Source organism: Camellia sinensis, chromosome 4 (genome assembly GCF_055761805.1).
Source record: "Camellia sinensis isolate YWXY chromosome 4, ASM5576180v1, whole genome shotgun sequence".
Lineage (NCBI taxonomy): Eukaryota > Viridiplantae > Streptophyta > Magnoliopsida > Ericales > Theaceae > Camellia > Camellia sinensis.
This window is the reverse complement of record NC_138964.1, coordinates 87,191,378-87,335,556: the sequence shown is the minus strand read 5'-3', so window position 1 is coordinate 87,335,556 and position 144,179 is coordinate 87,191,378. Positions and strand designations below refer to the sequence as shown.

At 38.0% G+C, this 144,179-nt stretch overlaps 1 protein-coding gene across 4 annotated transcripts; it reads left to right on the top strand.

Annotated features, from left to right (window-relative positions):
* The first annotated feature begins 26,995 nt into the window (after window positions 1–26,995).
* On the top strand, window positions 26,996–105,712 carry LOC114294519 (Tetratricopeptide repeat (TPR)-like superfamily protein). 4 transcript variants are annotated; one of them, XR_014366733.1, is made up of 15 exons: window positions 26,996–27,376; window positions 35,462–35,514; window positions 44,921–44,955; window positions 47,300–47,390; window positions 50,949–51,054; window positions 51,156–51,226; window positions 51,652–51,721; window positions 73,524–73,586; window positions 84,969–85,040; window positions 85,146–85,247; window positions 85,762–85,836; window positions 90,327–90,446; window positions 92,888–93,004; window positions 98,167–98,285; window positions 98,378–98,936. XR_014366733.1 is itself a non-coding variant. In XM_082925292.1 (15 exons), the coding sequence occupies exons 1-15, from the start codon at window positions 27,188–27,190 to the stop codon at window positions 105,509–105,511; spliced, it is 1,281 nt and encodes a 426-aa protein (XP_082781418.1). In that variant the 5' UTR covers window positions 26,996–27,187; the 3' UTR covers window positions 105,512–105,712. The 4 variants fall into 4 exon arrangements, 3 of the variants coding, with proteins under 3 accessions (XP_082781418.1, XP_082781419.1, XP_082781417.1); XM_082925292.1 differs by lacking the exons at window positions 98,167–98,285; window positions 98,378–98,936 and adding exons at window positions 102,923–102,979; window positions 105,452–105,712; XM_082925291.1 differs by lacking the exons at window positions 98,167–98,285; window positions 98,378–98,936 and adding exons at window positions 102,923–102,979; window positions 105,452–105,712 and having other exon boundaries at window positions 27,063–27,376; window positions 35,456–35,514.
* The last annotated feature ends 38,467 nt before the right edge of the window (window positions 105,713–144,179 follow it).

Genomic DNA, 144,179 nt, shown 5'->3' with positions numbered 1-144,179 from the left:
GTTACACACATTGCATGCGTTTTCATGTATGCTTTACTTATATGTGTTTATGCACCCCTTCTCCCCTCTCGTATTGTTATACACATTGCATACGTTTCCGCGTGTGCTTTACTTACATGTGTTCTTTCCTGCTATACACATTGCTTGCGTTAGCGCGCATGCTTTACTTACATATGTACATTTTATTCCTTACCTTACACATTGTACATGTTGTCGCATATGCTTTACTTACATGTGTACATTTTATTCTTTGTTATACACATTGCATACGTTTCCGCGTGTGCTTTACTTACATGTGTTCTTTCCTGCTATACACATTGCTTGCGTTAGCGCGCATGCTTTACTTGCATGTGTACATTTTATTCCTTACCTTACACATTGTACATGTTGTCGCATGTGTTTTACTTACATGTGTACATTTTATTCTTTGTTATACACATTGCATACGTTTCCGTGTGCTTTACTTACATGTGTTCTTTCCTGCTATACACATTGCTTGCGTTAGTGCGCATGCTTTACTTACATGTGTACATTTTATTCCTTACCGTACACATTGTACATGTTGTCGCACGTGCTTTACTTACTTGTGTTCATTTTATTCTTTTCTTTACACATTGCATACGTTTTCGCACGTGCTCTACTTACATGTGTATGCTTTTCCTTGCCTTACACATTGTACATGTTGTCACGTGTACTTTACTTATATGTGTTTGTACCTTTCTAGCGTTTGCTATGCTTATTTTCAAATCGCATTGTTATGCGTCCTACTTGGCTTGCGTTGTCATGCATGCCCTCCTCGTATTGTCATACTCCCTTCCGCATTGTCATGCGTCACACTTAGGTTGCATTGTTTTGCATCCTTTCCGCATTGTTATGTGTCATCCTTAGGTTGCATTGTCTTGCATCCTCCCGCCTACGTTGTCTCGCACGTTACTTGTATTGTTATGCACACTTCACTTGCGTTGTTACGCACTTCTCACTTGCATTGCTATGTATGTTTCTAACAATATTGTACCTGTTAAGTTTTCTTTCTTTTTCAGGCACGATATTGTATGTATGGTTCATTTGAAGCTGGCGTGACCAGACGAACCGCACAGGCACAATATTGTATGTACAGTTCATTTGAAGCTGGCACGACCAGACGAACCGGACAGGTGTTGTATTCTCCGCGTGAGACGTAGCGAGAATTGTATAATTCTCTTACATCATTTCTGCTTGTAATGTAGTTAGATTTGTATCCGCCTACTTAAACTGTTACATTTATTGTATGTATTTGCTTCGTTACAGCTCTCTTTGCATGATCATAAGTTATGTTCGACATCATGCATGTTCTTTGCATCTTGCCCCTGCCTACAGGCACATATCTTGCTAGCTTGTATGCTTTGTCTAAGTTTTCGGCCTTTTCAAAAATGGGTCGTCTCTGGGCTTTAACATTCACTCCCGTCATTGTTATGACTTTCGAGTTCTGTCAAAGAGGGGCAACTGTAGACACCCCATTTTTGCTTAAGGTTTTAGACCTATTTTCATATTGTTTCGATCTTAGTGTATAACAGATAAAAGTTCTGTATTTTCATGCTTGTTATAGTTGCTTAAGGTTATTTTGGTGTTGGGGGTTGTCTACCCCCTCTTAAGCCTTGTTTGACCCCTTTTGTGCCTTCCTCTTTGGGCTTTGGAACCCTTCATGTGTTGACCTTCTCACCACTGAAATCCAGAGGATTTTTAGTGGTGGAGAAGTGGTTTTTGAGGTCTTGTATAGGGGAGGGACACCCCTCTCCCCTTGTGACTCATTTGCTTGCATTTAGGGCTCATAAAGGTAGCATGTTTGTATAGCTTTATTTGGCTCCATTTCAAAGGGTATTTGGTGTTAGTCTATCATGTTAGACCTCTGTTTCATGTTGGTTTGATGGCCTATTGTTTGCATCATGCACTTGCTTTGTAATCCCCTCTATTGTCATAACATGTATCATGCATTTAGACCACCATGCTTGCATGTTTTAGCTTAACTTCATGAAGCTCTTATCCATGTTTTGACATGTTTAAGCTCTATTTGGTGTTGATTTGGTCATGTTTTCCATGTTTCGTATAGCCACCATATATCCTAGCTTGTTAGCTTTGAGTGTGTGAGTCATGAGCATGCTTTATTTGGGTTATTTTAGTGATTTGGAATCATTTATCATGCTATTTCAGTCCATGATCCATGCTTGTATGCTTGCATTTGCCATCCTTTCAAAGCTTTGAAGAGTTGTTCTTTTGTGCCTTAAAATAGGTCATCGTGCATGCCTCTTTGTTTAAGTCCTTGGGCTGCCATATCAGTGGGTTTTGGGGCTCCTTTTGGCACATTATAACTTTGATTTTCCTTGATTAAGTCATGCCATGCTTGGTTGTAATGGGTGTAGTGCAATTCCCTCTTTTGGTACGCTTTGTTTTGTACTCGCCTTTCTTAGCATGTTTTGGCCTTAATCCATGCATGCTCTAGCCTTATTTTGGTCTACCCTAAGACTATTTTGGGTCACCTTGGTCCCTTGGGACTTGGTTGATATGGCCATGGTTCAAGTCCTTTGGCTAGCTTTGAGCTTTAAGTCCATTAGCATGCCATGCTTGTCTTGTTTAGTTGATTTGGCATCACTCTTAACATGATTTCAGAGCTTATTGCATTGTCATATTCTCATTTTTATCACATCTCACTCATATTTGAGGATTGTGCATTGTTGCATAGTTTATGGATCAATGTGTGAACATGCGTGTTTTTTTTTGGGTAAGTAGTGAACATGCGTGTTTTGCCCTTACGGCGCCTTAATTCATCACTTTGGCTACTGTTTTGGACGTGGCTGAGGTCTTCCCACTATTATCTAAGTCCATCTTTGTATATAGCCTCATACTTAACATGGTACATCTTGTCGCATACTTGCTAGTTTACCTTTTGTCACATGCTTGTGTAGGTTGCTTTGCATTTAGCATGCTCGCTACTTTAGCCTTTGTGCGCATGCTTGAGCCATGTTGCACTTGGCATATTCATGTTACATTGCATTACTTTGAGTTGGTATGCTCATGTTGCATTGTTTGCAGGCATTGCACTACATTTGGCATACTTGCATGCATTGCATTGGGTTTGGTTTGGGGTGTCAAACCAAACATGAGGAATAAGGGATGTTCGTACTTGAAGTGACGAAACGTACCTCAATCCTTGGTCGCCGACACTCTTGATTCAACATGATAGAGTGTGTAGCATTCATTTGTTTTGTTGCATTCATTCATATTGATTTGCACACTTGACATCTTTGGCCATCATGCATCGAAATGCATGATTGGTGGCCCAAGGGTTAGGAGCCATACTCCCTTGAGTTCATAGCATGATAGGGAGGGTGGTCGTGCATACATTTGGCTTGCAAATTCCATGCCATGCACTGTCTGTCCTCTGTTGCAGCAAAACCAGTGTTCTGCAGGAAGAAATGGCCGGTCGGCAACTTTCAATGCCAGCCGACTACCAAAATCATGCCGGTGATCCCATTTTTGGTCGATGACCATATTTCCATGGCCGATGGTGTTTTCTCTTGACCGGTGGCATCCCAAAGTGCTCAGGGAGTGGCTCAGAAGCAACCTTATGATTTTCACAATTCTTAGAGGTGCATAACAGTGCAACGAGAGGCAACAGAGGCATGGCAATGGGTTTCCGAGCAAGGCGAATCGAGCATGCATCATCCAATCATTTCGAGGCGGAGCTACGGCAGCCTCTTTAATTTTATACTTAGATTGTTTTGTAATTAATTTGTTAATTACTTAAGGGCTTTGAAATATTTAATTAGCTAGGGTAGTTGATTAATTATTCGGTCTGTATTATTTATTCGGACCCTCCGAGAGAGGGCAATGTTGTAATAAGTGTGCGTGCGTGTGTGAATGTCTTCCGACCCACGTCTTTCTCCCTTTTATTTACTAGCTTTTGATGGTTAGTTTAGACATGTTTCAATTAGCATACTTATGCTCGTATGTTTGCATCCATTTATCTGTCTTGCATGCACCGGGCTCGGCGCATCATACTAACTGCATTGTATTTCAATTTCGAGTTGAATACGTGTATCAGTTGTTGCATTTAATATGCCATTTTAGAATAGCCAAGCCTATCTTAGTTACATTCTTGCGTGTGTTGCATTAGGCATCTCAGCATAGTTAGGATTCATGCATGCTTTCTAATTAGCTTTTTTCTTTGGCTTGGAGTACTAGGTAAGTATTTATGCTTTAGCATCCTTGCATGCGTGTGAGTGACTGCCATGATAGCATGCTTACCATGAGACTATTTGCTTATGTGATATAACCGCCTAAATGCCTGTGGGTGAAGGTTGGGTTGCTTGAATTGGAATAATTCATCGAAACCCGTGTTTTAGCCTACGTGCGAGTAGCAAACTTCAATCCATTTTCTAAACAAACGGATATGCGATGCTTTGTTCCAACTTAGGCAATCTAGTCTATACTTGTATGCTGTGTGCATCACATAGTAATTCTAGGTTAATAACCGGAATAAGAGCACATATGTTTTCAAAACTCGATATCATGCTTAGTAGTGGCCGATCTTTGATCGGGCGAGCGGGGGTGCTCATGAAATGACTTTCCCCAATCGTACCCAAGTTCCCGAGCCGAGGCAACTTTGGTGATGACGGACACATGGCCTTAGGCACGAGTCAGGGTTTCCTAAATTCCCCCAAAATAAAATATTTAGGTGGCGACTCTGTATCTGGCAAAGCAATCCATGTTTGGCACTTCTTTCTAAAAATCAGTTTTTTAAAACGATTTGCCGGATTTGGACTCTTTGATGATTCATCGGTCTTGCATTGCACTCCGCGAGATTAGATACAGGACCATAACATTGAGTCCGAACTGTAGTAAGCCCAAATGAACAAAACGGGATTCCCTCTTGGGACGTTCGGGGACGTCTACAGCCCCAAAGTTTTTTCCAACCTCATTTTGTCTCGTTAGCCCTTTGGTAGTTTGACACTATTGGCCAGTTGTCATGACCTAAACCGGCCCCTATGGATTAAGGCCATAATCAGCCAATAATCAAGGGATTACCTGCAGCCTCAAACTCAATAAAACATATCTTATCAGAGTTGAAGGGGCCAAAACGGAAGCAAACTTACAAATTGTCCATAGAGCTGTACTTACATGGTATAGCAAAATCATTCCAAAAGTATTTCATTATAACTCACACATACTCATAGAGTTAATCTATATCCAGGAACTTTTAACTATACAGTCAACCAAACAAAACTTATATACAAAGGTAATCCCACGTTTTCGTCAACATAGCAAAAATATAACAAAAGAACGAAAGGGCGAAAACAAGTCTCGTGCGTGAGACGTATGGGCTGATTCCTCAAAACTTTGACTGTTTCTCACATACTTCACTGGGCTGGGTTTGGACATCTCTTGGCTCACCTACAGACACATGAATAAGAGTGAACGAAAGCCTAGTGAATAATATCAATAAAGGAGATACATGAACGGAATTTGAAACAAATACATCAGACAGCCTTGGGCCCAATTCATGTTTCTATCTAGTGTATCAAGCGACCACAGATCCAGACGTATCAAACGGCCTCGGGCTCGATTCATTCCTATCTGACAGCCTTTGGCCCAATCATTCATATCAAACGGCCTTTGGCCCAATCATTCATATCAAACGGATATTTGTCCATAATTCAATTTAACAAACTTATGAAACTCAAATAGGAGTAAGCGATTGGACAAATAGCATACTTCAAAATATCTTTACTAAGATATTACTCACAGTATTCGGCTGGTGGATTCGTCCTTGCGCTCGACCCTACATAATACATAAAACATATCGGGTCACAAACGATTCAATCCATTCTCAACTCATACATTCCACTTAGGCTTCTTTCTTATCTTCTTAGTCCATTTACGATGCTCAATGTATGCCTAAGAGTGCTTAGAAGTGAAAGAGAATGGAAACAAAACATAAATTTATCTTTACAAAATTTCTGAAACTAGGCTCCCCGCTCGAGCGCGGTTTCTGACGTTCGAGCAGACCCATCTGGTTTGCAAAAGTACTGGTTGCCTCATTTTTGTGCTCGAGCCTGACTTTGAACGCTCGAGCTGAGAGTCGAAACATGTGACTGACGCTTGAGCGTGACTTAACCCGCTCGAGCGAACATCAATGCCTGCAAAAGATCTAGGAACTAACATTTCACGCTTGAGCGGCGTTCTTCCCCACTCGAGCGGACATGCCAAATTCTGGAATTTCCAGCAACCAGTTTGAGCTTCAAACTTGCATTCAAATTGACATAGCTTGCATTTTATGACCCATAACTCTCATAAACATCTACTAACATGACACAAACACCAATTCACTACATTATGAAGCTCAAATCCTATGAATCAATTACATGCATACCCAAATTATACCAAACTTACTTCCAACACATTAAATTCATGCATTCAAAACTCATACCTCTATGAATTGTACTTGTATGTGGGATATAATCTCCATTCTCAACTTAAATGATGAAGGGATGATCAAAAGCATGAACTTCAATCAAATTTCAACATGGATCATATACTTCATGCTCAAATATACAAATTCATAGCAATTTCTTGCATGCATGCTTATAATGATTTCATAATCATCAAATTCAACTCATTTGATGTTCTTGATCACCATCTAACTTTGAATCCACAAAATCACAAACTCAAACTCATGAATTTACTCACTTAGGGGCTCCAATCTTCACAAATGTAGTTAAATCTTGAGTGTAGCTTCCAAACTCATAAACTTTGGGCCAAAATACCCAATTCTTCCTCTTCCTCTCTCTAGAACTAGCCCTCTCTCTCTCTAGAGTGTGATTTTCATATTTGAGCTCAAAAAAATGAGGTTAAGTGTAATAGGGCCCCTTATATAAGCTTTCTTAATCAAACTTGATTAGGATTAAGTAATTGTACTTAATTCAATCAGTTTAAACTAATTAATTCATTCCGAATTAGTTTTCAATTAAATTTCATCATAGGTACTAAAAATTACGCTAATCACAATGGCGTAATCAATTTCAATTTCTGACGTCTCTAAGGCCTTCAATTTAAATCTTAAAGCAGAAAATCAAACAGATTTTCCTACGGTGAACAGATAGAAATACAAAAACACATAAAATCACATAATTATCACACAAGACCATACCAACCATATAATCATAATCATAATTAAGATCAATTAGCATAATACGGAACAGGGTTATCACAATCTTCCCTTCTTTAGGAAGTTTGGTCCTCCAAACTTATTTTACCTTCGGCGGGAAACAAATGCAGATAGCGTAGTCGCATCTCATCCTCTTTTTCCCATGTAGCGTCTGTCCCATAGTGTTCTTTCCATTCCACTTTCACCATCGGAATGGACTTGCTCCTCAACTGTTTCACTTGACGGTCTATGATTCGTTCCGGCCATTCTACGTATCCCATATTTTCATCAAGAGCTATCCGATGATAATCAATCACATGAAACGGATCTCGAAGATAACCCCTCAACATTGATACATGAAATACATTATGGATTTGCTCGAATCCCAGTGGTAAAGCAACTCTATAAGCAACGGGACCAAGTTTTTCCAGAATTTGAAATGGCCCAATTTAACAAGGCGACAATTTTCCTTTCCTACCGAATCTTACTTGGCCCTTCCTCGGAGTCACACGAATAAACACATGGTCACCAATCTCATACTCAAGAGGTCTCCTTTGAACATCTGCATAATTCTTTTGTCGACTCTGAGCTGTCGTGAGCCTTTGCTGAATAATTTTGATCTTCTCAGAAGTGTCCTGCACAATTTCAGGCCTAAGTAAAGCCCTATCCCCAACTTCTGTCCAACAAATTGGTGATCTACACTTTCTACCATATGAAGCCTCATATGGTGCCATACCGATGCTGGAGTGGAAGCTGTTATTGTATACAAATTCTGCTAGTGGCAAATAATCTTCCCAACTCCCTTGAAAATCCAAGGCACGTTTTCTTAGCATATCTTCCAAGGTCTGTATTGTCCATTCTGATTGCCCGTCTGTCTGTGGGTGGAATGCGGTACTAAACCTCAATTCTATCCCTATAGCTTTTTGCAAACTTTTCCACAATCTAGACACAAATTTCGGATCCCTATCCGAGACTATAGATACCGGAACTCCGTGTAAACAAACAACCTCATCAACATATATAGTAGCCAGTCTATAAGCATCAAATGTAGTTCTAGCAGGTAGAAAATGTGCAGATTTAGTCAGTCTATCAACTACAACCCAGATAGAATCCATACCTCGAGGAGTTCGGGGTAGACCAACAACAAAGTCCATAGTCACATGCTCCCACTTCCATTTAGGAATAGGGAGAGGTTGAAGTAGACCGTCCGGTTTCTGATGTTCAGCTTTAACTTGCTGACACTGAAGGCACTTGGACACATACTCTGCAATTTCTTTCTTCATTTTGGGCCACCAATAGCTTTGTTTCAAATCCCAATACATTTTGTTATTACCCGGATGCATAGCAAACACTGATTTATGGGCTTCATCTCGAATTCTCTTCTTTAGTTTCGGAACATCTGGGACACAAATTCGGTTTCGAAATCTCAACACTTCATTTTCAATACTGAACTCTACTTTCGGACTTGCCTCAAATTCATCAATCACTTTCTTGAGGAATTCATCCTCTTTTTGCCTTTGTTTAATTTCAGTAATCATCGCCAGTTCAGCTGAAATGGTGGCAACCAACCCAGTTTGCTCGTGTAATAAGACTTCAATCCCGGTTCTCTCAAAATCTAGTAAAATTTCCTTCTGTTCAATAAGCAAGCAAGCTAAATTCCCTGTCGATTTCCTGCTCAAGGCATCGGCAACTGTATTGGCTTTCCCAAGGTGGTACTGAATCTAAAGATCATTATCCTTTATCAATTCAAGCCATCTTCTATGTCGCATATTTAGCTCTTTCTGTGTAAAGAAGTACTTTAGGGTTTTGTGATCCGTGCAAACTTCACACTTTGCCCTATACAAGTAGTGCCGCCAGATTTTCAAAGCAAACACCACTGCCACCAATTCTAAATCATGCGTTGGGTAGTTCTTCTCATGTGGCCTCAACTGTCGAGAGGCGTAGGCAATAAACCTTCCATTCAGCATTAATACACAACCCAAACCCTTATAAAACACATCACTGAAAATTACAAAGTTTTTCATACCTGTGGGTAATGTCAACACTGGTGCAGTGGTCAATCTCATTTTTAGTTCATAAAAGGCAAATTCTCTTTTGTCGTTCCATTCAAACGGTTGTCCTTTGCGTGTCAGTTGGGTAAGAGGCACGGCTATTTTTGAAAAATCCTTCACAAACCTTCTGTAGTACCCAGCTAAGCCCATGAAGCTGCGGACCTCTGTTAAATTTGTCGATGTAGGCCAATTCGCAATTGCCTTTATTTTCTGTGGGTCCACTGAAATCCCCTCTTTATTGATAACATGCCCTAAGAAAATAACTTCAACCAACCAAAATTCACACTTCTTTAGTTTGGCAAATAATTTCTTTTCTCTAAGTGTTTGCAAGATGGTTCTCAAGTGGTGTTCATGTTCAAGTCTATTCTTTGAATATATCAAAATATCATCAATAAAAACTACAACAAATTCATCAAGGTAGGTCTTAAAAATTCGGTTCATTAGGTCCATAAGTGTGGCAAGACCATTAGTTACCCCAAATGGCATAACAAGAAATTCATAATGGTCATATCTTGTTCGAAACGCAATTTTCTCAACATCTTCTGCTTTTACTTTCAATTGGTGATACCCGGATCGTAAATCAATTTTGAAAAACACTTGTGATCCCTGCAACTGGTCAAACAAACCATCAATACAAGGTAAGGGATATTTATTCTTTATTGTCACCTTGTTCAATTCTCGGTAGTCAATACACAAGCGTAAGGTTCTGTCTTTCTTTTTCACAAATAAAACCAGTGCACCCCATGGTGAAGTACTAGGTCGTATAAATCCTTTATCAAGTAAGTCTTGCAACTGTTCTTTCAATTCTTTCATTTCAGCAGTAGCCATTCTGTAAGGAGTTTTAGAAAGAGGCTGAGTGCCTGGCACAATTTCGATAGTAAACTCTATCTCCCTGTCCACTAATTCCCCTGGTAATTCATTTGGAAACACATTTAGAAATTCTCTAACAATAGGGATACTGTTCAATTTAACATTCTCAGATTGTTTAGATAGCACACAACAGAAATAACCCTGGCACCATTTCCTGATCAATTTACATGCTTTCATTGCAAATATCAAATAAGGTGGAGGCACTACCCCATTACCCACAAACACAATTTCTGTCGGTTCCAGAGGTCTAAATACAACTCGTTTTGTTACACAATCAATGATGGCACAATATTTAGTTAACCAATCCATGCCCAGAATTATATCAAAATGTCTAAAGTCCAAGGGTAGTAAGTCTACACACAAAGTAGCATTCCTAATATGTATATCACAAAATCGACAAATAGATGTACACAACACAGATTTCCCAGATGGAGCAGATACACACAACAAATATGGTAGTGATTCTAAGGGTCTACCCAATCTAGATATGAATGAATATGTCACGAAAGTGTGTGTTGATCCAGAGTCAATTAACGCAAAAGCATCCTGATTGCATATAGAGATAATACCTGAGACAACGGTATTGGCATTCCGTGTATCGCCCGGAACAAGTGCAAAAATTCTCCCTTGCCTCACGGTATCTCCGGTGATAGCAAGCCTCACAGTAGTTCCCGGTTTTGGGATCGATACAGTTGAGCTAGCAGCTAACTTTCCACTGTTCTGATTACAATCTCTGGCCATATGCCCCGTTTTACTATATTTAAAGCAAGCTCCTGACACACAGTAACAAACTTCGCGATGCCTTTTACTACGAATATTGTACATTGGAGATGTATCTCAGGAAGAATTCGAAGTACTTGAGGAGCCCGTATTCTGCTTTTTCAAAAATTTCTTCTTCGAAAAAAAGCCCTGTCTTTTACTACCTTTCTAGTCAGTTGTTGTTTTGGCCTGTCTGGCTATGTTAGCTTCTGATATTATGGCCTGATCCAGCACCCCAATATAGGTTTCCAGCCTGAGGACGTTCACTCTCTCTAACATATCATTGCGAAGCCCACCTTCAAAATGCCTCGCTTTCTTGTAGTCGGTGTTGACCACATATGGTGCAAATCTGGCCAACTTGGTGAACTTGGCCTCATACTCAGCTACTGTCATGCTATTTTGCTTAAGTTCCATGAACTCTGACACTTTCCTATCATGGACACACTGTGGAAAGTACTTGTCATAGAAAATTTCCAGGAATTGCGTCCATTCAATGTCTTTATGATTCTCACACATTAACATCCACCATCTTCTTGCTTCAACTTCTAGCGTAAAGGTGGCTAGAAATACTTTATGTGTCTCTAAACAAGGAAACACTTCAAATAGTTTTTCGATACCGAGAACCCATGCTTCGTTCCTCAACAGATCTAATCCTCCATGAAACTCTGGCGTTTTCATTTTGTTAAACTCTTTGGTGAGAGCTATTATTCAGTCATCGTTCTGTAAGTCTGGCACAGATGGAGCCGGAGGTAGAGGTGGAGGATGTGGTTGTTGCCACTGTTGTTGTTGCCTCAATGTTTTTACCATTTCCTAAATCAATCTTTCCATCCTATCCATTCTGGTAGTAGAGGACTCCTCTATCTCATCACCTCTCATTCTCACCATCTGATTAGACTTGCATTATTCTTTATATAAAAGTTTCACAAGTATGCATATACCAAAGAGCATGCATATTCACATAATTCGCAATGCAAGTAAATCACAACATATAACACATAATCATTTATCTCGAAGCATTTAAGCACATTCTTAATGTTTACAGATTCCTACTTATCACATGAATGCATCCTAGATCTTTTCTAGATGATTATCGCTTTTTTGGACAAGTGTGTGAGTTATTGACTCGTGCTTTGATACCACTCTGCCATGAGCCGAACCGGCCCCTATGGATTAAGGTCATAACCGACCAATAATCAAGGGATTACCTACGGCCTCAAACTCAATAAAACATATCTTATCAGAGTTGAGGGGGCCAAAACAGAAGTAAACTTACAAATTGTCCATAGAGCTGTGCTTACATGGTATAGCAAAATCATTCCAAAAGTATTTCATTATAACTCACACATACTCATAGAGTTAATCTATATCCAGGAACTTTCAATTATGCAGTCAGCCAAACAAAACTTATATACAAAGGTAATCCCACGTTTTCGTCAACATAGCAAAAATATAACAAAAGAATGAAAGGGCAAAAACAAGTTTCGTGCGTGAGACGTATTGGCTGACTCCTCAAAACTTTGACTGTTTCTCACATACTTCACTGAGGCTGGGTTTGGACATCTTTTGGCTCACCTACAGACACATGAATGAGAGTGAGCAAAAGCCTAGTGAATATTATCAATAAAGGAGATACATGAACGGAATTTGAAACAAATACATCAGACGGCCTTGGGCCCAATTCATGTTTCTATCTAGTGTATCAAACGACCACAGATCTAGACGTATCAAATGGCCTCGGGCCCGATTCGTTCCTATTCGATGGCCTTTGGCCCAATCATTCATATCAAATGGCCTTTGGCCCAATCATTCGTATCAAACGGCCTTTGGCCCAATCATTCATATCAAACAACCTTTGGCCCAATCATTCATATCAAACGGATATTTGTCCATATTCAATTTAACAAACTTATGAAACTCGAATAGGAGTAAGCGATTGGACAAATAGCATACTTCAAAATATTTTTACTAAGATATTACTCACAGTGTTCTGCTGGTGGATTCGTCCTTGCGCTTGACCCTACATAATACATAACACATATCGGGTCACAAATGATTCAATCCATTCCTCTTAGGCTTTTTTCTTATCTTCTTAGTCCATTTACAATGCTCAATGTATGTCTAAGAGTGCTTAGAAGTGAAAGAAAATGGAAACAAAACATAAATTTATCTTTACAAAATTTCTAAAACAGGGCTCCCTGCTCGAGTGCGGTTTCTAACGCTCAAGCAGACCCATCTGGTCTGCAAAAGTACTGGTTGCCTCATTTTTGTGCTCGAGCGTGACTTTGGACGCTCGAGCTGAGAGTCGAAACATGTAACTGACACTTGAGCGTGACTCTCCCAGCTCGAGTGAACATCAATGCCTGCAAAAGTTCTGGGAACTAATATTTCCTGCTCGAGTGGCGTTCTCCCCCACTTGAGCGGACATGCCAAATTCTGGAATTTCCAGCAACCAGTTTGAGCTTCAAACTTGCATTCAAATTGACATAGCTTGCATTTTATGACCCATAACTCTCATAAACATCTACTAACATGATACAAACACCAATTCACTACATTATGAAGCTCAAATCCTATGAATCAATTACATGCATACCCAAATTATACCAAACTTACTTCCAACACATTAAATTCATGCATTCAAAACTCATACCTCTATGAATTGTACTTGTATGTGGGATATAATCTCCATTCTCAACTTAAATGATGAAGGGATGATCACAAGCATGAACTTCAATCAAATTTCAACATGGATCATATACTTCATGCTCAAATATACAAATTCATGGCAATTTCTTGCATGCATACTTATAATGATTTCATAATCATCAAATTCAACTCATTTTATGTTCTTGATCACCATCTAACTTTGAATCCACAAAATCACAAACTCAAACTCATGAATTTACTCACCTAGGGGCTCCAATCTTCACAAATGTAGTTAAATCTTGAGTGTAGCTTCCAAACTCATAAACTTTGGGCCAAAATACCCAATTATTCCTCTTCCTCTATCTAGAACCGGCCCTCTCTCTCTCTAGAGTGTGATTTTCATATTTGAGCTCAAAAGAATGAGGTTAAGTGTAATAGGGCCCCTTATATAAGCTTTCTTAATCAAACTTGATTAGGATTAAGTAATTGTGCTTAATTCAATCAGTTTAAACTAATAAATTCATTCCGAATTAGTTTTCAATTAAATTTCACCATAGGTACTAAAAATTACGCTAATCACAATGGCATAATCAATTTCAGTTTCTGACGCCTTTAAGGCCTTCAATTTAAATCTTAAAGGAGAAAATCAAAAAGATTTTCCTACAGTGAACAGATAAAAATACAAAAACACATATAATCACATAATTATCACACAAGACCATACCAAACATATAATCATAATCATAATCAAGATCAATTAACATAATACGGAACAGGGTTATCACACCAGTCATGTCCACTATCCTATTTTGGGGCGGGATGGGGTCATGACAGGGTGGTATCAGAGCACGAGTTTATACACACACACACTGTCCCCTAGAGCATTGGTTTTCCCTACAAGAACTTTAAGAATTCATTCATGATGAGTGTGTATGACAAGGTGCGCATCTTATGTGTTAATTATTAAATCATTATATAGATACATCATATTACTTAACATATGTTTTGCATGCATAGCATCATGGTGAGAGAAAGAGTTGAGTCTTCTACTAGCCTCTTGGATCGATTAGGGAGAATGTTAGAAGGGGTGGCAAAAGTAGTAGTGGCCTTGAGATAGCAGAGGAATCAAGAATAACAACAACGAGAACAACAACCACCACTACAACCAAAACCGCAACCAAAACAACAACAACAACAACAATGGCATTGATCAGAGAATACAAGAAAATGAAACGAACTCAGTTTGAGGGAGAAATTGACCCATTGAAGGTTGAAGCATGGGTGTTAGAGGCGGAGAAGTTCTTTGAGGTATTTCCTTGTACAAAAACTCAGAAAGTTGCCCTTGCTACTTTTACCCTAGCACAGAAAGCACGTAGATGGTGGATGTTAGTGAAAGGCCAATATGAGGGCATTACTTGGAACCGCTTTTTGGAAATTTTCTACGACAAGTGCTTTTCACGATCAATCAGGCATAGAAAAGCAACAGAGTTTCAAGCACTTAAATAGGGTGAGGGCATAGTAGCGGAATATGATGCCAAGTTTACGAAACTAGCCAGGTTTGCTCCACACATGGTTAATACCAAGTACATCAAAGTAAGGAAATTTGAGGAAGGACTTTGAGGACCACTTTGAGATAAAGTGAACCTTTTTAAATTTTCAACTTATACGAAAGTTTTGGATAAGGCGCTCATGGCCGAGGCGAATGCAAATGATGAACAAAAATCCAAGAAATGGTTTAACAAAAGACTAGGGTATGATATAAGGAAAAGGCCAACAACTTTATCCATCAAGAAGCCAAGTATAAGAACTACCAGTGGAACTAGTCAAGGGAGCAAAGTCATGCTAGTATGTCCAGATTGTGGAAAAAATCATTATGGGATCTGCCGCTGAAGCACTGGAGCTTGTTTCGGATGTGGGCAAATGGGACACTTGATAAGAGATTGTCCAAGAATTCGACAAAGCTCTTCAAAAGGTGCAAGTAGCTCATCGGGATCGATTTAGAGACCAATTCCAAAGCCTAGTACTATAGGAAAAGAACTGGTGAGACAAGCAAGAATGTTTGCCCTAGTTCCAGGAGATGCTTAAAGCGCGGAGCCAGTTATGTTAGGTATACTTTCCATCTATACTCATGATGCATATATTTTAATAGATTTGAGTTCCATATATTCATTTGTGTCTAGCCAATTCGTGAATAAGTTGAACAAATTGCCAGAACCCTTGCATTATTTAATGTTAGTATCTATACCTTCTGACGAGGCTATGTTATGTACATTTATTTATTGGGACTGTGAAATATTAGTTAGGAATGTTAGTTTAACTGTTGATTTGCTACCTATAGAAATAAGTCATTTTGATGCTATTTTGGGAATGGATTGATTGTCATTTAATTGTGCCACAATAAATTGTGTATCAAAGTCCATCTCATTTCAACCACTGAATCAAGAAGGGTTCTCTTTTCAAGGTTGAGGTGTAGTGCCACCTCCGTATCTTCTTTCGTCTATGAAAGCCTATAAATTACTTAAGAAGAGGTGTCAGGGGGATATTTGTGTAGTATTTTGACTGCACAGGAATCTGATAGTAGTTTGGATAACATATCAGTAGTGAGAGAATTTTTAGATGTGTTTCCTGATGAATTACCAGGCAAATTGATTGATAGAGAAATCGAGTTTACAGGTGATGTTGTGCTGGGAACCCAACCAATTTCAAAGACTTCTTACAGAATATCGCTAGTAGAGCTCAAGGAATTGAAAATTTATTTGCAAGACTTATTAGATAAAGGTTTCATCCGACCTAGCACTTCGCCCTGGGGTTCACCAGTTTTATTTGTGAAAAAGAAGAATGGAACTCTTCGTTTTTGTATTGATTACAAAGAGCTGAACAAGGTGACTATTAAAAACAAGTATCCACTGCTGAGAATTGATGACTTGTTTGACAAACTTCAAGGGGCACAAATTTTCTCCAAGATTGATCTTAGATCGGGGTATCATCAACTTAATGTTAAAGTAGAAGATATTGGGAGGACAGCATTCAGAACCAACCATTACGAGTTTTTTGTTATGCCATTTGGGGTCACTAATGCTCCAGCAGTATTTTATGGACCTAATGAATAGGATTTTCAATCCTTATCTGGATGAGTTTGTAGTAGTCTTCATCGATGATATTCTGGTTTACTCTAAAAGTGAGGGGGACAATGAACAACATTTAAGATTGATCCTTTAGACTCTTAGAGATAAACAATTGTATGCAAAGTTGAAAAAGTGTGAATTCTGGCTATCTAGTAGGGGTGGGCGCGGGTCGGTTGCGGCCACGGAACCTCCAATCCGCCATCCGTCCGCCAGATTGGCGGATTGAAGGAAATCAATCCGCATCCGTCCGCCAATCCGGCGGATGTGGATTGAGCGGATTGACGGTTTGGCGGATGGATGCGAATCGGTTTGGCGGTTTAAAATTATATAAATTTTCAACATAATTCAACTTGTGCACTTCCTCAAACAAAAAAAAAAGAAAAAAAAGAAAAAGAAAGTAGTACAGTCAATGACTTAAAAAAGTCTTACAATCACTGTATGCCTTATCCAAAGAAAAAAAGTTTGAAACTTTAGAATATCACGATCACATGCCTCATCCATATATTACAATCACAGCATGATTCATCCCCATAAAGTATTACAATCTGTGATTCTTAAAATATAATAACAATTCAAACCATCAAAACGATGAACAGAGCAGTAGTAGAGATTGAATGTCTCTGTATTGTTACATCTACATATGTTTTTGAAAACAAAAACCAACCAGCATATATCATATTTTTTATTTATTATTTTTAGAGTTACATTTAAAAACTAAAAAATATATATGAATAATACGTTTATTTTTTTCAATTCAAAAAATATATTCTAGTTGAAAATTTTTTTTCAACAGAATATTTAAACTCTTTTTCAATTGAAAATACAAACATAATATTTAAACAAATTGAAAATACAAAGTCTTATAAATTACTAGGGGTGCTCGCGATTTGGCGGTTTGGCGGTTCGGTTGCGGCCAAAAAATCTCAAATCCGCCATCCGTCCGCCAAATTGGTGGATTTGAGAAAATCAATCCGCAACCGTCCGCTCGTCATCACGCATCCGTCCAAAATGCGGCGGATCGGTTCGGTTCGGTCGGTTTTGGCGGATCGGTATATCCGCTGCTCACCCCTACTATCTAGTGTGACATTTTTGGGGGCATGTTATTGATAAAGAAGGTATTTCCATCGATCCCTAGAAAATTAAAGCAATAGTAAATTGGCCAAGACCCACTAATGTTACAGAAGTTCAGAGTTTCCTCGGTTTGGCAGGTTATTACAGAAGGTTTGTCAAGGATTTCTCCAAAATAGTAGTGTCACTTACCCAGCTGACACAGAAAGTAACACCATTTGAGTGGACGGAAGATAGAGATTCTGCCTTTCAAGAACTAAAGACTAGGTTGATTACAACACCAATTCTTGTTCTACCATCGGGTACAGAGGGGTTTGTTATCTATAGCGACGCATCACACAAAGGATTGGTGTGTGTTTTGATACAAAATAAAAACGTGATTGCTTATGCTTCTCACCAACTAAAGCCGCATGAAAAGAAGTATCCAACTCACTACTTGGAATTGGCAGCTGTGGTTTTTGGATTAAAGATTTTGTGTCACTACTTAAATGGGGCTACATGCGAGGTGTTCAGAGACCATAAGAGCCTGAAGTACCTGTTTACCCAGAAGGAGCTCAATATGAGGTAGAGGAGATAGCTAGAACTGATGAAGGACTATGACCTACATATACAATATCATCTTGGTAAGGCAAATATTGTGGCAGATGCCCTTAGTTGAAAGTCAATGAAGAATTTGGCATGCCTACTCACCCAACAAGGGGATATACTTCAAGACCTTCAGAAGATGGAGATAGAGTTGGTCCTAAATGAAAGTCAATGAAGAATTTGGCATCCCTACTCAACCTCTCTCTATTCCAGAATGAAAATGGGAACACATTACAATGGATTTTGTAGTTGGTTCGCCTCGCACGCCAAGAGGTATGGATTCAATTTGAGTCATTGTTGATAGACTGACCAAGTTTGCACATTTCTTACCCGTAAAGTCTTTGTACAATGCGGACAAGTTAGCTACCTCGTATATAGATGAGATTATTCGACTTCATGGTGTGCCTATTTCTATTGTATAGGATAAAGACTCCAAGTTTGTGTCAAGGTTTCAGCAAAGTTTGCAGAAAGTGAAACAGAATTGAAATTTAGTATCGTCTTCCATCCACAAACCGACGGTCAATCAGAAAGGACAATATAGACATTGGAAGACATGCTTCATTTGTGTGCATTGGATTTCAATAGAAGTTAGGAAACTCATTTATAAGCCTTTGTATGCATATTTTATGGTCAATTAAAGATTAAATATAATTAGAAACCAATTAAAGTCACGTTTAGTTAGAAAACAAAAACTAAGAAAAGATGGTTACCCATTTTGTTTATGTTTCATCAATGTTTGCATTTGAATTATGTAGGTTAAAGCCACAAGGAAGCTAAGTCAAGCACGAGCCATTTGTGAGTAATATTATTGTAACATTATGTTCAAATTGTTTTAGAAAGCTTGGTACTATGCAATGGATTATGAATTCCTTTTTGTACTTGAATGAATGAATGTCCTCTATTTTACATAAAGTTGTCAATGGCATCCTTAGATTAGTCCTAAGTCATAGGGGACGGAAACATGGTCCATGACCTATTTGAGATCTCTTAGCCACTGGAGGATGTGGCGTTGTTTAACCGATACCTGGGCCGGTTATTCTATTAAGTAGTTCTAATGGATATACCATATATCATGCTTACTTATGAAATGTATAGATGTAATGTGAATTGAATCTTCATTATGAGTTTGGAATTCATTTATTACCACCTTACCATAATATTATTCACTGGGCCTGGCTCATTCTTTAATATATATATATATATATATATGTAGGTGTTCAAGAGAAGGAGCACCAATAATGAGCATGGACTTGTTATGGAGTTTTCTTTGTTTATCTTTTCTTCTTTTGTTTCCTTTTATCCTTCTGGGAGAAGTTTTGAAGGGCGAGTTGTACGTATAAGCGAGTTTTGTACTTATGGATGTTATGTTACACTTTCTTTTTGGATATGTAAATGATGTAAATTATACAAGATATAGCCAATAAAGTCGTGTGTTTCTCATGTACTTATGCACCGCTCTATGGACTTAAGAAGTAATTGATGAATTCTGCTATATAGCCCTATATATATATATATATATTAGTCTTCATGGTTTTGTTAAGGCAAGCCTTTGGTAATCTGGGAATACTGGCCAATCATTGCTTCAACCTATAGAGGCGGGTTGGGGTCGTGACAATACATAAATAAGATATCTTTTTATTTGTAAAATATATTTACATAAATAGATAAGTTTTTTTATAAAATCCCACTTGCCATTTCGTAGAAACCTCCTTTGTTTACTCTTTATCATTTCAAAATTCAGTCACATGGTTCCCTTAAAACTCGTTTCCTTAGATAAGGTTCAAACCAACTAAACATTATTACTTTTAATTCACCTTTAACACTCTTCAACCCACAAAACCCTAAACACTTACGCGCTTTAACACATTCTACATATTACACACTTTAACTTTTACATCTAATAATTTTTACAATCACATAACGGAATTACCACAAGATTCTCAATGAGTAACATACCAATAATCGGCTTCACCAAGCCATACTAACACAGTTTACCAGATGCTACTCCGAAAGAAAAGCTAGAACCTATCCCAAGCGCCATGCTTTGCTTGTCACAAGCTGAAAGGAACGTGGAACCTATATATCTCTCATCAAACCACATGTTTTTCCAGGTGCTACTTTGGAAGAAAATCGAAACCTCTATCAAGCGCCACGCTTTACCAGTCACGAGCCAGAAAGAAATAGACCCTTATTCCAATATCACAATCCATCAATTCATCATATCATTCATTTCTTTACAACTCATAAATCAAACCAACAACATTCATTCATTATTTCCATTATACATTAACCCAACAACACATTCCATGATAAGAATAAAAGTTCATCATTAGAAACAATTACAATTTGTATCCCACAATATTTTTTACTTCTCAACACTAACACCTCCTATTCAATTTCACACTACATTCAAGATCATACCCATCTTCCTAGTTCATTAGTCCAATTTCTCATTACCAATTTATTACGACGTAAACTCATTTCACAATAATTGTTCTCACAACATATTATAATCATCCATTCTATATTTAATTAACCAAACATAAACTTAATTTCCAAGAATTTAGAGCCAATTGAAATAATTTATCATTTTAAAGAAAATAAAATCCACAACTAGGGTTAGACAAAATTTAGGTTTTTTTTTTTTTTTTTTACTTTAAAGCACAAGACCATGTTCTAGCTACCCAAAAATTCCTTAATCCACTTTAATCTTAATTTAACTCCCTTATTTTGAGCACCATCACTTCCTTTGCATGCCTTTAAGAAAATCTCCTCAACATGAAGTTTTTATGCAATACAAATATACCACCTATATATCTATAAGAAGATATTGAAGAGAAGTAAAGAAATCCCTACCTCTAGCAAAGAGAAAAGGAGGCCCGGAAATCCAACGTCAATGAAAGCACGATCCGCTCCGATTAAAAGAAAGCCCTTTTTGTGCTCTACATTTTTGTATAAGGAATCAAATTGAGATTCTTACTCTAAGGAGATGAAATCTAAGGTTTAATGAACTTGGAGCTCAACAAATGGCACAGAGAGAGAGAAGAGAGAAAAATCCGGAAAGAATGAAGAAAAAATGAATTTTTAAAGTGCTGATCCGAAACAGACCGCTCGAGTGTCACACCACACCACTCGAGCAATAAAACCTTCACTCAAGCGTAGAACTCACACTTCCAGAACTTCAAACCAAGCAACGGCAGACCGCTCGAGTGACCAATCCTACGCTTGAGCGAACATCAACATCTCCTAGAATCTCAGACCTGCAAAAATACTGGATGACTCATGAAACTACTCGAGTGATCAATTTGTCGCTCAAGCATGAGAAATAAATTTTTCTCGGAGAAATTTTTTTTCTCGAAGACAATGGTAGAATCTCAGACCTTTGTGCATGTTCATTATTTTAGTAGCCTCAAACCGGGCCTAGGTTGCATTTTATGTGTGTTGGTTGCATTTTAGGTCATATTTACTTTATGTATGTAAGACGCGTAAGTGGGCATCTGAGTAAGTCCTCATAATTTTCTTTGCATGTGCTTGCTATTTGCATTGTTTTTCAATTATGCAAGTTAGATGCTCTTTATGTGCCAAATTGTATGTTTTGGATGTTTTATGAATATTGTTAATTTTAGATTGGGTTTATGACCATGGATTGATAAAATCCACTTTTTAATGAAAAATCATTTTTTACAAAAATATGGCTGTATTCTCTTAATCTTAAATAAATGATGTTCATTTTTCTTCAAATCATGTAGTTTTAGGTTAGTTAAAGGTTTTAGGTCTAATAATGAATTTATGTGAATGATTAACCACTAAAATCTTAAAATAGAAAGTGAGTAGAGGCCAATTTTTGAATTGGGCAAAAGGGGGTGCTTCCATGTAAATGGCCTTCCCCTTTTGTACCTATGCTCCCAAACCCGAAATTTTCTTGGTTATGATGGACTAGGCCTTAACTTAGTTTTCATTGTTAAAGGTTTCTTAATTCCCTTTTAGAAATTAAGTGGCGACTCTTTGTGTCAAAACAAGTCGGTGTGGGAATTAATGTCTTAGACTCGAAAAACGCACGATGCCTACAATTTGGTTCTCAAACACCAACGTAACACAAACACTCCAAGTTCTGAAAAAAGAGAAATAGTATGTTCGAAAGGCACGCTCAAGTCGGGTCCAAGACCCGAGACATCACACCCAAAAAAAGAAAGGCTGCTATACACAACAGATCTATTAGATGTCGACACCTCAAGGATGAGTGTTGACATCCTAAAGCAGTGATGTTTAAGCATGTTTAAAACAAGTGAAATGTTGACACCAGAAGGCCCAGGTGTTGACACCTCCAAGCGTGTTGCACCTGGAACACTCAGATCAAGTAGTGTTGACACTAGGAAGAGGTGGTGTCGACATCGAAAAGTAGAAACTACAAAAGAAAATAAAAGAAATGCAAGTGTCAACACCTTGATCAGAAATTCAAAGTTCTAAACTACTTTTCTAACAAATCTGAGTACAAATGAACATCTCCATCAAAGTCTAGATCGGATTTCACTTAACTGACATAATGATATGCCAACCAAAGGATTTCAAATAACAAAATAATGAAATTAAACACATCCCATTGACCAATAGAGTGATGTGTTACATGTTTCAACTCGAGCTGTTACAATAGTGTGGAAATGCACCTAATACCCAAAAAGGCATGGCATCCACATCTGCGAATTGTGATTGTTGAACTAAAGCAGGATTGCTGCTACAAAAAACTGAAGTTGTGAAACTCAAACTGCAGCGAACAACGCTGCGATGATACTAGCTATGATGCTACGAACCGATTACATCCCAAAATATCCAACAAGTCAATCAACAGAACACAAAGGTCAGTCTCTTAACCAAACAGAACAAACGATAGAAAGGCAACCAAAATAGCTAGTTAAGTCAAACTCTAAGTGGGTCGAAAGAGTTAATTCGGAGAGAGAGAGAGAGAGAGGGAGAGAGAGAGAGAACTCAAAAGAGAGATACCAACATTGATGAAGAGAGAAGTTAAGAGAGCTACGAGGGTTCTACGAGCAATCGCGAAGTGTTGAGATGTCCTAGGAAGAATTGCGAAGTGTCACAATATGTGTCTAGAAGGGGTTGACAAAGGCTCTGATGCACCAGACGAGCCGTTGCAACAAAAAAAAAAAAAAGCAACTGCAAGAAGCTGCAATGTGGCTAGGGGAAGTCACGGATTGTGGCTGAGAGAAGGCACATGCTACAAAGTGGCCTGAGAGATAAGCTTTTGGATTACTAATAAATTAAATAAGCCTCAAATTACAATTTCAGATAACTCATAATCTTAAATGTACAAATATGTCTCCAAAAATAATTACACAAAAGTGTCCAAAACATAATTTATACACTTGTCTCCAAAAATAATATATAGTAAGAGCCCCAAAATCTCTAATTCAAATAATCACTTTAAATGATCCAACTCCAATTGTCGCCAAATTACTCTATACTTGAAAAATAAATTAACTCGGGAAGTATATAATACGACAAGAATAATAAGACTCCGATATAGAATAAATCAACATGGATCCAATAATTATGACATGGCACAAACAATTCGATATTACTAAGCAATTTAATAAAGTGCACAAATAGATTAACTCAGCACATAATAAAGGACCAAATACCTGGTCATACTCAGTACATGACCAGTGACCAGCCTCACCCACCTCACACAAACACAACTGCTTATCTGGGCATATTGGTGCAAGCTATTGACAGGGTTCAATTAATTTATGTACGGAGCAATTCCATGTCATTTAGTAAGACAAATCAACATTGTTAACACAAAATAATTTCACATAATTAATCAAATGATCAAAGTAATGAAACGAATCAACACAAAATAACTCCACATAATTTTATCAAATGACCAGAATAATCAAGACGAGTACATATGAGAAGTAATTAAGATAAAAATTCTTTGCAAAGAAATTTAGAGAAAACATATTATATACCACCTAGTTATCTCAAAACATTCTCTTCTGTCACCAACACTTTAATCATCTACTCTTCTCCATAGATCTCCAAATAGCGTATTAAAATTCAAAGACATAAGATATATAAGGGTTGACAAAACCTATCACTTTCCTCTTTAGAAAATTACTAATTCTCGCTCTAAACACTCTTAAACTAAATTCAAAATATATCATAAATATAAGAGCATGATGAAGGAGAGAGCACGGAAATAAGGAGAAACTGAAGAAGTGACGTGTTCTTCAATTTTGGTGGTATAAATAGAAGTAAGAGCAATGATTCCCACAAGACCCCCACAAATTTAGACCACTTATGATGTGAACTCTACACATATATGAGTGGGTCCCACACATATATGGAGGGTCAGAATTACTTTGAGAGTGTAGGAGTCATCCCCAAAGGGGGTCTCAAACATTTTCCTAGAAGTATGTTAAAAAAAAAAAAAATAGAAGTAAAAAGTGAACTTTTGTTTGGGGAGCAAGTAAGTAACAAATAAATATAAAGAAAAGAGAATGAAAAGATTGAAAGGAGCAAATGGCATAGGAGAGGCATGGCAACCCATATGGGTTGTCGGCCATTCATGAAATAATATATATATTTTTATTTTTTATTTTATTTTTTTGGTAAAAAAGAAAAATGATAAATGAGTAACAATTTGTTTTTTTTTTTTTTTAAAAAAAGAATAATATTGAGGTGGAAATTAAAAAAGATAAAATAAATATAAAGAAATAAGATAGGTTTTCATTTAAAAATCTAACCACCAAACTATTATAATAAACCATTAACACTACTCACTAATATATTAGTAGCTCAAAAATATGAGATTTCATAACTTATGATATGCAATTTCCGATGTCGGAGGGATTCAAGTCTTTTGGCTCTGGTACCATGATACAAAGTTGAAAGTTCGTATGTATTGAAGATGATAAAAATGCAAAAGTTGCAATAGTACAATATAAATAAGTTAAAACCAAAATCTTAAGGTCATGTTTGATTCGCAAGATTAATAGTGAAGTATTAATAATCCTATTAAATTAGTGTGGTATTCACTATCTAATTGGATTAATATCCATTGGATTAATAATCCCACCCCTACCCCATTACTAACAATCCTACAAATTTGTTGGATTAATTATCCATTGGATTAATAATCCTAAACCAAAATGTTAAAACAAACATAGGATAATTGGGCCCACGGATTAATAATCCTAATCCCATGCTCTAATCCACCCAATCAAACATGACCTAAAAGCCTAATTGCAGAAGAAAGACTAAACTACTCTTAATGAAACCCTAAAAATCTAATTCCAGAAGAAAGACTAAACTACTCTCAATGGCTAAACTAAATAACAAAGACATGAACATAGCATATTTCACAAGGGTATGGCTCATGAGTTTTTGTTAGGTCATGAGAAAATAGCAGAAGGCATGGCATTTGGTGATGGATGGGGCGTATTATCTGATGGTGCCCCTGAACTATCTAATAATTTTTCCTAACCCACACAACCTTCTACTAGTCTCCTAATTACTAGTGTATTACTTGAGTGATTATTTGGTAGTTTGGTGCATTACTCTGTGACAATAAGAAATGCTTTGTGTGCCAACATAACTACCAAATAAATTGCACACTGGCATATAATTTTTTTGAGACAATTACCAAAGAAAGAAAAAAAAAAAAAAAACCTAAGATTTAATTTTCCAAACAAAATAAACCTTGAGTTTTTAAATTTATCAATTAAATTCTAATCTTTTAATTAGTTTTCAATGTAAATCATTCAGCTAATTTTGTTAATTTAGCCGGCGGAAAATGAGTATTTTAGTTATTAAAGTGAATGCAGACATACATAAAATGTTTAAGATACCATTTTCCATTGAGTTTAATGACTAAAATACCTATTCTTACATTGATTTTAATTAATAAAAATAGGCAAATAATTTAAATTGAAAACATATCAAAAAATTATGATTTAAATTGGAAAAAAAACTAAAAACTCAAATTTATTTTGTAATAACTTAGATTTTTTTTAGGGTTTGGACTGTCTCTAGTTGGGTATTTCAACTAGACGGTCCAATACAGTCCATTTTTGATTAATCACAATAATCCAAACTGTTCAATGTGTAGGGCTCGTCGAATACTTCATCCCTGTAAAAAATCACGTTGATTGGATTTAATAGCCACTTGATTAGATCATATATGTTTCAACAATTTATTTTTAAATCATACTGATCGTAAACACAATTTGATTTGATCAAGTGGCTATTAATATCTAATCAACGTGATTTTTTACAAAGATGAAGTACTCAAAGAGCTCTACAGCACGCTCCAATTCAGACTAAAGAGATGCCACTATTTTTATTTATGTATAATTATCGCTAATTTTTTCTAGACCAATGCTAGAGACTCTAGATCCACAAATTCACCCACAATGATATCGCAAGAGAGTTGGGCTTTATATCATTGAGTGTAACAAATAAAAAATTGACACATGATAGTTGTGGGAGCTTTATGGGGTTTCAAACATTTTAGTTTGTGTTTTATAAAAAATTGCAGAATTAAAAAAAAAAAAAAATAGAAACTAATTTTGATAAAAATAAATATCAAAAATATTATTTTAAAATTAAAAAAAATTATTTTTGACCTTTTAAAAGTAATAAATATTGTAAATATTTTTATTGTTTCTTTCATCAAATTAATTTTTAATTTTTTTATGAAACAAGTTTACAACCAAATCAAGTGTGGACGGGCAAAGCAAGGAAGGACCCTTATCTAAATTCCTGTGGCGGCAAGAGAGTTAAGAGAGCCAGAGCCCGAGAGAGAGAGAGAGAGCGAAGAAGTTACTCATTTTCGTCTTCTCCAATTTTCTCCGTTTCAAGTGAGTATTATTCCTCCTAATGCCAACATGTCCATTACAACAACAATAACAGTAACGGGAAGCAATAGTAGATTGTACTATTACAACCACATAAAATGGGAAAATCGCCAACAACAACAACAACAACAACACTGCTTTCGTGTGATACACTCTTCTTCTGATTCAAAACCAGGGCGCGGCTTTGGGCGTCAATCCACTAATAATAAGGACTACAAGGTAACCCACTCCTCTCCTTTAATCTCTCTCTCTATATTTTCCCCCTTTGTTAGGTTTTTATTTATTTACTTGTTTCAGGTTCTAAGTGTGTGATTGTCTGCTTAAAAGAATATATATATATATATATATATAGGTTAAATTCGTATAAAAATATATTAATTGTTTTTTTTGATAACTCAGCCATCCTATGTCTCTAACATACAATTCTTTTGGTGGTGGAAGATTTAGATAGATGTTTTGGGGGGTTTGTGTCGAAATTTTATATTGTTAGGAAAATGCTCTTGAGACTCATAGTGTGTATATATAAATACTAGTGGCCCACACATGCATCCTGCGTGTGCAAATCGCAAAACAAAGAAAAAAAGAAAAAATTATAAGACTAATACTGAGAAAAGGGCACATATAGGATATTTTTACAAAAATTAAACTTGGTCATGGATTCGAGGCCGATCCTCCTCATTGCATAATTTTTACAAAAACTCCAAATATAAGGATATTTTGGAAAAACCCAAAATATGAGACACATTTGTGTTGGGAAATTCCACTTAAACAACAATTTCAATTCTTTTCACCTCCCATTTTCATTCTATTTTTATTGCAATTTTCTCATTTGATAAAATTATTTTTTTAGACCTCGAACCCTAGAAATTTGAAACCCCAATTTCTTTACACACCCAACCCTCTCTATCTCATGCCACCATTGTTGTCGGCACTACCCAACTTGTCGCTGGCACCACACCATCCAACTTGCCGCTGTACCCACCTCTTTTTCTTCCACCATCGCCGCCCTCCCTCTCCGTCGCCTCTTCTTGTTGCCCCTCTACAGCTGTCCATCTCCCAACTCCTGCCCCACACTTTGAAACCATCTGTGAAGAAAAAGAAGAGGTCGGCCCACCACCGCTACGACCCAACCCCTCCCTTTCTTCCGATCACCATTCCCCCACCCTTGTAACATCTAGATCTACCACATCTGAAACCCTAGTCTCTCTCTCTCTCTCGGCGCACACGCGTGTGCACATGTGCGTGATGGCTGGGTTGCGGTGCAAAGTTCATGCGGTGGTTGGGTCAGGGAGGAGAGTTCGCGCGGTGGCTGGGTCAGGATGGAGTGTTTTGGCGCTGGTGGCTAGGTCGCGATGGAGTGTTCGCGTGGTGGAGATCATGGGGCTATGGTCCAGACAGTGGTGGTCGTGGTGGTTGAAGGGCTGTGAAGATGGTGACAGTGGCAACCTACGGTAGCGGCAGTGGCGGTCGATAGCGGCGGTAATGGAAAAAAGAAGAGTGTGAAGGGGGGAGAGAGAGAGAGAGGAGATGAAAGTGGGTGTAAGGAGAGGTAGGGTTGAAGATGGCATAAAATTGGTATATTGGAAGGTGTAGAGAGAGTAAAAACTTAATTGATTGTAATGAGAAAATAGGTCTAAGGAGAATTACTCATTTGTGTCAACACCACCGGCAGCCTTCCCTTTATATATTATAATAGATAGATACTAGAAGTTTAATCACACTATGTGGGTGTTTGAGAAGTTACTATTTTAGTAGGCTATTTTAGTTTTTGATTATTTTAGTAGGTTAAAATTTTTATGTTTATAAAGATGATTGGATTTTTTTGTAGTTAAATGTAATGCTTGTAAGAGAAAAAGTGAAATGATTATGGGTTTGATGTGATATTTTGTCTTATTAACTATTTTAGCCTATTTTGTCTTTTTGTAAATTTTAGCCTTAAAAAAGCTAAAATTTCACTTCCCAAACACCACCTATAATCAAGGTGTGTTATGAGGTAGTTGAGTGTGTTTTTTATTTTTTATTTTTAGTTTTTCTTTTTCATTAAAAAAAAAAAAAAAAAAAAAAAAAAAAAAAAAAAAAAAAAACTGAATAATGGCAAGACTGTTCTTGCAGGTATTTTCAGAAATAAAAAAAAAGGGCATAATGCCAACAAAGTGTGGGCTATATATAATATTATAGAATAGATAAACTTATAAATTTGTTTATTTTTAATTAACTTTTAACTTTTTTTTACACTAATAAGTAAAATAAGTGGAAAAAATAGTAGTTAGGATTTGCTTAAAAAATCACATTGGTTGAGTGGTGTTACAACGGGTTTTTGTTGCTTTCCTTCCTTGGGTCGCCTATTCAAAACTGCTTGAAGGCAAAAATTAATTTTTCCATCATCAATGAAGCTCGTGCTGTTTAGAGAAATCTTCCTGGGTGCTCATGACAATCAATGATTGGGTTAGATTTGAATGTGATTGCAATTTGGGAATTTGACCTGCTTTCACACAAAATCTGCTGATTTGTGCACGAGTTCACAGTCCGCCATCCATGATACCAATTAAATGACCCTTACAAGGCATTTTTTAGGGTAAAAATGTAAAATCCTTTTTCTTTTCTATTTTTTTACTGTATTTTTGGGTTTAGAAAATATAATAGAGAGAAAATACTGTGAAAAAATAGAGAATAAGTAGAAAATGGAAGAAAATTTCATTTTGCCCTAAAAAATGCTTCATGTGAGGGTCACATGATTTTTTCTTTGAAGATTTGGAGACACTATCTATATGGTGAGAGATTGGAGGTGTTTTTTGATCATAAGAGTTTGAAGTATCTGTTTACACAGAAGGACTTGAACTTGAGGCAGAGAAGATGGATGGAGTTCATAGAAGATTATGATTTCGAGTTGCATTACCATCTAGGGAAGGCCAATGTGGTGGCCGACGCTTTAAGTAGGAAATCTATCAGTAGTGTAGCTTGTATTGCCATCTGGGAATGGGAGATGTTGGGTGCCTTTGGTGAATTTGACTTGTATTTGGGCGAGTCTATTTAGTCTGTAGCCCTATTTTCTGTAGTTGTACAACCTACACTTATGAACCGAGTGTTACAAGCACAGAAGGGTGACTTTGAGGTAGAATCCCTCCGGGAGAAGATCTCCAGTGGGAAGGTAGAGAAGAGTTTGACTGTGTAGCCCGACCTGAGATACTGTGACCGTTTGTTTGTGCCAGAGTCTTGCCGAGAGGAAGTGTTCCGAGAGTTTCACCATTCACGCCTTGCAGTGCATCCGGGAGGTACAAAGATGTATCATGATCTGAAGAGTCAGTTTTGGTGAAGGGGTATGAAGAAGGATGTGGCGGTGTTTATATCGAGGTGCCTTACTTGTCAGCAAGTGAAGGCCAAACATCAGAGGCCAGCGGGTTTGTTGCAACCCTTGCCTATAGGTGAGTGGAAATGGGAGCATGTTACGATGGATTTTGTTGTGGGCCTTCCGAGGACTCAATGGGGTAACGATGCCATTTGGGTGGTAGTTGACCGGTTGACTAAGTCGGGGTATTTTATTCCTATGCGCGTAAGAGATTCGGTAAACTATCTTGCCGACCTGTATGTTAGGGACATAGTGAGGTTGCACAGGCTCCCTGTGACGATTGTTTCAGATAGAGATTCGCATTTCACAGCTCGGCTGTGGCAGAGCTTGCAGAGTGCCTTGGGCACTAGACTAACTTTTAGCATAGCTTACCATCCTCAGACTGACGGGCAGTTCGAGCGTACTAGTCAGATCCTTGAGGATATGCTTTGAGGTTGTGTCCTTGACTTTAAGGGGTCGTGGGAGAGACACTTACCATTAGTGGAGTTCGCCTACAATAACAGTTTTCAATCCAGTGTTGGCATGGCACCGTTTGAAGCCTTGTATGGCCAACCGTGTCGATCTCCAGTGTATTGGGCGGAGGTGGGTGATGCACCTTTGTTAGGTTCAGAGTTGGTTTGAGAAACGATGGAGAAAATGACATTTATCCATAAGAGGTTGGTTACAGCCCAGAGTCGCCAAAAGAGTTATGCTGACCGTAGGAGGAGACCTTTGTCATTCGAGGTCGGTGACCATGTCTTTTTGAAAATATCACCTAGACGGGGTTTGATAAGATTGGGAAGAGTGGGAAGTTATCCCCTCGGTTTATTGGCTCTTTTGAGATCCTTGAGCAGATTGGGGAGGTTGCCTATCGTTTGGCGTTACCGCCACGACTTTCCAGGGTGCATGACGTGTTTCATATTAGTATGCTTCAGAAGTACGAGCCGGATCCATCGCATGTGTTGGATTGGACTGACTTAGAAGTAGACGAGGATGCCTCGTATGAGGAGAGAGCGGTAAGAGTCTTGGATAGACGGGACCAAGTCTTGCGAGGAAAGACAATTCCCTTGGTCAAAGTATTGTGGAAACATCACGGGGTTGAGGAAGCAACTTGGGAGCATGAATTGAAAGTCCGTGAGAGATATCCGGACTTATTTGTTGATGTTTGAGTATATGTTAAGATTTTAAATTTCGTTTATGAACTATAAAAATATTGTATATGTTGTTTGAGTTTTGGAAATGTAAACTTGTCATAAACATTGAATATGTTTTGGAAACATGAGATATATGTATTGAAATTAGTTAAATTTTGGAAGATACATATTGATAATCTATGTTGAGCGATATGTTGTGGATTTGTTCTCTTGTGAAGAGATTGAATGACCGGTGGGTGGGTCATGATGATGGGAATTAAATTGTGAACATTTTGAAAATTGGGTAATCACGGTTTTTGAAACTTGTACTAAAATTTCGAGAACAAAATTCTTTAAGGGGGGGAGGTTATAGCGATCCCGGTTTTGACCCGACCTTTGTTATATTTCGGATTTGGGTTTCGTGGCTTAGTATTATATCCATGTCTTGTTTTCCTCCTTTAACTCTTTGAATTTGAGTTTTAGAATATGTTGGGCGAGTTTGGAACAGGTTGGTTGTTAGTTGGTCTAGATTGTTGCTGCCCAGATTTTGGCTTCTTCACTCGAGCGAGACTTCTTGCGCTCGAGCAAGCCTTGTAAAATTTGTTTCTTCGCTCGAGCAAGGTTTTTTATGCTTGATCGAGTTTTGAGAGTTCTCAGGTTTCCTTCCAGGCACAGCATTTCTAGGAAGATGAAGTTCTTCGTTCGAGCGAGGCTTCTTGCACTCGAGCAAGGGTGTGCGTCTGTGAAATACCTGAAGGTATGTATTCTACACTCAAGCGACACTTCTTGCACTCGAGCGAGGTCACTTGTGTCTGTTCGCTCGAGCGACAACTCCTTCGTTCGAGCGAAGGTCGCGTATATTAGTTCGCAGCTGAGTCATTTTACATCACTTTTTGATTTCATTTCTTCTAAAAACCCTAATTTGGCACTCTCTCTCTCTCTAAAATACTCTCTCTCTCTCTCTACAAATACACCTAGATTTAGGGATCTCTCAACCGTAGTTCCTTTGATAAAAAGATAGAGCATCTTGTGGGCTTTCTTTTGATCCGAACAAAGTAGAGTTTGGGCATTCTTGAAGTTCTTCCTTTTCTCCTTTGGGCTTCTACTCTTGAGGTAGGGATATTCTACACATTGTTATGATTTTTAACCTAGGTATTTGTCATTTTGTATAAATGAAGGAATTTGGTAGGATTTGGGTGAAGTTAGGGTTTAATCTCAAAAATCAAAGAGGGGTTTTCTATTTTGGATTCTAAAATGACTAAGGGACCTTGTGTATGAAGTCCTCTAGTGATAAAATGGTGAAATTTTACCTTGGGGTTAATATTTGGAAAAGGGAGAAATTTACCCTAATTTGAGTTAAATAAATTATTTTGTATAAATAATGAGATTGATATAGGAAATATGAAATTGGGAGGATGCATGAATGAATGGTGTAGTTGGATTTGTTAAATCACTCACCTATGGGAATTTGATAAATTATCTATTTAAAAGATTGTATATCTGTTTAGAAATATCTGTTTTGGGCTATTGGTGGAAGATATCTATGATTGTTGTAGAAACTGCATGTGGATTAGGTGAATTGAAACCTATCTTTTAATTTACCACATTGAATCTGATGGTATGATCGAGATATTGAAAATGTGTCGTGGATAGTCATTGTATATGACGATACTTTTAATACATTGTATATGTATCTTTGTTTGAGAGGAGATAGGAGATGTATTCCATTGTTTGAGAGGAGATAAGGGATGGACTCCATTTTAAAATTAAGTTGGCCGGAGTGTCCAGGGTGAAAGTCCCGAAATTTTATAATTATAGGTGCCGATTCCCTCGGATGTGAATTCCGTAAAATGGCATGTTGGAAGTTTTTTGAATAATAGATATTGTTAAAGTGTGAACCAATGAATTGTAATTTCATTTGGCATGTTTAGATGACAATGAACTTGACTTATAAATTGAATTAAAATGGATGGATGGAAATGGATTGAGATGTGAAAATCTACGTTGAATGGTCTTGGAGAGAATATAAGTTGGTCATGAACATTGAACATAATTATACCTGGCATTTATATCTTAGTTGAATCCCATATATTGTGTTAGTTTATCTTTATTGGGTTTTAGCTCACCCTACTTGAGAAACCATTTTTAGGTACAAGTGACATGCCTCCTCCAAGGGCGTAAATTGGGAGGACTAGGAGCTGAAGGCTTTATTTTTATTATGATATGTTTAAATATTTATTCAAGCCGAGGGCTTTACATGTATAGAGCTTAGGGGGTGTTTGTTTCAGTTTTTCAGAGCCAACTTATGGCTTTTAGCTTTGAAAAAGCTATTTTGGACTGTTTGGTTAAACTTATTTCAAACAGTTTCTGATTCTAACAGCTTATTTTGACTCAAAAAAGCTGATTCTGCGAAGCTGCTCACTCCTTGCTTCTGATTATCAGCTTCTGCTGTGGACATGCTAATTTATGGTTATACTCTTAAATTTTTTTATTTTTTATTTTTTTAGAAATAGAAAAAGACTCAAATGGATTATAGATTATTATTATTATTTTTTATGAGAAATGTAGACAAACAAAAAATAAAAATTAATTGAAAAAACTATTTCACAGCTTATTTAACAAACACTACTCAGCAACTTAAATCTATAATCCAACAGTTACACCAAACAGATTAACAACTTCTAATTAAAGTCATAATCTATAATCTGTTGAGCTATAATCTATAAGTTGTTTTAACAGCTACACCAAATGGGGCCTTAGGACTCTTTCTTTTGTTATAACTAAATAATAACTTGAAAAGATGTAAGCCCGTAGGGCATTTATTTTGTTGTTGTTAATCTACTATTACATGCTATAGATTCAGGATGAACATTTATAAATGTATGATGCATGTAATACACCTTTTGTAATATAGACTTTGATGAATGAAGTATACCATTTTATTATGTTCATAGATCTTATGGAATGAATTAATTGTATTATATTTTGGGGACGTTACACTTCCTGTGTGCTCATGACAATCAATGATTGGGTTAGATTTGAATTTGATTGCAATTCGGGAATTTGACCCGCTTTCACACAAAATCTGCTGATTTGTGCGCGAGTTCACAGTCCGCCATCCATGATACCCAATTAAATGACCCTTACAAGGCATTTTTTAGGGTAAAAATGTAATATCCTTTTTCTTTTCTATTTTTTTACTGTATTTTTGGGTTTAGAAAATATAATAGAGAGAAAATACTGTGAAAAAATAGAGAATAAGTAGAAAATGGAAGAAAATTTTATTTTGCCCTAAAAAATGCTTCATGTGAGGGTCACATGATAATTTTCGTTACGCAATTCAACAATAAACTAATGGAATGGTCAAATTGCAACTTGATTGAGAGTGCAAGAAAATTAAAAAATGAGGGACTAAAATGGAGTCTGATGTAAAGTGTAAGGGTAGAATGTGTAATTTACCTATAAAAAATTGTTGTTTTGTTTAGTAATCAACCAACTAAAACCCAATCCCTTGCCACATTAGTGTGTATAAATTTAGAGAATTTAGGGGTTATGTTTTAGTGGTCTCTAACATTGCTCTTGTTGGTAGTACCACCTTACGGTCTCTACCGATTGTTGTTGTGGTATTCACTTTGAACTATGTCTTGGTATTTGTTCTTAACAGAGTGAATTTGATGCCTTGCGCAGTACAACTCCGTGCTCACAAAATCTTACATCATCTCTTTACTCTTTCTTATTAACTATAATGGTTTTTGTTGATTAAAATTAATTGTATTATAGCCCCTGCCATTTATAAACAGTGAAATTGTTGGGGCATTCATAGCCTTGGTGTTTAAAATGTTTCAGGCAAACAAAGAGACCACCTCTCGTGGGGAGCAGGATCTAGTATTAGAAAAAAGGTAAATGTATTCCTTCCATTAGAAACATAAAAATACATTTCCGCTACAAAGTTTCTGGTTTTTATGTCGCATTTCATGCTGTGCTTTTCAGGTTTCTTCTATAACATTGTATGTTTTATCTTTGCCAACAGTTTCCAGTTCATTCCTTCATCTCTTGTGTTTCATTGAGTGATCTTCCATTTCTTGCTTTTGCAAATAACTTGTGAATCATAAATACCCCTTTTGCACTGCAATTCCTGTCAACATTTACTAAATGGTGTGTTTGCTTCTCTTATTCTTTTATTTATGCTATTTTATTTATTTATTTATTTTTGTTCTTAGGCAAGAACAAAAGGGGTTAGGTTTAGAAACAAAAAAATGATCGAAGTATGTGAAAACTCCGAATAAATGTTTCATTGAATTTTGGATTGCAATAGAAAACCGAAATATTGATCTTAAATGAACAATCATCAAATGAATATGAGGCTACAAACACGTCAATCAGTTATAGAAAATTAATATAGATCCCACTGTTTTAGAACAAATTATTCTATTAATCTTTTTTAAAGTTCTCTGTAACTAGTTGTGGTTGTGGTCGTGGTCGTGGTCGTGTTCGTGTCGTGTTGGGTCGTGGTTGTGGTCGTGTTCGTGTCGAGTCGTTCGTGTCAGAATTACCTCAAAACTAACCCGACCTGTTTATTATTTCGTGTTATCGTATTGTATCGTGTTGTGTCATTTTCGGTCTGTGTCCAGCTATTGTCGTGTTAACTTGTCATGTCAAAAAATTTCACTATTAACTAAAAATATCAAATGTATGAAAAAAATTTGAAAATTTCTTTACGAGTTAAATTTAATGAAAATAATCTTTATTAAATGAAATTATTTATAAAAATATTTGATTTCAACTTAATTTCATTTTCTTAATTTATAAAAATTATATTTTATTATTATATTTTTTTACTATGACTCAGATAATAGACAAAAAATACATTAAGTTCAATTAAAAGTAAAAACAAAACCTATATTAAGCTTAACATTGTATTTTACATACTTCTTAATAAATTGTATGTAATTATATAAGAGATTAAAAAATGTCATGATATTTTTTAGTGGAAATAATATTAAAATGTGTAACTAATTTTTCATTATATGGGTTATTCATGTCAATTTCATATTATAAAGATTTGACACTAACCCGACTTGTTTAGTATTCGTGTTATCAGGTTGTGTCATATATGTGTTCCTATCAAGAAATGGTCAACCCTAACCCACTAATTTGGTGTACGGTTTGAGTTGTGTTGTTGTGTCGTGTCGCAAATTCCCACTCTTATCTATAACCATGAGAAATGCAAACATTACGTATACAAATAAAGAAAAGTGAAATGAAAGCGTATTTGTGTTTAGAATGGTCATCTTTGGCATTGTCCTTTCATTTTTTGTTATTCTAGTTTCAAACGGGCTTAGAGCTACACGTAGCTACAAGCATATTTATGTTTAGAATGGTCACCTTCTGCTGCTTTAATTGTACCCACTTTAATATTTTAATAAATACTGAGCTTGTTGATTTTTTGTTCACAACTTTTACAACTTTAAACATGCTTAGAGCTACAAGGAGTTTTTTGAAAAAAAAAATCTTCATAGAATCAATGATGCAAAGATTAAAAACTTCACATATCTACCTAGTTTAGAATTTAGTTAAGTTCCATTTTGGTCGCTTGTAATTTCGGAATGTTTGAAAGCTTCATGTCATGCAAGTGGTTGAATTGATTTAGGTGTCTATGTGCTTTACATGTCAGCTTAAAAAGCATGGACATGATATAGGCATGTGACTTGACACAGACACACTAACATGCCGATTTTCAAAAAATGTAAGGCACGAAACACTAGGGACACGTAAAATATATTTGATATGTTTATTTTATGTCATATTAATATTTTATTAAAAAATAATGAAAAATGTAATATAATACTAATTAAAGACGACACAATAAAACATACATCATTTAAGAAATTAGCAAAAGCATATTAAACAAAGAAATTAAGGCCATGCAATTAAGCAATTATTAAGTATAAGCAAATTAGGCAAACTGCATAGAGTTTTTAAGCAAACTAGGAATATGCTAGTAAGCAATTATGCGTAAATCATAAGCAATTTAGGTATATGCAATCAAGCAAATTAGCATAAGCGGTTACCCACAATAAACTGAGAAAAGAAAACCCTAATTTTTTTTCTCTCTTTTGTAACTCCTAATTGCATATCTCCTTATCAAACCTTCTCCCTTCAATAGTACTGGCCTTCGAGAGAGAACTTCTCATCTCTCTCTCTCTCTGCTTCTAGGGCTTATTGTTCAAATAGAATCTCACCTTCAATTTTTGGATATTTGCAATAATTTGTTTGTTACATCCCCTATAAAAAGCGACACTATAGTGCGTGTTGGATAGGTGTTACTCGTGTGTTGGTGCAGTGAGATATTATATTTTGTGTTGGTTTGTAATATTTCGTTACATACATTTGTCTTTGCGAAATGTTTGATGATAAGTTGCATGCTATTAGTATTCGATTGGATGGTACCAATTATTCATACTGGTCCAGTGTGATGAAGAATTTTTTTAGTTGGCAAGCGTATATGGGGGTATGTTGTGCGTGTAACCATTTGACGTATTGAATCAAAGGAAACTGAAGTTGAGGTAGCAAAATGGGATAAGGAAAATGCTCAAATTCTCACATGGTTTCATAACTCTGTTCAACCAAGCATAAGCATGAATTTTTCTAAGTATACTACAACAAAGAAAGTATGGGATTATTTAAAAAATATGTATCTTGAATCCAACTTTGCCAAATAGTATGAGCTTTAGATGTCCATCCATAGTTCTACACAATGCGATAAGTCAATTCAGTTGTTCTATAACGAAATTACCACCTGCTGGGTTCAACTAGCTCTCATTGAACCCATAGTTATTAGAATCTCGATCCGGATCTTACGATCCTACGATCTTACGATCCATTTGAGTACAATCGATCCGGATCATGTAAAAAACTCCTTATAGGTAGGACCTTTCGATCCTGGTAGTGGGATCTTATAGGGTCGTGGAATCCCGATCCGAGTCCGATCCTATCCGATCCAATTTACAAGCCTTGTTTTGTATTGTATGACATATTTTATTGTAAATTTTATGTTTGTTGTCTAAATACCAATTTATGTGGTCAAAATAAATAATAAAAATTAAATAGTATTGAATCAAATACACTAAGAAAAATAAACTAGAAAACAAACGTTCAAATATTGCGGCAATTTAAGAAAATTAAATAATCGGAAAAACAAACTTAGTTTTAGCGGAATCTAAAGAGGGTAAGATGATTGCAACTTTATCCCAATTTTTGGAGAGATTATTTTTGTGACTCAAATCCGCTCCACTAGAGATGCTAACGACAAACAGTATCATTCGACTAAGGTACTCTTTTGAGTTCTTAATCTATTTTCATATCCAACTTTGTTAAATATTTTTTTTTTCACTTTTTATGCATTATTGTAGATTGTAAAGTATTTTGTTATAGAATTCTTCTTCTTCCTCACCTTCTTTTTTGATTAAATACAAAACTTTTACCATTGAGTTTTCTATTGTATAATATTGTATGTGCATTTTACATTGAGTATTATATTTTTCACAATATCTTCACTTCTTTTTAATAGAATATAAGCTCATTTTGTGTATACTTTACAAGAAATATTTATTTAAATTAAATAACTATGTAATTTGTCTTTTTCGGTAGGATCTTACGATTCTCGATCCGATTCTACGATCCGATCCTATAAACACCTCTAACGATCTAACGTAGGATCCCGATTTTAACAACCTTGATTGAACCCTCTGATTTGCAATCGCTTGATAGCTATCTGAAGTATAGAGAGAAACAACTTGCCTAGTTTTTGATGGCTCTTCGTGATCTGTTTGTGCCATTTCGTGGGGTTATTCTTCATCATAGCCCTTCGCTGTCTGTGGATGGTGCTATTCAGGAACTTATTGCTGAAGAAACTACATTCAAAGTTGCCTATGTTGCTTCTCCATATCAGACTATGTTTGTTACTCCGCCACTATTACATACTCCTACATCTCAGTTGGATAAGATCACTGGCAAGCCTAAACCTTGCATTGCTATGGATAAGTGCAATTTTTGTTATCAAAAGGGGCATTGGAAGCATGCATGTCCTAAGCTTTTGTAACCCAAAGGTTGCAGTTTGTATTACTCATCCTCTCGCCAACCACTGCAGCTTTCTTGCTCTTCAATAGATCTGGCCGCACCAGTCTTCGGTTCCACTCCCTGTCCGACCATGCAGTCCATGATTGAGCAGTTTCTATCATTCATGTTGGCCAACCAATGTCAATCTTTTCAAGCTTCTTGTATAACCACCACTCAGTCAGGTTTGCCAAATTCTTTTGCCTCAGGTACTCTACCTCCCACATGGATCTTTGGCTCTAGGTGTTCTCACTGTATGACTCATAATGTCTCTATTCTCTGTCATTGTGTTTGGCCACCTACACCTATTACTATTGCCACTGCTAATGGTTCCCCTATGCCTGTTATTTCTATTGGTTCTACCTCTTCTCCTCACATCTCTCTCTCTCTCTCTCTCTCTCTAGTATCCCTTATGTTCAATTATCTCTTAGTCTCTTTCTATTAGTCAACTATCTAATTCGGGTTTGATGTTTACTTTTCTTCTGGTTGTGCTGTGCAGGATCGGGTGTCCTGGAGACAGATTGGGATTGGGATTGGGCGTAGGGTTGGTGAACTATATGTCTTGGAGAGCCTGCATATCCCTTTGGATTCTACCTCCATTGCTATGTCTTGTTTTTGTTTAAATTCTGCTTCTTCCCTTTTTTATCTTTGGTATTCTAGATTAGGACATTTATCTAGGATCGTTTAAAACTTTTAGTACAATCTGGTTGTTTAAGTAATATTTCAATTAGTGATATTTCTGAATGCAGTGGTTGTAAGTTTGCGAAAATGCAAACTTTTCCTTTTAACAACAGTACTTCTGTATCATCTACTCCCTTTCAATTGGTTCATACTGATTTGTTGGGGCCTTTCCCTATTGTTACCAAGGGTGGTTCTTAGTATTATGTCTTATTTATTGATGATTATAGTAGGTTTACCTAGGTCTACTTAATGGCACGAAAATCAAATTTTTATAAAATCTATTGTAATTTTCACTCTATGGTTCAGACATAGTTCTCTACTACCATCAAAATTCTTTGTTCTAGCTTTGGTGGAGGGGATGGGTGGAGGAGTATTTTCATATTTTCTATCCGACTTTACTGAGTTCTCAGCTAAACATGGGACCATCCATTAGTCTTCTTGTTCTGATACTACTGCCCAAAATGACAGAGCTAAACGGAAATATCGTCATCTTCTTGACACAACTCGTTCACTTATTCTTTCCTCGCCTATACCTTCTATGTTTTGGGGGGAATTTGTGCTTACTACTGCGTATTATACTTAATCAGATGCCTACTCTTCTCTGGTGCTTCCCCTTAGGAGCGTCTCTTTTGTGAGATTCCTAATTACTCTCCTCTGTGTGTTTGGATCCGCTTATTTTGTTCTCCTTCCCTATTGCGATCGGTTGAAGCTTAGTGCTTGGTGTTTCTTATGTGTCTTTTTAGGGTATGGTATTCATCAAAAGGGTTACTGCTTTTATGACCATGTGACTTGCAAACTCTGTGTCAATGTGTCACTTTCTTAGAAAAATTGCCCTACTTCACTCTTCTGTCTAGGTCTGCTTCCCTTACTAAAGATGAATTGGTTCATATTGATTCTTTTCCCCTTGATGTCCCCCATGATGAGTTTGTCTCAACTCTCAAGTCTCTACCTCTCGCTCCTCTTGCTCCTTCCTTGTCTCCTTTTCTTGTTTACAACGTCATCAAGCACCTTCCACTTCTATTCCTTCTAATTTTGCCGCTTCTTCCACTGCACCTTTGGACTTTGACCTACTTGCACATCAGTACCCTTCTCAGGATCGCCATATGCCGGTAAGACTTGGTTTTTCTAATACATATTTCTTTTGTTCTTATTGTTCCTTTCTTTCTTGTCTCCATACTTACTTTGAGCCCAAGTCTAATAAAGAAGTTTGTCATGATCCTAATTGGGTCGTTGCTATGAATGGTGAGTTAACTACTCTTGACAAGACTCAGAATTAGGAGTTGGTTTCTCTGCTTGCCGGCAAAAATCTTATTGGTTGCAAATGGGTGTACAAAAGTTAAGACACATTCTAATGGGTCTTGGGAACAGTACAAAGCTCACTTAGTGGCTAAGGGTTTTTCTTAGGAGTATGGGATTGACTAGGAAGAAACTTTTGCTCTTGTTGGTAAGATGACCACTTCCCATACACTTATCTTTGTGTCTACTATGTCTCAATGGCCTTTCTTTCAGTTAGATGTCAAGAATGCATTCCTCAATGGCTATTTTGTTGGGGAAGTTTATATGAGGGCACCTTCTGGCCTTTTTCATTCCCCTGGCCTTGTGTGTTGTTTTCGTCAGGCTCTCTATGGTCTTAAGTAGGCTTCTCGAGCTTGGTATGAGCATTTTTGCTCTGTTGCCTTTAAGTTTGGTTTCTATCCTAGCACATATGATTTTTCTCTCTTTGCTTGTCGCACTTCTACTAGTGTTGTTCTTCTCTTACTATATATGTTTGATATGATCATTACCGAGTCTGCCTTACATGCTATTTAGGATGTCAAACGACAGTTCTTCTCTGAATTTGAGATGAAAGACTTGGGTCCTTTTCGGTATTTTCTTGGCATTGAGGTGGCCTCCTCTCCTATGGGTTACCTTTAGTCCCAAACTAAGTATGCTAGTGACATCCTCTCTTGGGCTCATCTCACTGATGACAACGTTGTTGATACTCCTATTGAATTGCATGTTAAGTTTTTTGCTTCTAATGGTGTGCCCCTTGATGATCCCACCCCCTATCACGAGCTTGTTAATTGTTTAGTTTACCTCACTGTGACCCACCCCTATATTTCCTATGCTGTTCACATTCTTAGGTAGTATGTTTTCAGCTCTCCGTTCTACGCACTAGGATGATCTCTTATGTGTAGTGTGCTACATTCATGGTACAATGTTCCAATGTTTACTGCACCCTTGCTCCTCCAATTTCACGTAATGATAGCGGCGGTAGGCACTACCCCTGATACTTGCTTTTGCGGTGTGACGGAAATTCACACATGTAACGGCCGTTTTGATATTACGTAATGGCCGTAGCGGTATTGTAACGGCCGTAATGGTCTGTTAGACACCGTTACACACATTTACAATATTCTAAACAACTTCCTTTCAAAAAAAAAAAAAAAAAAGCTTACAAATTGTACACTATACATATTTTGCAATATTCAATAGCTCAAAAATAATTTTTGTTTGTCTTAATTTTTATTTTTATAATCATTTTATTTAATAATTGTAAATGTTTTTTATTTAGTTAGTTCAGGTGTTGGTCAAAATTTTTTTGTAGACATTTAAAATCAATTATTCTTAAAAAATAAATAAAAACAAGAGGTACGATATCGATTTGACATATAAAGTCATTAACTATTGAAATAAAATGTAAAAAGTTCCTTTTATAGTTATTTAAAAATATGAAATATATTGGATCATACTTAAACACTAACAAAAATTGATCAAAATTTATTTTAAATCCCAATAAATATGATTCAGAAAAAAAAAAAAGTGTATTGGGAAAGTTTTTTTCAAATTGTGTGAAAAATTAAAAAATTTACGGTTCCGGTTACTGCAACCGTTACGCTACGGCCTCCTGCAATCGCAACTACACCGCCACAACTGTTACGGCAATCACAACCGCTTTTTGAAACCTTATTTATGAGGGATAAAAAAAAAAAAAAATTGTACTAGAGTATTTTAGTTAAAATTAATGAGATGTTTGGTTATATTTCATGTGTGGTGGTATTTAAATTTAATTATATATGACTTATGTTTTTTTGGTTATGAACTTATGACTAAAAAAGTATGAAATTATGTAATTTTTTTTTCTTTTGAAATGAGTAACTAATAAATTTAATTAAACTAATTAATGTTACTGACTGGCGAATGCGATACAAAAATTAGTTTCTTCTGATAAACGCTTCCTTTTGAACAATTGCAATTGCCACTTACGGATGAGATTCAAAATTAATTGAGAGAGATTGAGAGTTTGAGAAAGACTTGTTTGTGAGAAATAAAATGGGAGAGGGGAAATATTTATAGGAGTTTGGAAGGATGGGGTAAAATTTTAATTCTTTCTTTTTTTTTCGGGGCCGTTGTGTTAAACAGTCATGTGACTGTTTGAATTAAATTTTTTTTTTTTACCGTTAGTCTGCAGCAATAGACATTTGAATTATTATTATTATTATTTTTTTCCGTTCCTAGTAGCGCAACAGTCTGCATGAGTAGACAATGAATATTAATTATTATATATATATATATATTTTAATTTTGAAAGTTGCTCAGTCAGAGAGAGGGAGGGCGGGTAGGCTGCTGGGCTGGGCCGGGCTTCAAAATGACAGTCCAGGGTTTCGGGCTAAGCTCGGGCCTAACTGGGCTGGGGACATCTCTGATCGCAAGTTCACCTATGATTTATTTTTATTTATTTATTTATTTTCCGGCGGGGGGGGGGGTGGGGGGGAATTCTCATCTCTTGGAAAAACAGGAAACAGACTATTATTGCTAGTTTTACCGTCGAATTTGAGTATCATGCAATGGCTCATGCTACTTCTAAGATAAGATAGTGTGGCTTCGCTAGCTTCTTTTGGATATGGGTGTTTCTCCTTTGATTAAAAAAATATATAGATTTGCTTGCTTGCAACAAGGTTTGAACTAGGAATCTCAATAATGGAATCACCAGACTACCATCTAGACTAGACACCCCAATGTGTTATAAATGATTCCATTCAACTATTTAATCTCTTTCCATGCAAATTCCAATTTCCTTCATTTAGGAGCGTTTCTCCATTAAACTTCCAGAATACCTAAAAACATAAAAATAAACATAATAAGATAAAATAAAATAATATATAAAATAGGTCTAACAAAGAATAAATTAAGGCTATAAAATATGCATTGTAATGGATGCATCAGAATATATTATGTCTTAAGTCAGTACTAGAGAGAAAGGGAGAGAGGATTCCTCCAATCGTTCTAGATGCTTCTAGAAATATGATGTCACTTGGACTACATTGCATATTTTCCACCAATGGATTTGATCTCCTAACAGTCTCCCATTATTTTGTATATCGTTCTCAATCAAGTAGTTATTTAGGAGACCACCTTCTTTCCTTTATTTTTTTCCCTTTTCATTTAATATTACTTTGTAATGAATCATATCCATTGTAGTGCTATTTAATCATTATAGCTTTTTTGTCATGTTGCGACTTGTTGCAGGAAATCATCTACCAAACTACCTGGCACTACGAATAGTAAGTTGTTCAAATTATTATTGTTATTATTTTTTTAAAATGTGGAACATTGTTTTTTTTAGTTTTTGTTTTTGTTTTTGTTTTTATATCAAGGACATGTAGTTACTTGAGTTATTTGATGGGACTTAAGGCTTGGTTTGGTTTGGTTTATATAAGTTAGGTCCCTGTTGGAATATGCTCGCAAATATAGCCCAAAACAAGGAGTATTTTCATTAACATTTTCATCCCAAAATTTGCTGCATATTAACACATCTAGATGGTGATACAATTCTACGTTGGTGGAAGAAGCCTTTTTACAGTGTAAACTGAGCAAGAGGAGTAAAGCTTTATAATTTATATTTCAACAATTGGTGAAGGTGTTAAAATTTAATTTTTGTTTTATTATCTTATCAAAGAAAAATCAAAATGACTTACGAATGGCATTAGAGAATGGCATTATAAATGTCTGTTTAATGGTGTATGCATTGGCCGATGAAGCACGGGTACGGATAGGAGTATTGGTATTGGTACGATACGGGTACGTTGATACGTTAAAATCTAAAAAAAGTAAGGTACGGGTACGGCTTGATATGCTCGTAAAAAAATATTTATTTTTAATTTAGAGTAATGCAAAAATTAATTAAATGGTTTACTTTGTTAAGATCCAACCTGCAATTAACATTTAATGTCAAAAGTAAAGGTATAAATCAAAATCAAATGTCAATATATTGAATAACATACAAACCAGAGTTTAATTTTAAAAACATGCTAAGCCTAACTAAAAATAAAAAAGAAGTCTAGTGAAAGAAGTTTTATCTTTGTAATAGAAGAAAATATTGTTTCAACCGAGGTACGGTTCGATGGGTATATAGTAGGTATGCCTGGGTACGCCAAAAATTAAAAAAATAAAATTTAGATACGTGTTTCGTGTACATGGTACGTATGCAAAAGTACCATACGAGGTACCATATGCAGGTAAGTACCTGATACGAGTACGACATGTTTTTTGAAGTACCCATGCTAGGCATTGGCTTTGGGAGTTTTAGCATTTCTTTGTGCACTTTGTTTCTTTCCAGTTGGAGTGTCTTTGTACTGTTTGGTAGATTCAGGGGAGGAATGGGTAGTGAGGTTCTAATCTTTACTACTACAATTTATTTTTGCCTGGTTTTACCCTATGAATCACGGGTACTCCAAAAGTAGTGCCGTACGAGTACCGGGTCGCGTACCGGTACAGCTTTTTTTTTTTTTGGGGGGGGGGGGGTTTTGCCCTTGCAGATCAGCAATTATTATTATTATTATTATTATTTTTTTTTTGTGCCCTTGTAGATCAACAATTTTGATGTTTCTCTGTTATCCTATCTGTTTGTATGAATTGTATAAGCATATCAGCAAATGATTTTGATGTTTTTAAAAAGTAATTTGAACAAAAAAAATTACAAGGCCTATAAAGGGCAGTTCTGTGTATGACTATGCATTATGCTTTTGTTTCAGATCCTCCTAAAATTTCTTTATAAAATCTTTAATCATAACAAACTTTTAAAGTTTATGCACAAAATATTAAAAATTGATACTGTATTAGTTGATTAGTAGTGGTTGGGAATGATGCAATTTTATATATTATGCAAATTGCAATTGACAATCTGCCTCAATTGAGAATTTTTTTTCCTTTATTGTTGGCAATTAACTTTAAATCTTTCTTTGGTCTCCTATTATTTCTTTGGTCTCATCCTATAAAAATAGCAAATTGATGAGCAAAAAGAGAGATTTTAAAAATAAATTATGATCACAAATTCACATTGCATAACATGTCAAAGTGAGATATTTCACAAATATTATTTTTAACGCTTAATGGTTTTAAGTTATAGGAAAATGAGTAGTTCTCTTTTCAGTTTTGATATTTAATTTTAATTTGTAGGTTGGATCCTTTAACCATAATTATATTAAAAAAAATATATATATCGGCGTACAGCAGCCGTACCCGTATCATACTTTTTTTGAGTTTTGCTGAATCGGCGTACCCGCACTTGTACCCGTACCGTACTCGTACACACACCCTTGCTTCCTTGGTTTTACCAATGTCTGGCATTTTGGGTTGTGTTTTCTTAAGTTTGTGTCTGACAGTTTCACTTCACCTGATTTAAGTTTTGTAGCCTCAGTTACTAGCTGTGGTTACCAGGTTAAACCAAGGTTATGCCTGTAGTTTCCAAGACCGTAACAATTTAGCATGTCTGTTTAACTAATATATCGTTATTTATTTTTGTAATTTTATAGGATTGAACTTTCATAATTTTATAGGATTTGCTACTTATTTTTGTCTTCTGGTTTCCGTTGCATTATCACTAGAATGGATTTTTTTTTCTAATAGGGGCACCTGGGTTGAGTTTTCGAACTGATGGAAAATCAAGCAATATTGCCATGGATCTGCAGTTTGAGGAACGTGTGGAAGCAGTTAAAAGGTGTTACATTTTGACCACTTCTCCATATACCACATGCTTATGGGAAGCATTTTCATATGGTTGATAAAATGGTTTTAGAGTAGCATTGTCTCTTTGTATTTTGTTTTATACACATTCCTGTGATTTTACAATTTATACTTCATATTGCTGTGCGTATACATATAAGAGGGTTAACTAATGATTTAAATGACCCTACTCTCCTTTCTTATTCCCTATATTCGTATAGGATTATGATGATGGCTAATTCTGTTAGTTGTCATATGAAGTCACAATTTCCATTTGAAGAATAATTGGGAGCAGGATATTTCATTTGAAGAGAAAATGGGAAACAAAAAAATTTTATGCTCTGTAAATTGATTTCATTGTGTCGATACAATTGTTGGGAATAATTGTGTCATTTCTGGACTTTCTTTTTTTTTTTGTTCTTTGGTCTTGTTTCTCACTAATCACTATACATCTTTTTCAACTCCAGAATCTTGTGCGTGGGTCTCAGAAAGTTTTGTACTCTGATCAATGGTCTCAGCCATCTAGGTAATATGGATGAACTACGGCTGGCCTAGATTGGCATAATTAGTTAAAAAAACAAATGCATATGCTTTTGGCAAACTGATTTTGGCTAAATAATCAGATGCTACCTTTTGGCAATCTAATTCATTTGTTAGAACAAGTTATATTAACTAGTGTGAGACCTTATTATTATTATTATTATTATTATTATTATTATTATTATTATTATTATTTTGTTCTCTAGGTGTAAAAATATGTTTCTTAGGCAAAAGTCATTTTGAAGATGCATTTTGGCATAGGCATGTAGTCAATTTATTGATAGATTTTCTTGGTATGTGTAGACACAAATTTCGAAACGTGAAATGTTTCGACACATTTCGAAATTCATTTTACGAACATCCATTGTTTAGTTTTTGTACTAAATAGTGTTGATTATTTGATAGCTGGCTCCTATGTCTGAGTTGGATTCCAGATTGTTAATTACACACTTTAAACAAGTGATACCTCCAATTAATGAAGAACAAAAAATTTAATGAAGGAAAATTTAAATAGAAGAATTATTTTTTTGAAATTTTGGGAGTTTTATAACCCACGGATACACTAAGTACAATTGTTGGGTTTGAAACCTTTTATCTATAGTTTGCCATTGGATAGTGTGCTTGCTCCTCTAGAATGGCTGGTAATACCACTGAAGGGCAGATAGACCGTCCACCCCCAATTAACGAAGAACAAAAAATTTAATGATGGAAAATTTAAACAGAAGAATTATTTTATTGAAATTTTGGGAGTTTTATAACCCACTGATACACTAAGTACAATTGTTGGGTTTGGAACCTTTTACCTATAGTTTGCCATTGTATTGTGTGCTTGCTCCTCCAAAATGGCTGGTAATACCACTTAAGGGCGGAAAGACCATCCACCCAGTGCCGCTACCCACTTCTACTAAGGTTGGGCTTAATGAGTGTTGGGTACGATAGCTTGTTACGCTTCACATTTAGCTTTTGAATTCTCAGTCTCTCTTCTTTCTTTTGATTGCTTCTTCAATCTCTGATCCTTTCTTTTTCTCTTGTAGTTTTCGATCTTTGTTCTCTAATCCCCCTCTTGCGTGATGGTTCTAATATTTTAGAGGGCCGTCTATGTGATAAGAGAATCTTATCTTCATTTTGAATCTCAAATTGTATGATAACACTGTTATCATAACAAATTTAATTGCTCGTGTTGATCTCCCAGACTTTATCCCCTGTAGTTTCCTTACTTTAGGCTCTATAGGTGTCATTTTTTGGTTGAGTGTACTGTCCTTCGAGTCTTGTAGGCTCCACGTGTCACTTGAAGATCTTAAGTAACGTGGTTTTTAATATGATGCTATTATACCCTATTATTTACTTCAACAGATCATATTGATCCTTTGTAGAGGTGCTATCCTACAGCGTTTCCACTATAGGCTCTATATGTGCTACCGTTTGATTGAACATGTCGTCTTCTTGGTAGACTCTACGTGTAATTTTCCTGAAAAGACTTTAAATTTTAGAGTCTCATCATCCCATTTAATCCAGATCCTTATCATATAGGGGGACTTAGGTGTAAGTCCTAATAGGTGGACTTATTGTCTAATAGGTCCTGTGAGAATTAATCACATTTTTCATCAAACACTATTAAAAAATGTCACTAATTATAAGTTTTAATGACAATTTAAAAAAATCATTGCAAAAAACGTCTAATTTTCGACTTTCAACTATAATTTGAAAAATTCGTCATAGAAAAACGTCACTAATTGTCAATTTTAGCAACATTTTATAAAAACCGTGTCAAAAATCACTAATTGTCAATTTTTAGCGACTTATGCAAAAAATCGTCATAAAAAATTATTTTTAGCGATAATTTTACTAGGACTTATTTTTAATAGAACTTGATGGGAATTAAGTCCAACTATTATGACCTATTGGTAGTTTACTCCATAAATTTGGTTGAAATTTATGTGCCAACAGTATGTAATGAAGTAGTTGAAAAATCTGAATGATTAGGAAGAAGCAGCTGATTGTTTTGAAAACTTTTGAGATTCACCGTGCACTTGGGGGACTCTGTAGTCATCACTCCATTAGGTTAGATATATTGCTCATTTTTTTTTTCTAATTTTTAATTTTGAAAATTATTATTATTATTTTATTTTTATTTATTTCTATAGGCTTTTAGCTACGGGCAGAGTTCTAGTTTCCTTCAAAAGAGTTTGTGTGCATATGTCATTTATTGAGTATAATTTGTTTTTCTTAATACCAATATTATATAGTCTATGGAAGTTTTTAGATAGTACTTGCCCCATCAACTATACTGTCATATACCATCTATGGAGTCACAAAAAGTTTTCTTAATAGCATGAACGCACCCCCCTTTGTGAACCACTACTGCTGTGCAGCCTAAAGTATCCACCCATGTTACATGTACTCGGGTACGGGTGTTAGGTACGAGTATGTATCTAGAGATTGGACTCATCAAACCATAAATTTAAGGGTATGCAGACTTGGCAAAAAATATCATATTTTTACATTTTTAAGCAAGTATGTGAGAGAAAATGGTGCCATGTAACTTGTCAAAAAGGCATTTATAACAATTATAGAACAATAGGTACATATAATAATAGTCTTATGTACAATTATATAAGAAGTATCATTGAAAAGTATCCGACAGATATCCCATATCTTTGTCCGAGTGTCGAGTGTCTAACACAAGTATTTGATTTATTTTGAAGAGTCCGTGTAACATAGGTATCCACTACATTACTTAGCTTCACTGGAATTCCAAAGACAAAGGAGTAATCAAAACAACTCCCTGGCGAAGGAATTCTCAATTATGTCTTGGAGTCTTGCTTTGTTTTTTCAAAAACTTTTGGAAGTGTTAGCACTTCTACCATACCATTATCATTTGTAGTATCGCAGAACAAAAGTTGAATTGTACTCATCAGTTATAATTAGCTAGTTAATGTTTCAATTAATTGAGGGTTTTTAATTTTTTTATGCATTTGCTTCATGACTTTTAGCTCTTCTGTACACTCCTCAGGTCTGCACTTGAGCAGAAAAAGATTGATGAAAGTAAAGAATACAGAGCAATTGACTATGATGCACCAGTTGAATCAGACCCTAGGACAACTGGACTTAGTACTAAGGTAATGTTTCTGGATTGAGCTGATGCGCTTCAATACCATTACTGCAAGGTGAGAACGCTCTTCATATAGGTTTCACTAATTGAGACTTTGACATGCAATAGATTGGAATAGGAGGTGCTATTGTGGTCTTCGGGTTGGTTTTTGCTCTTGGAGATTTTCTGCCGACAGGAAGGTATGGTATGTAAAATGCAGTTGACACTTATTTTTGTTTGTTTTGTTTTGTTTTGTTTTTTCTGTTTCGGTAGGACTGCTTTACACACTGGATTTCATTTGTTATTTTCATGGACAGAACTACAAGAACAAAATGGTTCCCTCCATTTCTACTTTCTTTCTTTCTTCTTCTTCTTCTTCTTCTTCTTCTTCATTTTTTTTTCCCCCTGTAATCTGTGCCTAACTTGAGCGAGGACTGTTTTTATTATTGTAGGAGTTTGCAAGTCCATTAGTGTTAGATTGAATATAGGCACTGAAAAGTGGCATGCTTTTAGATCTCTTTGCAAAAAAATTCCTTGGATGAAGCAATTTAATTTATTTATGAGTCCAACTAGGGACCATGGATTTCATTTGTTTTGATCATGAATATTGATTTCCATGTTATAGTGATAGTCCCATTGAGGAGGCCACGATTGTCAATAGTAAACGCTCAGAAGAAGAGAGAACAAATCTTCAGGTAAAAAATTGTTCAAAATAGCTTACAAATTATTTACTTTTGTAAAGCTTTGAAGTTTAGAAGTATCTATTTTTTATCAAAAGATTGTTTGTTGCTGCAGAAACATTAGAAACTACTGACTTGCATTGTTCAATATTTTTTTGGTTACATCATTATCATGGAGTTCCCAGGCTGCTTGCAGCTATCATCCGTAGTAAACAATTTTTTGTCTTAACGTATTCTTCTTCTGATCTACATTTTTATTTTTTGGGGAAGAAAACATTGCAGCGTTTTGTGCAATTCCACTTTGTAAGGCTTTCCTTTGTATGCGTCTAAAAAATTTGACATTTCTAAGTTACCTTGTATGTGTCAGACACCAACTCGTCAGAAATTCCATGACACACGTTGGACACGCACGTCCAAACATGTCGTATTTTTTATTTTTATTTTTTTAAAAAACTAGACACACTTCGGACACCGTGTCCAACATGTACGGACACATTACAAGTTTGAAGAAGTTAATGTGGGAGCTAATGATTAAAATAAAAACAATGCGGATGTAATAACTAGTAACACCCCCTCCTCTAGGGTTTTTAATCGAGAATTTAAAGCCTAAAGCATCCAATTTGTTTTCGAATAGATCTATTTAAAGTAGATATTAGGATTCCCTGTTCACACTGTTGGCACAAAAATTTCAACCAAATTTGTGTTAAGATTTCAAATACGGTCAATTAGTCAATGACATATAGAACCTATGATATGAATGTTGTAGGTAATCACCTCCTAAAATGATCAATATGATCCGTTGAAGTGCATAAATAAAACAATGTCGTACCTCAGCAACGTTATTCAAGATATTCAAACATGTGGGGCTTACGAAAGATGACACCTGTAGAGTCTACAGCAAGGACACAACACAAGATGAAATCCAAATGATTAATCAGATATGATTACGCCTAAATTCAAATAGACAAATACCCTACGTGTTCATAAAATCAGATAGATAGTTAATCAGATAGACGATTAATCAGATATGATTACGCCTAAATGCAAGCGGCGTTGTCATTCAATTTGAAATTCAAACTGAAGATGAGGCCTCTTATCACATAGATGGCCCTTTATAAATATGAGGACCAGCACATATGAGAGGGGACCGGAAAATTATAAGTTAGAAGATCAGAGAGAGAGAGAGAGAGAGAGAGAGAGAGAGAGAGAGAGAAATCAGGAGTTAAAGAAGTCTTCACAAGAAAGAAGAGGAGAAGCCCAGAGAACTTCATAGCTTAAGCTACAAATGCATAATGGCGATCATAGGTAAACGGTTCCAAGCCCAAGAATTGTACTTTGTATTCAAGGGTTTAAAATCCACAACAATTTTATTAAAAATATTTCTTTTCCTTAAATTATTTTCTATTAATTTTTTGTTCCTCATTAATTGGAGGTTTCATTTAAATAAAATGTGTAATTAACGATCAGAAATAGGAACCTACTATTCACATAATCAACATTGTTTGGTTTAAAAAAGTAAACAGTGGACATTTGTAACATGAACTTCGAAACGCGTTGAAACATTTCATGTTCGAAATTTGTGTCTACACACTTATTTTTCCAAATTCCGATATAGATAATGTATTTGTAATGTCAAAATTTGAGAAATTGTTTTTTTTTCTTGTACATATATAAATATATATATTTATTTATTGTTCTGTGAGAAGTGTGTAGTTTAGTCTTGTGTTATTTATTCTATTAGTTGAGGGTCGTTGAGTCTTGTTTAATGTAATTAGGCACTTTGGGTTTTCTGATTTGCTATTTAAGTTGTATCTTCTTTTCTTATTTAGATTATCAATAATATAATATTCGTACATACTTTTTTATCATGGTGTCAGAGCAGGTCCGACAATCCTAGCCGCCGTTCATGTTTTGACGAACTGCCGGAGGCTTGCTTTCGCACTTCGCAACTCAATAATCTCATCTTATTTGCAGTTCGCACTTCTCTCTTCCCAGCTCTCCATGTTCACTGTTTGCAACGATTCACAGTCTCCTTGACTTACAATCTTCATTCAACGCTTCTGGTTCTTTGCTCTTTTTTTTTTTTTGATCAGCAACAAACAAACAAATTTATTAAGGCACAAGGCCAAGAAAAAAGAGGATAAGGCATCCTCTACAAGGAAGACAAAAAACAAAAAGCAAAACTTAACAAAAGAAAATACAAAAAGATGAAACAAACTAAAACTACACAGTACAAACTGACACCCAGTCTGCCGCAATCAAAAAAAGCGGAATCCCACGGAATATCGAGCTCGCTGAGGCCCAAAAAGACACCAAATATCTCATCCTATTCCATAAATAGTCTATATCCCAGACAACTTCAAAAACACGCGCATTTCTTTCCATCCAAACGACCCAAAAGATTGAAGAGATGACTCCACTCCAAAGCACCTTAGCCCTCTTCGACCTTCCAAAAGTTTGAAAATCAAATAATAGCATTTGAGCACATCCTTTTGGGGCCACCCACACCACATTACCCAAGCCAAACACCATATGCCACAACTGCCTAGTCACCGGGCAGTGCAAAAAGAGATGATCCAGAGACTCTCCACTCTTACAACACATAATGCACCATTGAGGATTAAGATATTGCAAGGATCTCCTCCTTTGCAATGAATCATTTGTCAAAGTGCCCCCATGAACCAAGATCCACATGAACACTTTCACCTGAGGTACATGAGATGAATCAATAATTTTATCAAGAAAAGATTTACAAGTAAAAGAACCCGAAGAATGGATATTCCAAACCAACCTATCGTCCAATAATGGAACCAAAGAAACATTTTCAAGTCTTGACAAAAGAGATACCAATTCCGGAACTTCCCTATGATGAAGATTCTGGCGGAAATTAAAATTCCAAGAAAAAGGAGCCACCAAAGAACCCGCCACAGACACAACAGAAACATAACGAGCCTGAGAAACGCTATACAATAGTGGATAGATCTCCGCCAAATACGAGGAACCCACCCAAACATCCTCCCAGAAATTGACCTTTTCCCCATTACCCACCCTCACAGAAATGAATTGGGACCAAACGCGATAAATCTGGGAAATGGACTTCCAAGGAGCACGCCCGCTACCTCTCGAAACCACCTGAGAATCCCTACCATTAACCTGAATCCCATATTTACTTTTAATAACCGCATGCCATAATGAATCACACTCAGCGGGAAATTTCCATAACCACTTGCCCAGTAGAGCCGTGTTTCTAGCCACTATATTACCAATGGCCAAACCCCCATTTTCCTTGCATAAGGACACCGTTTCCCACTTCACCAAATGATCCTTCCGTCCTTCATCTTTCCCTTCCCAAAGGAAATCCCTAAATAATTTCTCTATAAATTTTGCTACCTTGACTGGAATCTTAAACACAGATATGAAATAAATTGGAATTTCGCTTAGCACTGTTTTAACCAACGTGTACCTGTCTCAACCACCAGCCTTCCTAACACATCTGCTACCAAAATGAAGAGAAAGGGGGATAAAGGATCACCCTGTCTCAACCCTCGAGACGCCTTAAAACTTTGCCCAGGTTTACCATTGACTATTATCGACATATTGCAAGACGCCAAACATTCCCTAATCCAAGACCTCCATCTCTTCCCATACCCCTTTCTGTCCATCACAAAATCCAAAAAATTCCAATCCACATGTCGTATGCTTTTTCAAAATCTGCCTTAAACACAACACCTCTCTTTCCTGCCTTCTTACACTCCTCGACCACCTCATTAGCCACCAGAACCACATCTAGAATCTGTCTGCCTTTCACGAAAGCCCCCTGAGTCGTAAAAATTGTATCCCCTAAAGGGGCCCTCAACCTTTTTGACAAAACCTTCTCCAGAATCTTGTAAAGTGATGTCACCAAACTAATTGGTCTAAAATCCCCAATTCTAATGGCTCCTTCCCTTTTAGGAATCAAACAGATAAATGTGGCATTTGCACATAAATTGACCACCCCTGTCTCATAAAATTCCATAAAAACTCTCACCAAATCCCCCTTCACCACTTCCCAACAATCTTGGAATATAGCCATGGATAACCCATCCGGTCCAGGAGCCTTGTCCCTTTCACACTCAAAAACTGCCTCCCTAATTTCCAACTCCTCAAAGGTCTTTCCAACCAAGTCGCACATTCCTGATCAATAGGCTTCCACTCTAGCCCCTCTATCCCAGGCCTGACTAACTCATCCTCCGAAAATAAATTTGAATAAAACTCAAAAATCCCTTGGACTATTTGCTCCTCTGAGTCCACCACTACCCCTGACCTTACTTCCAACCTCTTAATAAACTTTTTCTTTCTTTTCCATCCGCAATCCTATAAAAGAACTTAGAACTAACATTCCCCTCCTTCAGCCACCTCACCTTTGCTTTTTGTGCCCAAAAATCTGCTCTCTAAGAGACAACTCTTCTAACCTCGCACCTAACTCCCTCCTCTCACTTCTCAATTCCTGAACCTCATCTCCCTGCATTTCCAAAGAATCTATCTCCTCAATTCTACTCATAACTTGACGTTTCGATGATTCCAAATTCCCAAACACCTCCCTATTCCAAATCTTCACATGCTCTTTAACGATCTTCAACTTTCTCATAAATCTGAAGCCCTCCCACCCATGACATCTAGCACTATTCCACCATCCTGCAAAGCTCTCCTTGAACAAATGATGTTCCAACCACACATTTTCAAACCTAAATGGGGTCGGGCCCCACTTAAAAGGGCAACTCTCCATCATAATAGGACAATGATCAGACACCAATCTTGGCAGCGCCTCCTGTCTCACGTTGGGGAAAACCCCCTCCCAGCCCAAAGAAAATAAAAATCTATCCAACCTACAATATACTCGATTTTCCCTAAGATTAGACCATGCGAATCTTGCATTAAATAAAGGAGGGTCCACCAACTCACAACCTCTAATAAACTCATCAAAATCTTTCATACTCCTATTGATTCTATTCCCATGAAGCTTCTCTGAAACCTTCCTAACCACATTAAAGTCCCCCCCTAAGCACCAATTGGGGTTACATAAACCATATAACCCTCCTAACTCCTCCCACAAAGCCAGTCTCTGAGAAGGACTATTTGGGCCATAAACCCCCAACAACCACCACTCACTATTATCTAGATTCCTGAACCTAATTGATAATGAAAACATTCCAACTAAAGATTCACACTCAAAAACTACCCTTTCATCCCAAATACATAAAATACCTCCAGACCTTCCAACTGATGGTTACAAAAGCCCACTTTTTATGCCTTACTCCCCAAACACTTTTAATAAAACTCCTATCACAAGCTTCTACTTTAGTTTCCTGGAAAATGACAATATCAGATTGATGTTTTCTCACCAAATCTCTAATGACCCCCCTCTTCCTCCGAGAGCCCAAGCCCCTTACATTCCAACTAATAATCTTCATTGAGAACCATTGCCACCCCTAACCTCCTCCGACCTCGTATCATAATTAATGGAGGACACCAAATTCCTTAACTCCCTATTCCCCCTTCTAACCGAAGCCCCCCCTTTGCTAACACACTCCCCCCTGCTGACACTGTTGCCCTGTCCGCTACCACCAACCCTTCCTTTTACCCTTACTAGCGAAAGACCCATAACTTGAAGCAAATGCTTGAAATGAGGAACTTCATCTTCCTCAATCGGACAAGACGCATACTTACTTAACTCCAACAACCACCGATCAGTTTCTGCCTCACTATCCCTCACCCCACTAAAAACACCACTCCTCCTAGGCTTATGATTAACCGAATCTCCCTCTTGAGCATTATTTACTTGGCCAACAGTAATATTAGCATTATAAGACACAGGATTGATAGTAGAGACATCCCTCATGGCTTTGGAGATTTCTGGCCTTACTCCTTGTTCATCCATTCCCCTAACATAAGAATCAAGACCCAGACAGTGAAATCCCCCTACCCCATCCCTAGGAGAAGAAAAGACCTGTCTAACAATGATACCCTTCTCAGATTCTGGGACTGTGGAATCTTGAATTATAGTGTCACAGACATGACCCATTGTTTCAGAGACACCCTCGGAATCCTCCTCCTCAACCGTACCTTGCTCCTTAGAGAGATTAAACAGTTGAAAATCGTACTCTTCTTGATCACATCCATCACCTCCTGAACCAGAATCGGGATCAGAGCTGACCTCAGACCCATAAATTTCCAGAGCTTGCAACACTTCTATAGGTTCAAAATTCCTTCTACTTGGCGACTCAACAAATCTGCTTCATTCACCGCCTCTATCCCATCATCAACCCACTCCTCCAAATTCCTTTCTGTTCGCGGTAAGTCTTCGACAGATCCTTTCACTAAGTCGGCTAATCCTAGCTGAATCTCATCTGACGTTAGTCGAAACTGATTATTCCTTTGAAAATTCGACTCGCAGACCACATCCACATCCTCTCGCGCCGTTGCCAACATCCGACGCTGAACCTCCTGCTCTCCTCTGGATCACCTTTCTTCTTCAAGCAATACGGGTCCATCTGCCTCTCGAATTGAGACCCATTCACAAGACCCACTAGGCCTAAATCATCAGAATGGGCCTGATCCACTCTTAGAGGCCCAACTCTAAAATCCCTTTGTTGCTTATGGCCTAGCCCATCTCTTGGAGAAGACGACCTGGGCTCCTGATTAAAGAGCCCCTGGTCATTATCATATAAATCATTTGGGCCCGAATGAAAATTTGGCCCACAATGCTCCTGTGGCCCAATTGGAATTTCCTTAAGCCCCCCATCCTTTGAACTTCCCTCTATCGCACTGGAATTAACCCCTACCCCTTCGTCTACTACACCCCTTCGACTTTCTCCTGTCATGCCGCCACGTGTCCACCCTGGCCGTCTTGCCTCTTCGTCTTCTCTTTTGCCGGCAAAATGCACACCTGAAAACTCTTGCTGGAACATCTTTGGCCAAACTTCCACTTGTCGTCGCCCATTTCTGGACAATGGCCTGATGCGCACCATGGAAGATCTACCTCCGGCCTTGACCTCCAAAAAAGCTGTCAGAAAACCACAATCATAACCTCTGACCTTCAATCTGACCTCGAAGAGGTTGACCAAGGAGACAATTCTTTTATCAACTTCCAACAGACCACCACATCTCTGTCCGATGTACTGGAAAACCTGATCATTCCAAAGAGTAAATGGCAAGTCACACACAGCAATCCATCCACCATAAGAGACAATAACCTCTTGTTTAGCGTGCCTCTCCTCAGACCACTTCTCCAAGCTAATCGCCACACCTTTGTCGAAGAACCTCAATCCCTTATTTCCAATAAAATTCGCATCCTCTCTGCTTCGAACCCAGAACAAAGCTCGATTGAGCTGAAATGGCTGAAGCACAATATTCATCTTCAAATATATGCTCAACTCCCTTTCAATTTGAGCCCAGTTACTGGAAAAATCACATCTAACACAGACGACAGCCCTCTCCATATCGACCCGTAAAGTGCTCATTCGATTCTCATTGAACAAGTCGACAAACATCCTTCCTCTGATTCTGGTTCGACAGTTCTACACCTCCTGATTGTTGTTTCTGTTTCAGTCAGAGCCCTAGCCCTTCACATGAAGCAGTTGTGTCTCACACAGACTTGCGACATAGACCTGTGACTACCCAGAAGCAGTCATATCTCTTCTTTACTTTGTTTATCTCTGTGATTCTGATACGATACTTCTCTGATTCTAGATTTCGACTGTTTGGACTGCGTTTTACCGCTGGTATTTCTTGTTACTCTGAGTTTATTTGTTGCTTTGATTATTGCAATATGGCAGAAGATAAGATGCAAGCTATTAGTTTTCGATTAGATGGTACCAATTACTCTTTTATTGGTCTAACGTGATGAAGAATTTTGTGATGGGTAAAGGCATGTGGGGTTATATTGTTGGTATGACTGTTAGACCTAGAGAATCCATAGAAACTGAAACTGAAATTGCCAAATGGGATAAGGAGAATGCACAAATTCTTACCTGGTTTCGTAATTTGGTTCAACCTAGCATTGGGATGAATTTTTCTAAATATAACACAGCCAAGGAGATTTGGGACCATCTGAAAACTATGTATCTTGAGTCTGATTTTGCAAAACAGTATGAACTTGAGATGTCTATCTGCAGTGCCATTCAATGAAATGACAACCTACTGGGATCAACTTGCTTTTATGGAGCCTACATATTTGCAACTACTTGACAGTTACACGAAGTATAGGGAGAAACAGCGGCTTGTCCAGTTTTTGATGGCTCTTTGTGATCAGTTTGAGTCCCTTCGTGGGGCTATTCTACATCGGAGTCCTTTGCCTTCTGTGGATGCTGCTGTTTGGGAACTTATTGCTGGAGAAACTAGATTCAAAGTCGCCTATGTTGCCTCTCTGTCTCAGTCTGTGTTTGCAGCTCCTCCACTCTTAACCACTCCTCCCTCTCAGTTGGTTCAGGTTACTGGCAAACCTAAACCTCATGTTGCTATGGATGAGTGCAGCTTTTGTTATCACAAGGGCCATTGGAAGCATACGTGCTCTAAGCTTTTGCAACCTAAGGACCGTGGGTTTCCTCACTCATCCTCTCACCCCTTGCCACAGCCATCTTGCTCTAACACAGCACTGGTCACCCCTGTTTCTAGCACTAGTTCCTCTCCTACCATGCAGTCCATGTTCAAGTAGTTTCAGTCATTCATGCTGGTCATTCAGAGGGACAATCCTCCCAGGCTTCTGCTATGACCACTACTTGGTTAGGTTTGCCTAGGTTTTCTCCCTCCGGTATAGTTAAAATTATATGAAGAAATTTAAGAATGGAGAGAGACAGAGAGAGAGAGAGATAAAACCCAAAATTAGGTTTTTCCTCTATCACCATATGTATTTATACTAAAAGCAAATAAGTGAATGAGTACAAAACTACCATTCGTCTAACTTAACACTCCCTCTCAAATTGGTGTATAGATATCTCTCATGCCCAACTTGCACACAATGGGATGAAACACCTTACTACCTAACCTTTCAGCGAAAACATCGGCTAACTGATCTTCTGATGGAACAAAAGGCATACAATCACGCCACTACTTAATTTTTTCTTATAAAATGTCTGTCAATCTCGATGTGCTTAGTCCTATCATACTAGACTGAATTATGGGCAATGATGATAGAGGCCTTATTATCACAATACAATGTCATTGGTCCACTATTTAACAATTCTATGTCAGTCAATAAAACTTGAAGCTACATAAGCTCACAAATGACATTTGCTATAGCTTGATATTTTGCTTCCGCACTCAACCTCACAACAACCGCTTGCTTCTTACTTCACCAAGTCACCAAATTCCCTCCTACAAAAGTACAATTAGCAGAAGTAGACCTCCTATCATCAACTGCACCAGCCCAATTTGCATCAAAGAAGGCCTCCAACCTCGAATGACCATGATTGGAGAACAAGATCTCTTTTCTAGGCACTGATTTGAGGTATCTGAGGTTCCAATTAACTGCATCCAAATGACCTGTTTGTAGGTCATGAATAAATTGGCTTACAACACCAACTGCATATGCAATATCTGGCCTAGTATAAGAAATATATATTAATCTCCCTACAAGCCTCTGATATCTTTCCTTATCCACATGATCTCCATCACTACTGCTAAGCTTGTGATTGGCCCCTCAATAGGGGAATCTGTCAGTCTACATCCCAACATGTCTACTTCCTCAAGTAGATCTAAGATGTAGTTTCTTTGGGAGATAAAGATGCCCTTATTTGATCTAGCAATCTCAATCCCAAGGAAGTACCGTAAAGGCCCAAGGTCTTTGATTTCAAATTCCTTGGAAAGTCGAGCTTTAATTTGGGACATTTCCTCTATGTTACCAGGCACCACTATGTCATCGACATAAACAACAAGTATAGTAATTTTATCTCCACACCATTAAACGAACATAGTATGATCAACACGACTTTGCTTGTATTCAAATCTTAGCAGCGCCTTAAGAACTTGTTAAACCAAGCTCTAGGAGACTGTTTCAACCAATAGAATGCCTTCTTTAACCGATAGACCTTCCTATTGGTGGTTGGAGACGAAAAACCTAGAGGAACATCGATGTACACTTCTTCTAGATCACCATGGAAGAAGACATTTTTTACATTCAATTGTTGCAATGGTTATCCCAGATTTGCTGCATAGGACAAGAGGAACAAATAGAACTCATCTTTGCCACCGGCGCAAAGGTCTCCTGATAGTCAATGCCATAAGTCTGAGCGAACCTTTTAGCAACCAACCTCGCCTTATGCCTCTCAATAGTCCTATTGGTTTTTTTCTTAATTTTAAACACCCATTTGCATCCCACAGGTCTTTTGTCCAATGGTAGAGAAACTAACTCCCAAGTGCCATACTCAAAGTCCTCATCTTCTCTGAAGTAGCTTGTTTCCACCTAGGATCATTGAGTGCTTCCTTCCAATCCTACGGAATAGGTATAGAGGACAAAGACAAAACAAAACAAAGGCATGGTATGGCAGAGTTGGAATCATATGACACAAATTTCGAAATAGGATGTTGAGTACAAGTTCTAACTCCTTTCCTAATAGCAGTATGTAGATTTGAATCATCAACTTGATGGACATCATTAATAGTAGTAGTAACCAAAGACTCATTACCTGAAGACTCCATGGAAGAATCAGTAACTAGAGTTGGAGATGGTGATTGGCATGGCGGCACATAGGTTGACTGTTCTCTTTGTCGCCGAGACTAGGTCTTGAGATCTAGTCTATCCAACCTACTAGACTTCCCCTAAACACACTCATTCTTGTCGTTTTCACCACATGTCTCCTCTCCCTCACAACAAATAGTAGGAAAAAACAATGGATCAAAACAATCTCTTTCGTAGTACAAACCTTCCACTGAAGAGATTGCCCTCAAAAGAAAGGCTTAGACTCACAAAAAGTGACATCCATAGTAACATAGGCTTTGCGAGAGTGAGGATAATAACACTTGTAGCCTTTCTGAGTGAAGGAATAACCAATGAAGACACACCACAAAGCCTTAGGATCTAGTTTGCTTCGAGTGGAACGAGAGGAGTGAACAAAGCAAACACAACCAAACACTTTAGGAGAGAGAGATAGGAGGAATTGAAGTGTGGGGAAGAATGTCAAGTGGGCGCTAAAACTAGAGACACTAGATGGCATGAGGTTAATAAGGTACGTAACGGTTAGGACAACATCACCCTAGAACGGTTTAGGAACTCTCATCGTGAACATAAGATCACGAGCAACCTCAAGAAGATGACAGTTTTTTTGTTCGGCAACACCATTTTGTTTAGGGGTACAAACACAACTGGTTTGATAAAGAACACCATGGACCTCAAGATAGGCCCGAAAGTCTCCATCAATATATTCAGTGTCATTGTCACTTTGAAGGACTTTAATGGGGGTGACAAATTGATTAAGAACCATCTTATGAAATGTCTGAAAGCAAGAAAAGACTAAAAGCGAAGCAAGTAAACCTAAGTCACCCATGAATAACAGTCAATAAAAGTAACAAACCAATGATAACCAGACACTGACATAACATGAGAGGGACCCCACACATCAAAATGAATAACCATAAACGGAAGCATACTTTTATTAATTGAAGGATAACAAGAACGTTTAAGTTTCACAAACTCACAAGCATCACAATGAAAATTGTTCCTATGACAATCTTTCACTAAACTGGGAAAATGTTATCTACAATAGAAATAGAGGAATGGCCTAAACGCCTATGCCACTAATGTAAAAGAGGAAGTAATGAAAGGCCACTCGTCTGAAGAGCATGGCTGGAAGATCTTGTGGAGGAGAAGGGAGATCCAACATCCAAATAATATAAGCCCCCATGTGCTCTACTAGTGCCAATCGTTCTCCTCGTAGTTAGTTCCTAAAATACATAATGAGAAGGATAAAAGATTACAAAACAATTTAAGGAATTGGTAATGTGACTATAGATAGTAAATTAGTAGAGAACTTGGTGACATGAAGAACATATGAGAGAGAAATAGAGGGTGAACAATGAATAGAGCCTATCCCTCGGTTAGGACGACAATGTAACTTCCAATAATGTTCCTAATCATGTCGTTCTTTCTGACAATAATCACAAGTAATCTGATTACGATCACTAGAGGGAACTTTACCCCTAGACTTGGACTGACCAAATTTCCCATCTGTGGGATTAGACGAAACAGCTAAAATAGATCAATCTTCGAGGGGCTAATGAACCATAGCACTCCGCGTACTCTCTTCTTGCAGAACACAAGCATAAGCCTCACGCATGGTAGGGAACAGATGGTGGCCGAGAACCTGAACACGGATCTGATCATACTCTATGTTAAGACCAACCATGAAATCCTAGACATGCTCCTTTAACACCATTTGCTGAACTATAGGGGCATCTTGGGAATAGACAACCTGGAAGTTTTGATAATAATCAAGTTATTGCCATAAACTGCTCAACTCTATATAGTACTCAACAAGAGACTTATCTTTCTGATCGAATCCCTGAATCTTTTTTGCAGTTCGTAGGCAAAGGTATCATTACTCTATTGAGAATACGTTTGAGTGGCAACCATCTAGATCTCATGAGCATTATCCATCAAAACAAAAGAACAACTAATGCTGGGATTTATAGAATGCAGGTCATGACAAGAGCATTCTTCTTATTTCATTCGTCACAAGCTGGTTCATCCTCCTTGGGAGCCTTAGTAACTCCTATTGTGTAACGCAACATGCCACGAGCAGTAATGGCCAACTGAAAAGAATGGGACCAAACCGGATATTTGGTGCCATCCAACTTGAAGTAAGATAAAGAGAGGAGTCATCACCAAGAGCTACACTAGAACCCAAACCTTTTGCCTCAGTACCCCCAAGATGTAACCTTCGTTAGCCATGAATTAAGAACACAACTATATCAAAAAATGGAGATAAAATAGTGACAACCTCAAGTTTGTGGGGGTGGTGTGGATTGAGAGATGGTTGATTTGTATAAAGGTTAAAAATGTAATTGAGTAATACGATAAAGTTGTAATAAAAAAATGATGTGTACTGAGAGGATTGAAGTGTGTAAATAGAATTTCCCTTACACTAATAAGCAAATAAGTGAATAACTACAAAACTACCATTCATCTAACTTAACAGGTATCTCTCCTCTCACGTTGATTCTTTATTCCGGTTGTTCTCATCATATGACCCCTGTTGTCTCTCTCCTTAGTCATTGTATTTTTCCATTGCTAATGGTTCCCTTATGTCTGTTAGTTCCATTGGTTCGGTCCCTTCCCCATACCTCTCCCACTCTAATGTATTTTATGTTCCTAAATTATTTCGTAGTTTCTTTTCTATTAGTCAATTATTTGACTCTAGGTTTGATATTATTTTCTCTTCTTCTACTTGTGTTGTGCAGATCGGTTGTCCCTAGGGCTGCAAATGAACCGAGCCGAGTTGAGCTTTGCTGAGCTCGAGCTCGGCTAGTTTACTTATCGAGTTTGTTGATTGAGCTCGAGCTCGGCTCGATAAGAAACTGGGCTGGAGCTCGGCTTGACTCGACTCGTTAACATTAATGAAACTCGAGCTGAGCTTGGCTTGGCTCGGCTCGGCTCGGCTCGGTTTGATAATTTTTTTAAAAAAATATTATTTATATTATTTAATATATAAATAATGTATTTATACTATTATTTATATATTATTTAATATATAAATTATATATTTGTTATATAATTTAAATAAAGGTAAACGAGCTGAGCTTGATGAGCCGAGCTTATGCGAGCTCGAGCTCGGCTCGTTTACTAAACGAGCCTAATATTCGAACTTGAGCTTGGATCGTTCTCGGATCGTTTGCTAAACGAACCGAGCCGAGCTTGTTCATGAACAGCTCGGTTCATTTGCTGCCCTAGTTGTCCCAAGGGTAAATTGGGATTGGGCATAGAGTTGGGGACCTATTTGTCTTGGAGAGCTTGCATGTCCCTTTAGAGTCTACTTCCACTGTAATGTCTTCCTTTAGTTGAAATTTTGTTTCTTCTCGTTTTTATCTTTGGCGTTCTAAATTAGGGCATTTGTCTAATGATCACTTCGAAATTTTATTACAATTTGGCTGTTTAAGTAATATTTAGTTAGGGATATTTTAGAATGTAGTGGTTGTAAGTTTGCAAAAATGTGAACTCTTCCCTTTAATAAAAGTAATTATATTTCACTGAGTCCTTTTCACCAAGTTCATACTAATGTGTATTTCCCTGTTGTCACGACAGGTGGTTCTTAGTATTATGTCTCTTTTGTTGATGACTATAGTCGGTTTACATGGGTTTACCTAATGTCACGCAAATTGGATTTTTATAAAATTTACTCCGCCTTTCACTCCATGATTCACATAGTTTTCTAGCACCATCAAAATTCTTCGGTCTGACTTAGGGGATGAGTATTTTCTGTCTGAGTTTACTGAGTTCTTAGCTCAACATGGAACCATTCATGAGTCTTCTTGTTTTGATACTCCTGCCAAAAATGGTGGAGCTAAATGGAAACATCGTCATCTTCTTGATGAAACCCATTCTTTTTTTCTGTCTTCATCTGTACGTTGTCTTCTGGGGTGTCCTATGTGTTTTCTAGAGGTATGTTATTCATTAAAAGGGGTTACCGCTGTTATGATCTTGTGACTTGCAAACTCTATGTATCTCGTAATGTTTTTTTTTTGGAAAAACTGCCCTACTTCACTTTGTGTTTTCTTGGGGTATGGTATTCATTAAAAGGGGTTACCGTTGTTATGATCTTGTGACTTGCAAACCCTATGTGCCTCGTAATGTTATTTTTTTTTGGAAAAATTGCCCTACTTCACTCTTTCGTCTTCCTCTGTTTCACTTACTAAGGACGAATTGGTTCATCTCGATCCATTTCCTTCTGATGTCCCTCATGATGAGTTTGTCTCTACCCTTGAGGTTTTTGATCTTCGTGCTCCCTCCCCACCTCCTCTTTCTCTCCTATACAAGCAATGCCAGACACCTCCTGCCTTCGAGCTCTGCTAATCCTCCTATTGCCTCTTTGGCTCTTGATTTGCCTGTTCGTATGAATACTCCTTGTGATGGTCTCCCTCTAGTATGATTAGGTTTTTCTAATACATGTTTCTTTTTGTCCCATCTTTTTTTCTTTATTGTTTCCATACTTTGAGCCCAGGTCTTGTAAAGAAGCGTGTCATGATCCAATTGGGTGGCACTATGAATGGTGAGTTGACTACTCTTGCTAAGACTTCGAATTGGGAGTTGGTTTCTTTGCTTGTTGGCAAGAATCTTGCTGGGTGTAAATGGGTGTACAAGGTTAACAAGCATTCTGATGGTTCTTTGGAAAGGTATAAAGCTTGCTTGGTCGCCAAAGGTTTCTCTCAAGAGTATGAGATTGACTATGAAGAGACTTTTGCTTCCGTTGCTAAGATGACCATAGTCTGCACTCTTTATCTCTTTGGCTGCTATGTCTCATTGGCCACTCTTTCAGTTAGATGTCAAGAATGCCTTCCTCAACAGCTATCTTGTAGAAGAAGTCTATATGCGACCTCCCTCTGGCCTCACTTATTCCACTAGTCTTGTGTGTCGTCTTCGTTGAGCTCTTTATGGGCTTAAATAGTCTCCTCGGGCTTTGTATAATATGATCATTTTCACTTTGTCGCTCTGCAACTTGGCTTCTACCCTAGCATGCACGATTATGCTCTCTTCATCTGTCGCACTTCTATTGTCTTTGTTCTTCTCCTATTATATGTGGATGATATGATCATTACTAGTTCTAATCTCCTTGCTATTCAGGGTGTCAAGTGCCAGCTCTTCTATGAATTTCAATTAAAGATTTGGATCCTTTTCGGTATTTGCTTGATATTGAGGTGGCCTCCTCTTCTACGGGGTATTATTCGTCCCAAACTAAATATGCTAGTGACATCCTTTCTTGGGTTCCTCTCACTGACAAGGTTGTTGATACTCTGATTGAATTGCTTGCTTAGTTCCCTATTTCTGATGGCGTGCCTCTTAATGATCCCACTCCCCGTCGTGAGCTTGTTGGTTGTTTGGTCTATCTCACTGTGACTTGCCCTGACATTTCCTATGTTGTTCACATCTCAACTAGTTTGGTTCTCCTCCTTGCTCTACTTATTGGGCTGGTCTCTTACGCACTCTCCGTTACATTCGTGATACTTTGCTCCAGTGTTTGCTGCTGCTCCTCGGATTTCACCTTTCGTGCTTATGCTGATACTGATTGGGCTAGGGATATCTTTGATTTCAAGTCTACTTTTGATTTTTCTTGGCGATTCTCTCATCTCCTGGACAAGCAAGAAACCATCTGCTATTGTTCATTCTACTACCGAGGCTGAATATTGTGTGTGGGATCTGAAGGCGGTGTCTAGCGAGCCCAACAGTTTAAATCCTCGGTCTGGTTCCACAGGTGCAATGTGGAACGAAATGATCGTGCAGATTTGGCAAATCCATAGAACAATCCACTAATTCACAAGAAGTGCCAAAAATGGACTACACTAGATTCAGAGTCGCCACTTAATCTTTTAAAAAAATTAGGAAACCCATGACTCGTTTCAAAGGCCATAGTTCATCGTAACCAAAGTGTCTCAACTCAGGAGTTTAGTTATGAGGGGAGAAGGTCATGAATTGAATACCCCACTCGCCCGATCACAGATCAGCCTCTATTAGTCCTTGATATGAGAACTATTAACATGATATGATCATATAAACCCAATTATCTATGAAGCACCAACACTTCAAAACAAATGCCGTATCCGTGTTGGACACGGACATTTCGGGGATACGCGGACACGGTGGGGACATGTATGGGATGCACTGTCACGACCCAAACCCGGTACCCAAAGGTTCGGCGTTGCAACAAGATAATAAAATAAAATAGTTCTAAAATGTTTGTAGTAGTAGCACAAGCGGATAAATTAAATAAACTAAAGTAAAATAAATGGGTACCAAAAGTTCATTAACAAGGAAAATAGTCATTTGGGCTTTTTATTTTATTACAAGAGTGCGATCAGAAATACAAATAATAAGAGGAAAAAAAACACTGCGATTCATCCCCCATCTTGATTCTGGTAAATGTCGTCACCTGAAAGGGGTAACAGTTATAAGCATATAGCAGAGTGAGAAATATTATACTGTGAGTATAGGGGCACAAAATAACCATGGATAATTATTTAAGCTAAAACATTAACATAACTTAATTTAGATAAACAAATTATTTAAGTGGAAGAAATTGAAATACAGAAATTATGTAAATAACTACAACCACGGTACAGAACAAAACATAACATAAGCCACTGGAGTGACAAACAGAAAAGAGGTCAATGGATCTATGACAAACAGATGACCATAAAGTGGCCAAACAGAAGCCAATGGTTTATTTAAGTCCCCCAAGGTATGGGACTCCTGTGGTGGCACTTATAGTAAATAAATATTTATAAAATCATTGTCAAATAATTTATAAAATGTAAACAAACATATCAATGGGTTTCAATTTAAGCAAATAGAGTTTAGAAAATAATCAACGTAATTGAATAGTAATATAATTTATAAAACACAATTTACGTAAAATAAATTATGGTAACTCAAAATATGCATAAAATATATTATGGTAACTCAAGGTATAATACAACTCACCTTGCAGTTACTTCGAAATTAACCTTGACTCACTCCTGTTTCTAAGGCTCCTCTACAACTTGAATCCCTTATACGTGTGATTCTTGCTTGAATGCCCCTTACTACAGCATCAACCCTCCATATTTATACATGACTAAGTGTGAGGCCCAAGCAAAAGAAGCATACACGTAGGTAATCTCCCTTCTTGCCACCTGTTTCACCCCTCAGGTTTTAACCCCTAAATTTCCCAAGAGTCACTTAACTCTTTCACGCAAGAAAAAAATTGATTTGGCTTCTCACAATTGGTACGGTTATTACCCTCTTGGTAATTTACAATGATCCCTAAAATTATGTATGATTATATGTTAGGTTCACGTCTAAAAATCTCACCACCAAACTATAAAACCTCACTTACCGCTTACTAAAATATTTAATATTAAAAATGTTGTGTCCCACAATCTATCCCTTTGAACAAAAATGTCTAATATTTTTAAATTAAGAACAACTAACGTTTTAAACCACAAGCTTTCACTAAGCACTTTTGGATATACTAAGGAATTCTATTTATTTATTTATGTATTTATTTATTATTATTATTATTTTATATATATGTGTGTCCTATGGAATATAATTACGGTATTTAATTAAATTAAAAAAAATAGGGTGTCACATGCACCACATGGCGTGCCCCCTTATTTAATTAATTTATTTTTAGGGGACATGCCGGAGACACTTCGGGGGCACATTAGGGACATGCCAAGTTGTCTTTTCTCCCATTTTATTTAGTGCTTTGATGAATGTTTAATGTTTATTATTCTTTTGTTAGATTTAAATACTTAATAGATCATCCATAAAAAAGATATAAACTGCAAGTGTTAATTTACAAGTGTTTTTAAATAAATATAGAATCAGAGTTGGTTTTTGTTAATATTGATTGTTTGTGGATGTAATATTAATAAAGATAGCAAATAAAAATATATGAAAACATATTTTATTGCCGTGTTCCCGTTGCGTCCATGTCCTCATTTCTGAAATCATTATGTCCGCATCCAAGTTCCTGTCCGTGTTTCTTAGTCAATTATTAATACTATGCGAAGTTAGACAAGTATAGACCAAATCACCTACTTTGGGATGCTCTAATCTCTTGCCATTTGAAAGGGTTTGAAAGTAGAAATCTCATGAAAAATCGAGATAACCGTCATGCGAAGAGATTGGAGTCATTCGAACGTAGGTAGTAAGGCCTCAATACAATAGACAAATATGGAGATATATCACATAAGCACTTAGCCTCATGGTAGTATTCAAAACATAGTGAGAAGCAATCACAAGCAGGATGCAAAGATGAAAGAGGCTCACCCTATACTCATCTACACCATGCCAAGAGTGTAAAAGGTTAGAAATCAATGCATGATCCTACATGCCAGACAAAATGATATGCAAAGGAGGGTGAAAGAAAACTCATCGGGTACTCCAGCCAAGCGCAACAGAAAACAACTAATTAGAAACATGCATGATCCTAGATACGATAACTAATGCATGATTTGCAATGGTTCCTAGGAGCTCAGATACTAATAAGATAGCATGTGAATCATCGAAGCTACACACCACGTAACTATCAAAATATAATGATAGCATTTCGAATGCATGATTCTATACTAAACATGTAAATGTTATGAAAATGAAATAAAGCCAAAATAAGATAAAGTGGAGGAGAGGTAGAGAGTATAGGTAGGGAGAAAAGAAACTCATTTCAATGCACACCACGGATATAATGAATAATAACAAAGAAAATGTAATAAAATGAAATAAAGGGAACTTCGACGAGGAAAGAGAGATTCTCACCCTCAACTCATGAAAATCAGTATAAACTACCCAAATTCATGAAATATAGTGACAAGAGGGGAGATTCAATCTATCCTCAAGGAGAAAGTACATCAACAATAATCTATAAGGCGATAAAAAAAAGGCTCCAATGAGGATAGAAAGATTCTCTCTAACGCATGAAAAGGGGTATAAACTACCTGGATGCATGAGATAGTGATGAGAGGGGAGATTCAATCGACTCTCACGAAGGAAACCCTGCCTGGGCTTCAATATCAGCAAAAACCAATCAAAATAACAGAATAAAGGGAGACTCTAGTGAGAAGAGAAAGGTTTCCTCCTCCTACTCATGGAAATGAGTACGAGCTACTCAAATCCATGTAAAATGGGTTCGGGGGGAGAGAACCAATCTCTTCTCATGGAGGAAACCGTGCATGAGTTTCTAGCCCATAATGAATCAAGAAAAAGCAATTTGAACTTGGCCAAAGTCACTATATAGGCCTCTACTAACTATAGAAAGGGAGTAAAGAAGAGAGAATCCAATTATATTGTCAACAACCCAACAATGATCTGATCTCAAGAAAGCTTCAAAAAGAAAAGAAAAGAGATAGAAATTGCAAGAAACTTAAGAATGGAAGCAGGGATTACCTATAAGCTAGTGGAGATTGGGCCCAAGTTGGTCACAAACTCTAATCCAAGCTTCCTCTGGCCAGTATAGATCTCTAGCTCCAAGTCTCCAAGCAAAGGGATGAAGAGGATAGTCCAAGTGTAACAATTCCAATGTCCAAATCTCACTCGAATTTGTTAATTACCTAATTAACTAAGTCATTATCTCAAAGGTCGAATCTCTTGGGAATTAAAATTTTTGGAACCCTTAATCCTCCAAAGAGGGGGTTTTATAGGCTTGGGAGGCTTGGAATAGGCGTGTGCATCCCTTAGGATCCGGATGACATATTCCAAGATCTTTGGGACACCTCACAAGAAAGTTATTTGGCTGACGTCAAATATTTTGTGCCGGATAAGACTTATCCAGCCAGTATAGAGTTGTTCAGTGCTTTTCCTCAGAAAGTTGTCCGGCAAAGCATAAATGGTCTGGTCGTGCGTTGCCGGAGACTTACGTGTGCTGCCGGATAGAAGTTATCCCACGTGTTTTGAAAAGATGTTCGGCCGACCTAGTCTTATTCCGCAGATTTTCTTGAAAGGTTTTTCATGTTTTCTCATTCATTCTAGCTTTTTAATCTGACTCTTTTGAAAAGCGGATAATACATTTTTGGAAAACATACTATTAAGAATGGGCAAAATGAATGAAAAAGTACCAATTGCCTTAAAAACATTTTGAAAATAGGTTTTAAGAGTCCATGAAATCTTTTGGCTAAAACGGGTGTAGGGAAGGTTTGTCACTCTCCATCCCTGACTTGTTAACTTGAAATGATCTCCGATTTCTTCATCGGGAGCTTTTTATAGAGCGCCCAAGTCTTAAGGCCTGTCAAAAATGGAGTGTCTGCACTATTGCTCATGCTACTTCTAGGATTGTGTGGCTTCGTTTGTTCAATCTGATGTGGGTGTTTTGTTTTCTTGTCCTATCTCGTTGTACTATGATAATCAGAGTGCTCTTCAGGTTGCTCATAATTTTGTCTTCATGGGCGCATGAAGCATATTGAGATAGATTGCCACTTCGTTCATTAGCACTGTTAGGTTGGCACCATTACTCTTTCCTTTGTGCCTTCATCTCTTTAGTTGGCTGACTTCTTCACTAAGACTCACACAACTGCTCATTTTCTGTTTTTTCTTGGCAAACTCTCTATGTTCTTCGTGCTCGCATTATGAGTTTGAGGGGGCAGGGGGGTTGGAGAAGTGTGTAGTTTAGTCTTATGTTATTTATTCTATTATTTGAGGGTAGTTTAGTCTTGTTTAATGTAATTAGGCACTTAGGGTTTTCTTATTTGCTATTTAAATTGTATCTTTGTTTATTATTCAGATTATCAATAATATAATATTTGTACATACTTCGTATCAGTGTCATGCCCTGATTTTTTGAAAATTGCCTTGTTGGTGAGTTTTATCTTGTTATATTCGTGTCTCATGTCAATCCATGCTTCTTAGGCATGCACACCCAGACAAATGTACATGCAATGTGCTTTTGTGAATGCTTGAGAGCATTGTTCACTTAACTGAGTTTGTGATCATTTTGTTGTAGTATCATGTATTTCTTCTGCAATACTCTATTTAATTTCATTTTTATCAAATTCTGTTGTATTTTTGTCCTTAGTTATGATCGTTTTAATCTTGTCATTGCCGTGTGTTGTGAGCTTCATGGTGAACTCTTCTAACAACATTGAGCATGCTTGGTGGCAGACTAGGCTTCAACAATATGAGTCAATGCTTGCTGCCTCTCCAGAAGATCCAGCTGCACTTGAAGTGAGTTGTTGCACTGTGCAAGAGATTAATGGTGTTCTCTTCTTAGTATTTCCTGCATAATTTAATGTATAAGTTTTCTAGCTACATGTGACTAACTCTAACAATGCCTACATATTTTGATGCTTAATTGGATTCTTTCCAGTAAGAGTTGACATTTTTATAGGTTATCATGTTTTGGAAAAAGGTTTCCAAATTATTGTCCCTCTTTATAAGTAAGATGGAGAGTCCAGCCTCACCCAACCTGATTATTGGTTTGTAACGAAAATCAAACTACTGACAGGTTTACTAAAGAAAAAATTATGAGTTTCGGAAGAAAATTACATATACCAAAATTCTGTAATCATTTTTCTGGTTTGGTATAGCTTTGTTGGGCTAGGGACTTCAGTGGACTCTACCAAACCCATTTGTATTGTTTTCTGTAAGTAATCTGCAATGTTTTACTTTCCGGGTACAGTTGGTGGGCCCAATTCAACTTCTTCTGGCTCTACTTCTTATTATGGGCAATTGCTGCAACAGAATAAGCATAAAAGCTTCCCAACTAGAAACAGCACTGCTAGGAATTTGATATTTTCTGCTCTTCTCTTCATTTTTTTTATTTTTATTTTTGTTAGTTAGTTTTAATTCCAACTACAAACCAAGGATTGGTTCCAATGACCTGCTAATAATCTGAATAATTGTTGATAAGTGATTACTTGTGTTTTCTTTTGATGCATGCTAAACTTCAAATAACTTTATGCAGCATTTTACTAGCTTGATATTCGATTTTGTGTTCATGATCTATTATTTTTTGTGTAAGAGACCAAGCATCAGCTTTTCAAGACTTTATTGGATTCACCTGGCCTCCTTTGACCCAACTCCTAACCCTTTGCCTGGCCTCAATAAGTTCTTTTGTTGTTTCATAGAGTAAAAGGAGACCAGTGTGTTGCCATTTAATGACTGAGCTGGCGAGTACTTTTTTGGCGTGATAGATCTTAGCTGCTCTTTACTTTAACTTGGTGAGACCACTGTCCGATGTGTGCAGGCCACAACAATAACTTATAGACTTGTGGAGACTTGATTGCACTATCATCAACAATTTAACATTTTCAACTATGGGAAGAATAATAAGGATTTGTGGCAAACAAATGTGAATACTTCCACTCATCTCCAAAATAGTGTGTTTAGAGGAAGTAACATGAAGACTAGCGACCTTTTACCTGATGGAGCATTGATGTTAATTTTCTTGAGTACAAGAAAAGCCTAAAAGGCACTTTGTAGCATGAGTTCTTGTTTTTATCGTAGGTTGAGAGATCAAGGACAAAGAAAACAGTTCCAAACAAAAAAGAAAGTTAAAGAGGAATAGTAGAAAACAATGGCTGACCTGGAAACAATTTGAAGAACAGTCGATTAAATATCCATCGTCTTGTCTCTCAACTTGTTAATTACATGGTCCTAGAAATTTTCTATGTTGAAAGTAAAGCGTTTGACCAATGAATTGAAATGTAACAAGGAAAAAAGTTTGCCATGGTGAAGTGCCAGCACTGCATCCAATGGAAGAAGTGGAGCTATGGTTTGATTCTTATGTCTTGAAAAAAAAAAATCGAGAGCTTGTTGGTTTACCTAAAGTGGACTTTGTTCGAGAAGTAAAGAAAAATGTGACCTTGTGAGATTTCATCCTTTATTATGCAGAGTGGATAACTGTAGGTGTAACACTTGTGTTCTTTAAACCTTTGGAAAGTGTATTTAATTTCCATTTCTTTTGTCATTTAGATCTTTGGGTTGTTGTATCATTGTTTTGGTGGAGTAAAAATTCGATCTAGACTTGTTAGGATTGTTCGTTCGCGCTTGGTTTTGTCGAAAGTTCATTAGGAACCTAGAAATCTAGCTCTGGGTGTTGACACTACGCTCTTGGGGCCGACACCTGCTTCCTTTTCTTTTTCTCTCTTGTTGTTCTGCTTACTGGTGTTGACACCACCTCTTTTGGGTGTCGACACCACATGGCCTGAGTGTTAGGTGTGACACTACTGCTTTGTAGTATCGACATCTAGGCCAGTTGGTGTCGACACCCCATCTGTTTCTTCTTTCTTGTTTCACTTCTGCAGCAAGGTGTTGACACTCCACTTGGAGGTGTCAACATTTGACAGTAGCGCCCATATTTTTTCAGTTGCGTTTTTTGGTCTTTTCTTTTTGGGTCTTTGGCCTATTTTTGGTTGACTATAGGACAGATATTTTATTATTGACCTAGTACTATAAATAGGACCCACTTGATTTTAATTCAAACTTTTTAACTAGTCGATTGCATTTCAATTTTGAGAGGGAAATTTTCCCACAAAATTCCTTTGTGGCTGCCAACACCCCATTTGTTTTGTGTGGTCAAATGTACTGATATATAGCTTGATTGAGATATGCTTGTCTTAGCAACTTTTCTTCTTTTCTATGTTGTTAGAGAGGTAGATACACAACACAAACACACCTCCCCCTCCCTCTTGCAGCCGAGAGTTCTTCCCCCTCTCTTTTGATTTTGATTTTTGATTTATTTTCTCCATGGAACATCATTACCTGTCAACCCTTCTAGTTTCCTTGGCTATTTTTGAAGACTTTGGTGGAGTTCTTAGTACTTAAAGCCCTCTTAGAAGTTCGACTCAAATCTTGTTGTTGATGACATTACTCTCTACACCATTTGTCTTGTTCTCGTTTGGTGATGGTCCCTTTGAACTTATGAAGAGGGTTGGACCAGTCGCTTATAGACCGATACTACCGGATGGGTTGAAAATTCACCCAACATTTCATGTGAGTTTCTTAAAGCCTTATCATGAAGATATGGTGAATGCTGAGAGGAAGCAAACAAAGAGATCCCCACTAGTGGTCTGAAAATAGTTTGACAAGGAGGTTGAAAGAATTCTTGATCACAGGACGGAGGACATGAGCAAAAAGAACAGGAGAACCTATTACTTGGTAAAATGGAAAGGTCTACCTGAATCTGATACTAGTTAGGAGAAAGATGTCAAGCTATGGCAATTTGAAAAACAAGTGCCTTTGTACTTGAAGACCCTACCAATGAGAACATTGGCTTCTTCTGGTGGGGTTGGTTTGTAAGCACCTTGAGTTTTGAGGGCTAGTTGGCTGACATTTGGTGGCACCTTGCATCTATGTCAGACCATGACCAAGGCATGAGGGAGGCATACCAATGTGACAAGCTAGGCAAAGAATTGTTGTTCGGCGGCGGGCACTCAACCTTTGGCCAAGTGTGAGCAACATGATAGATGCAAGGCACCAATGTGACCTGAATGTTGGGCTGCAGTACACTTGGGGGTTTAAGACAATCAGATGGCTGGACATGGGCTTGACCAAGACCTACAGATGACACTCGGGACTCTGTTTGGCTGGTGAGATGGGCAGCTCGAATTGTCTTAGGCATAGACAGGGCAGACATAATTATAGGGGCGATTATGGGCGGTTATTCAAGACCAAGGCAACTAGCAAGGGACAAACAAGGATGAATTGTAGAGGCAATTGGTGGTAGTTAAAACTACTAGCTTGTTCTTGTTAAGTTTTGTACTTGAGGGTAATAGTGTCATTGTACTTATTCCCTTGTTATTATAAATACATGTGTTCAGAGGCAAGAAACCTAATTAGGTTTCATGCCTCCTATTCTAGCAAATCTCTCTCTCTCACTCAACTCTTGTGCATTAGTTTTAACTTGGTATCAGAGCAAAGCACTTATTTTGTTCTTTTATTTATTATTATTTTCTTTTTTCCTTTTACCAGTTCTTGTTTTTTTCTTGCTCTTGATCAATAATGTTAAAAAAAAAAAAAAAAAAAATCCTACCATCCTCGACTAGAGTAGGAGAGTTCCTAGAAAAATTTTCAAAAAATTTGGTTTTTAGTTGCCTATTTTTTCGATTTTTCTTTATTTTTTGAAAAAATAGGTCTGTTTTTTCAATTCCAACGCTCTGTCAGTTATTGGTTGAATTCATCACTTGGGTTCCTCTCTAAGGCTACCGACTGGATGCTTCTTGGTCCCCTTTGGCTTCGGTTGATGATTCTAGATGTTTTTTGTGCGTCATTTTGCTTCATAGTGCTGTTAGGCGCGGACAGGTTAGGCATTTTTGCATTTTTCTTCCAAATTGTCTTGTTCTGCTCCTATGCTGGCCTTATTTTGATATTGTTGGGCTGTGGTTATTGGGAAATATTTACTCTTGCCGGATTTCTTCGACTCGTTGTGGTTGTCTTGGTTTTTGGGTGTGTTAGTCCTGTTTTAGTCCATGGCCGATGATGTAAGACCCTTGTTAGTAGCAAGGTGAAAGAGTCAGTTCCCTCTGTCTCTTTGGTGATACTTCCTCTCTTCATCTTACTTTAATCAAGTTAGACGGCACCAATTACTTGGTTTGGTCGCACTCCTTTCAATTTGCCATTACTGCTCTGGTTACATCAAAGGAGTTACTAAGGCTCCCAAGGAGGATGGACAAGCCTGAAATAAGTGGCATAAGAAGAATGCTCTTGTCATGACTTGGCTCATTAATTCTATCCATCCTAATATTAGCTGCTCCTTTGTTTTGATGGATGTTACTCATGAGATATGACTATTGTTGCTCAGATGTATTCCCAGTGTGGTAATGATGCCTAGGCCTACGAGTTATGAAAGAAAATACGGGGTTTTGATCAGAAGGATATGTCTCTTGCTGAGTGCTATGTCGAGTTGAGTATTTTGTGGCAAGAGCATGACTATTACCAGAACTTTCAAGCTATTTGTTCTCAAGATGCTACTACCTTTCAGAAGATGGTGTCAAAGGAGAGGGTCTATGATTTTCTTGCTTGTCTTAACATTGAGTATGATTAGATTCGTATTCAGATTCTTGGCCGAGATCCTTTTCCCACTGTGTGAGACATATGCTTATGTTCTACAGGAAGAAAGCAGGCGTAGGCATATCCTTTCTTGTTGATGGGTCTTTATCTTCTGTGTTTGGGACATGCTATGTTCATTGCTCCTTCTCTATGTCTATTTCTTCTGTTCTTCATGTTCCCCAGTTCTCTACCAATTTACTCTCGATTAGCCGTTTTACCAATTCGCTAAATTGTTCTATAACCTTTTATCCTTCTCATTGTGTTTTTCTAGAGCTAGGTATGAGGAGAACGATTAGTAGTGGTAAAGCACATAGGGACTTGTACTTTCTAGATGCTACACTTTCCTTTCTTGGATCTTCTCATCTGGATCTTCAAGCAACTGGCTCTTCCGCTCTTCCTTTGTTACATCAGTGACATAGGAATGTAGGACATCCCTCTATTTTTGTTTTAGACAAAAAATTTCCTACTTTAGTAAGAATTGTCATAGGAATAATTTTCATTGTGATGCTTGTGAGTTTGCTAAGCATAAACGTTCTTGTTATCCTTTAATTAATAAAATAAGTCTTTTTCCTTTTATGGTTATTCATTCTCATATATCGGGTCCCTCTCTTGTTATGTCAGTATCTGGTTATCGGTGGTTTGTCACTTTCATTGATTGTTATTCTCGTGTGACTTGGGTTGACTTACTCCGAACAAAAAATGAGGTTTTTTTTCTTGTTTTTAGACATTTCATAAGATGGTTCTTACTCAATTTGCTATCCCTATTAGAGTCCTCGGGAGTGACAATGGCATTGAATATATTGCTGGTGCGTTTCGAGACCCATTGTATTCTTTGTGAAACCAGTTGTGTTGGTACTCTTGAATAGAATGGTGTTGTCGGACTCGAGAACTGTTGAGGTTGCTAGTGCTCTCATGCTCACGATGCATGTTCCTAAACCATACTAGGGTGATGTGGTCCTTACTGCTACATATCTTATTACTCGCATGCCTTTGAGTGTCCTCCAGTTTCAACACCCTCTTGACCTTCTTCTCCGCACCTCTGTTTCCCCTGCTTCTCTCCCACCTAAGGTGTTTGGTTGTGTTTACTTCGTCCATTTCTCTCGTCCCACTCGCAACAAACTTGATCCCAAGGCCCTGAGTTGTATTTTTCTCAGTTATTCCTCTACTAAAAAAGGCTATTGGTGCTATGACTCTCACTCTTGCAAGGTTTATGTTTCTATGGATTACTGTCTGTGAGTCTGAGTCATTCTTCCAGGGATCATTTCTTCAGGGGGAAGTCTCTACTCAAGAAGAGATTGGTTTCTCGGACTCTGGTTTTTCCTTCCACTTCCACTAGTTGTGAGGGGGAGAGTGAGCCATGTAGTGGGGGGGAGATAATTGTTCAGGAAGTCTAGTTGGTTGGATAGATCGGATCTCAAGACCTACTCTCGGTGACAGAGGTGACATGCCAATCATCTCCATCTCCAAATTCAAGTAATGAGTCATTGGTTACTAATTCTTCTATCGCTGCTAGTGATGTTCATAAAGTTGATGAATCAGATCTTCCTATTACTATTAGGAAAGGAGTTAGAACTTGTACTCAACATCCCATATCTCATTTTATGTCATATGATTCATTATCTCTGTCGTGTCGTGCCTTTGTGTTGTCTTTATTATCTATTCCGCAGGGTTGGAAGAAGTTGTAGTGATCCTAAGTGGAAAGAAGCTATGGCAGAGGAGATGAGAGCATTGAGTGAGAATGGTACTTGGGAGTTAGTTTCTCTACCAACCGAGAAAAGGCTTGTGGGGTGCAAATGGGTGTTCACAGTTAAGCTAAAAGATGATGGGATCATTGAGAGATATAAGACGAGGCTAGTTGCTAAAGGGTTCACTCAGACCTATAGTATTGACTATCAGGAGACCTTTGCTGTAACGCCCTCAAAATAACAACAATAAACCCATCTAATAAGACATACATTTACATATAAACTAACCACATTCTTTCATTCATTAGAGTTCCATTACATAAGTATTACATGTTAACCTCATAACAAAATGCCCTACGGGCTTACAGCTTTCCAAGTTAACACTTGGATTCAACAAAGAGTTCTAACTCGTTTACACATTAAGCCCTTGGCTTGAAATTACATGTAATACATCAAAAAGTAAAACGACCAAAACTATGCCCGCCACTAGCCTCTCAGCTATGTCCTTGGAGGTGGCATGCTTCCTGCACCTGAAAATGATATTCCCATATAGGGTGAGCCACAGCCCAGTAGAAATACGCTAAACCAACCATGGACAATGACTAAAACATTAGCAATTGATAGTTGGTCAACACTGATACAATCACATAAATTACATATTTATGTCAACGACTTACAAGTCCCAATTACTTTTCATTTTCCCTTTTTCAACAGATAAGCATGCTAGCTCTATCATTATTTCCACAGATATGTATAAAAACTATATCTCACATTCAGATAAGCATAAAAGCTATATCCACATTCTCAACAGATATGTATATCAACAATATCCACAGATAAGCATACAAGCTGTATCCACATTCTACAACAGATATGTATATCAACAATATCCACAGATAAGCATACAAGCTGTACCCACACTTCACCAAGATAAGCATATGAGCTCTATCTTCACTTCTCTAGACAAGCATATGAGCTCTGTCTACGGAGTTCATCCCCTATCTCCTCCCAATACCTATCCGGTTTAGAGGTACATCCCCTATCTTCCCCTAAACCGCGGAGTACATCCCCTATCTCCTCCTCTACACATAACGTATATAAACACATTGGTTCTATATACAATCATACAATACATACAATTAATGTATTCAATTAACCGTCAAGTTCCATGACACATTTCATTGATTAGTTTCAGTTTACCTAATCATCATGCATTGTCTACAACAATCACGACTATCCTCCACCGATAGCCCAAAGCAGTTATTTCTAAACAGAAAATAAACGCACAATAGATATTCAATCAACATTTCATTCCTCATTCTTCTCAATTAATTATCCCAATTAATTAAACAATGTAATTAGGTCAATTCTCATAATTAACATTTCAACCCTTAGGTTCCATTTTCATCAATGATTCAACAATCATTCCATTTTTCTATGCCAAACATGCATCTAGGTTTATTATGAATAAAACCCCAACTTTTGTAAAATTACACAAAAGCCCCAAACTTTTACAAAATTACCAAACCAAGCCCAACATCTCAAAATACCAAAGTTTAAAGACAAAACCCATAGAGAGGAGTAGGATATCCCTACCTTGAAGTTTAAGCCACAAAGGAGATGAAGACTCCAAGATCAACTTGCTCCAAATCCAAACTTTTTCAGATTAAATCGAAGCTCTCAACACCCTCTATCTTTTTAACAAAGGCCCTAGGCTAGATTCACACTCTAGGGAGATCAAATCTTAGAGAGAATATAATTTTAGAGAGAGAGAGTGTCGGATTAAGGGTTTGCTCAAAGAAAAGAAGTGAAAAAGTGATGTTTTAGACGCTGCTGTCCGCTGATATAAAACACTCTCGCTCGAGCGAAGGATTGGTCGCTCGAGCGACAAGACACAGAAAACTCTCGCTCGAGCCAAGAAGTTCTCGATCGAGCGAAGAAAAACCCAGACCGCTCGAGCCACGAAAAGCTCGCTCGAGCCAGAAACTACAACTCTCAGGTCCAGAACCGGGGCAACACTACTCTCGCTCGAGCGACAAACTCCTCGCTCGAGCGAAGGACCAAAAATCTGGGCAGCAACACTAGGCTCCCAAGCACAACCAACCTGTAACAAACCTGCCCAACACATCCCATAACTCAAAATACAAAGTAAAGAGGATGCAAACTAGGAAAGAAACAACTACCAACATTCACGGACACATGTCCGGATCACTGTACAACAAGGGTAAACCCGGGATCGCTATATTTGCTCCAGTGGTTAAGATGAAATCCATTCATGTCCTTTCTTGTGCAGCAAATTTTGGATGGCCATTATAGCAATTGGATGTGAAGAATGCATTTCTTTATGGGGATCTAGAAGAAGAAGTGTACATGGATGTCCATCTAGGTTTTCTTTCTCCAGTCACTGAGGAGAACATTTTCCAGTTAAAGAAGGCCTTGTATGGGTTGAAACAATCTCTTAGGGCTTGTTTCGACAAGTTCCTTAAGGTGATGCTCAGATTTGGGTATAAGTAAAGTCTTGCAAATCATACTTTGTTCATCAAACGGAGTGGAGACTAGCTCACTATACTTATTGTTTTTGTGGATGACATTGTGGTGACAGGGAATGATGAAGAGGAAGTGTCCAAAGTCAAAGCTCAACTTTTCAGGAAATTTGAAATCAAAGATCTTTGTCCTTTATGGTATTTTCTTGGAATTGAGATTTCTAGATCAGAAAGGGGCATTTTTATTTCTCAAAGGAAGTATATCTTGGATTTACTTGAGAAAGGCATGCTGGGATGTAGACCGGCTGATTCTCCTATAGAGGCTAATCATAGGCTCAATAGTGACGGAGATCCTATAAACAAGGAGAGATATCAAAGGCTTATGGGAAGACTGATATACCTTTCTCATACCAGGCCAGATATTGCATATGTCATTGATGTTGTTAGCCAATACATGCCTGATCCTCAAACGGGGCATTTGGATGCAGTTTATCGAATTTTAAGGTATCTCAAATCAGCGCATGGAAAGGCATCTTATATTCCAATCATGGTCCTTTAAGGTTAGAGGCCTTCACCAATGTAGATTGGGTTGGTGCTATTGATGATAGGAGGTTTACTACAGGCTATTGTACATTTGTAGGAGGAAATTTGGTGACTTGTCGGAGTAAGAAGCAGTCAATTGTTGCCAGATCGAGTGCAAAAGCAGAGTATCAAGCCATGGCGCTTGGCATTTGTGAGTTGATGCAACTTAAAGTTTTACTGGCTGACCTAGGATTGTTGAGTGGTGGTCCCATGTGACTGTATTCTGATAATAAGGCCGCTATTAACATTGCTCATAATCCGATGGAGCATGATAGGACCAAACACATCAAGATTGATAGACATTTTATCAAGGAGACAGTGAATACTGGCATCATTTGTTTGTCTTTTGTCACATCTAAAAATTAGTTAGGTGTGATGTGTTTACCAAAAGGTTAGGGAGGAAATTGTTTCATCCTATTGTATGCAAGTTGGGCATGGGAGATATCTATGCACCAACTTGAGAGGGAGTGTTATGTACTTGAGGGTATTAGTGTCATTGTACTCATTCCCTTATTATCATAAATACATGTGTTTAGAGAGGGAAGAAACCTAATTAGGTTTTGTGCCTCCTATTCCAGCAAATTTCTGTCTCTCTCAACTCTTATGCATCAGTTTTAATTGTTCTAGATCTATCTTAACCCTTTGGCAATTGGGGGTGTCAACTCCCATGCCATGTGGCATGTTCCCCTTGTGTTATGTTGTCTGTTTGAATTTCGAAAATCTGACTGTAGCCTATTTATGGGCATGCCATGATTACTTGAAAAATCATCATGTAGTAGAGTGCCATTGACTACCCTTTGTATTATTGTTGGTGCAATAAAAAGGTTGGGTGTTTACGTGTAAACATGGCTGTGTTTTGCTTTCTATCATACTTGTCTTAAATCTCATATTGTTTGTTGGTTTAATTGGCTGAGACTAAGTGTGCTGAAACTTAGAGCCATCGCAGGTGAAATTTTGAGTGTAAAAATTAACCCCGTGACACTAACCATGATAGTTGTAACTTCGTGACCGAACTTTAATTACCTTTAATGTATTAGCATTTTATTCTTTGTAATTGTTATGAGGTTTGAATTTATTTTATTTTTGAAGTTGGAGAAAAATAACGTTTTTATTTAAATCTATCTCAAATTTGATTTTGTCATTAATAAAATATTTTCAGAATTGTTTGATTCATAAAGGTGACATTCTTCTTAAACTATACTTAATTGGGTTGAACAACCCTAATTGTCATATTTAGTAATAATCCACCGGCTTAGAAACCGGGACGTGACACTCTCCCCCACCAGAAATTATCACGTGGGTCCAGAACAGCACATGGTCGTGTGTCCATCCAATGAGGTTACGTGATTTATCCACCATGTTCCTTGTTTATCAGACCATGCAACCCCTGCTATTGGGTGGTCACACAGCTAGTGTGGTATTCTCGGAAGAAAGGACAATTACTCATCCCTCACACTGTTTTTGCTACAACCAAAGTTTTTGATTTGAAAGTCGGAAAATAATTTCCTGATCCATAAGTTTAATTCCAGCCACTCGATACAAATATGTTACTGAATTTTTTCCCCAACTTATTATGCAAACAAATATGGGAAAATGAGGAAAATATTTTCCAAAAAATATTTTACCAAAAAAAAAAAAAAAAAAAAACAATACCGAGCCTTGATGTAAACATTATACATTCCTTCACTAACTTCTCTAACTTTTCCCTGCTGATATTATTTTTTTATTTGGTGCCAACCATGTTTTGTAAGAGTTGGTGTATGTACTCTTGTGCAAATCTGTTTAAATTTATTTAAGTGGACTTTCAGGCAACAGCAGCAACATTAGCAGAACTAGGAGAGTATACTCGGGCTGGCTCTTTGCTGGAGGATTTGACCAAGGTTTGTATTGACTCACTTGATGTATAATATACGATAGAAAAGGTCAAACATTTGGAAGTTTCTTAAGATGGTAACTCAATTCTCTGAATCAATCTTGTTCTACAGAAGAAACCAAATGACCCTGATGCTTTTCGTTTGCTTGGGGAAGTTAACTATGAACTCAGAGATTATGATGGGAGTGCTGCTGCATATAGGAGGTCTGCAATGGTTGGTATGCCCTAGATACGGGGAAAACTTCTACATCTTATTTTTGTCTTAAAAGTCGTCCCCATGTTTGACACAGGTTTAGCAACTGAAGACTTGAAAAACAGGTCTAACTTTTATTTGCAAATCCTTTATTCCATTCCCCCCCCCCCCCCCCCCCCCCCCCCCCCCCCCCTTCCTTTGTTGATAATTTATCAAGGAACATTAATGTAGTTCATCTTTCAGTAACAAAGGTTTTACTTCCTTTGATAAGTTATGACACAATCATGCTTGAGGACACATGTTATGTCATGCTTCTACCACACATACAAGCCTATCAGTTCTTTTTTTTTGAGGAACTTTATTCCTGATGCAGCTAAATCAGATCTCATTTAGATAAATAGATGTGTAAACATACAACATTGTGATAATATATTTCTGTGTTAGCAACTTTTTGTTTTCCTTTTCCTTTTTGTCCATGTTTCTTTACCACTAATATTCACAAAAGCTGTCCATGACTGTTTTAATTACCTGACAGGTGTCTAAAACCATTAATTTTGAAGTTCTGCGTGGCCTTACAAATGCATTACTTGCTGCTAAGAAACCAGATGAGGTTGGTTATGCATTTATGTGATTAAATACATAATGCTTACAAATGCATTGCCTCATTGTGAAATTTAAATCCTTTTGTAATACAGTGTTGATGTCCCTTTCTAGGAGAATGAATATGCTTAAATTGCAACTGCTATATTTTACATGGACATGGACAAGGACACGGGATGTAAATACAAATCAATAGGCTTCTGTTATGTCAACAAATTTCTTTTTTGTGTGGAAAAAACATATTGAGAATACATCAATTATATATGACGTTTACATGCAATCTGTGGAAATGCTCATTTTATGACTCAACACATGAAGCCTCTGTTTCAATTATATGGGTCAGCTATATGGATCAATTTCAAGTACTTGGTTCTATTAGAAGCCATGTCCTCAATTAAGTCCTATGTTACATGGACTCCTTGTATTTTAAGAGGTACCCGTGTAAACACGATACAACATGGGTATGGGTGTGGAATAAGGCTAAATACAAACTGATACAGTTGATTTTCTTTTCTATTTTTTTTTTTTTTTGGATAATACTATATTATGAAATATAAGCCTTCTTCGTGGTTTGAATAGGAGGGTCAGAGATGAGAAGAAAACATTCCAGCAAAAACAAAAAATTCACGACTTGCAACCATGACAAGAACAGAAAGGAGAAAAAACCTGGAATGCTGAAGCAGAATTGAAGAAACGTGAAAGGCTGAAGCAGAGTTGGAGTCGCTGACTCGCCAGTGTATTCCGATTTTTGTTTTTTTCCCTTTGTCTGTTTTTATCTTCCTCTGGTGTTTGTTCCTACCTCTCAAGTCTCTTTTCGTCTTCCTCTGGTGTCTTCCTCTGCTGTTCCTACCCCTCAAGACCTTGATATTAAAACATAGATGTTTATTGCTCTGACTGAAAAAGAGATGTACAAAAGTGTGTTGCAGCTGGCACCCATGTGTTGCCTTCTGAGATGTGTTCAGATGGGACTAGGTTACTGCTGGGTGGAGCCATGGAAAATAAATTATTCATTTTTTAATAATGTTATATATATTTTTTATTCAATATTTTTTAACTACAAAATGTGTAGAACAGCATCACCATAAAAATATGTTTTATGAGCCATAAATTGTAGTAATTTTATTAGAAAAACATATAATATTTTTTTGATAGATCCATGTTTAGCCGTATCCATGTATCCATGTCTAATTTTTGGGTACTTTTTAGACGTACCTGCGTATCCCTCATTTACAAGTTTGCCGAGTCTGACTCCAAGATACAATACCCGCACTCGACACTTGTACCTGAGTCCATGTAACATTAGATTAAGTCTAAAACAATAATGGCATTTCTTATCTTAACCTAAGTTCTTTGTGGCCCTTTCTCTATTTTAGAGACTTGTCCCACATTACTTCTTTAATCCACCCAAGTTTGGTTCATATACTCTAGAGGTTACTCCACCCACTGCCAATTGATTTTGGATTGGATGCCTCCAATAATTCTAACTTGGTATCAGAGTTGGATCTTGGGTTGTTTCCAACGGGCCAAGTCACCACTTAAGAGAGCTCTGAATAGCTGAATAGACTTGTCTCGCTGAGGACTCTGAATAGCTGATTCCAACTCATACTGCTTGGCAAAGTTGGACTGTTGATAAACTGTGTAAATGGTTCTACACCTCCTTGACAGTAGTGTACGTGGAAAATATCATCCCAATACAGTCTTCCATAGAGTTGTGAAACTAAGTCAGAACTTGGGTGTTATCACAATCCCAAGTATCACAAGCAGCCTAATTCCCTTCCCTTTTTTTTTTTTCGAATTGGATAGATGAAGAATAGAACCAGAAACATATCTCCGTTTTTTTCGACTATGCGGAAAATTTTGCATAACACTAAACCAATAAGTATAGTTGGCACCAGTGAGTCTACAATTGATGCCTAAATTTTGTCATCCGAAATTGTGAGTGTACTAGTAAACAAGTACAACGTAAAAACCCACAGTAATGGAAACTAGAGAAACAAACTGTGGTTAAAATGTAATAAATAGAAATTGATGGTCACAACAATAACTAGACAGGACCCAGTGACTTCTTTACCAAATAATCTGAGAGAGAGAGAGAGAGAGAGAGAGAGAGAGAGAGAGAGAGAGATTTCGGTGGATGTGACAACAATAGATGCTGATGTCGCGATTCCAGCGACAATAGATGTCGTGTCGCGATTTTGATTCCTTTGACCACCCAAAGGCAACGAACCAGAGAGACAACTAGCATAACTCAAGAACCAGTCTCAAGAGGCAATCGCGATCGAGGGAGAAGATGACCGACAACCCATGACTCAGAGATAATTTTGAGAACCAGCTTCGAGACACAATCGCAATCTAGGGAGAAGATAACCCACAACCCATGACTCAGAGAGAGCAAACAATTTCTAGGGTTCCGGGAGTGGCTCTGATACCATGTAAGATTTCTAAATAACTTGTATATTCGAACGTGTAGAAAATACAAAAGAATACATCTTATTATATAGTAATCCTAACCTTAAGACTAAAAATGAAATATGAATAATGCTAACTCTACATAATATTTACAAAATCTCTCATAATATTTACACGAGATACACTAATATTCTTACATGGAGTTTATTCATTTTTTCTTAGACTTGGGAGATAGTTGAGTGCACTAAAATTTATCTTTTCCCTGCAATTATGGTTGTGTTGGTTTTGAAAAATTTAAATGGATTTTCACTAGATTCCTGCTGTCTCTTAAGGATTCGTAGCTTAAGGATTCGTAGCAACTTTGATTTATACCTTTGTTTCATTCTGGATGCAAAGTTTCTTAGAATGAAACTGATCAGTTAGGTCTCCTTGATGATTTGAGTTGATCATTGATTTAAGTTGCTATTATAGATGGAATGATGTTGGGGACTGGGGGATTTCCTTTGTTTTCTAATTCCATTGACTCAGTATCAAGGAACGAAATTTTATTCTTTTCCATCGAAATGCTTGAAACATTTATGTTTCTTAGGAAATTGAAATGAAACATCAGTGGAATATTGGAATTCCAATGATTTCACTGAAATATACTGAAACACGGAGACACTACGAAACATATTGAAACCTACGAAGCACGGGTGCGGGTACAAATAATGGTATGGATACGCTACGGGTACATCGATATAGCAAAACCTAAAAAAAATATAATATGGGTACGGTTAAGGTATGTCAATAATTTATAGTTTGAGATTCAACCTACAAATCAAAATTCATTACCAAAACTGAAAGGAGAAACTACAAAACCAGAAGATAAATCATATTTCAACAATACCAATACCAAAGCAAAGTCCATAAGCTATTTTAATGCCGTTAAATAGGAGAAACAACAAAACAAACTTTCATTCCGAAAGCAAGCTAAGGAAAATTTGGAAACCTGAAACTTCAATTTTTACTTTCGTCAATTTTATCATTGAATAATATATCTTTCATCTCTTGCACATCAAGTAAAAGATTTGCAATTTCAAGTAAATCAAAACTCTCTAATAAATTAAAAATATCTCCAACAATGTCCCATAGTTTGGTGTAGATGTATCCATTCCGTACCCACGAAGTACCACGGAGTATCCAACTGCCAAAGAATGTATAAGAAGTACCCGATACATATTTCGACTACCTAGTACGCATGTAGCCCTATCGGTATGCGTACCAGTGCCCAGTATGAGTACGACAACATTTTAAGAGAACCTGTGCTTCATAGATTGAAACAATGTATTGTTTTGAGACCTATTAAGAATACTTAACAATCCACCTTTTTTTTAGGTCTATTTTTGTCAAAAGAAAAAAAATTAGAGTTATTAGAGAACCTAAGAGACTAGAAAGAAGAGGGAAGTTGAGGAGAAGATAAATCAAGTATGATTATGTCACTTGTTTTATTTCTTTGTCACTGTAAAGTACTTTCTATTTTTTCTTTTTACATTACTATTACTAGTTTTTTGCATTTTCTTTTAATGTTTTTCGTATCATAGAAACTTCTTCCGAACTAAGCCTTTAAATCTTGTGTATGAGCTTCTAGCATGTTCAATTATTTAATAATTGAGAAACTATTAACATTTATATAGGTTTTAGTTTTTGTTTCCAAACATTTTCAATGTTTTGTCTCATTTCGCATATGTTTCTGATACATGTCTAAAATATTTCGAAAACGTTTCTATTTCCAAGCGAAGTGAAACAACATCTGAAATGATATTTTGACCCTTTCTCAGTGTCAGTCCATTACTTTGTAATTATGGTGAAGGTATTCTTTATATTTGCTGTGTTCCAGAACTGCAATCCTTAGTTCACTAACCAAATAATAATTGAAAAAATATTAATTTCTCATATGCTTTCACTTTGCTACTATTTTCAAGTATTTGAAGCAGATTTTACATCACTCTTTTGTGTGTTTAAACATTTGATTCTCATAATTTGAATCTTACAGCAGCTTGCAAAACAGTACACAAATACATTGCTTACTTCTGGTTATCGTTTATGCAGGCTCTTCAGGTCCTTCTGGCCTCTCGCGAACATTTGAATATAGAAAAATCAAATGATGGTAGCATGAATGCTGATAGAAGTTCATTGGAAACGGACACACAGGCGGTGGATCCAATCCAAGTGAGTTGTGACTGCAATGATTTGCAAATCTAGCATCTTTGATTGGTACCATGCCCAAAAGTTATTTGATTCTCATATCATGTGCATGTAGCTTGTAGCTGTACTTCCTGGAAAAGTTGATTGATTTGTATTCTCTTCCAATTTTTTGTTTGATTTGGGGTTAATGCTATATGGAAGATAAGCAACCACACATTCTTCATTCATCTCAGTTACTGGTCTCCGATCACTAAACAATATCATTTATCCTATTGATAAGATATTTATCATCTGTACTAATTTTTGTATTCATCTTGGATTTATGTTTTGCAATAATATGTCAATTTGAATGAAGGTTATATTTGTAACCACCTCGAGTTTTGTTTTGCTTAATAAATTATGCAATTTTGGCATAAAAATGATGAGAATATTCCTTTGTGGTTTTGAGGTGCTTCCATTTTCTTCTTCCTAGTGTAACTTATGTAGACCTTCTAAGAGTATCCATAATGCACCTCTGAGAAATATATACTCCCTTAATTACATACAGAAGTGGTTACGTGTGAAGTGCATACTTATGTATATATATTTTTTGTTTTTGGTTTCATTTGCATTGATGTGGTTGCGATAGGACCCATGCATCGAAAAATCAGTTGTTACATAATAGATTTTGGGTCTCCTGATTGCATTTTCTATTTTGTATCACTGCGAAAAAAATCACGTACGTATTGGCTAATACATATTGGGTAGTGTTTCCATATCGGGGAGAATCAGCTGATACTCCTGATAAATTGTCCTTGAAGCACTGTTAGGCATTGACACACACTGTTTGCTAAAAAAGCAATCTTGATGCTATGGGTTCCTTTTATTTCCTTAGCTTGTTCATTTTCCATCTGATTCTCCTCTCTACTTCTATTATAAACCTAGATCTACTCACTTGTGCGTTTTTTCATAGTTTTTGACTAATGGTGTAACAATATACTGATTTCAACAGATATTGATCTTTACTTGTTTTCTGCCAAGTCTTATGTTGTTTTATCCAAAGGGTATTTTGTGTACTTACGACTTGATTAATATAAAGGTTAGTAGATGAGAGAGAACCCTAAGTTGGACTCTCTTCTCATTGTCGCATAACAACATTTGTTTATCTTTTTCTGTATTTTCTTTCTTTTTCTGGTGTATTTATTCGAACTTGGAATCTGAGCTTCAATCAAATTTGCATTTATATTTTTTAATCTACTCTGCTGATGTAAGCTTTGCATTTTCTTTCTTTTTGCGTTTGCAAAAAAAAAATACTGAAAAATTCCAAAAAATTCCTGTGAACTTGATTTCCCTTTCTGATCATCAGAAAAGTTGTTTCATGTTCATCTAAATTTATTTGGTACGATTTTTCTATTTTTCTATGGTTTTTTAAAAGATAGGTCCATTTTTTGTGATTTGAATTTGGGAGCACATGAAAGATATTTCAAGGGTTCTGCAATAACCCTAGCATTCCAAAATCAGTGTGAGAGGTGCCTTTGGGGCTTCGAAGCATCATTGATGGAGTTTCTGGGCTAAAAAATGTTGTTTGGATTTTTTCCCTGCACTTTTGTTCCTTGTTCTTCTCGTCTTTGGTGTTTTTTCCATGAAATTTGAGATATTTTTTAGTTTTTCAGCCTTGCCATTGTTGGGTACCTGTTGAAACAGGTTGTGGGGCATTTTTGGCCGTGGCTTGCTTCAGATTTGCTTGCTTTTTGTGATTATTGTTTGCTATTCATAGTTTGTGGATATGTTGGGATGTGGATTTTTTGTGGGATAAAATTTTCCATGTAACCTCCTTTTGGTCTTCGGTGAATCCTCTTTTTAGAGAGATTCCACTTTTTTTTGTTAGCTAGAGATTGGTTGTCGGTGTGTGACATGCAGAAGGATTTTGATGTAGTCTTTGTTTGGGTTGTGTACGTTCTTTCTTTTTATCTTTTTAGTAGAGGATGCCTAAATCTCTTTGTTGTTGATCAAATGAAAAATAGTTCTTTTATTAGATCTATCAATACGATAGGTTCACGTTGCCCTTCCTTTACATCCATCCTGCACCATGCCACGTCCTATTTCATCTCTCTTTCATTGGGATTATTGATACTATAAATGAAAGGCACACTTTTCTGCATGACCTTGTAACCTCACAACTTCCTCTGTTTTTCTTTTAGTTTTAGTGAAGTTACATTCCTTATATCCAATGTCAATCCTTCATGTTACTCTGGCATCCAATCATAACACTACTTATTTTTGAAGAGATTAATTAAGAGCACTTTTAACAATAATAGACAATGTATTAACCATCCTTTTTTCTAAGAATTTTCTAGTCTGTTCCTTGTTGTATGACCAACCTTTTTAGAGTTTTCGGTTGAATCACTTCTTGTTATAAGATTGTTTTACTTTTCTCTGTCGGATGTTTTTTGACCAAATTTTGTTTTGTGCGATTTTTTTTCCAGGTTGAATTGCTTCTTGGAAAAGTGTACTCAGATTGGGGCCATATCAGCGATGCTTTATCTGTCTATGATCAACTCATATCTACCCACCCTGATGATTTTCGGGGTTACTTAGCAAAGGTACTTGTATTTATTATTTTTCCCACAGCATTTCAATGATTTAGATTACTTTGTCGCTTTAACTTTCTAAAAGTTTCGCAGTCTTGATGGGTGTACATTTCTATGTCCAAAATGAAGGCTTACCTTCAATGGGACTATAATTGTCACCATCTTGGTGTTATATGGGTGGAAGCTTCTTATAAACCAAACTGAACTGAACCAAACCAAACCAAGCCTTTAGTCCCATCAAATAAGGTCAGCTGCATGAATCATTCTTTTCTACTCGACTCTATCCAAGGCCATTTTGTTAGCGAAATTAAGGAGATTCATATCTCTATTTACTATACTATACTAGTCCACGTCAATCTAGGTCTACCCCTTCTCCTAACACTACCATCTACCGTCACTATATCGCATCCTTTCATTACTGCCTCTGTTGGTCTCCGTTGTATATAACCAAACCATCTCAATCTATTCTCTCTCAAGTTATTTTCTAGTAGTAATACTCCTACCCATTCTCGAATATACTCATTCCTAACTTTGTGTTTTCTAGTCTTGCCCCACATCCACCTTAGTATTCTTATCTCAGCAACACTCATCCTATCTACATGTTGTTTCTTAGTTGCCTAACATTCCGTCCCATACAACATCGTTGGTCTAATAGCCGTTCTATAGAACTTCTCTTTTAGTCTAATGGATACTCGTTTATCGCATAGTACTCCAGACACACTCCTCCACTTAAGCCACCCCGTCTTGATTCTATGGATCACATTCGCTCCGATCTCCCCAGTCGTTGTGATAATCAATCCTAAATAACGAAAATGTTCACTCTTAGGTAGTTCTTGGTTCTCAATTTTCACTTCCCCTCTGCTTTCATTGTGATTGTTACTAAAATTACACTTCACATACCCTGTCTTAGTTCTGCTTATCCTAAATCCTTTAGACTCAAGTGTTTTTCTCCAAATCTTCAACTTAGTGTTAACTTTTTCTCTAGTCTCATTCACTAACATGATATCATCTGCAAAAAGCATACACCATGACATATCATCCTGAATATTGCACGCCAACTCATCCATAACTAAAGCGAAAAGATAAAGACTTAAGGTTGATCCTTGGTGTAACACTACAATAATTGAAAATTCACTCGCCTCTCCAGCAGGCTATCTAATAGTGGTCACCACACCTTCATACATATCCCTAATCACATCAATGTAACATTTTGTTACCTCTTTCTTCTCTAATATCCACTAGATTATATCCTGAGGCACTTTTTCATATGCTTTATCAAGATCAATAAAAATCATATGAATATCTCTTTTTTGTTCTCAATATTTTTCTATTACTCTCCTCAAAAGATAAATCACTTCCATTGTTGACCTACCAGGCATAAACCCAAATTGATTTTCTGATAACTCTGTTATATCTCGTAATCGACGTTCCATCACTCTCTCCCACACTTTCATTGTGTGACACATTAACTTGATTTCCCTATAGTTGTTGCAATACTGGATATCTCCTTTATTCTTATATATTGGCACTAAATTACTCTTCGTCTGCTCCTCTGGCATTTTTCTAGGCAACAAAATCTTGTTAAATAACGTAGTCAACCAAACAACCCCCTTCTTACCCAAACATTTCCACGCTTCAATAGGTATATCATTGGGTTCTAAAGTCTTATTCGATTTTATCTTCTTAAGTGCAAACTCCATTTCAAAGTCCCTAATCCTACGATAGAACCTATAGTCCTGGTTTCCTTTATTACTGCCTACTTCCTCCCCTTTTGACCTACCTCCATGTTCCTCATTTAACAAGTTCTGAAAATAGTTCTCTATCTCTCCTTAATCTCATCATCCTTCACCACCCTTGATGCACTTAACCTAATTAAAATCTCTTATTTTTCTCTCTTATCTTAGCAAGTTTGTATATCCTCTACTCTCCCTCCTTACTATCTAGTCTAGTGTATGGCCCTGTTTGTTTTCAGAGGTAGAATGGAGGGGATTGATAGTGAGGGGATTAGTAAAATTGTATTTGTTTTGATGATAGTTGTTAATGTGGAGATTGTTAAATTATTTTTATATAAAATAATAAAACAAATAAAATTATGATTTTTACTTAACAAAAAATACAATAACATTAAAAGTAAATGTTAAAAAAAAATGCCCAACAAATAAAAATAAATAAATTTGTAGTTGACCGGCCGGACTTTCGGACGGATGTCCGGTAATACCCTAAACCGAACGGACTAGCTTCTAATACCACCTCCTCGCCCAGACTAACAATTCGCTTGCCAAGGCCTTTCACAATCCAAACGGACTACCAATCCAGAGCACCATAAACAAAACAAACATGACATATGCAGTGTTGTGAAAGGCACGCCTAGGTGCCAGGCGAGGCGCAGTACAACAGTCGCGCACCTAGTCGGGCTTCTCTGTTTGTGCTTAATTCAGATCTGACGGCTGAAAATTGTGTTCCTATAGCCTCCTACACATACGATTACAACTCAAATGCTATACAATACACGCGAAATCAGATGAGGACGCAAATTGACTGAAATCAAAGCCCTAATCTGTGTTCTCCTTCGACGAAGCTCCTTCGACTCCTTTCGACTGGGCTCCTTTCTCTCTCGAACCAGGTACTCCTCTTCTTCTTCTTCTTCTTCGAACTCCTTCCGACTGGGCTCTTCTTCTTCGACAGAGCTTCGATCGATTTTTTTTTTTTTTTTTTTCTTTTGCTTCGCTCGTTGGGTTGCTGGGTTGGGCTCTTCTCTTCTTCTTCTCCTCCTTATTCTGTCGAAGCTCTGTTTTTTTTTTTTTTTTCCCTTCTTATTCTGCTAGTTAGCTCTGTTCTTCTTTTTCGTTTTTATTTTTTCCCTTTGTTTTGAGTCTGTCTCTGTTAAAAAAAAAAAAAAAAAAAAAGAAAAAAGAAAGAAAGAAAATGACATACATTAATTAATTCATACATTACATACATCAATTAATAGAAAAAATAGATACATTACATTCATTATGATTATACTGAAATTGATTCATCATTATATTGAAATTAATTAATTCATCATTAATTAAAAAAATAGAAAATTGATTCATACATTACATACATTAATTAATTCATCACATAACACACATTACATTCATTATACTGAAATTATTTTTCTGTTATTTATTTTTTGTGTTGTGTAGTATGTACTAAGTAGAAAATGACATCGGAAAGTAATAGAAACGATCCGGCGTGGCAATATGCTCATTTGGTGGAGGAGAATAATTCAAACAAGTTTGAGTGTAATTTTTGTGGTAAAGTATCAAATGGAGGTGTTTATCGGGTGAAACAACACCTCGTGGGAGGTTATAGGAATGTCACTGCTTGCCCGAAGTGTCCAGCTCATGTAAGAGAAGAGATTAAAGAGTTCATGTCAAAAAAAAAAGACACAAAAAGAAGAAATGAACATGTTGCCTGATTTCGATGACATGGACATGGAAGATGATGATGAAGATGATGATGTCATTGAGATCAATGTCAATCAACACCGTAAGTTGACGAGTAGTAGCCAAGGTTCTTCCAAATCCAAATCCAAATAAAAAATGCCAAAGAGAAAAGGGCCTATGGATGTTTACTTCCCGCCCAATCCTGAATCAGTGGTGAAAAATCAAAGAGACCAAGCAAAAGGGAAACAAACCAAAATTGATGCAAATGACCCTTACAAAAAAGAAATGAGAGCTAGGGCAGTGCAAAGATTTGCAAGGTGGATGTATAATGCTGGTATCCCTTTTAATGCAGTAAGTTATGAGAGTTTTGGACCAATGATTGCAGCCATTGGCCAATATGGTCCTGGTATGAAGCCACCGACTTACCATGAAGTGCGGGTTACCCAACTCAAAAAGAAGTGAAACATACTGAAGATTTGATGAAGAATCATAAAGAGGATTGTGCAAAATACGGGTGTTCCATAATGGCTGATGGTTGGACTGATAAGAGAGGAAGGATATTCATTAACTTTTTAGTTAATTGTCCAAGAGGAACCATGTTTGTTGAGTCGGTTGATGCTTCTAGCTATTCAAAGGATGGACAAAAGCTATTTGAATTACTAGACAAGTTTGTGGAGAAAGTTGAAAAAGAGAATGTGGTGCAAGTTATCACTGATAGTGCTGCAGTTAATGTGTTGGCGGGTAAGAATATTTCCTCATTCCTTACATCAAAGTTGTTTACTCATAGTTTGTTTTGTATGTAAAATTTAAAAACTTGAAAATAATAATTCTTCGTTATTGTTACATTATAAGGAGGTTTTTGGAAGCTAAGTATGAACACTTGTATTGGACACCATGTGCTACTCATTGTTTGGACTTGATGTTAGAAGACATTTTCTAGATACCTAGACTGAAAAAGACATTTGAAAGGGGTATTGCAGTACATGGCTACATTTACAATCGGCCTACGTTGGTAAACATGATGAGGCGCTATACAAATTTGAAAAATTTGATCAAGCCTGCAAAAACTAGATTTGCAACCGCCTTTTTGACTTTGTCTAGGATGCATCAACAAAAAAACATTTTGAGAAAGATGGTCACCTCCGAAGACTGGACCTCAAGCAAATGGGCAAATGAGCCACAAGGTAAAAGAATGGCACAAACTTTGTTGATGCCTTCGTTTTGGAACACTGTTGTGTTTACCCTTAAGGTCTCGGGTTCTGTTGTCAAAGTGCTTAGATTGGTTGATACCAAAAAGAAACCTCCCATGGGATACATTTATGAGGCAATGGGTAGGTCAAAAGAATGCATTGCAAGTTCATTTGATCATAAAGAAGAGAAGTATAATGAAATCTTCGAAATTATTGACAAAAGATGGGATGTCCAATTGCATCGGTCTTTACATGTAGCTGCGCATTTTCTTAACCCAGAATTCTTTTACCCAAAAGCGTTAGAGGTGCAAAAAGATCATGAAGTGATGAATGGGTTTTATGAATGCATGCAAAGGTTCGTCCCGGATGTCACTGTTTAAGATTTTATCACTAATGAGATGAGTATTTATACGAAGGCTGAGAGTCTTTTTGGCAAGTCTGTTGCGATTAGGCAAAGAAATACAAGAGCATCAGGTAATATATTATAGACTCATAGAGTTTATTTTTAGTAATACTTTTAGTAAAACTCAATACTTGGTAACAGTTATTTCTAACTGGTGGATTATCGCAGCTGATTGGCAGGCATCATATGGTTCTTATACTCCAAACTTGCAAACTTTTGCCATAAAAGTCCGTAGCCTAACATGTAGTTCATCGGGTTGTGAACGAAATTGGAGTGTATTCGAACATGTGAGTATTTAACATTCTAACTAATTTTTTGTTCAATTCAAATATTTTTTATTCTCATTAAATATAATTTAATATCTTTTTAATATTTGCAGCTTCATAGCAAGAAAAGAAATAGATTGGAACAACAATGTCTCAATGATTTAGTGTATGTCAAATACAATAGAACATTGAGATTTAGGTATGACATGCGCAACACTCTTGATCCCATATCTTTGCAAAATATTGATGAAAGCAATGAGTGGTTGCTTGGGAGGATGGATGGAGAATCAGATGAAGATAATGAGCCTGTGTTTGATGATGATGATGGCTTGACGTGGGCCACTGTTGCTAGAGCTTCTGGAGTAGAAGAAAGTAGCCATGCAAGTAGAGCAACAAGTTCATGCTCAAAGGCACAACCGAGGATATCTAAATCATCAACATTGACTCCACTTCAATTAATAGATGACGAGGAAGCGGGCTCAAATGACACAGAGGAGGAAGATGTTGAGAGATATAAATCAACTGATGGAAAAGAAGATGTTGCCATTGATGTTGAGGATGATGATTGACTGACACTAACCTAACCTACCCTTTCTTTTGATATTGATGTTTTTAAGTGTTAAGACGTATATTAATATTTGTTGGATATATATGTTTTGGATGTTTAGTGTTTATGTTTTTATTTTTGTTTTATTGAATGTGGATTATTTGATCTTTGAAAATTGGAATGTTATGTAATATGCACTTTCATGGCTTTGAGAATTATTTTATATTTTGTCTTGAATCTTGATTACTTTTTATTTTTAAAAAAATTGTCTTAGTACTATGAATGATTAGTCAATGTTAATTTTTCTATTTTTTACGAAGACTGTGCGCCTTACTTCAATAAAGCCTGCGCCTCGCCTTGTGCCTAGGCCCCGAGAGACCTTCAGTGCCTTGGTGCGCCTTGAGCCTTTAAAAACACTGCATATATGGTTACTGTTCATCATTGTTTGTCCACTCTGGACTGCTATAGCGGCAAACAAACGGACCCTATAGGTCATCATAGTCTTTCGACTTAGTCTCCCTCACTACTTTTTTGGCCTCCTTATTGGCCAATCTGTAGCGCTTAAGGTTTTCCTCAGTTCTATTATTGTGCCACTTTTTAAAGCTCTCTTTTTTCGTCTTTATTACTGCTTGGACCTCCTCCCTCCACCAAATCTCCCTAAAGTGGGGTCCCTTTCCTTTCAACTCTCCAAGAACTTCCCTTGAGATTCTCCTCATACAATTGGCCACCGAGTTCCACATAGTATTAGCATCATCTTCCAAGTCCCAAGTACCTTCTTTATCCATTCTATTCTTAAATATGTCTAGTTTATCCCCTTTTAGGTCCCCCACCATCTAGTCTTGTGATGTCTACTATCTTTTCGAGCATGGTATTGCCTTTTAAAGCATAAATCTAGTACCAAAATCCTATGTTAAGACATCAGGCTCTCTCCAGGAATCACCTTACCGTCTTTGCATTTTAGATGGTCCCCTTTTCTTACTAGAAAGTAATCTATTTGGTTCCTAATTCATCCTCTCTTCTTATACATAGTATTGACCACCACTAGGTCAAAAGATAACACAAAACCTAAAATACTCTCTCAAGTCTCATTTCAATCACCAAAACGATACCCACCATGCATTCTCTCATAACCTAGTTTATCTACTCCTATATGGCCATTGAAATCTCTACCTATAACTAGGTTCTTTTCTACGGGTATATCCTGTAATACCTCATCCATTTGGTCCTAAAAAACTCTCTTAGTCTGATCATCTAATCCTATTTGTGTAGTATATGCATCAATATCGACATATATATTAGGAATATTCGGATCCATAGTAATGTAAGTAAAATAATATATAAGAATTAACAATTAATTTAAATCCTAGATGATAATCCAACTGTTGGAAGAGGGATATTAGGTACATTAGAAGGAGAATCAATAGATTCATGTTGTGTAGTACATGCATCAATATCGACATATATATTTGGAATATTAGGATCCATAGTAATGTAAGTAAAATAATATATAAGAACTAACAATTAATTTAAATAATGAGTAAACAATAACAACTAATATATGTTAAGAAATAATTAATGTAACAAAATGAATAAATAATAAATTTAATTAAAATAGTTGATGTTACCGGTTGGCATATGCAATACAATAGCTTCTTCTGATAAAAGCCTCTTCTTGCACAATTGCAATTACCATTTAGGTATGAGACTTCAAAATTAATTGAGAGAGATTGCCAAGGTCTCCTGGGGCCTAGGCTCAAGGCGCAAGGGGAGGCGCAGGCTTCATCGAAATGAGGCGCACTTTGTACAGAAATATATATATATATATATAATTTAATATAAGTAAATAATTTAAGGTTCAACATAAACAAAATGAAATGTTAAACATTTAGCATTTTTTGGAGATAAGGTATTAGGGCTAATTTTTCTTCTATCATTGATTTGGGGTTGAATGTTCAATGTATTGGCATCTGTAATAAGAGTAGGGATCTTCTGTAACTACACCATATTAAATCAATGGTTAGATTTTAAACAAAACTAATTAAAGCAACAATTAAAAAAGCCCTCAAGACGCAAGCCTTGGGCCAATCAGGTGCTATCGAAATTGCCTAGCCTGGAACACTACAGGGCGCAAACCTTGGGCCTGGACGGGGCTTGAGCCTAGGCGCACCTTATCGAAGTCCCTTAGCCTGGAACACTACAGGACCCAAACCTTGGGCCTGGATGAGACTTGGGCCTAGGCACGCCTTTAATGACACTATTTTAGAGAGAATTGTGTGTGAGAAATAAAATGGGAAGCGTAGTATTTATAGGAGTTTGGGATGAGGGGGTTAATTTGTAAATAAAAATAATGATAATAATTTGGTCGTTGGGTGTTAAAACGGTCAAACGTTCGTTTGAAATTTTTTTTTTTCAATTTTATGATCGTTGACACAGAGAGTTCTTTTTTTTTTGGGGGGGTGGAGGGGGGGCCTAGAGTCCCAGGCCATGCTCGGGCTTGGGCCCACTCAGGACAGGACTGGCTTCGGGGGGCCCACGGGCCTACGGAAATCCTTTTTAATGCAACCACCGCTATACGAAAAAGAAGAAAGAAAAATAAATAAACAAATCAGGTCTCTACCTAAGCCGTTACACCAACACCTCAAATAATCCACTAAACAAATCAAAAGGTTGCACATCATAGACTAAAGGAATTACAACCATACCCTAGTTCACTTTAAAGCCCTCTCCACGCTCCACGAACTTGACCTGTCTCAGTCAACCTTGTTTGATTTGCTAGTCCACCACGAAACTCCTTGTCTCGATTTTCATGCTCTAACAGCTCTGTTAACCGAAATGGCTAAGGGATGTCAAGATGATATAGTGCAATCAACAGTATGAAGGTCTTTATTGAAATGCTGAAGAGCTAGTCAAAATAGGAGGCATTTCCCTAAAAATATATTAGGATCCTTTAGTAGATAGGGGATTAGAATCTTGAAATAGGCCAAATTAGGCTTATTCTCCAATGTGGAGTAAAGAATCACCATTTTTTACTCAAGTCTAGTGATTGATTAACTCACCAATTTTGCTAAGAATGCACCATATGACCAATGTAACACTAGTCCTAATATAATTAACTCCCCACTTTGAAAACGCATCCTAATATAATATTTTATAAGACATGCAACTATTCATGTAAGGGTAATGGAGGGATATCTACAACTGCTGATTTGATTTTTAAACTAGAACACTCTCAACTCCAAATCTAATCTATTAAGCCCCAGTACAACACATTTCTATAACTCAAGTTGTTGTACGGAAATTATCAACACTTATCTATCCAAGCTTCGGTCTTAGATAACTTGCATTTGTGCGCAACAAAATCATCTCTTGAATATAGTGATCCATTTTGGTTAACATTTTCGAAAGTAAGTCATGGTTAAGAGAGTTCTGAGCCATCTGATTTTCGTGCCTATGAATATGAAGGTCATCAAAGTAAAAAGTAGTGCTGTAGTTTGAGACGAGGTCATTTGGATTGGCTCTACGGTCCCTCTGTTAGCTATTAGAGGTCAAGCTTCCAGTGTCCTCAAAGAGTTATATGCATGGGTTGGTCGTATACCTAAATTTAAACGATGACGGAAGCGTTGAAGATAATTCAAGGACGAGTATGCTGCAACTATTAGAGCAAGTTCAATGCTGTTGAGTTTCTTATGTTGTACTGTAAAAACAATTTAGCAATAACAATTTGAGTTCTATATAATGGATTCAATTGGTAGACCAGATGTAGATAAGAGTGCACAAGTTCCCAAGTCAGATACCATCCGCATGAAAAAGGAAGAATGATGGCACAAGCATCAAAAGAAACAAGAAAAAAAGAAGCAGAACTTCGTTGTTCAATACTATGAAACAAGAAGTAAAAGTTCCTTTATTTCTGGCCCCGATTAGATAATCTACATAATCTGGATACAAGCAGAAGATCCTTACCATAATTTTTTGTTGATTTTGGTGATACTTGCATATCTCAGATGTGTTGTTCTGTCCTCCTCCAATCATTTGTAGAATAACTTCCTATCAATACCTCGGGATATTTGTGAATGTTGTGCATGTGAACTTTATCTTCTTGTTGCTTCTGCAGGGAATTATTCTGAAGGAAAATGGTAGACTTGGAGATGCAGAGAGGATGTTTATACAAGTATGTGATTCTATTTTAACACATTCCACATGCAAATGTTTTTCTTTTCCTGTCATTGTTGACAATTTAAGGTTGCCATTTCATATAAGGTACGAAATTCTAGAAATCCAAATGAACTCAACCAAGTCATTGTCCTACTCATTTGGGAGTTTTTGCCAGAATAATTGATACTCCACATGTTATCCTTGGTGATTTGTATGCCATAAAAGGAAGCAAAAGCACACCAATCATTATGCTCTATCTTTGACAGCAAATTTCCGTTGAGACAATCGGAGCCTTTATTAGTGTTTTAAGTGTGTAAAAAAAGTTGTGTACCTGAGACGACATGACTAGGTCAATTAGACATTCAAAAGTAAAATTGACTATAGGTATTTCCATCATTACAAATCACACTGCACGAATCGTAGTTAGCAAATGCAAATACAACATTAAGGTCCAGTTTTATAGGGGCATCTTGACTCAGGTGTCTAGTACATAAATCAAAGTTTGATTGTGGTTCTCTCAATCTAAGAATGAAACTAACACTTCAATAGATCATCATCATTCACAGCAGTGTTTTAAAAAACTCCAGGCACATTGGGGCGCTAAGGTCTTCTAGAGCTTGAGCGTGAGGCGCAAGGCAAGGCGTGAGGTACAAGTTGTTGAAGATAACCAAAATATTAATATAGGCCAAGTTTTTAACATAAAACAAATATTCTTAGAATTTCAATAAATAATAAATAAATAGAATGACATTCAATATTTCAAAAATCATGAAAAATAACATTCAACGTTTCAAAAATTTCTCAAAAATAACATTCAATCTTACTTTGCCCTATACTATTTATCTTTCTTTATCAATTTATTAACATGATTCATTTCTTTTTTTAGATTAAGAACTCACACCATATAATATCTTAGTGGTTTTAATTTTAAATCGGGACCAAATTGCCTGATCAATCATTGGCCCGAAACGGTTGTAATTTACTACATTGAAAGGAATCCCAAAGTCATACATCCATCTTGCAATCCCAAAACTTTTGCTTAATTCCTAGAGCTTTTTTCGATATGAAAATAGGGGCTCAAAGCATGTGTTTACATTTTATATTAAGTGGGTTGTGATTCCATATGGTTACACACACAATGAATAAGGATGGAGCAAAAATTTAAATGTAGCACATGAGGCGTGTGCCTGGCGCCTAAGCCTAAGGCGCACACCTCAAGCACCTCAAATGCGCCTTTCCTAATGTGCCTCACCTCAAGCTGTCTGAGATGTCTCAAGTGCAACTGGTGCCTAACTGCGCACGCTTAGGCGCACCTTTTAAAACACTGATTCTCAGTTTTGTGCCAAAGATTTTGTTAGGAAACACACTACGCAGCCAAGTTTACAAGTGGGGCCTTTTTGTAGAGCTACATTGATACCTTTCATAAAAGCCTCTTATCATTAAACCACCACTACAATCCAAACCTTAAAGAAGAATAAAATGTAATGTAAGACAAAATGAGTAAGATTGGAATAGTGGAAGTATCACTATATCTTCTGTGCCAACGAATGACTCTTTTATCTTCTTTATCAACACCTCTTTTCAATCCTTACGTGTCATTTGAATTTGAAAATCCTTTTTCTATTTTACCGGCTTCTTGGACAACGTTGAAATGTTTTTCATTTGTATGTGCTGATGTCCCCTCATATGATGTGCAATCCACATCTCTGTGACTAAACTAGAATATGAGGAATCCACAGAATTCTTACTCATATAATCTAGGAGAATCCAATAAAATCACCATCTATAATTTTTTTTAGCACTTACAAAAAGCAAGGTAAGTCCCAAGTGTTAATAGGAACAGCAGTGACCATGGTGTTGTCTATGCAAGGTGGTGATGTTATTGATGAGGCAATGAACATTGCATATAAATAGTGCATTGTCATTTTGATTGATCCAGTGCCATAGAGGTTGCTTTTTGACAATATTGTTAGAGCAGTGGCAGTGCTGATGTTTACAATTAACAGTGGCAGTACGGCTGTGTAAAAAAAGAAAAAGAAAAAAAGCAGTGGCATTATGTACTGGAAGACAAGATTTATGCAGTCCATAGAATTCTGAAGCCAAATGCTATTGGATGGGTAGTTGGATAGGGAGATAAATCCTTTCTTCTCCTCATATTAAATATAACTTATCAGGATGCAGGGGTACATAGATAGTTTGGGTTTGGTTTATTTTGTTTAAAATGTGAGTTTGAGGCATTTACTTTGATTGTTGCTCATTTTGAAGACTTCACATTGGTTCATTCTGCATATGGAAAATTTTTGATGTTTCTCTTTGGGTTAAATTAAAATATGAAACCACTTGAATTAATTTCAGTGGCCAGGAGAACTCATAAACCTTATTGTAGGATGTTATGTGTTTGATTCTGCTCTTCTCCTCAATGTATCCCAAAAAAAATAAATAAATGAAATGGAAAAGAGAAGTTTGTAACTATTGAGGTTGTGTGCAGGCACGGTTCTTCGCACCAGAGAAAGCCAAGGCACTTGTGGACCGCTATTCAAGACAATAATGACATGTTTAAACAGCTTGTGTATTTTTCAATATAGGCAAGTTGAATACATCTCTATATGTTGTACAATTCTAATGGAGTTTACCATTCAACCTGTACAGTAGATTATTGATTGTTAAATAGATTTGGGCAGTAAATAATCTGAATTCTCCAATGTGTTTTGGAAAATAACTATATATATCCATGAGTGTGGCTTCGTCGTTTTTTGTTTTTTGGCGGGGGGTGGGGAGTTGCAATTACACCTCCTTAAAGTTTGCTTAAAATACAGATTGCATGTTGTGGTTCTGGAAATTACATCATGCTCTTTCAAGTTCCTAATTGCATAACAAATGACCATTTTTATAAATAAATCATCAGGTCAATTAATTATTTTTAATGGTGTCATAAATGTATTTCAATTAACGATTCATCTAATTTTATTGTTGTATGGAAGAGTAGTTAGGACTTTCCCTTTTTATGTTAATTCTATTAAATAAAATATTCCTGACAAGCGGATAATTGTATCCAAAATCATAAGGGACAATTCGTATTTTAAGTAAGAGTGTTACAATTAGCACTCCATTTATTATTTTGAACCTTCTATTTTTTTTTTATTACAATAATAACCTTAAATGAAATTACTAAATAGGATATAAATTATTTTGGAACATCTTGTTTCACAATTGAGCGCACACCATCACTAAATCATGAGAGGATTTATGAGAGCACGTACCTCTATCATCACCAATCTATCTTCACCAAATCCCACCTTCAAAACCTCTCTGGCAGCGATATTTCGGCGACAACGATGGCTATTTGATTACACTTTTTTGACAATAGCAATGAGTGAGTTTTTTCGACAACTACAACTTTATGAGACGAGAGTAATACAACAATGTAAGGTTAGAAGTGGTTCATAGCTTTGATGGTATTTTTAGCTCAGAGGAGGTTAGCTTTATAAAAGTAAGTTCCTTGAAAAACATATCAAAAATGGTAAAAACTATTGGTATTTTTTTGGGTAATGAACATATGATCAATTCGGGAACACAAGTTCGAACATTGCTTATTTGTTCGAGAGTACAAGCTTAAACATTGTTTATTTGTTTGGGAATACAAGTCTGAACATTCTCTGTGAAAGAGAGTGGAGAGAGACTTCGGGTGATCAAAATGCAAATTTGCTATACATATACAAATATTTATATTCATTGTTTTTAGGGTTTATGGTAGATCAAAGAAACAGATGGAATTGAAGAAAGACATGCATGTAATGCGAATAAAAAAGTGAAAATTGCAGAGAACACATTCCTTATACAGACTTCAAAAACATTTTTCTTCCATTGTCGTGAGAGAGTTTTGGTGAGTTTTTTATTATTATTATTTATTATTTTTTTTTTAAAAAAAAGGATTTTGGGAGAGAATAGTTTTTAGGAGTGTGAGGGTTTACATTTGAGTGGGTATCAAATTTCATAAGAATAGTTTTAGTATTATTTGATGGAATGAAAGAAATTTTGCGGGTTTTAAAATTTATAAGTGGATGTCCAAAGAAATGGGGGTGCTAATAGTAGCTATCTTTAAGTAAATTTCAGAAGTTGTATTTATAATTTACCCTCTTTTTTTTCACGGAACCTTAAGTGTTAGTTTTACATTGACTGCAAGCATGTATTTATTTATTTTAACCTTAGCGAGAAATAATTGATTTTTTTCAATTTTTAATCCAAGGCATGTGACTTTTAAATCATGTTAAGATGATCACATTTGCATTATGTAATAGTAAAGATTACTCCCTCATGTGACTGCATAAATGAGTAGTGATACTTTTTAAAACGATGTAATGATAGCACAAGATGGTAAAATTTTTTGGTATACAAATGTGGTTATTGTAACATTATTGGGCATGAATTATTTTCTTCACGCAAGTTTCTATGACCATATTTACCAAATTCGGGTGATTTTTTATTATTTTTTATTATTTTAATTTTTTTTTTTCTTTTAAAAGTTGGTGTGTTGAAAATTCAACTTCAACTTTAAAGTAATCTTCATGAAATTGTACTTCGGAAACATGATTTCAATTGACTTATTACAATTGTTTTTTAGTCCCGTATTTTCAAAACACAAGAACATGAATTTGATAAATAAGTTTAAAACTACTTAAGGTTTATGATTTAAAACCGCATGTGTTTGATTAAATAAAAAATAAAAATAAAAAACTTATGATGTATCAACATAAAATCGTAGTGTCCCACCTTAATTAAGTTTTGCAGCTTCTTAGTAACAATTATGATGATTAACTTAAGTACTAAATTTTAGATGAAAATCAATGCATGGGTGTAGCTCGGCTTTTTCGTGCCCTCTTTCGGAAGGTTCGAAAGAAAGCCTTACAGTTCGAACTTCCGCAGTTCTAAATCTAATTTCACAAGTGCAATATGAAATTGATAAACACCAAATCGTCCAAATCCAGCAAATCATTTTGGAAAATTGATTTTAAATTAAAAAAATACCAAAATTGGACTGCTTTACCAGACACAGAGTTGCCACCTAAATGTTTTATTTTGGAGAAATTTAGGAAACCAATGACTCGTGTCAAAGGCCACGTGTCTGTCATCACCAAAGTTGCATCGGCTCGGGAACTTAGGTATGAGAGGGGAATGTCATGAATTGAGCACCCCCGCTCGCCCGATCAAAGATCAATCTCTACTAATCATGATATGATTTTTATGTACATTATATACTCTTGCTACGGTTATTAGGCTAGCTTTACTATTGGATGCACACAAGCAAGTATAGACTAGTTTGCCCAAGTTTGAATAATTCAATTTTATGTATGTTTTGTGAAAAGAGTTTGAATTTGCCATCTCAAGTGGGCTTAAAATTGTGAATTTGCCACCAAACAAAGTGGACTTAAAACGTACATTTGTTGAATCGTTCCAATTCAAACAATAAGCCTTTATCCATAGACATTCAAACAGTTTATCAAGTAAGCATTTACCCTCATGGCAAGCATGCTAGTGTAGACACCCCATTTTTGAACTTCCTCAAGACTTGGACGTCACCTCTTGAACACTCGGTGATCATCCATATTTGTGTTCGCCTTGAGTTCCCGGAGGTCTCGGCTACGCGCCTTGCCTCAGGATCTCTCGACTCGACTGTTTTGTGTCTGGTTTTGCACCAAACACTTGTGCTTTGCCTTGGAGGGGCAGGGAATGGCTTGTGGGCCATCCCCGCACTCCACCGGCCATGGCTTGAGGCCACCGGCTGTGTTTTGTTGCCACCGGCCAAATGCTTGGCCGGCCGGCACTATAGATGGCCGGCCGGCTATCTTTTTTTGGTCAATTGCATTTCTGGTTGGCCGACTAATGTGCATCTGCTTTTGCAGATATTTTTGTGCAGCTGGCATACACTGACACCCCCTCCATACACGTGTATGGAGGGATTGCCTTCTTGTTAGCTTCCTTTGGAAGCTTTACAAGACTAATTGTCTATAAAAGAGAACCTCTTCTCTCTTGTTCAAAGGTTAGACAACTTAGACAACATTTTCAGAGCTTGAGATTTAGAGTTAGGGTTTACATATATCTTTTATCTCTATATCTCTCTCTCTCTTGTGTTTAGTGTGTGTTTGGTCTCATTTTTGTGCACAAACACCCACCATCACACCTTTTCTTAGTTGCTGAGGTACCAGAGGTTTTTCCTTGAAGCTTTTGGACTGGTTTGGAACCAAAAGAGCTGCTGGAACATTGTTTGTGAAGAGGGTCTACAAAGGTAAGACTTTTGTCCCTTTTTACCCCATTTTTGCAAAGCTTTTTAGCTTATCTTGCATCTATTTTTGAGCTTAGCATATAACATATAAAAGTCTTTTTTTTTGTCTGCTCTAAATAGTTTGTTAAGGGTGTTTTAAGCTTTGGGGTTGTTTGACCCCTCTTAAGGCTTGTTTGGCCTTTGTTTTGTGCCATTTTGGTTGAGCTCCGAGACCATTGTGTTTGGGCCTCCTCACTACTGAAATCTTGAGGGATTTCAGAGGTGAGGATGGTGCCTTGAGGTCCTAGGAAGGAGAGGGCCACCCCCTCTCCTTGTTGTCCTTGAAAAGGGCTATTTTTGCCTCTTGAGGGAGCATCTAGTTTAAGTGTGTGTTGACCATGCCTTGACTGATATTTATGCTTATTTTGCCATGATTTGCCTCAATACATGCATAGCATTTAGACTACCATGCTCATGTGTTTTGGCTAAGCTTTGTGAAGCTTATATGCATATTTTGATGTGCTAAGGGACTATTTTAGGTCATTTGAGTCATTCATGTCTTGCTTTGTATAGCTACCATGCAATCCCTCTTGAATGCCTTAAGCTTTGGCCCCTCTAGCATGCCATCCTTGCTTTGTTTCAGTGGTTTGGAATCACTTGGTATGTTATTTCAGACCTCATGACATGCTTGCATGCTTGCCTTTGATGTCTCTTTGATGCCTTATGAGGTTGTGCCTTATGCTCCATGTTCGGTCATTGTGCATGCCCTTGAATTTAAGTCATTTAGATGCCATCTAAGTGGTCTTTAGGCTTTGTTTTAATATGCTAAAACTCTGTTTTTGGTCATTTAATTCATGCCATGTTTGGTTTTGCTAAGGGTAGTTCAATACCTCCTTAGCTTGCCTTGAGTTTTGGACCTCTAATTGCATGCTTATGCTTGTCTTGTTGGCTTGGTTTGGCACCATTTTAACATGATTTTCAGAGCTTATGTTGCATGTCATTAGTCCATGTTTTTGTGCTTACAAATTGTCTTCATATGCTTAAGTGTTAGACCATATTTGCATGCATGCGTGTGTGTGTGTTGGACCTCACTTCCATAGTATTGGCTACTGATTTTGGCAAGCTTGCAAGCTACCCATGTTAGTTTAAGCCCTCCTCTTTGCATGTTGTTGTATGTCCACCTTGTATGTTCTTGCTTATTTGTGTGTTGTTGCATGATTGGAGTTGCATGATTGAATGAAGTCACATGCTTGCTTCCATGCTCGAACACCCACATTGTGCCTTGCATACTTGTTAGTTGCATTGTCTCATGCCCTATGTCTTGCATGACCATTGTATGCCTTGTATGCTTCTTAGCATTGTCCATGTTGCATACTAGTCGACATGCTTAGGATTGCATTGCATTGGCATGCATGCTTCGCCTCTTGAATTGCTCGTGATAGAGGCTGAGTTCAATTTGCTTGATTATGTGCATTGCATTCCATATCAACATGCACACTTGATTCTTTGGGCCATCATGCATGGAAATGCGTGATTGGTGGCCCGAGAATCGAGGCCCATCCTCCTTTGAGTCATAAATATGATAAGGAGTGTGATTGGTGCATACATTGCTTGAAATGCATTGCCATGCCAAGTTCTGTCCTCTGCTGCTGTCAAAACAGGTTCGGCAGGAACATTTGGCCGGTCGACTACATGGAGTGCCGACCGACCAATTATTGCTGGCCGAGATCTCAACAAATGGCCGATGACCATCCGGACAGGGCCGGTGGTGTTCCCACTTGGTCGGTGGTGCTCCACAGCACTCAGAAAAGCAACCTTGGGAGTTGTGCAATTTTCAGAGAAGCAGAACAGTCAAAGCAGAGGCAGCCTGTGCATGGCAGTGACTTCCAAGTGGAATCGAGCACGCATCGCATTGGACCCCCTTCCCGAGGCTGTTTATTGCTTAAATTAAATTAATTAATTTGCTTAATTAATTAGGTGGTCTGTAATATTTAATTAGCTTGTTAGTTAGTTAAATTGTATTATTCTTTCGGTCCCTCCGAGTGAGGGCTAACTTGTAATAAGTGTGGGTGCGTGTGTGCATGTCTTCTAACCCCCGCTTCTTTCTCCCTTTTACTTACCTGCTTTGGTGATTAGCATTAGGGCATGTTTACTTTAGCATACCTTATGCTATGCATGTGTGCATCATTCATCAGTATTGCATGCACCAGGCTCGGCACATCATACTAACTGCATAGGTATTTCAAATCTAACTTGAATACATGCTACTTGTGCATTTTCACATGTCATTTATAGACTAGCCGAGCCTACTCTAGTGACATTCCGTATGCGTTGCATTAGGCATTTAAACATGGACTTGGATCATGCATGATTGCTAACATGTTCTTGTTTTGGCACGGTGTACTAGGTGAGCTCTTTATGCTTTAGCATGCCACATGAGTGTGAACGTTAACATGATAGCATGATTACCATGAGGCTAGATGTGTATTTGATGAACTACTTTAATGCCTGTGGGTGAAGGTTGGATTGTTTGAGTTGGGATAACTCGGTTAAATCCGTATTTTAGCCTACTTGTGAGTTGGAAATTCCAAAGCGTTTTCCAAACAAATGGATATGTAATGTTTTGTTCCAAATTAGGCGATCTAGTCTATACTTATTTGCTGTGCGCATAACATAGTAAATCTAGGCTAATAACCGGAATAAGAACGCATAACGTTTTCAAAATAGGATATCACGGTTAGTAGAGGCCGATCTTCGGATCGGGCGAGAGGGGGTGCTCGTAGCTGACCTTCCCCAATCGTACCCAAGTTCCCGAGTCGAGGCAACTTTGGTGATGACGGACACGTGGTCTTTGGCACCGAGTCAGGGTTTCCTAAATTTCCCCATAAAAAATATTTAGGTGGCGACTCTGTATCTGGCAAAGCAGTCCATGTTTGGCACTTCTTTCAAAATCTGTTTTTCTCAAAACAATTTGCCGGATTTGGACTCTTTGGTTCAGATTAAGAACCGTGACACAAATTGAGTCCGAACTGTAGTGAGGCCCAAGGGCGCGTCTACAGTTTCTGGCGACTCTGCTGGGGATGTTTAGAGAGCTTGACTCGAACTCATGATATCCTGTTTTGATTTCAATTATGTGTCTCTTTACATTGCATGTGCATTGGTGCGCCTAGGACACCGTGTTTGCTATCTGCCATTCCTGAACGGTTTGCCGGAGGCTTGACTTTGTCAAAGCATGCCAAAAGGCTGACTGGTTGTGGGCTCTGACAGTATGGGAACACAAACCCCGATTTTACCGGGGCACCGTTTTTGACCATTCGACCTAGTGCATATCGAAATCCATAGTGACTATTCCAAACTAGGACAGGTTGCTTACTCGATGTTAGGTTGTTTGAAAATTGCTGCGTGCATAGTGAAACCCTAGCTCCTGACAAAAATAGGATAGGGAAACCCTACCCCTCCATAGGGGTGTTTTGGCTCTCTTTACTTGCTATGTGCTTTTAGAGTGCATCTCTACAGGGAACGTACATATCAGTTTGCAAGTTTGAGTATCAGGCTTGAGGGCACCAGTATCAGTTTATGGGAATCAGTTATATTTGTGGGTATCCGATTCAGTATTTTGGGGGCAGTGATTTCGGGCAACAATGGTCAGCAGTAGAGTACAGTTGTTCGGCTACATCTGTGTTTGATCCATTTGGGCTGAAACGCTGCTTGTTTTTCCTTTCAGTTCAGAGAGTTGATATAGAATAGCTAGTGTTCCCCCTTATGAAGGCAAGACAGATATCTGATCCGTCAGTCACCGTTCAGTACAGCAGACTTATCATGACGCAGAATTCAAAGGAGATTGTGGTTATGACGGCCACATTAGATCAAGGAATCACTCTGCAAAGCGAGACCAATGTCGATGTACCACATCCACCTAGGTCGCCTGTCGCGCACCCGGTCTGGACCCCCCAGTTGTATCAGGCTCGTGAGCCCACCACATTCAAATTGATAGGAATGATAGGTGACCTCCAGAGGTCCGTGGCGGATCTCGCTTACGGAATGTCAGCTTCGCCACCAGCCGCACCGTATGCCGAGAATTTTGTACCACAGGAGCCCCCACTGTTGGGACGAATTGTGATCGAACTTAGCCAACCCGAGGTGGCCTCCAACTATAACAATGACGTATCAACATCAACCCAAACCCTCGATCAGGATGAGGCCAGAGGCAAGAACAAAATGAAGGCAGATGCCGATCCCATTGAACAACTGCTATGGGCAGTCGAGGCTTTGAAAGCCGAGGGGATGAGTAAACAACAGGTATTCGCAGTCGTAGCTAAGGCTGTGGATGATGTTTTCTCCATTCCAACCGAAGGTAGTACAAGCCAGTTAGAAAATTGGGATAGGCCCCGTCATGCCAGAACAGTTCCTTCCACTCCCAACTCTGCACCTGGGAAAGATCAGAAAGCCAAGGCGGCGCCTGTCGACCCTTTCGCTAGTGCGTCTAGCAAGACAGGGTCTTTCACGCTCTCTATATGACATTGTCAAAGGCACTTCAAATCCTTGCCGAAAGGGGGCATCTTAAACCCTTGGAGCCTCGGCCTCTCCTAAAGAATCTCCCTACTACACATGATGCTGCCTTGTACTGTGCGTACCACCAGCAAACCGGTCATGCTACCAACAATTGTTTTCGCCTCCGTCATGAGGTGCAAGACTTGATCGACAACGAAGTTATCCTCCCGCCCACCTCAGCCAAGTCCGTTACTACCCAGTTATTGTATTTTGAGGATACTGATACTGCGAGTATGTAATCAGGAAGTGAACCACCTGCGGGCGGCGCTCGGCGTATTTTGGATGTGGCGTCTGGCACGCATTTTTAGAGCATCTGCGAATGCTAGTTTTGTAAATTCTGGTTTGGGTGTCGAGTCAGTCTGTTGTTTTGTTTTGAGTCTGTCTCATTGTCTTGAGTCAGTCCTTTTGCTTATGGGTCTGTCTTGTTATAGCGAGTCAGTCCCCTTTATATAGAAAGTCGGGTGATTCCGAAGCTGTTGCCTCGAACACCGTTTTGTTTTGTAATTACCCTTTTGCTTTCTTTTGAGTCTGTCTCTGTCGTGGAGCCAGTTGCAACCAGGGAATCTGAATGAAACAGCTGCGGCTATCATGTTTCCATGCTTACTACTATTCTGAATTAGTTGTGCCAAGGGACTTGAATGGAACAGCAGTACATTCCACCTGTTCTCTTGTGCCCTGAAAATCATTGCATTGACCTAAGTTTTTCAAAACTTTTTGAACATTGCGGTGAAAACAAAGAGGAAGGAATTCCTCGGGTTTTGCAAACTTTGATCAAATTGAGAGGAAGAGAGGCATGCTAAGCCCTTAATGATTGAAATCATGCTTGTCAGCGTGAGTACTGAGAAGGACCCTGGCTTGATCCAGACTGGTTCCACACTATCTTCAGTGCGAGAGATTTGTCGCTTCTTTAAAAACTTTCAAAAACAAAATGTTTTGCGCGGTCCTGCGAAGACCTGTGTGGGATCACTCTTGAGATTGTGCAGCTTAGGATCGCTCTCAGCCTCAAGACTTGAGCCCTTGCTTTAAAACCTTGAACCACAATTCGGAGTGTTCAACGATCGACCATCAAGGGAGGCCTGTGTGGCCAGATTGGAAGCAGCCCTCGAACAAGAGGCACCAAAGTCAGATCAAGAAGATCAGATCTCATCAGAAGAAGCTTGTGAAGCTAGAACAAAAGCACCCCTCCAACTAGGGGCAAAAATGTCCGATGTACTCGAAGAGCCAAAGAGGGGTCCTTCAGCAAATCGATACAACAGCCACTCTCCTGGACATGGATGGCTTCGAAACCCTGAAACCATTTGGCATAGACTTGTTACACTTTTACCCTTTGAGAGGCTTGTTGGGTCGAAAACCCGGAAGGGCGACCCAGGCAAAAGTTAGAGCAAGAGAAAAATACAGAAAGAGAAAAAAAAAAAGACAAAAACAACAAAAAAAAATAGAGAAAAATACAAAAAAGAAAAAAATATATATACAAAAGAAAGAAGAAAAAAAAAGAGAAAGGGAAGAAAGAAAAAGGAAAGAAAAGCTCGCAAGGTCGAAAACCCGCATCGGGCGCCTTGGCAAAAGTCAGAGCCTAAAAGGTGAAGGTTAAAATACCCAAGTGTACCTTACCCCGGAACTACGTAAGGCTTGATTCCCATGTTTGGGATACGTAGGCAACTTCGTCCTGAAGTCCAGCCCCCAACGCTCTCATAACGCCTCAGTCCATGTAATGGTTTTGATTATTCTTGCCCTCCCCGAATCCGATAGTTCGGTTGTGACAACCGGATACATAGGCAACTTCATCTCGAAGTCCAGCCCCCAACACCTTCAAAGTGACTGTGTCCATATATTGGTTTTGACCACCTTCGTCTTCTCTGTATCCGAGAGAGTTCGGTCGTGATCATCACTAGTGAGGACTGTTTACAATATGCGGCGGCATCATCCAGATAAGGGGCAACTTTCCGTTGCCATGAGTCGCCGTTCAAACCAAGGGCAATTTTCCATTGCCTCCGATTCGAGGTTGTGCATCTCGAGAGTAAGTTCCGCACTCGTTGGGCGGCGGCCGTTTGCCAAAAAAATAGTTTTTGAGAATTTTTACTGAGGATGACTAGTTTTCTCGAAAATTGTTTTATTTTTCAAAACTGGACCATTTTTTGGGACCCAAAAAAGGATAATTTTCAATGCTCATAGCCTGACTTGCATGGTTTTCAGATCAAAAATCGAACAAGTGTGTTAATCTAACTCTCATATTGGTCAAAATTGTTTTAGTAGAAAACCAAAACAAAAATGGTCATAATGATGAACTAGGGGCACAGTTGAGTTGGGCTTCTTGTCTTTCCCCCATCGCCAACATACTTGCCAAGAAGGGCACAACTCAAGCTGTCATTAAAGGGGTGAAAGCTCTCTCAACCTCCGAGCAACGAGGTATCGAACCAAGTGCGAAGCACAAATCTGAAGGGATCAAGGTACTCCGTTCCCTTACCTGGGGCATTGACCAAGCGCCACCGGAAGAAACAGCCATGAGCTAACCATGTTGGGCGTGAACCCACAACTTCCTATTCATCCATTAAACACCCCAGGGAGGGATAAAAATGAGAGAATAAAGAATAGAGAGGTGTAAGTTGAGAGAAAAAGCGAGCCAAAGGATCTTGAGAGAAAAACTGAGCCTGAGGGCCGAATGATGTAAGAACCACAAATAAGAAAGGGTGGGAAACAATACCCAGAGAAATTGGCTCTTCGTGATCTGAGGTCCCCCGTCTCCGTTAACACGTCTGTATGTCGTGTCTTTTGTCTTGTTTACTTCAACCTTTGTTTTGAGTCTTTTCCGAGTGTGTCTCGTTGTGTTTAGGTTGTTTACCTTTTTTGTCTCCGCTGTTGAGTCATTCTCGCTATGTCCAGTTGTAGGCTCACTACCCCGGTTTAAAAAAAAAAAAAAAAAAAACCCTTCTTCAATTTCAAAAATTAATCGTTTTGTGCTCAGAATGCTGTGTCATTCTCCACATTTGTGCAAAGACATGATTTGGTTCTTTCATACAACTGCAGGGTCCACCCCCAATAAGTGTGAACAGGAAAACCTGGGCCTCTTTGAAGCTTCTGGGTTTCAGATCGCATCTGAGTGTGCTTCAACTGCAGTAGATTCAACCTTCATGGTCCGTCTTGTCAGATTTGAGCAGTTTGTTCAGGATCCGCTGTGTGCAAAATGAACCAAGCGTTGTGTTATGAGCTGTATGCAGATTAATCCCCAGTAGAGTATGAGCTAAGTGTTCAGAATGTGCAGTGGTTGGTATGGGTTATTTTGCTGTTGGCTGGTTCGTTATCTGATTATTACAATGTAAGTGTTCAATTTTCAGACAACAAATCAATTTCATTTACATTGAGGTGCAACATGATGCAATGCGATGCAATATATAAATGTACAAATGCAACACTTTTTCAAACAAAAAAAAGTTTGTTTCATTTCATCATCTTTTTCAAGTACATGGTTTTGGAAATAAAAATCTGCCTGCGGCAGTACAAGGTACTCTAGCTACTAGCAAAAGGTACAAAAGAAAAAGAAAAAAGAAAAACAGTAAAAATCTGGATCAATGACAAAGGATCTCAGGCCTGGGAGTCCGTCCTAGTCCTCTTCCTGGACGAAGGTCCAGGAGCATCATCAGCGCTGTCATCTGAGTCCGAGTCCGAGCCGTCTCCGGTCTCCGACGACGACGACTCTGCCTCCGCCTCCGCCTCCGACTCCTCGTCATCGTCATCAGGGACTGGAGCTCGTGAGCTACTCCCAACATGAGTGTGCTCCGCCTTGGTGTGGGGGTATACTCTGCCATCTCCTCCGGTAGGAACAGAAGGTCCAGCTGGAGCTCCTCCCACAGAAGGGATTTGGAAGGGAGGCTAAAAAAAAAAAAAAAAAAAAAACACAAACGACAAACGCATCAGTATGCTACAGAATGCAGTTGTATGAATATAGTGTGTGAATACTATGAGCAGTGTATCAGTGCAGAATGTAGTGTATGAATACAGTGTGTGAATACCGTGAGCAGTGTATCAATGCAGAATGCAGTGTACGAGTACAGTGTATAAATGCCGTAGATAGTGCTGTGAACAGTCTGTGGGCTGCAGTATGTCAAATGCTGTAAGGGCAGTGTATCCAGTGTTGTGTTGTGCATCAGATTGTGTGAAACAGTTTATGCATGGTTTGAGACCGCGGTCAGAGGAACGTACCGGAATGCTGTAAATCGACAGAAGGTCGAGGCTCTACTGGAGCATCCCCATCACAGAGGCTGTTAGCTCTAGGGACTGGCGAGTGTACTCAGAAGAGGCTTGCAAAAGTATTAGATATATCAGTATTTTGCGGAACATCAATAAACTGAAATAAAATGACAATGCAAGATGCAAGATGCAAGATGAAGTAGTACATTTCGGAGGTAAGTCATAGAACCCGACCAACTCATGATCAGCCGGAGGAGGAGCAATAGGAATCTGGTAAGTCGCCTCGCCCCGTCCTCTGCATGTCATCATCGTGGGTAGCGCTGGCCAGCTAACCCCCCGACCCCTCCGTGCTCCGCTCCTGCCACGGACACGAGCTGTCCTCGACGTCCCTACCCCTGCTCCCGCTCCAACTACCTATGTCGCAGGCCCTCCCTCTCAGCTCGACAGCCACCGCTCAGAGGCCGCATAATGTACGTTTGAACGTACTCTGAGTAGTCACCCTCGCCCCTAAAGCCCTCCGCGTTCCATCCGATCGTGTAATCGGCCATCTCCTCGGCAGTGCACCTCTCGGTGTCCCTCATGTGGGTAGGAGGCAGACCCGGAACTATCTGCCCTGGCAAACCCAGGGTCTGGCGTAGGAAACGCTCACCCAGGTACCAAGCCCGACAGACCGGGCCCTCCAGCAAAATCCTAAAACGTGCAGTCTCCTCGGTACCAGCAAATCGATCCCGAATCATCGCAGGCAATGGAGCCCAAGGCTGCCAAGTGATCTGTAAACGACATGCAGTTTGTTATCTACTGATATTGAAAATACAGTGCAAAGCGAAGCGTGAATGAACTATAAATTGAACATACCTCTGCGGGGGTGATGGTGTCGAAGTAGCGACGAAAAAAGATAAACGTCTCCTGGGGCCTCTACACGCACCTCACGTCAAAACAGCGCGAGAATGGAACGACGAAAGGGGTCTCCGCATCTGGCACGGGGGCGAGTCTCAGAAAGTAGGCGTAGACCCACAACTGCAGAATAAATACTAGTATGCTTATCAGATAAAGCAGAATACGAAATAAAACAGAGATAGCAGAGCCGTGTGCAGTGTATTGAGTAGAGCGTACAGTGTGAGCAATGTATAATCAGTGTAAAACAGAGTATGTGTGTGCCGTGTGTGCAGTATACATTCAGTGTGAAGCAGACCGCAGAGTGTGCAGTGTACAGAGTACAGAAAATGAAAGGCAGAAATGTAAAACAGAGAAAGAGGTATACCTCCCAAGCTTGCCAGTAACCCCCGAGTAACTGCCCGCTGCAATGGGAGGTTGAGCTCATGTATCCATATAGAGTGGCTAGAGCAGCGCCACCCCAGTCGAAGCGTAGAATCCGTGTGACGTCCACCAGTGCGCTCAACAAACAGAGGGACATGGTGTTCGCCCGATTGGAGAAGATAGTCGTCCCCAACAGAAACATGAGGAAGCCGCGTGCATATCGCTCCACCGCCTCCTGGGTCATCGGAGCCTCCTCAACTAAGGCCGGCTGAACTCTGAACTGGACCTCGAACCATGAATACCTGACGAAGCCAAGACACACGAGACGCGACACCTCGCCAAGCAAGTAGATCTGAGCGGCCTCCCACTCATCCATGTCTGTGTCGAAAGGGATCGGATCACCCCCTACCCCGATGCCGGTGAGCATCGAGAAATCATAGGGAGTCATCGTCATGTCTCCCGCGACAGAAAAGTGGAAAGAGTTGGTGGTGTCCCACCACCTCTCCACTAGAGCAGCAAGGAGGGGCCTCCTCGTAGTAAGTCGGGAGAGTCCCCTGTAGAATGCGCCGAAGCCGGCCTGATCCACGATGTGGCGAACTGCGTCAGGTAGCTCCATGTACCAATCCCTGGCGGCGACATTCCCATACCCGCGGACAGTATGGGAGTCTCCCTGTTCAAAAGCAAATAGTTGTGAAGCAATATTCAATGTATAGTTTTGAAGAACAGACAAAAATTGATACCAATATAGCGTGTGTGCACGTTTTCAGATTCAAACAGATATCAGGTGTCGGTGTACTCCAAGTGAATTACGGCATATGACGTGTCAGTGTTTCCAAGTGGTCTAGTACAGATACAGCGTGAGTACGCGTTTTCAAGTTCAAGCAAGCATCGGGTGCTGGTGTGCTTATAGTGAAATACAACATGCGATGTGCTAGTGTGTTTGGGTGGTTTGGTGACAATGCAACATGTGTGCACGTGTTCAGATTCCAACAGACATCGAGTGCAAGTGTGTTCACAATCAACTACAACATACAGTGCATCGATGTATCCAGGTTAAGCAGTTAAAGAACAAAATCAACTATGGCAGTTAAGTGTTCTACATTGCGGAAAACAAAACAGGGAAGAATATACCTCGGAAGCGCCGTATGATAGGTGTGACTCCGGCTCGCGCAGAAGGAGCTCTGACGGCACGCCTTTCGCAAAACTCCGGAACTGACGAAGTTTGTCGGGAGGAAGCACGTGAATCGCCGGCCGGTAGGTCGCTAGGTCGAACGGGCGAACGCTCAAGGGGAGGAGCTCGGCCTCTGGGTCCGTCTCGTGATCCGAGGGAGTCCCGCCACGTGGAATATCATCCGCCATGTCAAAGGTGGTGTGAAAATGACCGGGAAAGTGGAAACCGGATGAGAATACGAAAGGTCAACTAAAAAAGTCAACCCCGAGAAGGCGGAAGATGGCCGGAAAAGCCGGAATGTGGAAAAAGCACAGAAATCAAGGAAAACTTGGGGGAAACAAACCCCAAGAGGCAGAAATCAAAAAAATTACACCGAAACGAAGTTTCGATCGGATGAAAGTGTTCGAAACGCGATGAACTTCGCGAATCAAACAACTAAATGGGCCCTAAAATCGAGGAAAGCGGCGAATAGGAGAGAGGAAAATACTCTAGAGAGAGGGGGGAAGGAATTTCAGCCAAGAGAACGTGAAAAGAATAGGGCTAGAGGCCCTATTTTATAAGACCCAAGGCGAAAGGACAAAACTGCCCCGATTCAGCAACATTTGTCCGGTCGGCTACATCTTTGTCTGGTCGGCCAAATATTTGGCCGGTGAGATGTTTTGATGGCCGGTGACCTCCCCTGATGGCCGGTGAGCCTCCAACAACCTTTTTTGGGTCATATGTATAGTTTGGGGTATTTATTGCTCAAGATAGTGCAAGAAATGGCATTTTCGAAGCTCAATCGGCCTCCGTTTTGACCTCGGACCGTGTCTTCTGTGCGTGGCACTCGAATATGTGCAAGGTGTATCCTTTTTGTATCCTTTTGTCTCTTTTAAGATTTGAAAGTTGCCCAACATGCACTGTTTTGCGAACACATGTTGAGTTATATGTCATTATGCTTGCATTGTTATGCATTCGTCACGGTCTAAGAGACCTTAAATCCTCTGAAGGTGCAAGTCCTTCGGTGTTTGTCGTGCCTGAACGACTGTTGGCAAGGTCGCATGCATTATCATGCATTCGTCATGGTCTGGCGAGACCTTAAATACGTTCGGTCTAGGAGACCTTAAATCCTCTGAAGGTGCAAGTCCTTTGGTGTTTGTCGTGCCCGAACGACTTTTGGTAAGTCGCATTGTACATGTATTTCAAGCGACTCGCGTCGTTGCATATTCAAGTTCACATGCATTATCATGCATTTCAAGCGATGCGCGTCGTCGCGCATTCGAGTTCATAAGCATTTCAAGCAACACGCGTGGTCGCACATTCAAGATCATTTGCATTGTCACGCATATCACAAGACGTGCGTTGTCACGCGTTTACATCAGCATGCATCAACATGCATTTCAACAAAACCAAAAAACAAAAAAGCAACAACATGCATATGTCATGCATTTCATTGTAATATATTGCATATGTCATGCATCCCACTATATCCATTCCATTGCATATTGTAGATGTTGCACTGTAGCTTGCATGCATCCACTGCATCACCTCCATCTAGCGTTTGCGCCTTTCCTTGTTAAGCTTGGACTGGTATGTGCCCATACTTTTCACGTCTATACACTCATAGTTCTGTATGACCGTTCTATGTTAGATGTAGCTTGTTTGTGTCCATGCCTTTCCTAGGCAAGATACGGTTTGGCCGTAGGCCTTAATCCATTATATCCATTCCATTGCATATTGTAGATGTTGCATTGTAGCTTGCATGCATTCACTGCATCACTTCCATCTAGGGTTTGCGCCTTTCCTTGTTGAGCTTGGTCTGGTATGTGCCCATACTTTTCACGTCTATACACTCATAGTTCTGAATGACCGTTCTATGTTAGGCGTGGTTTGTTTGTGTCCATGCCTTTCCTAGGCAAGATTTGGTTTGGCCCGCGCGCCATATCCATTGTACATATTACATTGTAGTGTAATCTTTGCATCCAGCATTAGGATCATGTTCTTTCGTTAGCGGATCATTCCCCACTTATGTCATTCCACCCAATTACTTGTTCTTGCGTCCGTCTACATCACTTATAGTTCTGCATATGTACGCGCTTTAAGGGTTGCAGCACCTTTTCTATGGTAGACGGACTTGTTACCTCCATCAATCTATTTGACATTTGTGTGGTTTTGAACCGCTTATGATTAGATCATGATTCAATTGCATTACATTTTCTTTTGCATTATTGTACATAGCTTTGTATATATTGCATATCATTTTGCATTCATTTTGCATGTTATGCATGTTGCTAACGATATCATACCTGTTAAGTTTTCTTTCTCTTTCAGGCAAGATATTGTATGTACGGTTCATTTGAGGCTGGTGCAACCAGATGAACCGGACAAGTATTGTATCCTCTGCGTGAGACGTATTGAGAATTGCATAATTCTCTTACATTCTTTCTGCATTGTAGTGTAGTTTGGTGTATGCTAGATTAAAACTATTGCATTATTATGCTTCGTTACAGCTTTCTTTGCATGATCATAAGCTATGTTCGGCTTTGTGCATTGTCTTGCATTTTGCCCCTGCCTTCGGGTGCATATCTTGTTCGTCTTGCATGGTTGTCTAAGTCTTCGGCCTTGTCAAAAATGGGTCGTCTTTGGGCTTTGATATTCACTCCCGTCATTGTTATGACTTTCGAATTCTGTCAAAGAGGGGCAACTGTAGACACCCCATTTTTGACCGTCCTCAAGACTTGGACGTCACTGCTTGAACACTCGGTGATCATCCATGTTTGTGTTCGTCTTGAGTTCCCGGAGGTCTTGGCTATGCGCCTTGCCTCAGGATCTCTCGACTCGACTGTTTTGTGTCTGGTTTTGCACCAAACACTTGTGCTTTCCCATGGAGGGGCAAGGAATGGCTTGTGGGCCATCCCCACACTCCACCGGCCAAGGCTTGAGGCCACCGGCTGTGTTTTGTTGCCACCGGCCAAATGCTTGGCCGGCCGGCACTATAGATGGCCGGCCGGCTATCTTTTTTTGGTCAATTGCATTTTTGGCCGGCCGACTAATGTGCATCTACTTTTGCAGATATTTTTGTGCAACTGGCATACACTGTCACCCCCTCCATACACGTGTATGGAGGGATTACCCTCTTGTTAGCTTCCTTTGGAAGCTTTACAAGCCTAATTGTCTATAAAAGAGAACCTCTTCTCTCTTGTTCAAAGGTTAGACAACTTAGACAACATTTTCAGAGCTTGAGATTTAGGGTTAGGGTTTATATATATCCTCTATCTCTATATCCCTCTCTCTCTTGTGTTTAGTGTGTGTTTGGTCTCATTTTTGTGCACAAACACCCACCATCACACCTTTTCTTAGTTGTTGAGGTACCAGAGGTCTTTCCTTGAAGCTTTTGGACTGGTTTGGAACCAAAAGAGCTGCTGGAACATTGTTTGTGAAGAGGGTCTACAAGGGTAAGACTTTTGTCCCTTTTTACCCCATTTTTGCAAAGCTTTTTAGCCTATCTTGCATCTGTTTTTGTGCTTAGCATATAACATATAAAAGTCTTATTTTTGTCTGCTCTAAATAGTTTGTTAAGGGTGTTTTAAGCTTTGGGGTTGTTTGACCCCTCTTAAGGCTTGTTTGGCCTTTGTTTTGTGCCATTTTGGTTGAGCTCCGGGACCATTGTGTTTGGGCCTCCTCACCACTGAAATCTTGAGGGATTTCAGAGGTGAGGATGGTGCCTTGAGGTCCTAGGAAGGAGAAGGCCACCCCCCCTCCTTGTTGTCCTTGAAAAGGGCTATTTTTGCCTCTTGAGGGAGCATCTAGTTTAAGTGTGTGTTGACCATGCCTTGACTGATATTTATGCTTATTTTGCCATGAAATAGCATTGTGTTGAGTTGGTTTTGGTACACTTTGCTTGCTTAGCATACATGCCTCGTAATGCCATGATTTGCCTCAATACATGCATAGCATTTAGACTACCATGCTCATGTGTTTTGGCTAAGCTTTGTGAAGCTTATATGCATATTTTGATGTGCTAAGGGATTGTTTTAGGTCATTTGAGTCATTCATGTCTTGCTTTGTATAGCTACCATGCAATCCCTCTTGAATGCCTTAAGCTTTGGCCCCTCTAGCATGCCATCCTTGCTTTGTTTCAGTGGTTTGAAATCACTTGGTATGTTATTTCAGACCTCATGACATGCTTGCATACTTGCCTTTGATGCCTCTTTGCTGCCTTATGAGGTTGTGCCTTATGCTCCATGTTTGGTCATTGTGCATGCCCTTGAATTTAAGTCATTTAGATGCCATCTAAGTGGTCTTTAGGCTTTGTTTTAATATGCTAAAACTCTGTTTTTGGTCATTTAATTCATGCCATGTTTGGTTTTGCTAAGGGTAGTTCAATACCTCCTTAGCTTGCCTTGAGTTTTGGACCTCTAATTGCATGCTTATGCTTGTCTTGTTGGCTTGGTTTGGCACCATTTTAACATGATTTTCAGAGCTTATGTTGCATGTCATTAGTCCATGTTTTTGTGCTTACAAATTGTCTTCATATGCTTAAGTGTTAGACCATATTTGCATGCATGCGTGTGTGTGTGTTGGACCTCACTTCCATAGTATTGGCTACTGATTTTGGCAAGCTTGCAAGCTACCCATGTTAGTTTAAGCCCTCCTCTTTGCATGTTGTTGTATGTCCACCTTGTATGTTCTTGCTTATTTGTGTGTTGTTGCATGATTGGAGTTGCATGATTGAATGAAGTCACATGCTTGCGTCCATGCTCGAACACCCACATTGTGTCTTGCATACTTGTTAGTTGCATTGTCTCATGCCCTATGTCTTGCATGACCATTGTGTGCCTTGTATGCTTCTTAGCATTGTCCATGTTGCATACTAGTCGACATGCTTAGGATTGCATTGCATTGGCATGCATGCTTCGCCTCTTGAATTGCTTGTGATAGAGGTTGAGTTCAATTTGCTTGATTATGTGCATTGCATTCCATATCAACGTGCACACTTGATTCTTTGGGCCATCATGCATGGAAATACGTCATTGGTGGCCCGAGAATCGAGGCCCATCCTCCTTTGAGTCATAAATATGATAAGGAGTGTGATTGGTGCATACATTGCTTGAAATGCATTGCCATGCCAAGTTCTATCCTCTGCTGCTGTCAAAACAGGTTCTGCAGGAACATTTGGCCGATCGACTACATGGAGTGCCGATCGACCAATTATTGATGGCCGAGATCTCAACAAATGGCCGATGACCATCCGGACATGGCCGGTGGTGTTCCCACTTGGTCGGTGGTGCTCCACAGCACTCAGAGAAGCAACCTTGGGAGTTGTGCAATTTTTAGAGGCAGCTTGTGCATGGCAGTGACTTCTGAGCGGAATCGAGCACGCATCGCATTGGACCCCCTTCCCGAGGCTGTTTATTACTTAAATTAAATTAATTAATTTGCTTAATTAATTAGGTGGTCTGTAATATTTAATTAGCTTGTTAGTTAGTTAAATTGTATTATTCTTTCGGTCCCTCCGAGTGAGGGCTAACTTGTAATAAGTGTGGGTGCGTGTGTGCATGTCTTCCAACCCCCGCTTCTTTCTCCCTTTTACTTACCTGCTTTGGTGATTAGCATTAGGGCATGTTTACTTTAGCATACCTTATGCTATGCATGCGTGCATCATTCATCAGTATTGCATGCACCAGGCTCGGCACATCATACTAACTGCATAAGTATTTCAAATCTAACTTGAATACATGCTACTTGTGCATTTTCACATGTCATTTATAGACTAGCCGAGCCTACTCTAGTGACATTCCGTATGCGTTGCATTAGGCATTTAAACATGGACTTGGATCATGCATGATTGCTAACATGTTCTTGTTTTGGCACGGAGTACTAGGTGAGCTCTTTATGCTTTAGCATCTCACATGAGTGTGAACGTTAACATGATAGCATGATTACCATGAGGCTAGATGTTTATTTGATGAACTGCTTTAATGCCTGTGGGTGAAAGTTGGATTGTTTGAGTTGGGATAACTCGTTGAAATCCGTATTTTAGCCTACTTGTGAGTAGCAAATTCCAAAGCATTTTCCAAACAAATGGATATGCAATGTTTTGTTCCAAATTAGGCGATTTAGTCTATACTTGTTTGTTGTGCGCATAACATAGTAAATCTAGGCTAATAACCGGAATAAGAACGCATAACGTCTTCAAAATAGGATATCACAGTTAGTAGAGGCCGATCTTCGGATCGGGCGAGAGGGGGTGCTCATAGCTGACCTTTCCCAATCGTACCCAAGTTCCCGAGCCGAGGCAACTTTGGTGATGATGGACACGTGGCCTTTGGCACCGAGTCAGGGTTTCCTAAATTCTCCCATAAAAAATATTTAGGTGGCGACTCTGTATCTGGAAAAGCAGTCCATGTTTAGCACTTCTTTCAAAATCTATTTTTCTCAAAACAATTTACCGAATTTGGACTCTTTGGTTCAAATTAAGAACCGTGACACAAATTGAGTCCGAACTGTAGTGAGGCCCAAGGGCGCGTCTACAGCTATTCATGACAATCACACACACTCATGCAAGTATGCTAAAACATTAAAACTCACCTAGTACTCCAAGCTAAGAAGATATGAGTTGGAAAAATATGCATGATTCCTAACGATACAAGATATCTAATACAACACATGCGAAGAATGCAACTAAAATAGGCTCAGCTACTAATATGGCATATGGATCAATTTTGATAACATGCGGTTTAAACACGTATTCATCTAAGTATTGAAACGACAATGCTGTTAGAATGATGTGCCGAGTCTCGGTGCATGCAATACAAAATGAATGGATGCAAACACACGATATACTAATTGAAACATGTCTCTAATCTAACCATCGAAAGCAATTAAATAAAAGGGAGAAAGACGTGGGGTTAGAAGACATACACATTATTACATTATGCTTTCACAAAGGAGAGTCCGAATGAATAAACTAGCTAAGCTAAACTACTTAAGCTAATTATTAGAAAACTTGAATGAATAATTAACTAACTATCTAAGCTAATTAACTAAGACTTTAACTAGGCTAAACTAATTGAATATTACATCACAAACTAATTAGCTACAACTAACTAATTAAATATTACAACACAAATTAATTAGCTACAACTAACCAATTACAACAAATAAATGACTAATGCTAATTAAACTAGTTAACTAGTTAACTAGTCCCGCGAAGTGAGGGAGGCCCATGCATGCTCGGTTTCCACCCGAAGAACATCCACTATTTGCTTCCGAAAGCCTCTGTTTGCACAACCCTTGCACTGTTTCCTTCTCCAAATCAACTTTGCCATGCCTCATAAGCACACTGCTCAAAATTCATTGGTGGCCGGTAGGCCAGAAGTGGTGGCTGACTGGCCATCACTAAGGGGTTGTTGTCCAACACTGATGGCCTGCTGGCCAGTAGCAGTGGCCGACCGGCCACTAATGACACACCTTTCCTTGCTGCAACAGAGAGCAAACAAGGCAAAGATATGGTATTTTCACAGGTTGTTTGTACTCTGTATCCCTCTTTATCATCAAAACAATCTCAAATGAGTGATACGCTTGGTTCTAAAACCACCAATCAAGAAATTTCATTGCACGATGGTCAAAGAACCAAGATGTACAAGTTAATGAATGCACAAATAAGACTCAACAACCATCACCCTATCATGCATGATCAAGGGCAATGGGGACCTATGAAACTTGGCAAATTTCATCACTTTGAGTATGAAATGCTCCAATTCTCCTTGTATTCAATTAACGTCTGATTAAACACATACAACACAAACAAATGCTTACCTTACCCAATTTTACTTGCCACTTTTATTTATTCATTTTAATTACCAACCATTACTTTAGTCAATTAAGTCGATTGGTGAGAGTTTTCTAAAGTGAAAGAAGTGTCAACCAAGGGGTGGTTTAAGGCATGACAGAAGTTTCATGCTGTTGGTAATGAACCCTCAAAAGAAGATTAAACCATTAAGCATGGACCTCAATCTTAAGCTTAAAGAATCTCAAGTTTGAAACAACCTTCAAAGAAAATAAAGAGTGAAGAAATGAGGGAGGTTGCAGAGCTTTAGGTGCTGATATGAAGTGTAAAACAACACCAAAACATGCAATCAACTCAAACAAAGGGTGTCTAATGGCCTAAAACACCAAGCTTGTGAGGACCTTTACACTACAACCATGCAAAACAAGATTTAACTGACCCAAACAGCCTAAAATAGAGCTAAAGCAGTCTGAAACCAAGGCAAAAACATGCTGGAATATAGCTACAAAAAGCTAGAAAATCATGCTAACACATGGAGTTAACTAGGCTAGCAAACAAGACACAAGGAGGGGAGGCTAACCCCTCTAATTTTGGACTTCAAAACATGTTTTTTGCCATTGAAAATACTCTGAAATTCAGTGGTTAAAGACCCAAAAAAGGTTGGTTTGAAAGTAGGAAACAAATGTGCAAAAGCCTTAGAAGCAAGGAATAAAGAAGGGTGAGACACCCCCCTAACCTTAAATGGCTTAAAACACCAATTTCAGCCCATTAAAACAAAAAAAATTACAGCTAAAAAATGGCCCAAAAACAGTGGGAAAAGATAGAGAAACAAGTGTACTAAAACAAGTTGAAAAGCTAAGTGTTATACCTCTTGAAGCCAAGCACAATTTTAGGCACAAATACAAGTCAAAACCACCTTCAAGAGCTCCAACAAGACCTTAAGGGACCTCAGCTCAAAGGTGATCAATTTTGGTTAAGGATGTATATGCAAAAGAGTGATATAACTAGGCAAGTGTACACAAAATTGCAAGAGAGAGAGAGAGAGAGAGAGAGAGAGAGAGAGAGAGAGAGAAAACTAGAGAGAGAGACATATTTTGGTCCCAAATTTTCTAACCTTAAAACCACTAGAGAAGGCCAAGTATATATAGAAAAATATGAGCTTCAGGTTGAAATATTTATATAGGGACAGGTGGAGCAATATGGAAACAGTTGGCACAAATATCTACAAAATATTTGTTTTTTGACGTCAGTGACCGGCATGCCATCAATGGTGGATGGAAAAACACCTTAGTGGACGGAACCCCCCCTCCTCCCCCCCCCCCCCACCCCCACTCCCCCAAAAAAAAGAAAAGTGGGTTAATCTACTCAAAAAAAGGTCAAAATTTTCACTAGTGGCCGTGTCACGACCCAAGCCCACCCCTAAAAGTTTGGTCCATGATCGGCCCGCACATAGACCTCAAAACAAAATTTTATGAGTACTTATTTAAATACGGGGCCTTAAACGGAAGCAAATATCAATATAAGATAACATCCATTGAGCTTGTGCATACATGATCGCTTAAATAGATTTAAGCATTTAAATACACTTCCATAATTACATATACAACCACAGAATTTATATAAATCTCACACACACTTACATAAGATTCAATGAACCACATAATTCACCAATACAAAATTAAGGCCTTCACGTGGAGGCATAACCCAGCTGCTTGACAAAGAGACGGACCCCGATACAATTCTAGTGTTGGTCCCCGATGGCTCACCTATATAAATATGCATAATAACGGAGTGAGCAAGGCTCGGTGAATAATAGTAATGTAAGCAAGTTAGGTTAATTAGCATAGCCTTGAATAATATAAATATACATTTATCAAACCACAAACGGGTCATAACCATTACCATATTTCAAAACGGCCTCAGGCCCACATGTAATATAGAACGGCCTCGGGCCCACATGTAACACAGAACGGCCTTAGGCCCACATAACGACAGCTGTCCAGAGCAATGTAAGGAAGATGGAACATCGACATGTCTCCAACTCCCTTGGCGTTAGAGCCATTAATCATGTGTGATTCATATCATTATAGGGTAGATGGAGCATCGACATGTCTCCATCTCCCTCGGCCTTAGGGCCATGAGTCATAAACAATTCACATCCACATGTAATGCAGAACGGCCTCGGGCCCACTTTTATTAATAAAAACAGAACGACCTTAGGTCCATATCGATGCCATCATTCAATCATGTCCGTTAATTCAATCAGAGTGCGATATCAATAGTATATGTCATTCTTAAACAACGATATATAAATCATAAGCACAAGAAGTAAGTGGAACATATCATTACACTACTATTACTCACAGTGATGGGCTTCCGGTAGCAATGGGACGGTGTCCTCGTCTTGACCTACAAACACAATGCACATAGCATAATATGAGAATACGATCAATCTCTTTCTTGTTCTTTAATCAATTAGCCTTGGTGGTTTTAAACTCATTAGTCCTCAATAGGTCTCCAATGGATCATAAGTCATATCAAGGAATGTAGGAAGAAATGGAAGGGGATTGGGTTAGGGGAGAAAATGGCATGAAATGGTTGGACCGAAAATGAACAATCCTCACTAATTTGGGTATATCTATTTGTGTACTAATAATTTGGGAGTGAGACCACCACCATTGGTAACTAGACTTCCGGGGCTTGAATTTAGGCTCAAGAATCACTTAAAACGGAGTCCGGATGCAAGATATATGCTTATTTGAAGTTGGCTGAATAGAGCAGTCCCGCACCTGCGGGAATTGGGCCGCACGTGTGGGACCACGTGCTTTTTTAGCAAAATCAAAGTTGGTTCTGGAAATGGACTACCGCACGTGCAGCCCTGGGTCAGTTTTTCTGTCCCAAAAAGTTTGTTGGCTCTAACACTTGTTTTTCCACTTTTTAAGCTAGATTTCAACTCTAATCATCAAAAAACATGTAAAATTACACCATAATATGATAAACTAACATCAATCAAGTGTAATTCCATTTCAACCAAACCAATCTTGCCTCAATGTTCAAGATCAATGCTTTATCCTTCATGATCTTCAAAGTTCTCAAAACACAACCCACAAATATACTTGATTCTTGCATGATCTTATTCTTTGGACAATTCTAAAGCTCATTTCATGTGGTATTCATAAGGTTGAGCTCCAATCATAAACAAAATCATAGAACCCAAATTCTAATTCTTTAAATTTAGTCCAAGTAAATACTCACATAAAACCCTAACCCAAATGGGTTCAAATCTTCCAATATCCTTATGATTTCATGAAATTGATGCTCTAATCATAAGGATTCAAGATAGATTGTCATACCTTAGTTCAATTTTTGTCTTTCTCTTAGTTCTCTTCAATTTCCGCAAGCTTCCATGGTTGATCTTCAAGCTGTCATGAATGGTGAGCTCTCTCTCTCTCTCTCTCTTAAAGAAGCTTCCTCTCTCCTTTGTCCTATCTTTCTCTCAGTTCTCTCCCTTAGATATTTTGTTTTGACTCCAAAATGATGAGTTCCACAACTCATATGGAATATTTATATATATATGTATTACACACATAAGCTTATCACAATAGGGAGAGCCAAACGCACCCTTACGAATCGTACGAAATCAAATTTCAATTAAACTTCCCAGATGACTCTAAAAATTATACTGATCATAACTATATAATTTGTTCTGGTTTTTGAAGCCTCTAAGGCCTTCAATTTGCAGTGCAACGTTAACCGCCCAAACACACCTTAACGAATCAGACAAAATAAATTTCCAATTAACTTTTCCAAATAGCTCTAAAAATTCCCATTAACATAAACAAGTACTCAATTTTGATTTCTGAACCCATAAAGGTCGGTAATTTCAATTTTAAAGTTGTAACTCAACAGATAATGCTTCAATTCAAAAGATATGATCACATAAAAGCACATTAACCCATAGGTAAATAAAGATAATTCCTTATATGTGTTTTGCGGTCGTCACATTCTCCCCACCTTAAGAAGTTTGGTCCTCCAAACTTGATTTACCCTGACACAAGGCTGGTTCATGAATCCCAATCTTATACCATAGCTCAGTTTCATCTTGGATATACAACATCCCTCAATTATTGAACAGTTCATAATCCTAGAATCACAATGAAGTTTGTTCCAGGAATCACAATTAATTCATCATTACTGGATAATTGGTAACCCAATTGATAATAATGCTCAGTAACATCAAATATGATCTTATTATTCACAACCCTCGTACATTTTAATTTATTAATCCATAAGTCATAAACCATATACTCCAAATGGTAACATAACCTCAAGGGTATTCATGAAGTATTCGAGTGCAAGCAACTTATAAGCTATCAATCATGGTTTAAATTCTTTACTTTCATAAACAATCCCGAATTTCATAATTCTTCAAAGATCAGGGAAATACTCACTACTTAATCGTATTTCAAATGGCACAAGCATTCTACAACAATTAACCCAGAATAAACAAATGAGTTCTAAATTAACGACTTTATGGCTCTTTCTCACTAATAAGTTATGTCTTCACAACAATGGTCTTGGTAATTCAAAGTATCACCAAACGATTTATCTACATAATGGATGGGATAAATGAGGTCTAAATTTTGAATAACCAAATTTAGATTCAAGTCCTCAACTTCAATGAAGGCCCAAGTAATCAGAATTAAACTTATCAGTTCGAATCAGATTTCTAACAGACTCCAAATAGCAACCCAAATTTCGTAACAAGAAATTACCTGTTGAGATTGAACACCATAATTTCTCTTCCCAACATAAGTTATTAGTAGAATCAAATACGGGTCAACCCCTATTGTCATAATTTCTAACGTATTAAAATAACAACCACTAAAATTAACGTCTTCTTAGAGGGTCTTAAAGTCAACTTCATGGCATCAATCATAAAACGCATTAACCATAAAGCTACTATGTTCTTGTTCCAATATCTTCAGAGAAAATTAAGCAACTAACATAACCGTGATATCAAATGCAAACCTAGGTCCACAAAAAAAAAATTTTTAACCGCATTAACCCCAGTAGCGGTTTCCTCACAACTTATATACTTCATTGATAATTAGTTAGGTGGGTCCGAAAGTCGAAGGTCACAAATAACTTACACAGGCATGCCAATAACGTTTTCTTACCTTCCCAATATGTTACATTCAGGCATTAAATCAAACCCATATAACATTCCAATAAAATAGATTTTTCAAGTAATAAGGAAATTCCTAACACATATTCTTAGCCCGCTGATCCACTCGTTCTATAGCTAAATGATTCAGATAAACGAAAGGGCTCCAGCTAACATTTTACTCACAATTAGCTCAAACACATAAAACACCAATCAAAGTGTCTCTACTTATCATAACATTTAGCTCAAGTTCCATTTATCCACTTGCAAAGGTTGTCACGACCCCATTCCGCCCCTAGTAGAATGGTGTCGTGATGGCCAGTAATCCGAGATTACCAAAGCCCAACTTACAAAAATTCACACACAATCAGAGTATACATATGGGGCTTACATGTGCGGAAGCAAATTTAAATCTAAGTAGTCCATAAGAGCTGTGCATAGATCAAATGAAATGACATACATCTTAACATGGTTTTACAACTTGAATACAAATAAAATATAGTACATGTTACATCTTGATCAAAAGGCTTCTCAAGCCGAAATATACAAAAAGAAATGAGTTACAAACTAAGAAGCATAATTTTCAAAATGATGAAAACATGAATCAAAACATCTTGCACATAACATCTTAGGCGTCACCGTCTTCTTGCTCGTCACCTACATATATATAAAGGGGAGGGTGGGCTTGGATACTCAGTAAATGATATTAGTTATAAAGGTTTGAATGAATGATACTCGAGATCTTTATCAAAACAATACATATCATAGCTTGTAACAAAACATGGGATGAATCAAGTTCATCAATCAAAGTCTTTCAAAGCTTCTCGGGATGTTTACTAACATCTACATAATACAAAGGATGACATTCTGACAAACAAAGGAATAACTGTTCCGGAATCGAAGCACACCCGTTCATGACCATTGGTGGCCGACCCGGAATCGGTTAGACAACCCACTCAGAAAATCGTTGGTGGCAAAACAAAACCCACCCGTACAAGACCGTCGGTGGCAAGGGAGATATCTCAAATAAAGGTACTAGTCGCATTATAGTCCCCTAGCACTAAGGACTTTCCAAGAATGTCATCAAAACAAACATAATACTTGATACAAAAACTAAAGGATAATCCATTCATGCTTGATCAAATACTTTTCCAAAACGAAGCAAAGCTTTATCAAAATTTTATAACATAACTTTATTAAAAATACCACTCACATAGCTCTTCGGATGTAGGGATTAAGGCAAGGATCCAAGATCTACAAATACATAATAAAAGTTCACTGAATGCACTTCAAGAAGACAAGAAGGAATGTTCAAAGATGGTTATGAAATGCATTTTCAAAACAAGCCTTACATGAGGGTAAAGATCCCAGCATTTCTTTCCAAAATCAAGTCAAGACAAAGCAAAACATGTGCTGGGAGTTAAAACACTGTTTTTCTTCTAGGGAAAACATGCTGGGAGTCAAAACACTATTTTTCTTCTAGGAAAAACATGCTGGGTACCAACCAGGTCTTGGAATGGATGCACTGAGATGATCTAGGCAAAAGTGGCCTAGTTGGGTGAACTCAGGGGGTCTTGGCCGAGGTGTGGTCTCCTAGGCCTAGGTGTATGGTTACCTGCCAAGATGTCACAAGGTGCCGACAAGGGTGTACCAAGGTCGGCCTAGGTGTGTGGTGGTTGGCCTAGGTGTGTGGTGGTCGGCCTAGGTGTGCATGCAAGATAGGCTAAGGTGCAAGTGATCATGCAAGGTAGGCCAAGGTGAGATACGATGCTTGGCCTAGGTGTGAGATCTAGGTAAGAGTGGGTCTCAGTGACCACACTTAGGCAAATGAAGTCTGGAAATCTGGGTTTCCTCTTGAAGAACACAAAGAACATGAAGAACACGAAGAACATGAATGCAAAAATCATAAATTCTTATTCAAGATCTGAGATTTCCTGATATGAGTTCGAAATCATGGACCTGGGTACCCATAGTTGAAGATTTCTTGAAAACAAACACAAAAACATAGAACTTGTTACAAACTTTCAGATCAAAACAAGGCTTTTCTTGAAGAACACAAGAACTTCATTTTCTCTTTCTAAAACCAAACTTTAAATCAATGCATGGCTCATGAATCATGCTAGATCATGCAATGTGATTATATGAACATAAAGAACAACAAGAGTAGATCAAGAATCTAACCTCAAAACACAGATCAAACAATTCAAACTCTAAAGATCAAGCTTGGAATCTAGCTCTCTCACTCTAAGAATTTCTCTTCCGCTTCCCAGAGCTTATCTCTCTTCAAGGGCAAGGATATGACAAATGATGTGGGCTTTTCACTGCTAGTTGGCTTAACCCTCTGCTGGGACACGTGGCATTGCCAGATTGGATCTCCTCAAAAAGGTGCTAGAATGAAAAGACAAGAGCATGACAAAGTGTGTACAACAAGTAAGGTGGCATGGGCACTCTGACAAGGCAATGATCTCGGATTAGGACATAGGCTTCGGCAAGTAAGGTCTCACTGATCTCGGCTAGAAAGGATAACACTTGGCCTAGCTGTGCCACACCTCGGCCTAGATGTGCCACACCTCGGTCTAGGTCATACCAATCCAGGAACAAGATCACTAGGTGCAAAGATCAAAGATCTAGGACGCCTAGATGATAACATCTCAGCCTAGATGATACACATCTCGGCCTAGGTGATGCACACCTCGGCCTAGATAATGACATCTCGGCCAATATGCCTAGGTGATGGTGGAGGTTAACCAAAGTGGTTCCAGGATGGTCCTAGGTGTTGGCGCTCAATGGCCTTGGTGTAAGAGGTTCAAAGGTGTGACCTAGGCTTAAGATGACCTAGGCTTGAGATGACCTAGGCTTAACATGACCTAGGCTTGAGACAGCAAGCAAGGAACAAAGCATGCATATAACACTTAGGCAAAACACATAAGCACAAAACAAGACAGGGATCTTTACTTAGGCAAAACAAGTCAAAGTCTACAAATGCAAGCTTAACAAGACAAAATCATGAAAATGCACATGAACGTGGCTAAGACAAGAATGAGGGTTATTACAAAGGTTCTACATTCTCCAATAGTCATTCAAACATACATAAAACTTCCTACCACATTCTTTGATTCTTCGTCGAGTTCACAATTAATTCCTTCCTTTGATCTTATTTCTCATGACATGTTCACATAATTCTCATCATATTTGGAAATGTTCTTTCCACCTTATCCAGTTGCCTCAACAAAAACTTAACTTCCATTTCATCCCTACTTTCCATTATCTACTTCTAGAGTCATAACATACAGACTGTTAACATATTGAGTATCATTCATTAACTACACCATAACACATAGTGCCACATACAAGCATACAAAGGCGTGGGTGGGGCAATTCCTTCACCTCTACTTCTTATTTCAAACCATTTCCTAACTCTCAAGTCCCATACCTATTATTAATCATCACATTTCTCAATTGCCATAATTCCATACACTTTATTAACCAACTATAACCTCAGTTTCCCAAAATCCCTCATAGTTTAATTTCACATGAAATTCATATAGAACTACATTTAATCTCTGTTCACATCACATTTCTACAAACATGCTTATATTCACCAATATTATTCTGATAACACCAATATCCCACATCCTTCTTAACCTTAGCCCCAATATCACACTCATTATGTAACCCATTCTTATTTCATAACAATTATCAAATCTTCTTTAGTCACAAAACTCAGTCGGTGAAACAATACATATGGATCTTCTTTTATTACCCCAAAGTCCATTGGAATTCTTATTCTTAATCTCAATACTTAACTTATTGTACGAGCTCACATACTTCTTTCAAAATGCACATCATATCATTCTGTTACTAGATATATGCAACTTAAATGCATTCTAGACACTCTAATGCTCAATGGACATGTGTATGAGATCATAACTCATGCTCTGATACCAACGGTCACAACCAAAACACGCCCCTAAAAGTTTGGTCCATGACCAGCCCGCACATAGACCTCAAAACAAATTTTATGAGTACGTATTTAAATACGGGGCCTTAAGCAGAAGCAAACATCAATATAAGATAACATCCATTGAGCTTGTGCATATATGATCACTTAAATAGATTTAAGCATTTAAATACACTTCCATAATTACATATGCAATCACAGAATTTATATAGATCTCACACGCACTTACATAAGATTCAATGAACCACATAATTCACCAATACAAAATTAAGGCCTTAATGTGGAGGTGTAACTCGGCGGCTTGACAAAGAGACGGACCTCGATACAATTCTAGTGTTGGTCCCCGATGGCTCACCTACATAAATATGCATAATAACGGAGTGAGCAAGGCTTAGTGAATAATAGCAATTTAAGGAAGTTAGGTTATTCAGCATAGCCTTGAATAATATAAATATACATCTATCAAACCACACACAGGTCTTAACCATTACCATATTTCAAAACGGCCTCGGGCCCACATGTAATACAGAACGGCCTCAGGCCTACATAACGACAGATGTCCAGAGCAATGTAGGGAAGATGGAACATCGGCATGTCTCCAACTCCCTTGGCGTTAGAGCCATTAATCATGTGTGATTCATATCATTATAGGGTAGATGGAACATCGGCATGTCTCCATCTCTCTCGGCCTTAGGGCCATGAGTCATAAACAATTCATATCCACATGTAATGTAGAACGGCCTCGGGCCCACTTTTATTAATAAGAACAGAACGACCTTAGGTCCATATCGATGCCATCATTCAATCATGTCCGTTAATTCAATCAGAGCGCGATATCAATAGTATATGTCATTCTTAAACAACGATATATAAATCATAAGCACAAGAAATAAGTGGAACATATCGTTACACTACTATTACTCACAGTGATGGGCTTCCGGTAGCAATGGGACGGTGTCCTCGTCTTGACCTACAAACACAATGCACATAGCATAATATGAGAATACAATCAATCTCTTTCTTGTTCTTTAATCAATTAGCCTTGGTGGTTTTAAACTCATTAGTCCTTAATAGGTCTCCAATGGATCATAAGTCATATCAAGGAATATAGGAAAAAATGGAAGGGGATTGGGTTAGGGGAGAAAACGGCATGAAATGGTTGGACCGAAAATGAACAATCCTCACTAATTTGGGTATATCTATTTGTGTGCTAATAATTTGGGAGTGAGACCACCACCATTGGTAACTAGACTTCCAGGGCTTGAATTTAGGCTCAAGAATCACTTAAAACGGAGTCCGGATGCAAGATATATGCTTATTTGAAGTTGGCTGAATAGAGCAGTCCCACACCTGCGGGAAACTTGGCCGCACCTGCGGGAATTGGGCCGCACATGTGGGACCACGTGCTTTTTTAGCAAAATCAAAGTTGGTGCTGGAAATGGACTGCCGCATGTGTGGCTCTGGGTCCGTTTTGCTGTCCCAAAAAGTTTGTTGGCTCTAACACTTGTTTTTCCACTATTTAAGCTAGATTTCAACTCTAATCATCAAAAAAACATGTAAAATTACACCACAATATGATAAACTAACATCAATCAAGTGTAATTCCATTTCAACCAAACCAATCTTGCCTCAATGTTCAAGATCAATGCTTTATCTTTCATGATCTTCAAAGTTCTCAAAGCACAACCCACAAATATACTTGATTCTTGCATGATCTTATTCTTTGGACAATTCTAAAGCTCATTTCATGTGGTATTCATAAGGTTGAGCTCCAATCATAAACAAAATCATAGAACCCAAATTCTAATTCTTTAAATTTAGTTCAAGTAAATACTCACATAAAACCCTAACCCAAATGGGTTCAAATCTTCCAATATCATTATGATTTCATGAAATTGATGCTCTAAACATAAGGATTCAAGATAGATTGCCATACCTTAGTTCAATCTTTGTCTTTCTCTTAGTTCTCTTCAATTTCCGCAAGCTTCCATGGTTGATCTTCAAGCTCCCATGAATGGTGAGCTCTCTCTCTCTCTCTTAGAGAAGCTTCCTCTCTCCTTTGTCCTCTCTTTCTCTCGGTTCTCTCCCTCAGATATTTTGTTTTGACTCCAAAATGATGAGTTCCACAACTCATATGGAATATTTATATATATATATATATATATGTATTACACACATAAGCTTATCATAATAGGGAGAGCCAAACGCACCCTTACGGATCGTACAAAATCAAATTTCAATTAAACTTCCCAGATGACTCTAAAAATTATGCTGATCATAACTATATAATCTGTTCTGGTTTCAGAAGCCTCTAAGGCCTTCAATTTGCAGTGCAAAGTTAACCGCCCAAACACACCTTAACGAATCACAAAATAAATTTCCAATTAAATTTTCCAAATAGCTCTAAAAATTCCCATTAACATAAACAAGTACTCAATTTTGATTTCTGAACCCATAAAGGTCGGTAATTTCAATTTTAAAGTTATAACTCAACAGATAATGCTTCAATTCAAAAGATATGATCACATTAAAGCACATTAACCCATAGGTAAATAAAGATAATTCCTTATACACGTTTTGGGGTCGTCATAGGCCGGCTACAAAAATCTGCTTCCTAGGCCCGACTTCAAATGTGTATATCTCCTCCATCCGAACTCTGTTTTAAGTCATTCTTGACTCTAAATTAAAACCCTGGAAGTCTACTTTCCAATGGTGGAAGCCTCACATATAAATTCTAAGTGTGAAAATTGATATGCTAATTTTAGTGAAGGATGCTCAGTTTTGTCCTAACCAGATTCATGCCTAACTTCTCCCAAACTAGTTTTCTCCCCTCTCCTCTTATTTTCTTCAACTCCAAACCTTTAAATAAGATGTTTTGAAAGATTTTTCAAAGAGTTCACCGCTTTCATTTATTTCCATTGTCCTTGATCGGTTTACCGAAAAGCGCAACATTTAACGAAATGCGAGCCTCGGAACATCGTAGAAACATTTTCAAAAATATTTTGAAAGAGAGGGTTTTAAGGTCTAAAATAATTTTGGTCAAAATAGTTTTGGTCCAAAATAGGGTGTAAGATTGGGAGTTAGAAGCCCTCCTTGCTGAAGAAATCGAACGTTTGCATAGCACAACTTTCATCACCGAGTGATCAACTTGAGGCGCCCAAGTCTTAAGGGCGGTCAAAAATGGAGTGTCTACAATGGGTGACAAATGAAATGGTATTTAAAATCTGGTACAAAATAGGTTTAGTGTTTCATATTTTACATAATTGGTCTCAATTTTGGATAAGAAGGTATTTTAAGGCCATATAAGAAGACTAAAAGGCGCGGTCTCAATACTAAAAGCTACTAATATTGACATTGATTAATAAATTGCTTTGAAATACATAATGGCATGGTAATGAAGTGTGCCAATAAGTATGACGTGAATATTTATAATTGAAATACATAATGGCACAGTAATGAAATGTGCCAATATGTACGACATGTGAATATTTAAATTGCAATGCATCTAAGCGCTTAAAGTCGATAACTTGATTTAAGAAGACTTTGATCGCTGATTATTGCCCTCACTTTATTTGAGTGGTCAATTCAAAAGGGTATTGACCAATAAGATAGTGTTTAACTCATGGTTTGTGTGGGAGTCTCGAGGGATCTGAGTGTGCTCGACAGTTTAGAACTCTCAGTTTGGTTCCACAAGTGAAATGCGAAATGGAATGAGAGTCCAAATCTAGAAAATTCATAGAAAATATACCAATCACAAGAAATGCCAAAGATGGGCTACATTACTAGACTTAGAATCGCTACTTAATCTTCTGGGAAAAACTTGGAAATCCATGACTCGTGCCAAAAGGCCATGATTCGTTGTAACCAAAGTGTCTCGGCCTGGAAACTTAGGTATGAGGGGGGGAAGGTTGTGAATTGAGCACCTCTCAACTCACCCAATCAAATATCGGCCTCTACTATGATATGAGATTTATTAGCATGACATGGTCATATAACCCAATTATTATTGCTATCTTCACTGCATGGGACAAACAAGTACAGACCAAATCACCTACTTTGGAATGCTCTAATCTCTCGTTGTTTTTAGAAAAAGTTTTGAAAAGTGAAAATCCCAAAGAAAATGAGATACCCGCCGCACAAAGAGATCGGAACCATCCCAACTTAGGCAATGAGACCTCCATGCAATGAGTAATCATAAAGATATAACAAATAAGTAGATAGCCTCATGGTAATATGCTAATCATAATAAGAAGCGATCACAAGCAAGATGCAAAAATGAAAGTTCACCTAATACTTCTCTACATCATGCCAAGAGCGTAAATGTCACGACCCCATTTCGCCTTTAGTAGAACGGTGCCGTGATGGCTAGTAATTCGAGATTACCAAAGGCCAACTTGCAAAGATTCACACACAATCAGAGTATACATATGGGGCTTACATGTGCGGAAACAATAAATTTAAAACTAAATAGTCCACAAGAGTTGTGCATAGATCAAATGAAATGACATACATCTTAATATAGCTTACAACTTGAATACAACAAAATAAAGTACAAAATACATCTTGATCAAAAGGCTTCTTAAGCCGACATATACAAAAGAAATAACTACAGGCCAAGAAGCATAATCTTCAAGATGCTACAAACATGAATCCAAAAACATCTTGCAACAATCATCTAGGCGTCACCGCCTTCCTGCTCGTCACCTACATATATATAGAGAGGGTGAGCTTGGATACTCAGTGAATGATACCAGTAATAAAGGTTTTGCATGAATGATATACAAGATCTCTTTTCAAACAAAACATAGCATAACTTATACAAAATCAAGGGATGAACCACGTCCATCAATCAAGTCTTTCAAATCTTCAAGGGATGCTTACTAGCATCGATATAATACAAGGGATGACATTCCGGACAAACAAACCCACACGGAAAATCGTCAGTGGAAAAACAAAGGTGCAGTTGCATTATAGTCCCGTGGCACTAAGGACTTTCAAAACAAGGGTGCAGTTGCATTATAGTCCCCTGGCACTAAGGACTTTCAAAACAAGGGTGCAGTTGCATTATAGTCCCCTGACACTAAGGACTTTGTCATCAAAACAAATATAATACTTGATACCAAAAACTAGGGATAATCGTTCATGCTTGATCAAATACTTTTCCAAAACAAAGCAAAGCAAAGCTTTCATCAAAACATTATAACATAGCTTTATTAAAAATACCACTCACATAGTTCTTCGGGTGTAGGAATTACATGCAAGGATCCAAGGCCTACAAGCACATAATAAATTTCATTGAATGCATTTCAAGAAGACAAGAAGAGATGCTCAAAGATGGATATGAAATGCATCCTTATGACAGGAAAGGATCTCAGCATTTCTTTTAAAAATCAAGTCAAAACAAAGCAAAACATGCTGGGAGTTACAACACTACCTTTTCACCTCAGGAAAACATGCTGGGTACTAACCAGGTCTAGGCCGAGGTCCCACACCTCTTGGCCGAGGTGTGTTCCCGACGACCACATTCAAGGAAATGAAGTCGGGAAAAACTGGGTTTCCCTTTGAAGAACATGAAGGACAAGGACGTGAAGAACATGAAATGCTAAAATCATAACTTCTTTATTCAAAATCTGAGATTTCATGCTATGAGTTTGAAAACATGGACCTGGGTACCCATACTTGAAGATCCTAAGAAAACAAACACAAAAACATGGATCTTGATACAAACTTTCGAATCAAAACATGGTTTTTCTTCAAGAACACAAGAACACCATTTTCTCTTTCTAAAACAACTTTAAATCAATGCATGGCTCATGAATCATGCTAGATCATGCAATGCAATCGGATCAACATAGAGAATAACAAGAGTAAATCAAGATTCTAACCTCAAAACACGGATCCAACAGCTTAAACTCTAAGGATCAAGCTTGGAAATCTACTTTTCCCTCAAGAACTCCTCCTTCCACTTCCTAGAGCTTCTCTCTCTACAAAGCAAAAGGTATGAAAAAATGATATGTTTCTAACTCTGCCGGCTGACTTAACCCTTAGCTGGGACATGTGGCAACGGCTGGTTGGATCTCCTAAAAAAGGTGACAGAATGACAAGACAAGAGCATGACAAAGTGTGTATGACAAGCACGGTAACAAGGGCACTCTGGCGGGTAATGATCTCGGCTAGGGCAAGGCTTCGACAAGTAAGGTCTCAATGATCTCGGCTAGGAAAGACAACACTTGGCAGATGTGCCACACCTTGGCCTAGATGTGCCACACCTCGGTCAAGGTCGTACCAGTCTAGGAACAAGATCACTTTGGTATAACATCTCGGCCTAGATAATACACCTCTCGGCCTTGGTGATGAACACCTCGGCCTAGATAATGACATCTTGGCCAACATGTCAGGGTGAGGGTGGAGGTCAACCAAAGTGGTTCCAAGATGGTCCTAGGTGTAAGAAGTTCGAATGTGTAACCTAGGCTTAAGATGACCTCGGCTAAACTCACACCAAGCAAGGAACAAAACATGCAAGCAACACTTAAACGAAACTAATCAAAATCTGCAAAGATGCAAGCTTAATCAATACAAGGATCATGTAAAAATGTACATAAGCATGGCTAGGATAAAGTGAGGGTTGCTACAGTAAAGGGTTAGAAAACAATACATGATCTTAGATATCATATCTAATGCGAGGTTTGCACTCAATGCATCTTAAGAGCTCGGACACTAGCAAGATGGCAAATGAATCATTAAAGCACGTATCACATAACTTAAAATGAAGATTGTTCAGACTCGATTGCATGTTTCTAATGCTAAACATATGAAATAATGACATCTAAGTTAAATCTAAACTATCAAGGAATAAAAAAGGCAAAGAGAATAAAAAATGAGGGTAAAGAGGAG

What these genes read in the sequence shown, in the direction of transcription:
- LOC114294519 (XM_082925291.1), top strand. Translation starts at nt 27,188, where the DNA reads ATGTCCATTACAACAACAATAACAGTAACGGGAAGCAATAGTAGATTG. An exon ending in AAGAGAGAACAAATCTTCAG is followed by an intron (nt 51,722 to 73,523) that starts GTAAAAAATTGT and finishes GCTTGGTGGCAG; the next exon opens with ACTAGGCTTCAACAATATGA. An exon ending in TGCTGGAGGATTTGACCAAG is followed by an intron (nt 85,041 to 85,145) that starts GTTTGTATTGAC and finishes CTTGTTCTACAG; the next exon opens with AAGAAACCAAATGACCCTGA.